This window comes from Cibotium barometz, chromosome 4 (genome assembly GCF_041138505.1).
Source record: "Cibotium barometz isolate CiBa-2024 chromosome 4, ASM4113850v1, whole genome shotgun sequence".
Lineage (NCBI taxonomy): Eukaryota > Viridiplantae > Streptophyta > Polypodiopsida > Cyatheales > Cibotiaceae > Cibotium > Cibotium barometz.
Genome location: NC_141049.1, coordinates 48335071 through 48479249, shown reverse-complemented (window position 1 = coordinate 48479249; position 144179 = coordinate 48335071). Strand labels below are relative to the sequence as shown.

At 43.2% G+C, this 144179-nt stretch overlaps 3 protein-coding genes across 8 annotated transcripts; 1 reads left to right on the top strand and 2 right to left on the bottom strand.

The window, feature by feature from the left end:
* Positions 1-3335: 3335 nt before the first annotated feature.
* On the top strand, positions 3336-5699 carry LOC147639343 (zinc-ribbon domain protein). 3 transcript variants are annotated; one of them, XM_086790252.1, is made up of 2 exons: positions 3336-3453; positions 3849-4711. In XM_086790252.1, exon 2 carries the CDS (start codon positions 3882-3884, stop codon positions 4230-4232), a length of 351 nt encoding a protein of 116 aa, XP_086646378.1. In that variant the 5' UTR covers positions 3336-3453; positions 3849-3881; the 3' UTR covers positions 4233-4711. The 3 variants fall into 3 exon arrangements, with proteins under 3 accessions (XP_086646378.1, XP_086646369.1, XP_086646362.1); XM_086790243.1 differs by lacking the exon at positions 3336-3453 and adding an exon at positions 5551-5699 and having other exon boundaries at positions 3849-4259; XM_086790236.1 differs by lacking the exon at positions 3336-3453 and having other exon boundaries at positions 3849-4259; positions 4568-4711.
* A 45735-nt stretch (positions 5700-51434) lies between these two features.
* LOC147639342 (uncharacterized) lies at positions 51435-53755 on the bottom strand. The gene has a single exon (XM_086790229.1). It carries the CDS (start codon positions 53287-53289, stop codon positions 51757-51759), a length of 1533 nt encoding a protein of 510 aa, XP_086646355.1. The 5' UTR covers positions 53290-53755; the 3' UTR covers positions 51435-51756.
* A 9848-nt stretch (positions 53756-63603) lies between these two features.
* On the bottom strand, positions 63604-124299 carry LOC147639341 (O-fucosyltransferase 39-like). 4 transcript variants are annotated; one of them, XM_086790202.1, is made up of 11 exons: positions 124236-124299; positions 123821-123955; positions 88541-88603; positions 88350-88437; positions 86737-86807; positions 86553-86641; positions 86271-86474; positions 85658-85955; positions 65102-65329; positions 64801-64998; positions 63604-64217 (listed from the first exon to the last, which is right to left on the bottom strand). In XM_086790202.1, exons 2-11 carry the CDS (start codon positions 123947-123949, stop codon positions 63984-63986), a joined length of 1602 nt encoding a protein of 533 aa, XP_086646328.1. In that variant the 5' UTR covers positions 123950-123955; positions 124236-124299; the 3' UTR covers positions 63604-63983. The 4 variants fall into 4 exon arrangements, with proteins under 4 accessions (XP_086646328.1, XP_086646323.1, XP_086646335.1 ...); XM_086790197.1 differs by lacking the exon at positions 124236-124299 and adding an exon at positions 124073-124227; XM_086790209.1 differs by lacking the exon at positions 124236-124299 and adding an exon at positions 124073-124222 and having other exon boundaries at positions 123821-123952.
* Positions 124300-144179: the final 19880 nt, after the last annotated feature.

Genomic DNA, 144179 nt, shown 5'->3' with positions numbered 1-144179 from the left:
TGGAATTTGACTTTACAGTTGATGAAAAAAAGGTGCCTCCTTCATGAGCCCTTTCCCTCCTTACTGAGGTGTCAAAATTTGATTTTTTTACTAATAAACGTTAATTTTTAACTAATAAACCCAGTACTTGGTCAACTCGTCATCTTATGTGAGCATTTACTCAATTTTTGGGGTATTTTCTTTCATTCTTTGTATTTTTGTCATCCCAACACTTGGATTAATCCTATTGGCCATTTGGAACCTTATTTGGACCTTAATTATTTTTTTTTGAAAATGTGGACCCTTAGGCTAAGGCCTCTTATACACATATTCAATTGATTTCTTATACACATTGGAAAATTCTTTTTGAACTTTTGTTTTAGGAGAATTCATCTTAGATATTAGGAGAAACTTTGTATCAAAAATTATCTCAATTTTATATTACTTCTCTCTAGAACATTTTCTCTCTCTAGGCTAAAATTTCTTGTATTCTAAATTAGGGGATGATTACCGAGACTGAAGGGGAGGTTCTTACACCTTTACATCTCAAAAGCTGGAGGGAGGAATCTTGAAGGGGAGGTTCTTACACCTTTACATCTCAAAAGCTAGAGAGAGGAATCTTACACATCCTTTTTCCTCTTTATGTCAGCAACTAGCCACCCCGAATCGGGTCTCAACCAAACCACCACCTCCAAGAGACTCTAAAGAAATATGTCTTCTCCACATCTCTCCTCTGCTAATCCCCCTTTTGTCTTACTTCCTCTCATGTTTTTCTACATATTTGTTGCCTCTTTGTTGCCTCTTTACTCCTACCAATCCCCTCTTTTGTCTTCCTTCCTCTCATTATTTGTTGCCTCTTTCCTCCTACTACTCCTGAAGGAATAGGTCTTCTCCACATCTACCACCTCTTTCCTCCTGTTAGTCACAAAACAATAAGTCTTCTCCACATCTATATTGCCTCTTTCCTCTTGCTTTTCCCGAAGTAGTAAGTCTTCTCCACATCTTCCCTCCTAGTCCACCCTTCATCTTCCTTCCTCTCATCTCTTTCTGCATATGTTGCCTCTTTCCCCTAGCTATCCTCTTTTTCCAATCAATCTCTTGCATAATAAACAATCCGCTTACATTGATAATAAGCATTTCAGAAGGAAGATATCACAAACGATTATCGTAAGTAGTATCCATGATCCATGTCAACATCAACATTAGTTGGGATAGGGTGATCCATTTTCCAAAGAACCCATATCTTCACATCCAATTCCATGATCAAAAACTTATCTAGGACACTTTAACAATAAGGGAATAAAGGCATACTCACTAGGATACTTCAATATATCTTCTCATTCAACACCATAATCACTAGGATGGTTCAATAGCAAATAAATAAAGGCATGTAGTACTACGTCACCATGTGGCATGTCTCCATCTCATATTCTTTTAAATTTTTCTATTAAGATTATTTAAAAAATTTATAAATTTGGCTTGTGAGCTACAATTTCCATCTTCCACTCAAGGACCCTTTACATGTTTCATAATTTGGCTTGTGAGCTATAACTTCCTTCCACTTCAAGAACCCTTTACACATGTTTCATACAGTTTTACTTAATATATATGCGAGTTTAGATTATCCAACCTTATTTCATTGTGAAGAAGATTACATTTCATCAAAAATGGTAAAGTTTGATTTTGCAATGTTTATTATGAATTTTTTTGTAAACCTGTAATGAAATTGCTAGCATACGAAGCAAATAAATTTGGTATTTAAAGGTGATTATCAATGCAACATCGCCTCACCTTGAAGACCTAGTTCAACAAATTTTACATAGCCATCTTCGTTAGTCTACACCATATAGATTCGTTTAATAGTCATGGAAACATAAAGCTTAGATTATGTAGAGTGAATATGGCAAAATATCAAAGTGTAAAAATGGCTCTTAGAAATAGGTAGCCCTGAAGACTAGTGTCGATATACTTAAGGAGGATCTCAAGGAATGCTTTCTTTCATAGTGCTTCTTGTAACTCGTGTCAGTAATATATCCCATGACTAAGAATGTTACTTGTGTAGGCTACCTTAATAAGTGCTTTTATGCTTATTTGTAGTGTGTTGCTTTCATATTTATTTTGTAATTTTTTTTCCTTAATACAACATTTGTAGTTTTGAAATGTTGCTTGATATGGTCTAATATAGAACACTTTAAACAACATGAAAAAGGTGAGAGAACACTTCCTTTGTGCCTTACAATTTTTTAATAAGTTAAACGCAACATGAATAGCTAAACAACATAAGCAAGCAATCTTTATACCTTTCATGACTTGATATTTCCAAAAAGTCAGATGTCAAAAAAGAGAGAGGATATCCTTGCATAAAATTGTATGCTTTAGCAATCTAGAAGGCAAATTAAAAAAGTACATACATTTAAGCTTGAGTTGGGCTAAAATTATTGTCTAATAGAACACTCCAAACAACATGAAAATTATCATCATGCCTTGCTAGGGGTAGAGGCGTGTATTGGAAGAAGATAAGAAGGATGAAAGTTGAAATACTTTATTGCCTTTTAGCAAGAAAATTTCCCAAAAGTAAGCTCTTGGGTTCCTTGAAGTATTTCCTAAGCAACATGAACGAGCTTTATACCTATTGTGACTTGATCATTCTAGAATGCCAAATGCAAAAAAATGAATATCCTTGTGTAAAATCATATGCTTTAGCAATCTAAAAGGCAAAGCTTACATTAAAGCTTGAGTTTAGCTTGTATACTAACAAACTTGAAACTTTCTTTTCAAACTATTCCATGTCAATAAAATGAGAAAGATGTGGGAAGGCATCTACCAAGTGTGGAGTGGGAGTTACTACAATACTACAATGATACTTTTTTTTGAAATTGTTTCTTAAGGATATAGTTTCTTTAAATTTCTAGCGTTAATTACGATGGTTGCACAAAAGTATTTAAATATAGATGATTGCCTGCTACTAAATAATTTACAACGTCTTGAGTCTTGCACCAAAAGTCATATATATATTTTACATTTCAAATAGACACATTCTAAGATGTTCCTTCTTTTGTTGTCCATGCATACTTGTCTAATTGATGAGTTGTAACTCATTGATGAAGTTTCAACCACTTTCCTTGGCACTTAAGAGAGGTGTTGGCCATGTATTTTGGACAATCAAATTTGGCTAGTTTATCAATAAAAGGGATTTACGTGCATAGTTAGTCCATGAATTGTGGGATGTGCACAACTTTAGTAGCTATGGCTCTCATTATGCTAGGCATGACTTATTTCTTAATAAAGGCAGAGATATTTGCATAAATTAAAAGCATGAGGTATAACTTCATCTTTATGGATGGCATACAATGAGGTTTCCTTTTAAAGTCATGCTAGAACACCACGTTTCCTCATTGATAAAATCTCTTCCAGACTTCTTGGTTGTTGTAGTCCTTCTCATTGTTTGATTTTATCCTTATATTCGGTACCAAGGTGAGCTAATTGGACACATCAAAAGAATGATTGAATGTCTAATCTTTGCATTAGAGTCAATGTCAATGTTCCGCATTAATCAAACACCCTCAAAATTTCAGGCTTTGTAAGTTGATTCAGCATAAGTCGAACAACCATGTCGATTTATGTAAGAAATTTTACTTGATGTCTAAATTAAGATCATACATTCCTCTAGGTTGTGTGTCATTCTTTGCCAAAAAAAAAAGAAAAATGAAAGCTCTAGCAAAATGCAAAATGCTCACAATGATTAGTAGGGGACATGCATCAAATGTAGAGTTTTATGTTATAATTAATTTTGTTTTAATTAAGTTTTTTAAAAAAACTAAAAACACTTGGAAGATGGTGGATTATATAAATTCGTGCATATGGTGCAGAGGGTCAGAGGAGCTCCGCCTCTCCACATAGCCATGTTCTTCTTCTTTCTGGGCGGCATGCGGCAGCAGGTGACGGAGATCCTGCAGAGGGACGTCGGGCAATGTCTCCGATGCGGCTACCCAGCCAATCTCGTCAACTACGATACCGTGCTGGAGCTCTTCTTCGTGCCCGTCTGGCGATGGCCTGCGAAGCAGCCCGCCCTTCACTGCACCAACTGCGGCTTCCTGATGCCCACCGGACGCTTCGAGGCCTTGCCGGACAAACCCCACTCACGGTCGCCCGAAGCGGCCGCAGGCGGCAACAGGCCGTGTTGGTCCTGCTCTCGCCCTCTGGAGCACTCCTTCAAGTTCTGCCCTGACTGCGGTGCGCGCCAAGATTTCTGAGAAAAAATTCCTACAACCCGTGCTCAGGTACCTTGGATAGTTTCTCTGCATATGCCCTAGGTCATACAGATTGTTGCACTTTCATCACAGTTTCTCCTCAATGGTGACATTTTTACTCCAAGCAAACCCTTACCATAGCTGGCTGTTCGGCATGTATGTAGAATCATGATGGCATGCGTGTCACCAGTAGAATCGCCATGGCATGCATTGAATATTTCATAGCTTCTCCTCACTGTTGGGCAAGAAAACCCTTACCATAGCTGGCATATACATAGAATCATCATGGCATGCATTATAGACATCATAGCTCTTTTCTTCAATGTTGGCATGTACAGAGAAACATAGCCCTAACGCGAAAGCTGGCTGCTCTCAAAGACGGTGTGCATATACGCATCCAAAACCCTAACCCTTGTAATACCAGCAGTTTTTGGGCTGCAAAAATCATCACAACAAATAATTTCAGCAAATATATTTGTGGTTTTGAGTTTCTGAATTGCTATATCTTCTCTGTTTTGGTTAAATCTGGACATTTCCTAGCAAACACTGCAGTTTTTTTGGTTTTTTGTTTTTTGGTTTTTTTTTTTTTGGGGGGGGGGGGGGTGATGAACTATCATGTTGTAGCATGTATTCTCTGTTTTGCTTAAATCTCGATATTTCTTAGCAAATACTGATGTTTTTAATTCGGGAGTGATGAGTTATCATTTTGTAGCATGTATTTGCCACGTGTTTTAGCTTCTTGTACGCTTACAAAGAAGATTCTTATTGTTGTTGTGCTAGGGATTGTCCAAGCTAATGAATGCTTGCTATTGCTATGTGAGTGTATGTCTGTTGAATTGAGTAATGAGTTACCATAGGCAGGTAATTTGCCTTACGTGGATCACTATGGCAGTGACATGAATCTTAATATCTGCTCAGGGTGGATGACCCGCTTGTACTGCAGTCCTAGGTAAGGAAACATCCTGCCCATGAAGCACATAGTGGCTCTATAGATGGACAGTGCACAAAAGAGGTTGTATCTTGGCTACACAAAAAATGGCGAGCTTACTGTGCTAGTACATTTGTACAACCGGTCTCCTGATGTGTTTTGCTGTCGTTAGGGTCACTTTCACATCTGATAGCAGTGGCTACATAGCGCTGCTATTAAGCTCTTTCACATCTGAGAGCATGGGTTACTGACAACCTCTCTGCTATAACAATTTGCATTTTCCTTACAAATTCTCATTGTTTTTCCTTTTGTGTGCATGCAAACTTCTTGCAATGCACTCTCATCAATGGGTTGTTTGATTTCAAAAGCAAATAATCTTGTGCCCGTCAGCAGGTTGGGATGTGAGCCGAGGTACCTGCAGGCTGCTGCATATTACATACGTGTCTGTCACTTGGAAGTGAAACTTGAGTAATGCGTAGAGCGTGTGTCAACAGAAGTGATTTATTTTACTTATCAAACAATGCAAGAATCATGAACACCAGGAATGATAAACACAAACGTTCACAATGCTCAAGACACCTCCAGTGGGTCCCAATGGCTGGGACGGCTCCATTCTATAAGTATTTGCTTTATTTGTTATGAAAATGGAGTTATAAAAGGGGCTGAACTGTGATATCTTCCTTGTGTTCTCAAACAATGCAAGAATTATAAACACCAGGAATGAAAAACATTCACGATGCTCAGGACACCTCGCCGGGATGGCTCCCTCCCTTCTGAAGTATTTACTTTATTTTATATGAAAATGGAGTTCCAAAAGGGGCTGAACTGCGATACCTTACTTGTGTTTGCAGCTAATAATAGGTCAGGAACTCGAAAGAAACTCCTGATGTGGACTGAACTGAACAATCACCAAAATGCTGTCATTTAGAGGGTTTTCACTGCTTGACTCTACCTTGGAGAGTTTCAGGCTTTCAGGGGGTTGTACTTGGGCTCTCAGGGTTCTTGAAAACGCGACAATTGCAGGGCGATTGCTGGCTGCAAATTATTCTTTGCATTTTCTTCATTTTCTCTCGTAAGTGAGGGAGCTGTTAAATCTTTTGATCTTCTTGGTTTTTCCTTTGTCTTTTCTATTCTGGGCTTCTATTTCCGTTTTGTTAATCACTCCAAACTTTCCAGTCATCAGATACACATTCGAACATCCTGCTTTTTAGTCTTAAGATTGTCCTCTCGAGTTTTCAATACGTCCGTCTTCACACAATTCTCACTCAATGACCTTGTCTCTTAATGGATTACAACATGGTCTTCCACGGTCTTGCCTCACCTAGGCTACCCTGTCCAGTGTCCTCAATGGTCATGGTACATGTCGCGTGAGGAAGGATGCACTAAGTGAGCAAAGATGAGGCGATGGCTATGGAAGAAAGCAGTAATAAATAGATGGGGGAGGGCAGGAGCAGCTGTATACACAAGATGGGCTCATGTAAAAGCAGTAGGTAGTGTTTTATAGTGCCAAAGCAATGCAAAAAGAGCACACTGGGCTTAATCCCATGTTAATTGTGGGCGTGGGGGGGCAGGAGGGTGGCTTATGATGTGGTCATGAATGAGAGTCATGTCATGCTGCATGTGTGGGGGTCATAGGATCATCATGATGGTGGTCGGTTTGATTGTTCTAGCGCTTAGCGAGAGTGGAATAGCAAGTTTAGGTGGTGTGTACGTACTTGGGTTTTGTTGAGGTCTTGCTAGAGCATTCCATTTTGGGCACTAATTACGGAAGTGAAGCCCTCTTGTTAAACCCATAAATAATAATTTTATCTGCCCACGTTTTCCTTTCTAAGGCGTATAATATAAAAATTAAACATACTTTGAGTGAATAAGGGATAAATAATAATAATAGGATAGGGGATCCAAATCCTTCTTTCCATTTTTAATCTTAGGTGTAAGATCTTTGACTATGCTTTACATTTATTTATTTTTAGTAAAGTAGAATGAAGTTTGTGATGTGTGCACTTTTACATAGGTTGTTATTGTTATTTGGATTGGAATGTTGGTCACAAAGGGTCTATACCTTAAAGAGAACATTACTATCGTCAATTCACGGCCTTTGGTGCTTATGGTCTCATTCGTGGTCACAATACAAAGGGTTACCAGTGGATGCCCTATATGTGGAATAAGCTTCAAGGGAAGATAGTCTCACTCATTAGGCAAATATATGTACATTGGATATAGATGTTAAGTTTGTCAATGGACCATATGTTTTGAAAAAAACCATTTAATGGTAACATAGAGAAAAGTCTCAAGCACCTTTGTATATGGCACCATCGGATTGTGAGGCAAGCTTATGTTGACAGAGAGAGATGGCTTGGAAATTTAAATTGTGTGAAGTAGAAAGATCCAACAAAGTAGATTATGTGCTTTTATTGGGGGATATCCTTATTTACTTCTTTTTTAAAAGCAAAAAATATACATACAAAATATCTTGTGTATATGTTATTACATCCTAACAACTTTCCTCATCAATACAATTTATTAATTTGTAATACAATTGATGTGATACATGTGAAAAATACTTTTAAAAAATATTAAAGGTTGGAGACAAAGATGCAACAAAAGTAAGTATGGGCAAGCAATAAATCAACCTTCATCCATAACTTTAGTTTAGGTCATGTGGAGAAGGTGGATGAATTTTTTTCAACTTATAGCACCCTACCTCTTCATCACTAAGGATGAGAGAGAAAACTTTATTCAATATGTCAAAAACATTTATGTACCATTTATCTATAGTGTATATATAAAGAAACATGTGTTAAATGATAAGTTTCTTGGAATGAAGTCACATGATTATTAAACCATTTGGAATTTGTAGTCTTTAAGGACTTGATTAGAAATAATAGGACTAAGTGACCTTTTGATTGAGGCAAGGATATTAATTCAACAGCATGTAGAGTTGCTATATAGTGTTGTGATTGCCAAGAATCTCACAGAGTTGTGGAGTGTCCTATAAGAAATTCGATAAGCTCAGAGACAATTGTAGTCTGAACAACTCCTACATGTAAATAACTGTGGTGTGGAACTCTTATTTAAAGATTGCTTGATGATAGCACCCACTATATGTTTTATAGACTCGGCAAACTATTATCAATGTACTTAGTGTTCAACAGAAAGCAAAAGTGATTGCATGCTCTCATGAGATTGCAAGTACAAAAAGCAAGAACTCCAATCCACAATGGTCAAACTATTAAGACATTAAGAAGAAGAAGCATGAAGAAGGTAGGTAAAGGAGATGATAGATTTCTTGCCTAAAGTGGCTATGGTGAAGAAACATTGACCACCTCTTTACCCACTCTATCATGGTCCTGGGTCGGGAAAATAAATCCTAGCCATCAAATCAACAAGCTTTGTTTTTAAAGAATGCACCATAGAGACATAGTAGTAGTGCGAATTTTACTAAAATGAAAGTGAATGAGTTGATGACACAAGCATTTAAAATGTTAAAAAATAGGTCAATAAAACCTTGACACATTAGCACATGGAATGTTAAAAAATAGAGAGCTAATAAAAATTTTCCACATCAACAAGAAGATTTTTTTTTAAAAATCCACTCCCCAAGACCATGATGATCAGGAAATGCCATGGGATGGCCTTTCCCTAGGAAAATGGGTCACTGGCTAGTGCCAACTCCCCATTTTCCTGTAGGGAAAGGCCTCCCGATGGCATTTCCCTACACAATCTAAAAAGATTTCATAGTGGAACAGGGTTAAACAGACTACGATCAATGCTAAACATACTCCAACACCGAAAGAGATTCAAGTAAAATTTTAAATAATTACATGGTCAACCATCTCATCTTGATCCACTTGCATTAGTGAAGAGTTTTCCTTTTCTCGATTGACCTCTCCTACTCATGTTCATCATAATATCATAACCTTACATCACTTAAAATTATGCACGCACTAAAAATCTTATCCATGTTAAGCTCCATAACTTTTAATTATTCTCAGTTTTAAGAAAGATTCTCCTATCTTGTTCTTCTTTATCATGGGCTTAATCCCCCTTCCTCTATAAAACCTTAAGCAACTAATAGAGTATTTCCAAGCTCTACATAAATATCTCAACCCAAAGGATCTCAACACCCACATGATCAAATAAATATTGTTCATAATTGCCTTGACCTGCAAGGGACCATTCATGCCTTGACGATGCTTTGCAATGCTACCAGTTAATGAAGAATATATTTTCTTTTGTTAAATTATTGCTTCTCATTGTAAAGTATTTAATAGCAATACTTATTTATGTTTAATCTTCATAATGTTGTAATATATAGCAAACTATAGACCTTGTACATTAGAATTTTCAATTGTAGTAGATTGTGCATGTTATTGCATCCTATAAGAGAGAGAGAAATTGGAGAGAAAAGAGTAGATTAGTTCTATACTTAAGTGGCAACAAAAATAGATAGTAGAAGAAGCTTGATGCTTGTCACGCCTGCTTATAAGCCATTTGATATCATAACCTAAGATGTTGAAGAGGAGGATAAGGAGAAGGCCTCAAAGTTGGAGATTACAATACCCAACATAGTGGGTTTTATTGTCATTTACAAACTTATCCCCCATCTCCCATCAGCCACCTCTACCCCCACCACCAGATCCCTGCCCCACCACCTCCACCTTCTTCACAAAGGGCATGGTCCTAGATCACGAGGGACTCACTATCGAGTACATCTCACATGCTGATGATACCCTGGTTCCCCTACTAGCCTACATGTTCAATAGAGCCCTTTGTGAAGGATTTCCACCCTCTTGGTCCATTAAAACCATCATCCCCACCCTCAAAGCTGGATGTTCCACTTGATCCTAATAATTACAGGATGATCATGATTGGCCACACATTGGCCAAACTGTATGGATCGATGATAGAGCCTTAGGATAGACAGGCTTTCAAAGGAGCTGCTCTACCCTTGACCACATCTTCACTCTCCGTGCCATCATCGAGGAGGGAGAGCAGGCCATCATAGGATTTAGTGTTGCTTTGTGTATTTCGGCAAAGCTTTTGATATTGTACCCCGAGCCCACCTCCTACACTATTTATAGGAGATAGGGGCCCCATTTGACATGGTTTGGAGCATCATCGCCCTCCTTTATTAGTTCGTCACCGAACGAGTGAGAGCCCCAGGAGGTACATCGCAGGAGATTTTCAACACTATTGGGGTGAAACAGGGCTACCCTCTATCACCCACTCTTTTTGGCCTCTACATTGATGAGATCTCGAGATTTATTGATAGATTAGTGGTGAAAAATTAGGCAAGGGCTAGTCCCACACTAACAATCATATTGATCCCCATACTAGTTTATGCAGATGACATTGTCCTCCTCTTCGATTCAACTGAGGGGCTTTAGAGATAGTTGGGTGGATGCCTTTATAGGACTTCTGCACTCAGTTGAAACTCTCTTAACCTTAGTGAAACCAAGGTAATGGTCTTCAATACTTCCCGCCCCTTCACATCCGGATTGAGCTTCACATATAGAGGGGATCCTGTGGAGATCATCTCATCCTATGTCTACCTTGGTGTCACTTTCAATGGTCCACACTTCACCATGCTTCACAGCACACACATGGATATGTAGCCTTAAGCTTACTTGAGTATGGCAACAATGCTTCCGGGCACATTTCTAGGAGCCCAGGATGAAGGGTTGGCTTTTTGACACACCCTCGTCACACCAGCCTTGATATATGGCTTTTTGACACACCCTCGCCACACCAGCCTTGATGTATGGAGTAGCCTTTTGGGTGCTAGATTTATCTAATGAGGATTGGCATAGAGTTGAGAGGCCCTACGTCATGATATTCTCCCATATGATCTGTAGAAAACCCATTAGTCCCACACAGGATTATCTAGGCAAAGTTTGATGTAGCCCTAATGGTAGTGATGCACTCTTCCAGATAGTCACATAACTCCATCGCGCATCAATCACATGGATCCCCATAGGTACCCGAGGCTTGTTGTGGAGTCCTCGAGACAACTAGCACTTGAGGGCCACTCTGGAGTATGGTATGCCTTAGTTTCCACTTGGTTCTTAGTATGGTATGCCTTAGTTTCCACTTGGTTCTTAGTATAGGGGCTCTGCATGGACTGCCTACCTGTTAAAACCCTAAGATCTCTCTAGATAATTGTTATGCATAAACATGCATAAATCAGGCATGAACTCATCCACCCAACCACCCCCGAGCCCACGGGATGCACACATGAATTATAAATGAAATACATCATACCTCTACCTTGATGTCCCATACCATCAAGAGGTATAACTCCAATCCAATAGCATGTAGTAGTGTGAAATGGTAGGTGAGTAGATATGATCCTCTACAAGAGACCATAGCCTAAGCCTCCAAGCCTCCAAGCCCCCCTTGAGTGTGCCCCATGTCCCTATTATATAGGAGGGCCCTCAAGTGACTCTTGACTTTCCATTTCCCATGTGTGACCCTTGGATGACTGACCACCCTAACCTTAACCCTTAAGGTTAGTCCTAACCCATGCTCCACTAGAGCTTGTTCCCATGCTCCCATGCTCACAAGCCTAATGTGGGTTAGCCTCCTAGTATATGCACACATAATGTGCATATAACATAGCACACATAATAACATACTTCCCCTCTCTCAAAACATTGCACTCTTGCAATGAAAAGAAGGAGAACTGCGCTGAACAATCTCAACCGACTCCCAAGTCGAAATCTCTATTTCCTTATTTTTCCACCTAAATTTAACCTCAGGGATTAGTCAACTACAAAGTTTCCTTTCCCTGAATTCAAGTACCTTATCAGGTTCATGTGGAACATAGGATAATTCTTCGACTTCAACGAGTTATTGAGGAGTAACTGTGTTATCCTCATATCTCCTAGTTTCCCTTTCAATCTATTGATATGAAAGACTGGATGAACTCTAACATGTGGAGGTAGTTTTAAGTTCAAACGCAACCGTGCCAATCCGATGTATAACTCGAAATTGACCACAATATCTAGGAGATAAATTTGAGCATTTTCCTATTGACAAAGTTTGAGAATCTTTAGGAACATTTAAATAAACCAACGCTCCTGGTTCAAAAGACCAAATTGAGCGTCCTCTATCAGCATAGACTGTGCCATATCCTAAGCACTTCTGATAGAATCTCGAGCTTCGGTCAGCATGCCCTGCAATATCATGCAAGAAATCCCTTGATGCATCAAGCTCGATGTCAAGACCGACATCAATAGGTGCCCTGGGTTGATACCCATACATATGCATGAGCAGACTAAAACCAATAGCCGTATATTTAAAATTGTTATAGGCAAATTTTATCATTGGAAGATATTTTCCCAATTTGATGCTTTTCCAGAGACATATGCACGAAGCATACCCTCTACAATCTGATTCATACACTCTGTTTGCCCATCAGATATTGCGGATGATCAGAGCAATTCACATTCAAAGTAACTTCCTCGTTGTAAACCATTCAGAATAAAGTAGGAAAACATGGCATTATAACAGCAGAAACTAGGGATTCATCGGTGCCCCGACATACCCACATCTACATATGGAATAATCGACGTCCCGAGTCACCCATATCAACATAGAGAGTCATCAGCATCTCGATGAGTCACATATAAACAATCAGGTTGACTATATAAATCACCTCAAGTACGGAACTAGAGAAAGAAATGCCAACAAAGGAAGAATCCAAATTTCCTTATCCGAACACAACAAGATAAACTTTGAACTCTAAAGAAAGAAATTTCAACAAGTGAAAATGCCGACGAGATTACCCTCATCAAAACATACAGGCTATAGATAAAAGAAGTTTATCTAGAGAATGCCCACACTATAACTTCTAGTGAATTTAGAAAATGAGATTGTCTTTGAGTGTTGAGGTCAACATGCTAAGTGATGTAAGTAAAGCAGCAATCTTGAGCCCAAATTATTCCATAAGATAATATATGTGAGGGATCACTAGCGTCCCATACCACCATGATACCACCCATATATACCTTAACAATTTGAACTCCCTAGTATGTCGTCTTAGGAAAAAAATAAATAAAATCCTATATAAAAGGAATAAAATGGCCTTATCCCAGACTTTCACATACTAAAACCTGTCTCTATATTCCTGAGACTACATCAAGGAATAACTCCTTCCAAGTACATCATTAGAAAAGAATTTTGAATTATTGGCGCCTTTCTAATGATAACTACCCAATACACAATAAAGTTAGGGTAGAAAAATAACTCACCCAGATACATAAGCAAGTAGGTACATAACTACCCAATACACAATAAATTTAGGGTAGAAAAATAACTCACCCAGATACATAAGCAAGTAGGTATCCGAGTTGGAATATGTACAAGAGTACAAGCAATATATTCCAAAATTAAGTGCAAAAAACGAAGGCAAATGCTACCTTCAAAGCACATGAAATTATCCAAAAGATAAAAAAATATCCTTATAAAACCATGGATAAAAGCATAGAAGCACCTCGAATCCATAAAAACCATAGTTGATCATAACAATCAATGCATGCCATCTAGTGGTCATTAATCATGCCAAAAGAAGCATTAAAATTGGTGGCCAACTCATCAATCTAGAGTATATGAACGCGGTGTCGTTCAAGCAAAACTCCAAAGTAAGCAAGTGAAACACATGTGTGTAGCACTCAATAAAAAACCCCTAGACACAAGTAATCTAGGTAGAACCTGATGAGTCCATATAAAACTTGGAAAACATCCAATAAAATCCACCAAAACAAACCGATCAATTGACCCATGATTGAATTTGTCTTAGGCTTAAGAAATTAAGCACAAACCACACTTAAACAAGTGCAAAAATAAATTATCATGGAGAATTGTCAAAGGTGAAACACACTTTGAACACAGATTATAGCCTTCATTGAAAAACTTAAGGAACATGTCCAAAAAGAATGGCTAAACAAAGGCCAAAAATCATGAAAACCTCGTTTAGAAATAATCCAAATAAAAATAACTACTAATACGAGGTACAATCGTATTAATGATATGCGAATAATCCGCATCTATTTAATGTCAGCATGAGAAAACGTACTTCAACATTAAATAACCCTCGAAAATATTAAATTCTTGAGAAAAAGAATTATCATGATTTCTTCCTAATTTTTTCTAATTTTCTAGGGCCTCAAAATATAATGATTTGAATTCCACCAAACCTATCTTATGGCATTCCAAACCTATATTTTTTCAAAAAAAATTTAGCAATGTAATTTGCCAAAATACCATTGATATTTTAAAAATATCAAATTTTAGGATTTCTAAAAATAATTTCTAGAATATTCCTAATTTTTTCTGAGAATCCCATTGTTCACGAAATTTCCAATTCCGCCCGACAATTCTCAAATCCAATGAAAATTTATAATTTTAATGGATTTTCTAAAATTTTGGGTCAAAAAATATATTTTTAAAGGAATTGGAATGGTCACGGGCACCCGAATGGACACACCACATGCCAAACACCAACCCCACATTTTCTCGAAATTTAAAATACCCTTTGTCTAATTTTTCACTAATTTTTAGGAATTTTTTGAAATTTTTAAATTACCCCCAACGCATTTAGAATATGAACAATCAAAAAATTTCAGAATTCCAACGGTTTTTCCGGAATACGGAAAGCCAAAAGTTTTGAGAAAATGAAAGACAAAAAAAATCGAAATTGAAAAGTCAAAAGTTTCCGGAATACAGAAGGTCAAAAGTTTTTCCAGAATTCAGAAAGCCAAAAGGTTTCCAGGGAATGTGGAAAGCCAAGAGTTTTCAAGAAAATAAATTCCAAAAATTTTCAAAGAAATTTTTTTCTCAAAATTCAGGTTTTCCTCTCTCTTTTGGGATTTTTTCCAAGCTTTTTTTTAAATGCCCTTTTTTGGAAAATAAAAACTCTTTTTAATATATATTTTAAAAGTTTTTTTAAAAAAAACTTTTTAAACTAAGGTTTTTTTAAACCTTATAAAAATGATTTTCGCTGGCCGCCAGCAGTGATCGCCGCCCCCCCCAAGAGCGCCAAAAGCTGTGAGAGAGAGAGATATATATATTATCTCCTCTCCATCTCCACTCCTTCTCTCCTCTATCCTCTCCATTCAATTCCCCCTCCATCTCTCTCTCTCTCTCTCTCTTAATAGAGAGATCAACTTTAATCATTTGATTAAAGTTTTTAATTAAACTTTACTTAATCATAATTAACATTAATTATGATTAATGTTTAATTTAAAAAATCCCTTTTAAGAGAAATTCACACGGGAAAATCAGAATTGAGAGGTGGAGAGGGTCCCACGCACACGGGAGAGCATTTCATGCATCAACATGTTGTCCCCTACTGCATTTCAGTAGAAAATCGACAGAAATTTGATCGCATGCCCACGAAAAAAACCTGGAAAAATGTATTAAAAATACATTTTTAATCATAAAAATTCTTAAAAAATTCTAAAAATTTAGGGAATCCATTCTACCAAAAATATCCACAATAAAATATGTGGTATTTTCATAAAAATTTCCATTAATGCTTATTTTAAACCACAAAAAATAGAAAAAAATAGCATTAAACTCATGTAATTCCCCCGCAATGTTGATTCGTCCATTGAATTGTAGTAACACGCGTTCCAATCGCCATATTGATGATCCACATGCAAATAATCAACACAAATCAACAATATAATATTTTTATTAGTAAATATTAAAATTTACTTAAAAAAATTAACAATTAACAAGAGATTGCTCTGATACCACTGTTAAAACCCTAAGATCTTTCTAGATAATTGTTATGCATAAACATGCATAAATTAGGAATAAACTCATCCACCCAATCACCCCCAAGCCCAAGGGATGCACACATGAATTATAAATGAAATACATCATACCTCTACCTTGATGTCCCATACCATCAAGAGGTATAACTCCAATCCAATAGCATGTACCTATAGTGTGAAATGGTTAGGTGAGTAGATATGATCCTCTACAAGAGACCATAGCCTAAGCCTCCAAGCCTCCAAGCCCCCCTTGAGTGTGCCCCATGCCCCTATTATATAGGAGGGCCCTCAAGTGACTCTTGACTTTCCATTTCCCATGTGTGACCCTTGGATGCCTGACCCTAACCTTAACCCTTAAGGTTAGTCCTAACCCATACTCCACTAGAGCTTGTTCCCATGCTCACAAGCCTAATGTGGGTTAGCCTCCTAGTCTATGCACACATAATGTGCATATAACATAGCACACATAATGTGCATATAACATAGCACACATACAGTTTGGACTCCCCTTTTCTCCGGCTCTCTCATGAGGACACCAACCGATTTGGTTAAATCTTCTTAGCCTCTACACCCATTGCACATGGATCACACCTTCGGAGCTCCCAACAAAGATGCATTTCTACAAAGATCACTTTCTCATGTTCACTGAGGATGGATTCATCCAAAGCCAGGCTACCTAAGTGTTCACATGTCCCACTCCATGTGGATTGCGATGATTGGCCAGATACAGGTTTCATCCCACCATCTCTCATAGTGGAGACAGGTAGAGCTGAGTGCAACTTCAGAGTTGGGGAGCTCATATGGAGACCTCGAGAGGAGAGGATCTACTGATTATGCCATTGAAAGGTTGAGACATAGGAGAATTCCATATGTCATTGCCCAGTACACTATGAGATCCTGGGAGGTTCCATTGTATGTTTCATGAGGGATTTGGTCCACTCTCCATGATCATTGACTTCCCAGACCAACATTGCCTAGGACTCTTCCTGATTTGCAGACACATGGATACTTTCTTGAGAGAGCTTTGGCCCCAACCACCGTGACCCCTCCCTCGCCAACCAACCATCACTAGTTTCTTTCGGACCCAGGAGGTGGAGGACACCCATAAAATGGATCATGTGGACCTACCTTGGGCTACTCCGGACCCACCTTGAAAGATCCTTGTCCCCACCGCGCAACTATTCAGGCGCAACTATTCAGGGGTGCTAGCAGCAGAAGTAGCACTTCATGCGCGGGGCAAGGTCCCTCACTCGAGGCCTCGCCCACGTATATCCGGACAAGAGACTAATCCCTCGGTTCTTCCAAAACCGAACCCGAAAAAACTTCCCTCGCCCGGAAAGCACAGGCGATTCCTCCAGGATATTTTTACTCTAACATAGTCAAGAGCCTTAACTAACTGAACTGATCTGACCGAACCCGTAAGTCCCATAGTCAGATCAAGGCAAAGACTTGCACTTGGATCATAAAGACCAATGCTTTTTTTCTCATTGAGAGGCACAGCCGTTTATTCTTTTCCATAGAAAGGCTGGGACTGGTGGATGCAAGCGAAGAATTCAGGAAGCAAGGCTAGTTTGTAATTTTTCATTTTTTATACTACAAAATGCTCTCAAATGACTATATCTATTTTGTCCATTAACGCAAAACAAGATTGGAAGTGTTGAATAATATAGGCATATTGTGTTGTTACTATAGGAAACTATTGGAGCCTGCAAAAGAAAATATGGATCCCAACCTTCTTCCAGTTAAACAAATGAAAGGATTGCTTTCTTGTGGTGTAGCAAAAGGTTTGATTGAAGAAAAAAAATACAAAACAATCAAACGCAATGTTGTAGAGGACTTTATATCCAATAATCAAGTTGATGGTACTACAATCCAAGAGGCTCTTGATGCTAGTGGAGTTAGCAGGAAGGGATATAGTTCGATTTTCCATGCGATATCCTTAACTTTGAGAGATCAAAGGATTAAACGAGTTTTACTGCCAAATCCAGCAACCGTGTGGAAGATAAGAGGTCATTTGAATGAAAGTATAGAGATGAGTTTATTGGACAATATATCCATATTGAAGAAATATTTCATGGTGGTAAAGGAACCACTGTGTATGACCCTTGGAACAATATATTTGTAGATCTACAACAACTTCAAAGAAGAATGGTCGAGTTTTATGGAATAACATTTGAAGAGTGCAAAGGCATTTTGAAATTTGTTATCAAACTGGATGAGTGTGAGGTTGTAAAGGAAAAGAAAATGGAAAGGATTACTATTACATTGATGAATGGAGCACTTGATACATCATTGACTGAAGCGAGTTCGAAGTATTTTAGTGTGCAGTCGGAGAAACACATATGGTGGTTAGGCTCGTTCCAGGTATGATCATTTTTTGTTTCGTACTTGATTGTAGTCAATGTTTTCAAATCTTTTATAGTAAGACTTTTGTTTTCTATAATCACAGGTGAAGACAGAAGACCATGAAACACTAGATTGGGTGTTTCACCACACGGAAATACCAAGAATAATTAAAAGACAAGTGCAAGGAGAGAATCTCCATGTTGCAGGAAAAGATGATTTTCAAGTAGAGTGGCACATGGCGGGGGATCTTAAAACACTTAAGTGCATGTATAACGTTAGTAAAGGAGGTAACTCAAAGTCTCCTTGTCTTTACTACAAAGAATCAGCTCAAGTAATGGATTCCAAATGGTGGAAGAGAGCACCTAATAGAGATAAAGTTGACCCTGACTTCAAGGCCATTCTTGACATTCCACTATGTAATGTTTACATATGCACATTGCATGCTCTATGTCGAATTATTGAGAAATCGGTATTTTTGTATATTGGATTTGCTTGGAAACTCCGTCCCAAAAGAAATAGAAAGGATGCTCTTCATGCATTGGAAAAAGCGTTATCCGATATAGGTCTGCATGGAGGTGATGTTCATATCACAAAGGATTTTAAAAAGTCTACCAATGGCAAGGAGGTACCAATCAAGCCCTCTATTGGTGGTGTTAAGGCAAGAAGATTCTTGTCTCGACCCAAACACAGTAGTAAGCAAGTAAGGCAAGGCAGAACAGTTTCAAGGATTAATTATGGATTGTGGAAGCAAGTCCATAATGCCGTGAAAGATCATGAGGCAGATGGGGAAGCACGAAATGTGAAGGCAGAGGTGTGGAGGTCTCTTGATCAACTCTTCATGTTCTGTGACAATGTAACATGGACAAAGAGTGATTACAAGAACTTTGAAGAGGCAATTAAACATTTTGGGAAGTCAATGAAAGACGCGTGGATAGCCTGCAATATAACTCACTACATGGTAAAGTGATGTCTTCTTCTTTTACTTAAGTGTGATCCTCTTTTCTTTTATAACTTACTATGCATTCTTATGTCTCTGTGAAAACAGCATATCATCTACAACCACCTTCCCTATTTTGTCAAAAAGTATGGATGCCCAGCAATTTGGTCTACCCAAGGCATGGAGAAGTCTCACTACATGGCACGTAATGCATTTTTCAGACACACACAACACTATGGAGGGAGTCAAAAGGCAAATAGTCTGAAGGAAGTCTTCCAATGGTTTTACCGAGGCATTCTACAGAGGCTGCATGCTAAAAGAAAAGTTGCTAGTTTCAAAGTCAAGCTTGCTTTTATTCTAGCCCAAAAGCAAAGACAAAGACAAACTTTGGACAATTCAATGGCAGCAAAGAGACATAGACAATGGAGGGATTCGAAGATATTTAGAAACCATAAATGGACAAGTAAACATGAATAGCAGTTTGTAACTTATTGGTGTTATGTCCACATGTTTTCAAACTCAATCAATAGATTTTTATTCTGTGGAACAAGTGACTCTTGGTGTTATGCCTATATGTTTTGAGACTCCATCAAAAGTATTTCTTTTGTGAAACATGTTATCTATATTAACAAGCATCAATACATCCATGAGCTACACACAAAAAATTCAATCAATACTACTTAATTATGCTAGACACACTATTGATCCTTACCAATAAGGTACTGAGTGTCAAACGCTTTTAGAAGCTACTAAGTGTGGGAAGAGTACTTAAGTGTCGTACGATGATGGGACAAATGCAAAAGGGTACTGATCGTCCGTACAGACAAGGAACTGATGAGGATCAAAGACTTTGTACAAATCAGTTCAACTTCAACATAATGTTTGTGCTATATTTGATGACTAAATCCTATTACTCCCAGGGCCTGCCAGTCGAAACTCTCTTTTTGAACTTGATTGGACTCTTTTTCTTCCTTGTTGGCTTGATGTTGACTGTCTGTTTATCAATGCTTGCCTCTGTTGCTTGTCTGAGAGGGGTATCCTTGTCTTCAGCTATCTCCACGTGTTCTTCTTCTTGGATTGTGTGGCCTGATGCAATCATGGGTGGCTCTCAAAACCTTATGAGCTTGTGTTTTCCATAGCCCTCCAGACATTTGGGCTCCTTAACACCACATGCTAATGCATAAGAAGTGTAAGACAAAAAGTAAGCCTGCTTATTCACATAATCCCCAAATATATCTATGGCGGACAACCTCTCTATTAAAATGATCTTTTCCTTTTGCCATGGAAGATCATGTCCACCTAAAACCCTAGACAAACATTTAAAGAAGTAAACAATGGCTTCTCCATTGTTGCTCAACTGCCTATGGTAAATCAAGATCTTAGCACTGCCTAGATCATGAATATAATGAGCTAGGCTTGACATTTTGCCAAACCCAGCCGGCCACTTGTTCTCTAGAGGAATGTGTCATCCTCAATTTGTAGCTGCCACGTATCAAAAGATTGGAGTGAGACAATAATACACAACTACAAAACATTTAAACACAAGATAAAGTATTTGATTTGAAGTAATAAGATCATACCTTCTCATTTTCATCAGCAACAAGAAGTTCATCTTTCCAAAGATTTATTCCTCTCCCCTCGAGTCCAGCCTCTTCTTTAAGCTTTCCCTTGTGAAGTGCTGAGAGATTCATAGCTTCCTGGGTGAGCTGGAAGGCAGCTTCATCTGGCTCTTGGAAATTTTCAGCCTCTTTGAAACAAATAGTAAGGGCCTCTGTAGAATCAAAAGTTGTTTCCAAAGCCAGTAGTGAATGGTCATCCTCTATGCCAACCTCCTTGTCAAGCCTTGAAGCCTGGGCAATAAGGGAAATGGCATAGTCCTCTCTCAAATTGAACATACACTCTATATCATGGAGGAAAACATAATCTTTACCACCAATCAAGACACCTGGAAGCATGGGCACTGCATAGTTGCTGCTCTGAATATCAAAATCTTCAACTAGCTGTGCTGCCCTAAGAGTTTCAGTCCTCAGTTGAACAAGGTCAAGAGCAACCACTTGCAGCCCCTCATCCTCGAGGTTGATATCTTCTTCCTGCTCTGCCATATTTGTTGCCACAGGAATATCCTCTTTTTCCTCCGCTACAGATATATCTTCTTCTTCAGCCTCCTGTCCTTGCTCTTCTAGAGATTGCTGATGGAAGACAATGTACATAAGGAATGCCATGGTTTCCTCAAGCACTCTACACTTTCTGGTGTGTAAGTTACAGCTGAATTTATATTCCTCAGGCAGGCTGTCAAATCTTCTATTCACATGGTACCTCAGCCTGTCAATGGAGACAATATGATTTATATGCACAAAAACCTTTTCACCTTCCACAATTCTTCCTGCCTCTGTCAGTTGTTTGAAGGTATCCCAATGGTCTGAAAGAAAATCTCTGTGATGCTCCAATACAGAGCTCATAGTGAACTCCCTGTTGAAAATACTGTGGTATATGTGGAAGTTCCTCTGAGCCTTGCACTTGTGAAGAAAGTCAAATAGGAGCAAATCTGGAGATTTGTCCTCTTCTGGTTCCCTTTGTTTTGAAAGGGAAGACTCACCTTTCTGCTCGTCTCTTGCTTTTGCTTGAACAAAAATTTATATATCATGAATTCTATATGCTGACATATGCAATCAGGGAATGTATAGGATATCACCAAACAACTCTCTTCATGAGCACACATGAATCTCCAATCAAATGATAGGAACATCTTACAGTGTTCTGGATAGTAAATGATACTAGGAGGAATTCCCCAGGGCAAAAGAGAGCAAAACAAAGAGGAAGAAATGAAAACTAAAACTAATATAAGAATTTGTAGGAAAACGCGATTTAGGCCATTTGGAAAATGTAAAGCACTCTCCTCGCATTTTGTTGCAAACTTCTAAGTCCTATTCATATCCATCTCTAATCAAATCCTAGGGTGATGTACCAGATTCCTAGGCAATAAGATTCAAGAATTCTATAGATGGAAGAAATATATATCAAAAAACATTGAAAAGAATATAGATCTCTGACCTTTCTTTTCCTCTTCCATACTGTTGGAGTTGCCCTGGTGATTCTCCTGCTCTCTTCCAAACTTGAGCGGTAGCCTAGGTAACCTGGAGATCTGGCAGTGGTAGTAGTCTTCAGGCAGGTTGCAGAGTGGATGGAGTGTGTGGGTAGGAAGTGATCAGAGGGGGAAGGAAAAGGATGATGGGAGGGTGCTGGCAGGGATGGAAGACGGGGAGGGAAGAGTGTTAATGGATCTGATTATGAAATCATGATTGGCACAATTTCCAAGGCAAAAAGTGACTTTCACACGTGTCAAATTTTAGATTTCAAAAGATCTGGGTGAGACCCACACGTGTGAAAAAACGACTACATTCCACACGTGTGGTATTTATTAGCTACTTTATTTGTATTTTGTAATAATCTATTCACTCCTATTTAATCTCTCCTAACTCAGCTCTCTTGCCTCTGTACCTCCCTACTCTACACCATCAGCATCCTGACCAGCAGCACAGGTTCATCCCCAGCACAGGGTACTCATCACCAGCACAGCACAGGGTACTCACCAGCACAGCACAGGGTACTCATCACTAGCACAGCACACCTACAGATAGCTTCCAGGTCAGTAAGACACTCTATATCCTTTTCTTCTTGTTTAATAGTATATTAGGGTAAGGTACTGAGTGATGTGATGTAGCTTAGATATTATGATAAATATTATATGCATTCCTTAGCTTTTTCCACTGCAAAGAGAAGCAGGAAGACTTTTGAATTGGTGGGCTTGTTGAGTGAGAGCTTGATCACTTCTTGCCTTCTATAGACTCAATCCATCTTGCACCAAGTTGGAAACACACTGAAATGACTAAAGGCATGCTCCAGTATGCTGCCTCAAGAATTTGCAGTAAAATGCGAGGAGGGTGCTTTAGGAATCTCAAACAGCCCAAATCGCATTTTGTTGCAAATTTAAAACTGCTGCTTCATCCACCCCTATCATTGTGATTTTGTGTCTTTCTATGCTATTCAAGGCTGTATACTCCTTGCATAAACTCAATCCATATTGTTTGTAGTTGTAAAGACAGAGAATTCACTGTAGGAATGTAATAGCATGTTGTTTCAAGTATTTGCAGGAAAACGCGATGGTGAGCTGTTAGGAATTTCAAATTATCAAAATCGCGTTTTGTTACAAATTTATAAATGTTGCTTTATCCACCTTGTCATTGCCTTCTTGTATCATTCCATGTTCTCCATGGCTGTAATCTTTTTCCATTGCTTTGTATGCAGCTTTTCAGAGTGATGGCAAGAACCAAGGCAACTGCAAGGAGGGCTGGCAAGGGGCCACGGCTTGCAGCAGCAGTAGAGCTGGGGCAGATATCAAGGAATCTAGGGTGTCTCCAAAGGGAAGAGTTGCACATGGCAGGAAGGGGAAGCCAATGAGCCTGCTCCCGCAAAAGTCCAAGAGATTGAAACATTCTGCAGGTGTGCTAAAGGAGATCAAGAAGCAACAAAAACCTATAGGATTTGCAATCCCCAAGGCACCTTTTCAGAGACTAGTGAGAGAAATATGTGATAGTTGGCACCTTGGTTTCAGGTGGAATAGGACTGCCATTCTTTCCTTACAGGAAATGGCAGAGGATTACTTGGAGAAATACTTTGAAGATGCAATGCTTGTAGCAGCCCATGCTCATAGGGTAACTCTGATGGCCAAAGACTTCAACACTTTGTCCAGAGTGAGATGGAGGTATGACAAGCTGGTCCATCCTGTGAATGGCAGGACATAAAAATGAGAGACATATTATTAATTCCACCTACAAGAAAATTGAAGGTAGATAAGGTGAAGGTTGTTGAAGTAAGGTAGATAAGGTGAAGGTTGTTGAAGTAACCCACTCAAAGAACACCAGAGGGAAAGCTGCTTATGAGGAGTCACTGAAGCAGCAAATAGAAGAATCCAAATCTGCTATAGATGTGGAGACTGTACAGATGGAGCTGCAGATACAGAGAAGGTTGCAGGGACTGGGCCCTAACATAGTTGTCCATATTGAAGATGAAACTTTAGAGAATAATTTTGACTTGACAAAACCATGCTTGGCAGCATTGGCTCATAAGAATGAGTATTGCTCAGATACTATCATTCTTGCAATGCTCTAGTAAGTGTCTTTTATTTTACATTTGTTTGCAAAACAATCCTTATTGTACCTCCTCCTTTACACCCTACCCTAATTATTGTTTTGTCCAATGTAGCATGATGAGAAGCTGGCTGAACCATGCTGTACAGCATACAGTTCATATTATTGATCCTGCCATTTCCTTCAAGTTAAGAGATCCAAAGGAAACTCCCATGGATATTTCCAATTGGTTCAGACACTGTGATTTTGATCATGTCGATATTTTGCTACTTCCATACCATAACAAGTATGTGGGTGACTGCTTCTTTTGGGATTTTTCTTCAAGATTGAGAACTCTTGTAGCCTTTGATTTCTTAATGCTTTTTTCCTTATGTAGTGACCATTGGAGCTTTGCTTCTATTGACATCCAGTAGAAGCAATGCTTTTTATTCAACTCTCTTAGAAACACACACAGAGAGGTGAAATTGTAAGTGGTTTGTGTGCTATTTTTAACTTTAAACTTCATTATTTTGATTTAATGCACACTAACTGAATTATATGAATTGCAGTTGTATTAGAAGACTTCTAGATGCATTGGATCACTGTCCTCCTAATGTCAATCTTTTGGATTCAATAGAGCCAATAGATTTAGAGGTAGAAAGTCGTTCCCTCTACTGATGTCTATTTCATGCTATGCCTTTGAACTTATTGAATAATTTTATTTTGTTCAGATATTAACAGTTTCTAACATATCTTTCCAACTATCCAGACACCACAACAAGATGATTCAAGTAGCTGCGGGCTGGAGAGTGCTGATTAGTGCCAAATATATACTTTCAAGCTATTTTGAGATAGGACAGCTAGAGCTTGTAAGAAAAAATAATTTTCATTTAGCTTCAAAAAATTTGATATTGGTACAAAGTGTTCTAAATCATCATATCTCATTGCAAACGAGAGAAGATAGCTTCAGCTCGAACTATGTATATAGTTTCAGAGCTGATATAATTTGGAAGTTTTTGAAGTATGCCTCCCCCAAACCTATTGTACCAGCTATTGTCGAGTTGGGTGAGAGCTCTAAAGTCCGAGAAGGTGTCATACACCTTGATGACACAGATGATGCGGATGTGGTGCCACAGGAACAAGGACCTAGTGTTGATGAGGAGAAGCCACAAGAACAAGGACCTGCTGCTGCTGATGTTATTGAGGAGATGATGGAGCAGCAGCAAATAGATGCTCCAGGGGCAGTAGAGGAGACAATGGAGCAGCACCAAGAGACTGTACACGACAGGATGGAGCAACAGAAAATAGATTCTCCAAATAAAGATGATACGGTGAGCTTGGACCATGTAGAGCAGCCTCTAGATCAGCCTGTAGATAAATAGAAAATTGTTGTCAAGAATATGTTCTACATATATAATTAAACACTTATGTACAAAATTTTACTTTATTGAATATAATACCTTTATTTATGGAGTCTGTGTTATCTCAATTTTCAAATTTTCAATGTCTTTGCATTTTATTGAACTCTCTCTTCTTTTGAGCACCTGCAAAAAAGCAATATGAAACAATAGGGTAAAGTAAACTAATAGCAGTGCTTAATGAGACTAGGATAAGTCAGATGGTATACCTTCTTATTGTTGTAGATAAATAAAAAGTCCTTTGAAATAGAACCTTCTGTCTCAAATAGAATGTCATTGCGCAATTGAGCTAGGGAGCAACATTGTCTTCATGAGATATTGACTAGCACATCACCATTCTCAACAACATCAATATCAAGAAGTTTAATTTTTGCACCAAAAGAATCTTCATCTCTTGATCCATTGGGACTAGTTTTGTACCTAGCATTCGACTGCGCTTATAATAAAAAGAAAAAATAAAATTTTGTGATGCAACCATGTACTTCAGTTGCATAGAAGGTTGGACAACCTCACAAAACACTGAACTACATGTCTTCTTATCCCAACCTTTATCCAAAAATTGTGGCATGCATGCCAGACTTGTTGCTTTAACTGTGAACATTGTTTTTGAAACCTTCACTGGAAAGGTATTAAACAAGTCTACAAAAACTGTGAGAGGCATGCATAAAGAAGTTTTTATTATCCTTGTGGCAATATTGGGCCTCAGAGCTTTCTGTACTTCTTTGAAAAGCTTGGCCCTATATACCTCTGTAACACTAAAATGTGGGAGAGGCCAATCCACTGAATTCCATGCCGGAAGGTCTTGTTTTCTTAACACACCATGTGTGTTTGCATTGTCTAGCAACTGATAAAAATGATCAGTAAAAAATATACCGGATTGAGCTAGCTCTGTTGCACATCAACCTTGGTATTGTTGTTCTCCTATCGATCCATGCAAAACATCTATAAATCCCAGAATACAATCGATGTTTTGCCATGTCTCATACGATGAAGGGTATAAATCTGAAATAAAATAACACAAGAATGTCAATAAGCAAAGAAAGAAAGCTTTATCTTAAAAATCCATACACCTCACAAAGAACAAAACCACAATAGAAAAATATACAATTAGGCCTGTGTTGCGGAAGATCATTTGGATAGTCTCGCAAGACAAGTTCTTTATGCATGTACACATGCTGAATCAAAACTTCTTTCACCGATATCTTCCCTCTGGTGATTTTAAAATCTCGTACTCTTCCCTTCCATGATGCCAAGAAAATGTTTTTTGTCTGGGGTCTCTTTCTTTTGCTAGGTTGCATGAGCACCCATCCCCCTTTCAAAACACTAAACCTTTTCCAAGTTCCTTCCGTTTTGACTGTACTTGAATTCTCTACCGAAGAAATAGAAGAAGCAGGTCGACGGGGTAAGGATGTGTGGTATAATTCTGCCTTCATAGCATTATCATCCACAGAGCGTCTTCCACAAGAACGGCCATAGTTTTTATTCACCATGGAGACCTTGTGAATCTGTAACCACAGCAAAGTAATGTAAACAAGATAACAAAGTGAAGTTTCAAGAAAGAGAAAGTGGGCAGACAGACAGTTGACAAGAAACATCTTACTCTAAGCCAAACAGGATCAAGGGAGCAGTTTTGGAAAAGAAGAGGCTGTTGCACAATGAGACAGTGGTGTAGAATGGTAGACCTTTCGAAGGAAAGGCAGCACAACATTTCAAAGTTCAAAGGAAGGTGGAAGCGGGAAGGCCCTTGTCAGAGAAAATGTCAGACTAGATTCTATCTTCATGTCCAAAGATCTTGTGAGAATAAAAAACCAATCTCCACATTAATGTAGCACGCTTGTACCTACATAAAATATTGTTTCTTTTATCTATTTTCTCTTATTTTTGTGAATTTCCAACGTTACGTTGGCCCTCTGTTCATTGGTTGAGAGCTTATTTTTCCAAACCGTAAAAGGCCCCAAAATGAGCTCCCTTTTTTCCTAATGGGGTATCTTCAGCTACCCAGAGCCCGAGCATCGTATGGTCAGCACCCTCTAGGATCCTTCGGGTCACCTAGCACTTCACTTATAGGCCGCTTCCTTGGTCCCTCATCCACCATACCGGAAACTCACCATTTAAATCGAACCGAGGCTGGTCAACCTTGCTACGCGAGATGTCCTCCATCGACTCTCCACCGTCAGCAGCAGTCAGCAGCTGTTGCAACTTTATCAGTTAGGTCTCCCCGACCTCATTCACAAGACGGTCAAAATGCTTCCCCAGCATTCTTGACATAAAACAGTCATTTAAAAACAGGTCATAAATACAGTTTCTATAACGAACCCTCGTCTTTCTACATTGTTCCACATCAATCCACATTATTTAATCCACATCCATTTCATATGTATTCCCATTCTCATATATCCAATCACATCATTTTTATCTCATCACATCTTTCCTCATTCATCCTCATCAAATCTCATCCACTCTCATCTACCCATATCCACATCTCATCTCATCACATCACATTCATTCACATCTCATCCATTCATATCTATCCCGATCCACATCACATCACATCACATCCATTTCACCTCACATCTCATTCATTCACATCTATCTCGAATCACATCACATCTCATTTATTCATATTCTGATTCACATCATATCATATCTCATCCATTCACATCCCATATCATCTATTCACATCCCGATTCACATGTGTTAACCTATGGCGGACATTGAGACGTATTACTTTTTACATCATATAATTATTTTAAGTATTCTGAGTCATGGGCCAGGCTTGTCGGCACCACATGTAAAGGATAAAGGGATTGGGTGATCATCGATGAGAGGCGCACCTCGAATTTCATCAAGATAAGGGTTAGGATCGGCTGGCCATGTGTGGGCGTCCATGTGTGAACGGCTAGGTCACATATAAGAGTCAAATGTAACCTAAAACCTCTCATTCTCAATGTGTGAATACAAGGAGTGCTCTTGCTTTATCTTCTCCATCCCCTTCTCCTGCGTGTGTGTGTATGAGAGAGAGAGAGAGAGAGGGTAGCGATCGAGCATTGCGTGTGGCGACGAGGCGGTAGAGCGACGGCAGCTCCTTCTTCATCGCGGCGTGAGAATCCTTCGCGACGGCGGTCTGAGCGGTGAGTGACACACCATTGCTCCCTGTTTGAGATTGCTGGTTTTTGGTTGTGTGCTTGCAGCCATTCGTGGCATGCACACGGTGCCTGGCAAGTCCCCAGCTCTGACACGTGCAGCAAGAGTGCACATTTTTGGCACCGCTGCCGGGGATATGCCCTACACCAAGCTCCAGATGCAACTCGGGTTGCTGTTTGAAGTCAATTTTATCCTACAGGAAAGGCAAAGAGAGGCGTGATTGTGTGTATGCTGTTGATTTTCATTCATTTTTTTGATTCTGTTTTTCTCAGTCATTCCCTAGTTCTGTGCAATGTGTGTGTGTGTGTGTGTGTGTGTGTGTGTGTGTGCGTGTACACAGAGGGCCCTAAAACATCATCGTTAATATTTTTCCCACAAAAAAAAACAAAAAAACAAAAACAAAAACAAAAACAAAAACCCAACCCGTGTGGAGTGGAAAGAAATTTTTTAATCGAAGAAAAAATTGAAGTTTAAGGGGAGTGAAGCTCTTGTCCCTCAGGTGTTACCCAACTTGTGCCTCTATTTCTCCATGTGTCTATGGTTACCGCTAGGTGTACCCAATCTACGTTATCTGACTCAGTCATGCTCGGTGTAGAACATCCATATAAGGAGAATCTTTCCCATCATCGGTCTCAATTTTGCATGTATAGCAATACTTTAATGGGGCTGAGTGAATAGTGGTATCCGATCGATTATCAATGATAACCTTGCTTCCTAAAGGATGCGCGCGACCATTCTCAAGATCAACTCGAATGATAGAGTCCTAGAATTGTAAGTAGACATGGTTTTTTGACCAGTCATGCACCATTTGTGCTTCCCTCATGAAAGGACGTCCTAAGATCATTTGATATGACATAGGATGCTTAGAGAAATCCATTACAATGAAGGTATACCTTACCTTGTATCCAAGAACCTTGATCTTAAGGTCCCTTAGCATTCCAATAGGTTTAGCTATAGTTCTGTTTTCCATCTTAACCACTATGTTGGTGACTTCTAGGTGAGGTCTTCCCATAGATTCCTAGCAGTTTTTAGTCACAATGCTCACTCCAGCACCACCATCAAGGATTCCCTTTAGAGTCAATCCCTTGGTAGTAATGGGGAGGGTTGCATTAGATTCGTCACCTTCAAAGTACTATCCCAACTTGTTAACAGTATTTCAATGATCGAGTCTTCATCTAGGTTGGGCTGTAGATCCAAATGTTCCTCCTCACCTTGAAGCATGTCGGGTCTATCCATATTTACAAATTGTGGTAACCCCGCCTTCAGTTCTCCATTGAAAAATTCCCGAAGAGCTAAGAATAGCTCAGGATCTCCGTATAACTTGGATATGATCGTGGTTCTGATTTCAGAGGACATGAAATCCATCAGTTTGGACACATTCATTTGGACACATTCAACGGTACTTTTTGAGATATCGGTCCCTGCTAGTGAAGATGGAATCACTTCTTCAATGGGGTCAGGCATTCCCTCACTAGACATTCTTTCAAGCAGAAAGGGTATCTGTCCACTTCCTGATGTCCTATCCTCACTTTCTTCCCGAATGATACTAGGTATAGCTAACGGTTTATGGCTCCTGTGAGGCTGAACTTGTGTAGAAAACACTGTGTCTGGAATCTTGATTTTTCTAGGGTCTAGCTCTAGTTCTCTTTGTGTTTCTTCCACCAAACCCCTTAAATGTTGCACTTGTTTGATCTCCTCTACTGGGTTTGGGTAAGTTCCAATCTTTTTCTTGAGGGTTTTTGGCCCATGTGGCTTGTCTTTGGGAGTCTCAGTCAGTCTGGGTAGCCGAGAGGGCATTAGCTGACTTGGTTGTGGGGCAGGAGGAGTTTCCTTTTGTTTCCCCCGATTTATGTATTTGCTTGATTCTCCTTCGTTGCTCTCCCGAGTGGGTTCCTCCCTTAAAGTAGTGGCTTTGGTCTCCATGGTTTCTATTGAATCAAAATCATCTTCAGGATCATTCATATACGCGAGGTCGTCTCCTATCCCTATATTACCTTCGAACTAGGTTTGGAGCTTGTGGCATTAAGCGATCTCTTTTGTTGCATTTTCTTTTTCTTTGCTCGAGCAATTGATGCAATATCTCTCTCTTCAAGAATGTAGTTTTGATTTTGAAGCATCGACCGTGTGACTACATTTGCGGGTACAATAGGTGTGGTTCCTAGTGCCTCATTGGTGACCTCAACCAAATTCAATGGCGTAACCTTGGGTGCACTTGGATTATGTGGACATTGAGCAATCAAATGATCTATGCCACAATGATTACATGTAAGTACCGGCATTCCCGACGTGCTCCCTTGATTTGGTTGCATTTGAGTAGTGATCTTCTATAGCCTATTAGGGCACTCCGCTACACGATGCGGTCCACCACAATCGTAGCATTGAAGAGGTGGTCTCCTCGCCAAGGCATTAAAGTTTTGCCCTCTTGTGGTAAGAGCAGCAGTTTGATATACATGCTTGACTTGCCCGAAATGATCCTCCATGTAGTACTGGTGGAAAGTTATTCCAAACGTATCGATCCCATATAGAACAGTGGGGTCGATATCCTCTTCATAATCCCCACACGCACTATGTGACTCATAACCCATCTAGTTTATAGGGGTAACCCTCGGCGGATGCGGAGGTTGTGGTCCTAGCACTGGCGGTGGTAACGGCACTGACTGGACTGAATTTGGGTTCCTTGGAACTATGTGTTGTGATGGTTGCTCGACAGGTGGTGCAGGCATCAGTGCAGGTACTTGAGGTGTGTTTGACCAGGCTAGTGGTGCTTGATTTGCTAACATTCACTTAAGTACTAGGCAATCCTTAGATTGATGGCCATACTTACCACATGTATTGCAAGTCCCATTGAATTTAACTCTGAATGTGGGACATTAACTCATGCTATGTGGTCCTAAGCAAACCGAACACCATTGTTGCTCTCTTCTTGGGTACATATGGCTATTTTGAGGAGCTCGATTACCCGGGAAAAGCATCAAAAGGTGGTAGCTCAGTAGGGCCTTCATTAAATGAAGTGGGTAGAATATCCACAAGGACACTCTTTGGGAGGGCAAGGTCTACATGAGATGTGAATGGCGAATCTACTCCCCCACCTCCTTCATTTACTTCACTTGTCGTAGGTTCAGAGCGCGTAGCTCTACTAAAAGTCTCTATTAGACGACTAAACATGCTAGATCCGGGTTGTGGGAGCCAAACTGGCATGTTTTGGCTTACTTCCTCAGAGTTATGGGTAGGATGCCCTTCCATGACTTCAGAGTTAGAGGACGAGTCACTAGCCGCTATTCATGGATCTTGGGTTGCACTTCCTTGGGTTCCAACGGAAGGCCAAGATGCTAACGTGGAGGGATGGTGTGAGCCTGCGTAAACTGAAACGCTTTCTAGTTGCTCAGACTCTAGCACCCGACCAGAGCGTAGAGGCATGTGACGTGGGTATCCTACGGGCATTGGCAACTACCCTTGAAGCCTACACAAGTGGTTTCTCAGGTGTTTCGCACCCCGTTTTTACTTGTTTTTGTCTTGTTTTTAACCCGTTTTTACCCCCTTACTTATGGTCAAAACTGGACTAAGGCGTGTGATAGCTCAAGACAAGCGTATCGTTCAAGGGGGTCCTAGCGTGCTTTACAGCACAGTGTTTGCCTATCCGGAACTCTCGTGGTCCTCAGAACACTCTATTTCTGTCTAGGTGTGAGGCCCAAATTTGAAAGTCCAAGGGTGCTTTTGGGGGGAAAGGTGAAGGCTTTGTCCCACATGCCCACTCCACTCCTTGGGGGGTACCACCATTAGTGCCAGTAAACATGATAGGTGTTATGCAGTTGACTTCTGATGGCAAGAAAGTAGCAAACTCCCTTGACACTGAAAGTAGCAAAGAATCTGATCAATGCAATTCCGAGTCGAAATCTCAAGAAGAAATTGACTCTGAGCCTAATAGGAGGTGTGAATCGAATATTCACCCAAGTGTGGAGGCCACGTGCTCAAGGCCTAGGACAGTAACCTCTTGCAATTCATCCGAGAGTGAGGGGGACACAAGTGAAGATCAATCGAGTGAGTCCGAATCTGATATAAAAAACAAAAATCAAAAACTAGGTAAGAAGAAGACGAGACATAAGCGACAACGCTATCGAGCTAATTTACGAACTAGAATAAACAAAGAGAGATCCACTGCAGAATGGCTTAGTTATGTAGGAGCATATGACGCTCATCGAAAATTAGCGGATAATTGGGGACAATACCTCCAAAGTGTCATGTGGTGTATTCTGCAACCTCATGACATCGCCCAATTAGAAATCGAAGAGAAGTCGAAACTAAGTCATACTGCGAGAAGGCGTCAAAACCGAGAGTTAGCTCAGCAACAACAAAAGGATGCAAAATTTAAAGAAAAAAACATGGCACAACAAGAACCGGTAGACTTACACCATGCACCCGAGCATTTCAAATCTTTTACCATGGGGGAACGTAAAGTCGTCTACACAAAAGCCCAACGAACGCCTACCAATGGGAGTAGCGGTGTCTACGATGGCCCAGCGGTAGTTAAGGAGATAGAACTAGCAGATCCAGGTGAGGGGTCTAAACCAGTTTTTATTGCTCAAGACCTCACCAAGACGGAAGAAGCTACACTTAAGAGGCTTCTTAAGGAATTCAAGGACATATTTGCTTGGACATACCATGATATGAAGGGTGTTCCACCCTCTGTGGTGCAACACACAATTGCAATGGTTAGCACTGCTAAACCAGTCCAGCAACGTCCCTACCTAATGAATTCTAAGTATGCAAAGATTGTATAAGAGGAAATTGAAAAGCTTATAAATTGTGGGTTCATATACCCTATTGAGCACTCAAAATGGGTTTCTCCGATAGTCGTTGTACCAAAGAGAAGAATGGGAAACTCAGAGTGTGCGTTGATCTCAAAAAGGTTAATGCAGCCACCAGAAGAGATCATTACCCCTTGCCGTATTTAAACATGTGCTTGAAAGAGTTGCAGGCAAGGAGGCTTATAGCTTTTTAGACGGGTACTCTGGTTATAATCAGATCACAATTGCAGTAGAGGACCAAGCTAAAACAACTTTTATAACAGAGGTTGGAGTGTTTGCCTTTCGCGTCATGGCCTTTGGCTTAACCAATGCACCTGCAACATTCCAACGATTGATAAACACAGCCTTTAAGGAATATCTAAGGGACTTTTGTGAAGCCTTTTTAGATGATCTTTGTGTTCATTCCTCTTGGGAACGAACACGATGTGTTTACAAAAAGTATTTGAAAGGTGTAGATTATATTGCATCTCATTGAATCCTTTCAAATGCCAATTCTGGGTTAAACACGGAGTTACTCTGGGGCATATAGTGTCCAAAAATGGGATTTCCAAAGACGAAACTAAAGTCAAGGTCATTCTGGAATTGCCCCCACCCACCAACTATAAGGGAGTCTAGCGCTTTATGGGCCATGTTGGTTATTATCGAAGGTTTATTTTATTCTTCGCTGAGATAGCTCGACCATTGTACAAGCTTCTCATCGAGTTTATTTGGACCGAAGATTGTGACCGTGCATATGAGCTATTAAAGAAGGCCTTGGCGAGTGCTCCAATCTTGCAAATGCCTAACTAGGATTTAATCTTCCATGTGCATATTGATGCATCAAACTTTGCTATTGGGTGTGTACTAACTCAACCTGGAGAACATAAACTGGACTACCCCATTAGCTTTGCCAGTTGCCAGTTGAACGATGCTGAAATAAACTACACCACTACGGAGCGAGAAGGGTTGGCAATGATATATGCAATAAGGAAATTTCGTTACTACCTTCTTGCCACCAAGTTTGTTTTCTATGTGGATCATCAAGCATTGTTGTATCTGGTGAACAAACCATGCTCCACAGGAAGAATCACACGATGGTTGTTGATTCTTCTTGAGTTTGATTTCACTGTTGTTGTGAGACCTGGCAAAAAACATGTCATGGTTGATCATTTGTCTCGCATACCTAATGGTGAAGCTCCCACGGGAGTTGATGAGATGACTTACCTGACACTTCCTTGTTCATGGTGGAGACAATGCCTGCATGGAGTGAGAAGATTGTTAACTTCTTGGTTAATGGTTTTCCACCCAAAGAGCTTCGTAAAGATCTAGCTCAAAAGCTGATCAAGGAATGTGAACCCTATTGCCTAATGGCCGAGACTCTTTATAAAAGAGGAAAGGATGACGTTCTTAGGCGTTGTGCCCGAGAGAATGAGTATCAATATATTTTGCAAGAGGCACATATGGGCGTAGCCGGTGGTCACTTTTCAGGAGGCTTAACTGCATGAAAGTTATTGCAATCAGGGTATTGGTGGCCCACTATGTTCCAAGATGCATCACTTTTTGTGAAGGGTTGTGATGAATGCCAACGCTACAAAACCCTAGCGAAAAGATCATATGCCCCTAAATCCAATTAAAGTAAACCAACCATTTGAAAAGTGGGGTTTAGACTTTGTAGGTCCAATTAGCCCAGCGGCCCGTAACACACAATCTTGCTATATTATTGTGGTCCCACTGACTATGTGACCAAATGGGCTGAAGCAAAAGTGACACTATTTCACATGTGCTATCCTGTAATTAAAACCGAATTGGATCATATAGATATACTAGCTAAAGAGGGAAATGTTGAGAAATTAGAATGGCTAATTTGCCTATTGACCACGACTGACCCCTACTCCGTAGAGGATGTATCCCCGATAGCCCTTTTCCATAGGATGACTATCCTCACATAGTTACATTCTTAACGAGTTTATGTGGATGGGAAAACGAAGAAGATATATATGACGAATGGACGGATGAGACTCATGGCACTACCGAGGCTGATTTTATTTATTTGGATGATGCAGATAGAGGCTTAGCCTTAGGGCTAGAGCCAGAACTCTACAACATCCTCTTACCTTGATCCTCAGTATTAGTGTGGTGGTTGGTAGGTAGGTTAGTGTTTTCAAGTTGTTTCTAGTTTTGTGTCCTTAAATGAGTCCTTATTTTTTCCCATTGATGTGCCTCTCGAGGTATAGTGCTTGTTAGTTAATTGTACAGGTTGAAAAGTTGAGGTGGGTTCGCTTTCATAGTCCTAGGACTGCCGCAATGTTCATACATAAATATCTACATCAAATTGCGGGCATTTATCATCGAATCAAGGAGATCTCCAAATACAGGTGTAATTCTTCCATGCCCATTCTCTTCCATTTTTACTGTTCAATTAATTGCATGAACTATAATGCATGACCACATGGAATTTGTCAAGCACTACTTAGTTTTTGAAGTTGCCTAAGATGTTAGTGTAAATCAGTAATTGAGGTTAACCTTATTTTAGAAATTCTTGGGAATGCATGAAGTCTTTAGTTAACTTTCGAATATGGTTGTCTTAGGTCTCGATTAAAACCATCTTAATGCTTGAACAACCTGGCCGTGTGTGTTGACCTCTAAGACATAGCTTCTACCCCTCTGTCAAAAGGATGTAAGAACGCATGATGATAATTTGGGAGCGAAAATCCAAAGAGATTTTTTTTTAAAAAAAAAGAGAAAGGCCTACAAAAAATGGCAATGTAAGTCTGTTATGTGCTTTCAGGTCCACCTATCGCCCTATTGGTAGGCACTTGGTAGGCAAGTGGTAGGCACTTGGTAGGCAAGGAGTATTCCACTCCAGACCGATGCCCTGGGTTAATAGGGGGTAGCCTTGCCTAAGGTGAGCTAGTAGATTCCTGGAGAAAGCCTTGTGGTAAACATGGCACCAGGATCGATGCTAGTTTTGCTTTAGGGAGGTTGCCATTGTTTGTAAAAATTGTCACGTGCATAAAAGAAATAAAGGCAAAAGGATCCTTTGACTCTGTATTTCTTGTGTCCCTAGGCTGTGTCCCTAGGCTCTTGGGATTAGCTTGTTCTTAGGATAGACACATTGTGGTCATCGGTTTATTTATTAAGCTTGGTAATTTTCCTTGACTTAGGCCAGTTATAGACCTTGATTAACCTTCGACACCTTACTAACTCTTGAATTACTTTCAATAATTTTAAACTCCTGTTAATTTGCTACGCTAGCTCCTTCATGTGACCCCTTAAACTAGGTTCTCATGGCAAACTTCCATTGTGGTCCAACATGCTTGATTTTATTACACTCTATATCTTTTGAATTCTAGCATACTTTCACTCTACTTCCCTGTTTTGTAGATACAGTCCACCACAACAAACCCTGTCGAGCTTACCATACCATAGCTTCCGACGAGGGCGGAATCTACATCAAGAAAGGGGGCATGTTAACCTATGGTAGACATTGAGACGTATTACTTTTTACGTCATAGAATTATTTTAAGTATTCTGAGTCATGGGCCGGGCTTGTCGGCACCACATGTAAAGGATAAAGGGATTGGGTGATCGCCGATGAGAGACGCACCTCGAATTTCATCAAGATAAGGGTTAGGATTGGCCGGCCATGTGTGGGCGCCCATGTGTGAACGGCTAGGTCACATATAAGAGTCAAATGTAACCTAAAACCTCTCATTCTCAATGTGTTGAATACAAGGAGTGCTCTTGCTTTATCTTCTCCATCCCCTTCTCCTGCGTGTGTGTGTGTGTGTGTGAGAGAGAGAGAGAGAGAGAGAGGGTAGCGATCGAGCATTGCGTGTGGCGGCAGCGAGGCGGTAGAGCGGCGACGGCTCCTTCTTCATTGGCGCGAGAATCCTTCACGACAGCGGTCTGAGCAGCGAGTGACACACCATTGCTCCTTGTTTGAGCTTGCTGGTTTCTGGTTGTGTGCTTGCAACCATTCGTGGCATGCACACGGTGCGTGGCAAGTCCCCAGCTCCGACAAGTGTGGCAAGAGCGCACAACATGACATCACATCTCATTAATTCACATCCCGATTCACGTCACATCTCATTCACTCACATCTATCCATTTCACATCACATCACCTCCATCCATTCACATCACCTCCATTTCACATCACATCACCTCCATCCATTCACATCCATCGCATCACATTCATTCATATCCATCACATTCATTCTTATCACCATCCCAATCCACATAACACCACATCACATTTATCCACATCATATCTCATTCATACACATCTCATCTTATTCATCCACATCCATCCAATTGTTCACATGTACGACTACCCACATCTATCCATACATTCATATCTATCACTTCACATCCACATATATTCATGTCACATCACATCTCTTTACATCATATCACATTCTTTCACATACATCCACATCCATTCTTTCACATACATATCCACATCCATTCTTTCCTCTACACATCCACATCCATTCTTTCACATACATCCACATCCATTCTTTCACATACATCCACATCCATTCTTTCACATACATATCCACATCCATTCTTCTCATACACATCCACATCCATTCTTCACATACACATTCACATCCATTTTCATCGCATATCATCCATTCACATCCCATATCATTCATTTACATCCCGATTCACATGACACCACATCTCATCCATTCATTCACATCTATCTGATTCACATGTCATCACATCTATTCACTCAGGGACCGCTTCGTCGGCCCTCGCCCATCGTACCGGAAGCGCACTATTTTTCAACCATACCGAGGTTGGTCAAGACGTGGGCAGGCTTTCCCGCGTGAGCCGTCCTTTGAACACTCCCCGGCGCCAGCTGATTGTACCGAACTTCCCTTAGAAAAACATATACCAAATGCTCCTTCCAACATTCTGGCGTAAGACAGTCCTTTAGGAAAATAGGGTTTCTATGCGAGTTTTCAGTTTGATTTTCTTTTGAATACAAAGAGTATTTCTTGAATCAGTATCCCCAAAACTTCTTGATCGAAATTCTGAATTTCATACCAGAATTCCTCGACTTCTATAACCTTAATCCACAAATCAATTTGAAGGGTCTCAAACTTAGTTTCAGATTTTGCAGAGTTTTGAATGTATTTTTCTAAACTGGTCACACCTTCTTTCCTCGAAACTGACAAAAGAGTTTGGTCTTGGTCATAGTCCGATTCAAGGTTCGAGTCGGATAAGATTTTTCCTGAACTATCTTTCTCGAAAAGGTTTGATAATTCAGTTACTATTTTACTGAATTTCTTTCTTTGAATATTCACTTAATTGGTTTCTAAATTAGTTACGAATTCCAATGAGGAATAAATTAATCATTTATCTGAATATTTCGATCTCGATAGATTTCCTGAATTTTCTTTTTACAATCCGTGTGAATATAAAACGATAGAAATTTCTCTCTTATAGTATTTGATTATTCATTTATCAAATACTCATAGAATTTAAGAGAATTCTAATTTTGATATAAAAATTCTTTATACATCTATTTATGCATAAAAATCAACTTCAATGGAAATAACACTTTTATAAAAAAATCCTTTTATGCATAATATCATTTTTAATAAGAATAACGCTTTTATAATTAAAAAAAATTCCTTTATGCATCTTTCTATGCATAAAAATCAAATTTAATAAGAATAACACTTTTATAATCAAATAATTTTTTTTATGCATCTTTCTATGCATAAAAATCAAATTTAATAAGATAAGAATAACACTTTTGTAATAAAAAAATTCCTTTATGCATCTCTCTGCATAGAAATCAAATTTAATAAGAATAACACTTTTGTATTAAAAAATTCCTTTACCAGGTCAAAACAAGGTAAAACAGGATCTTTCTTTTATTTCAGAGAGGGGAATAATTATAAGATCAGAAGGGAAGGTTCTTACACCTGTACACCTCAAAAGCTGGAGGGAGGAATCTTACACACCTTGCCCAAAAGGAATTACCTTGGACCGAGCCTCCACATTCCAACGTGCTCAACACCGTCAACCCCCTGGACGTCGAGCCATGATCCCGTCATAAGCTCCAGATCCCAGGACATGCTCCCTCTCCATCAAGCTACATTTCCAGTGACGTAGCTAAGGAAGACCTCTTGTGACCATACTCATTAGCTCCATGCTTGATATTTTGGAGAGTGGTATACCATCTATTAGGGGCTAATGCTCCTCTCATGTTCAATTTTGTATCACCCTAGTGAGATAGCTATGTTTTGTTTCTATTTTATTTTCCATTCCATGATGAGATATGCCATGGGCATTATTGTATCACTTTGGTCTCATAGGCCCATTAGGACTTTAGTAGATGCTTAATATATCCTTCTTGTCTTGTGAGATGTACAAAGTGCATAGTATAAAAGGACCTCGGTAAATAGCTCCATTGCATCCTCAAGGCTTTAGGAGAGATCATTAAAAAAAGATATCAAGTCAAAAATGAAAACAAAGAGACAAAGAGAGTACATTCAAGCAAGTTGATCCTTAAAGAATAAACCAACATGCAATATGACTATATTCTATTACAAATAATAGCCAACTCTCTATGTTAAAGCATGCCAAGTGACGAGAGAGAGAGAGAGAGAGAGAGAGAGAGAGAGAGAGAGAGAGAATTTACATTCTAGCAAGTTGGTCTTAGAAGTTTTTTTTAGTACATACAACCATATAACTCCTTGGAGGCTATACATACAGCCACAACTTCTTGGAGGCCACATAGCCACACACACAACGACATAACTCCTTGGAGGTAGCAATGTATTGAGTTAGCTCTTAACAAACTTCATCAAAATGGGGATATATTAAAGGCATCTTATTACGATTTTTCTTTATTTAGATAATTTCAACAAGTGGATTCTAAAGAAAATAATGAGGCTTTATTTTCTCAAATGATAACCCTAATATTTGAGTATAGAGGGCACCTACATCAACAAGATCCTAATGTTAAACCTAATATTTGAGTATAGAGGCACCTACATCAGCAAGATCCTAATAGTAAAGAAAAATGAGCCTTGCAAAATCTATGACTTCCTTAACATGGCTAGAATTGTCATATCAGTAGAGACGAATGAGCCTTGCAAAATGTGTGACTTCCTTAACATGGCTAGAATTTGGACGATCCCATCTAGAGATGCCACATCCCCATAAGCTATTGAACCTCTCATAGAGAGAAATAGGGAAGCACCACAACGAGAGAACTTTGTCTAATAGAAGAGAACACATCCTTAACCCAATAGAGGAAAACAAAAGCTTGCATTATCCTCCACAAGCATGTATATGGCACTTAAAATCCTATTGTGTAGCCTCAATGATAACCCCCTCGTGACTTCCCTCTTGCTTCAACATTGGCATGGTGCTTCTAATGGTAATGTGACTCACACGCTACCACTGGATATCAATGCTCCACCCTTATATTATATTGGTGGTGCACTAGCTAGCTCATGTTTGTATGGCCTCCATTATGAGACGTAGCCATGGTTGAGTAGCCAAAGCACGTGGCCTCCCCGTGTTTACACAAGATGGTGGGGCCTAAGAGGCCAAATGGTTTAGAGACAACTTTGATTAAATATGGCGCATTGCCAAATAGGCTACATGGTATAGTGGATTGTTATCCCATAGCAATACACATGGAGTAAGTAGACTTTACATTTGGACACCTTGTCTTGACATTGTGGGGCGGCTCGAATGGGACCTGAGATGATCTTGAATGGTTGTGGTGGGAGGTAGGATAACTACATAATAGCAATTAGTAGTACATCTTTATGCACCACCAATTCTATATGACAGGAAGTGGCACTAAATATGACCACGGACCTAGGCAGTCATGTCATGGCTGTGCCTCGCATATACACACCTATATAGATGATACATGGCCAGTCCCTTCTCTACATAGCTCATTAGTCATCACTGCTATGAGTTTACTCCCTAGCTTCTACTAGCATTCAGCCTTCATCTTAGCAGTTTCAAATTAAAGCTCCCTTCACACAAAAGCACATGAGTGTGGGGCTTCTTGGTCTTTTCTATCACTCAGTAATACAACACTATTCTTCTCTATTTGTTTATTGTGCAACAACACAGGAGCACATGAGTGTGGAGCTTTGTCATATTTTAACTATTCTTCTATATATGTTTATTGTGCACTTCGAGTTTTGAAGTTTTGTGCTGTGAAATCCTACTTCTTGTGAGTGTTTTTTTTTAATACACCAGATGTCGTATCCTCTTATAGTTACTTATGCTACACTTCCCCCATTTAAAGAGCCAGATAAACTTGAAATTTATTATAGGTCTTCGTAAAAGGAAATAGTCAATTCAAATGCCCAAAGTAAATATCACATACAATAGTCTCATAATTTACAAAAAGAGAATGCTCTCATTGTAATGTTCTTTGGAGCATTAAACACTCACAGCCATCACCTCAAATATATCATTACCAAAATTATACTTAAAAGTAACCAAATAAGAAAAAACTCCCAAAAAAATACCAAACAAGCAAAAACCCAACAAATACTTGAAAGCAACCAAATAAGAAAAACCCCCAACAAATACTTGAAAGCAACCAAATAAGAAAAACCCCCAACAAATACCACACCACATACATATGTCCCAAAACTTTAAAGGGAACACAATACGAACTCAAGACATGGGTCCACAAAATCCACACAAATCAGTCAATGTGCCTCCTCACACTCTATCTCTACAATGCAGTATGCTCAAAGTCATCGATCCTTACTAAAGTGATTATGGCGATAATATGAACACATCTTTAAAGCCGTTGATGATGACTCCCTGCATAAGTTGGAAGAATGCTAAAATTTAAAGAAAATAGAAACATGAGACAATCATGTAATGAAGTAGCCATGGCCAATCCAAGTAATCCATCCAAAGAGAGAACAATGCTCTAACAAAAACAAAGTAGATAGTTCCATGAGCATTACTAGTCATGAGGATTGTCGATGGGTCTAATCTCATCATCAAAATTATCATCCTTGCCCATGGGTCTAATCTCATCATCAAAATCATTATCATCCTTGCCCATGGGTCTAATCTCATCATCAAAATCATCATCATCCTTGTCCAAGACCTCTTGAGAACTTGGACCCTTTTACTGATAGTGTTGTGCGTTGGAGGAGCCACCACTCTCTCAATGATATCACTGTCAAAAGAGTCTCCCTAAGGCCTAGCAAGCATGTAAAATTGGTGTTTTACCACACCCTATCTCCAAAATTTGTGGGGCAAAGAAACTAATTGATGAGCCTCTGCATATGCCACCTTGCAAAGATGAGGATCTTGTGCTACTAGCACGAGATCTCGTGCTACTAGCACGACGAAGGTAGTGGTGGGTGACCACGGAACTAGAAAAGTCAACCCCATGGTCATTGAGAACAACTTCTTGCTCTCCACCAAGTGAAGTTGTGGTGCATTGACCATGCCTCTTTAATAATGTACCATCATGAACGAATCCACCTAAACTAAGCAATCAAGATGTATTGACCATGCCTCTTTAATAATGTACCATCATGAAGGAATCCACCTAAACTAAGCAATCAAGATGTAGTATCTCCACTACCACACCTTGAATGGAGAAGGAAACTCATTCTAGCACTTAAATACAAACACTCTTCCTACTTTTTGTTCAAGTCAAGAGCTTATCGTAGCCTTGCCGAAGCATGTGTCATTTGGCCTTACCTTCAAGTGTAGCAAATGCAACTTCTCAATGTGGGTGTTCTAGCTCGTCGTCCTGCCATCATGTCCTCACTTCGTTGTCACCATACTCCTTACCATGGGGTAAAGAGAGAGCTTTCTTCGCCTAGATGGAGGCAAATACAAATGGTCCTTCATGATGGTTCTCTCTCACAAAAGGTGGGGGAAGAAGAGGAAGCTAATGCAAGAGGAGAACTATAAACAATCCTATCTAGCACGCATTCATTAAGCAAGCATCAAGAAAGCAAGATTCAATAGCATACATGCAAGCAAGAAGAGGGAAGAAAAGAGCTCACAAGTATTCTATTGCATTGAAATGACTGTGTATTACTTATTATAAAAAATGACTTATATACAAGTGACTAATTTAACATGGTCTCTATTACTAGTCTAAAGCAAGTATGTACACGAAGTCCTTATAATTTTTCTATTTGACATTAAGCGCAAGGTGAATATCCTAGTCTCTTCAGACATAGTTTCGCTAGTGAAACTAGTTTTGCAAATTTATTTAAAGTAGCCACAACTCCTACGTCTGATGTCCAAATATAGCCATTTAGCCACTCAAATTGAAGGAAACATACCCTTTAAAAACATAGAAGGGGTTAAATTTTATAAATCTCATCATTTACAATAGAAATTTTTGAATATATTTTTTGTAAAGGCTTTAACCTTATATTATTTGATATGTTTTGTAAAGACTTTAACCTTATATTTTTTTGTCAAGGCTTTAACCTTATATTATTGATACTATATGCAAAATTCACGTCACAAATCATTATTTACAATTATAATTACTCTCTTAATTATTTTTATAAGTAGATATTTATGTGGTCTTTTAATAAAAAATATTTGTGTTTATTCTTTATTTTCAATGAGATTTTCTTTTGAGGATTATTTCATGTAAAAAAACATGTAAGAATAGTTTGAAAAGCCATTTATTTTACTTTAATAAGATATACTTTATTTTTATATGTTTTTTTACCTTATTTAAAATAAGGTATATATTTAAATAATATTAATTTACTTAAAACATTCTATAACTCCTTTTATTCATTCCTCTTATATCAATAAATTAAAATTTTCTTAGTTAGGTAATATATTTACTTAAAACTAATGAATGAATTTAGGTTAGATTTATTATTTTTCCATCATGAAGTAGCACAAATAATCTCTCCCTAAGATAATGAGTGCTAATTTTTTAAAATGTTTTTAAAAACCCTAATAAAATAAACCAATGTGCAAATCTGCTCTAAACTCTCTACCAAATCCTAAGAGCCTAGCATGGCTCTGATACCATGTTGAGAATGTAAGGTGTTGGGAATCGGCTTGGTAGAGTGTTGCACGTATAATGAGGGAGATTAGATTAGCGAGGCTCAAAATAATTAAGATAATCCATGATTAAGAGATGTGGATACCAATGAGTACACTCAACCAAATTATCGCAATAATATGCTTACAATCATACAATGAGAGACTTCTAATATATATAGCTTCTAGCCAAGACTCTTTAACATGTGACATCCTTATCTATGAGTTATCACCTTTCGAAGCTAGCACCTGCCCATGTACTTATCCTTCCAACTTTGCACAATTGATATTACCTAAGTTATGCTATCAACACTCCCCTCAATTATATAAATATGTGACATACACTATATTTTTTCTAACACTCCCCCCTTATAATGTACGTTAGCCTATTTAAAGACACTCAATCTAAAGCAAAATGTGTGTGTTGAATCTAACCTTGCCTTGTCATTATCTTGTCATAGCTTAATCACTTTTCCTCTACTTTCATTATGCAAGTATGGTCAACTTAATCACTTTTCCTCTACTTTCATTATGCAAGTATGGTCAGCTTAATCACTTTTCCTCTACTTTCATTATGCAAGTATGGTCAGCTTAATCATACTTGCATAATGTAAGTATGATTAGCTCTTCTATCCATCTTAATGTACTCCCAATTAATTTTTAAGTTATTATCCATACCCTGCAAACTTGCTACGTACCCTATTTAAGCCTCCTCACCATAACCTAAAGCTTTTCTTCTCTTTAATTTAATTCATGCCGCCTCAATTTACACATCATCCATAACCATGGCAACTTACTCAATCTGTAACTTAGTGAATCTTAATTTATAAAATTATAATATTTCTGTATAGTTCTTATAGTACAATAATGTTCCTACCTTATAAACTACAACCTACCTTATTTAAGCCTACCCTACATGATTGAAAATCTAAAAATTCTCATTGACACTAGGTTGTTCCTTCTCCTTAATGTAATTCTTAAAGGTTCTTCCTTTACCTTAATGTAATTCTTACATTAAGGTTCTTCCTTTCCCTTAATGTATTCTTTCCACCTCTCATCACATATCACCACAACCACAATCACAATCACAATCACAATCAAAACCATGGCAACTTGCCCAATCCATGCCACCAGCATAACTATTACAATCCATGAGCCAATAGAATGGAAATGAGGGAGGCCATACACCACCAATTGTCTTCTATCTATTCCTACAATATTGATATAGATATAGATATACATGCTACATTATATTATACTACATAGTACATTATATTATCCATTTCTACATATACATACAACAATACATTATATTATACTATATTATATCATACCACTATATTATACCACACTTTACGATATTGTATAATACGATACTATACTATAATAGACTATATAATTTGCTATATAGTCTATTATACTATATGATATAATGAAAATGTAATATGATACTAGTATGTATTATAATACACGTTAACATACTAGATTATATAACATATATGATAAATTAACTAATATTATATTATTTATTATATGCTACATAACCAATAAAATAGATATAATAAGTTTTAGTATAACGTACATGCAAGTGCGCACACACACACACACATGCTCGCCAAAACTTCAATTTGCTCACCAAGGCATTTTCTCAAAAGACATGGTGCAAAAAACTAGATCCTTTGTAAACATTATGTAATCATTTGTAAATAGTGTACATTGAAACCTTTGTTGGTATATCAAAATGATTTAAAAACGTGTTGTAATTTTACCATGATGATACTACTCCAAAAATTGGAGGGGTAATTGTTAAAAAACATGGATTTAGAGCTCTCGACATAGCCATGGAAGTGATGATGAAGAAGATGAGCTAAGGTGGATAGAAATAAAGGGAACTCATCTTGAGTGTATGTGCGTGTGTGCTAATTGAAAATGCACTCAAGTTAATTAGGTTACAAGATTGAGACTTGTACGATTTATTCATTGCTTGGAAATACCCCCTTTTATATGAGGTGAGTACAACATAGGCTTGCTTTGCTTTATGGAAAGCTTTAATGATGTGGCTCAATACTAGGCATACTCACACCTTACGTCTTCTAGTGCACAAGGTGCCACACCCCCCCTTGGTGCCTTGATGGATAGGCTACTGTAAGGTGGTTGGATGTGAGGTGTTATAATATGGCATCACCCCCCTTAGTGTCAACATAGCTACTTAAAGTGGTAAGGTGTGATTACCTACACCCCCCCTTAGTGCCAACATGGCTACTTAAGGTGGTGGGGTGTGGTGGAAACAACATAATTTAGGTCTACTCATTTGGTGACCTTTTTTACAATGGCTTGGGTAGTGAGGTTTTGTTGATATAGCTCTTAGAAGAGTCCATCGTTGGATATCTCCTCTTTGATTGATGAAGACTTCACGTAGTTAGCTTCTTGATTCTTGAATCTACACTCCTCTTCTTTGTGTCCTAGCTTCTTGCAATGGTTGTACTTTGGCTTGTGCTTGAGTCTGCATTCGCTTTGGTAGTGTCCCATCCTTGCACAATGGAAGCATTTCTTAGTGGTTTTATTGAAGAGTGCTTGTTCCACAATTATGATTCCTTGCTTTAGCTCCATTTCTTCTTCAATAAGAGAGGAGACACATCCTTCAAAGATTGGTTTTGGGAAACTCTTTACAGTCACTAATGCATGGTACTTTTGGCATGCTTTTTAAGAGAATGGCTAATGTATCTTTATCTCCTATCTTGGCAGTTATGCCATCTAGTTGTGTCATTATGCGCTTTATCTTGCTAACAAATGGTGCTAGTGACTCGCTAAAGTTCATTTCTAGCCCAAAGAATTCTATTTTGAGATGGATTTCTTAATTCTTAGCTTTAGCCCCAAACACTTGACCCATCACATGCATCTTTAGCATGTTCCTTGGAGTCTATATGATGGATAAGGTGAGGCCCTAGGTGTAATCTGATGAGTGAAAGTGCTTGCTCATCTTTTTTTACCCACTCATTATTAGGATTACGTGGTGAATTCTCTTTTATGAGTTTTCATAGCTTTTTATGCATATGAAGATACTTCGTTTGTGTAGCCCAAGTATATGGAACCCTTCCCTAGTGAATCTTTCAACTTGACGCATTGTGTCGCTATTTGCGAAGGTCTTACCCAAGTTTACACTTAGGCAGTGTCTAGTCACTTATAATGTGGTGAAATATACTCAATGCAATGAAAAAAATAGTGCAAAGAAATGAGCTAAAAGTAGCTAAAAATTTGCTAGAAGTACCTAAATACAGGAAATTTTTACCTAAATTGACTAATGCAGCTAGGTGGAGTGGATTTGAAGATGAGAGGGCTTCTCTAGCTTGAATACAACCCCAATGGTCCAATTTTGAAGTCACTTTAGCTCAATTTTTGCTAATCATTACTTAATGACTATGATTAAGAGCTATAAATAGATATTAGTAAGCTACAGATATGGAGGGCTTAATTGAGCAAATCGAAAAAGATTTTGATGGGGCTTTTGGTATAGGTTGATTACCCTTAACTTTCCCAAGCCCAAAATTGCTGCTTAAATGCCTAAGAAAATGTGCAAAACATATTGTTTTGCAGATTGGTTTTTTTGTTTCCCTTGGCTCGCCTACTACTGATCCAAATGCTTCAAGATTTGTTTTGTGAATAGCTCATAGCATGACTTAAACACCCCTAAGAGGGTTTCAGTTAATTGTGAGCACACGATGTGAATGGTGTAGATGACCAGGGTGCGAAGAAACGTGAAAAACGGGCAACAACACACGAATCTGGGAAAACCCTAGGATGGAGTTCGATGCCTTGATGAGTTGAAGATGCCCCCAAATGGATTTTGTAAATGGATGCAAGGATTGGCAATGGTAAGCTTGGGAAAAACAGGCCACAAGACGAGTGTGAAAAGGGTGAGATTAATGAGTGATTAATACTGATTTTAAATGATTAATGAGTGTGGATAAGGGTGAGATTAATGAGTGATTAATACTAATTTTAAATGACTAATGAGCTAATGTAGCTATGAGAGAGCTTTAGTTGGCTTTGATACCATGATAGAAAACATGGATCTAGAGCTCTCCATAGCCATGGAGGTGATGATGAAGACGGTAAGCTAAGGTGGATAGAAATGAAGGGAACTCATCATGTGCTAATTGAAAATGCACTCAATTGAGACTCGTACTCGTAGAGAAACTTGAGATGTGATTGATTGATTCATTGCTTGGAAAGATCCCCTTTTTACATGAGGTGACTACAACACGGGCTTGCTTTGCTTTATGGGATAATAGCCTCAATGATGTGGCTCAATGCTAGGCATACTCACTCCCTACCTCTTCTAGTGCTCTAGGCACCACAAATCTCAACAGTACCTTTTCACAACTAGACTAAGTGATGGGCTTCATGATTCATTAAAAAAGTTGTTCACGGTGATCATTATAGAAAGAGAGAAGGATGCTAAATTTGTGTTATTTGCAAGATTTATTGTTGTTTTGAGTTTTGGAACAATGAAATGTTTCCATATATGACGTCCTTTTAGCTCTTAAATAAAACTTATGAATTGGGCAGAGTATCTAGTTTTGCCAAGTTCTTATGTACTTATCGTATGTGGAGTATGTGCTTGTGTACTCATATTACAAAGCTACATGGATCTAGGTAGCATAAATGTGCTTTAGAAGTTACCCAAAAATACATAGAAGAAAATGTATCTCTAATATAACCACTACAATTTGATTACAAAATTGGAGGAAATATGAGCATAAAACGTCAAAATTCGAACTTAAAGGCTACACACTCATACAAAAGGTTGTCTTTTAGAATAGAAATGCCATGATTATCCAAAACATGGAAGCTTATGATTATCATTTCAAGATGTAACTAGATATGCATGTGTCTATATTATTGCAGAAACAAGGAGAAGCCATGTAAGTAGTTATCCATGCATCTATATCTATTATTTTATTATTACGAAAACAAGGAGAAGCCACATGGTCTCGCATGGCCTCCTCATTTTCACTCTATTGACTAAGTGATTATGTGGGTGGCATGGATTGAGTAAGTTGCCATGATTGTAGTGATGTGTGATAACAAGGCTTAAATTAAGGGGAAAGAAGAATTTAAATCTAAATTCGTGGGATTTTATTATATAGGGTGTCGCAAGCTGCTTTTTTTTTTCACGAGGTCTTCTTCCATTCCCAATCGCACACAAGAATTTTACCCGGCTTCACACACACCATACTACTCACCACACACACACACACACACCCCCAAGTACCACAAGGAAGTACCACCCTTCCAAATATTGGCCACTTTGTAGGCAGTGGACAAGACGTGGGACGAGCCCCACAAGTAAGACGCTTAGCCGATTGGAGTGAACACCCTACACAGCTTGGTAGAACTAGGCATTGCAAGTTGAGCCACAATCTTTAATGTCCATAGCAACCATCATTTCTGATCTAGAGCATGAGCTTTAAGGCAAGCATTGCACACTGTTGTTGCTGCAAGATCACCGAAAAGGAGCATGGTAGAAGCAAAGAAAAGACAATCAAATAATAATGGCCTAAGGTGTGTCGATGGCAGCCTCCTGCTTATGAATACACCCTTAGTATGAGGTATCCCCAAGAGGATTTGAAGCAAAGACTACCCACTAGGCTACTGGCTTGGGGATGTGCCTTAAGTTTTTAGAGCAGAGATCAGAATTTAAGATAGTATGTAGTAACCATAGAAGAAGAGTATAAATCTATAGATGTACTAATTTTCCTGTAGGCATAGATAGGGTAGGTCGTAGAAATTGATATTGCCTAGAATGATGTGGGATACATGACAAAACTTTCCAATCTATTTTATGGCAAGCATGAATGTTACCCAATGGCAAGAAGCACCAACCGCTCATCATTTATGTACACGCACGTGTGCATGTGCATGTGTGGATGGAGAGAGAGAGAGTGAGAGAGAGCACTATGAAACAATCAATACCAAGAACTTGTTGATATCACAGTTCTCATCTCTGCTATTTTACCCCGTGTTGGAAAGTTTGGCTGAGCAACATCATTGTCCTACGAGTGACACCACTCTCCACTTTACTCCCATCGCCTGGATTTTCCACAGTCTTAAGGCACCACAGTGCTTCACAATTCTTTTTAGATGGTTACATACACTGGTTGGTTGCTTCACCAAAAATTTTGCAGTCTTCTTATCTCAATGTCACAAATGTTTCCCAGCTCTGCTATTTTTGAAAACTCACAAAGCATCCAACAGTCTAAACCATCCATACAAGCACACCACCAGAAAGTTTACAATCAGACTTCACACACATATCTAGGAATGTCACCAGCCTTCCAATGCCAAAGCCAGGAGACTATAGATGATATGAGAAAAGAAAAATTTCTTAAGTACCAGAAACAGGCTGAGACTTAGTCATACAATCACATCCTGCGAACGATAGCCGGCGTTCCTCTAAAATTGAATAGAGAAAAGTGCAGGTGGCATACATAGAAGAGACTGAAAAGTTCACCACATGGTGACCACTTGTGCGACTCTTGGCTATCCCCACTTTTAGCCTTAATATAAAGTGCATGCTCCTGCATTTTTCAAAATTGACAATAACTTCAAGCAAGCTGGCAAATTACAACCCGAACCTTAAGCCTGAAAAGGTAAATTGCAAGTAGCTGGAGCCTAGAATGGTTAGATGAATCTGCTGATAAATCTTGAGACATGTAAAAAAGACAACATCAAGCAGCTGGCATGCCACCCTGTTAAATAAGGCCATTATTCAAAAATCTTGGACCTTCACAATGCATGCACACACTATAGCACAGTTTCTGCATTACAATGTGAAACTTGGCATATCTTAGAAACACAACTCTCTCAGCACAGTACCTACAAACAATTGCAAACCTATGTATAAAGAGGATAATTATTTCTTGTCACTTGTCAACTCTTATCTGTGAATGTTACAAAAACCCACCTCGTGACTGGCACCATCCTTAAAACACGTGGACCTTTTTTTTTACTTTTGTTTTGATCGTTTGAGCAGTGCCAAGATCCCTAGCGCTACAAGTGAGCCCGTAGAAGCAATTGCAAAAGGCAATGACATCCTCGTCAGCTTCTCCCTCTTCTTGACAAGGAAATTAAGCTCCTGAATATCAACCTCCAGCTGGCACACATTCTTGTTGTGCTGAGAAGCATTCTCTCTGGCATCTGCAAGTGCGGTTTCAAGCTCTACCCTTGTTGCCTGAAGCTTCTCTATCTCACTCTTTGCTTCCGAAGTTGCCTTAGATGAACCCAAATTCAATGCTCTGATTTCCTCCTCGAGTGCAGCCTTGGTTTCCTCTAACATTACCTTCTCCTCACCCAAAGCCAACATTTCTTTCTCCAAAGAAAGAATATGTTGCTGATCCCTGCTGGAATCAGTCTCCATCTTTGACATAGAGGATTTCACTGAGTCCAGATGAAGTTCAAGGCCCCGACTCTTCGAGCTTGCAGCCTCCAGAAGACTCTCGAGAAACCTCTTGGCCTCCCTTTCCTCCTTGACAGCTGCAGAGACGTTCTCATGCTCGTTTCGAGCACAGGAAAGTTCGTCTTCAAGGTTCTTCAGCTGAGACTCTAGGCTGTTCTGCCGTGCAACCTTATCCTCCCTTTGCACCTCCAGGCTTGCAATCTGCTGCCATGCTTCTTTCAGCTGCATCTGAAACCCTTCCCTCTCTTGGACTCGACTAGATAGCTCTGCTTGCAAGGACTCAATAGCTTTTTTAGCTTCATATACCCGCTTTTCTGCCAATGCAACAGACTCTCTGAACCGGCCAAGCTCCTCCTCGAGAGAATGTTTCTTTTCCTGCAGGTCATTGAGGGCACTCTGGGTTTCGTCCTTGGTGGTCTGCAGGACCCTAATTTCACCGGATAGCCGTTCTTCTTCATTGCGGAGTCTGACAGCTTCCACATTGAGAGTCTCAGCATTTTCTTCTGCTAAAGCTAAGGCCCTTTGGGTTTCCTGCAGCTGCACAATGACATCCCTGTGTTTGGCTTCAACATCCAAGAGGACAGCCTGCAGGTCCTTCTTCTGCAAAAGAAGGGCCTCTTTCTCTACTACCAAGGCCTCTTTATCTAACCCCAAACCTGCAGCCTCCTTCCTGCTAGAGGCTAGTTCAAGCTCAAATTTGCATTTCTCATCTTCTAGCCAGCTCTTCTCCATAGCCAGGGCATCTGCCCTTGCAGCATTCTCCTGCACCTGCTCTTCTAAAGCCTTCACTTTAGCCTCCAAATCAGACTTTGCAGCCCTAGAAGAACTCACCTGCTTCACAAGCGTGTCGTTGAGCTGCTTCAGATTGGCGATCTTCTCCTCTGTTGAAAGCTCATGGTAGCGATGGTGGCCTTCATTTTCTTCACGCTCTTCATCTGCATGATGATGAGCCTCCTCTTCTGCGTCTACAAAGACCTCTGACTCCAAGATATGGCCATCATCGCCATCACCAGATGGACTCAGGCTGCGATTGTGGTTGTTATGGTGATGATGGTGGTTGTGGTGCTTCTTATGAGAAGGCATGGTATATCAGGAAAAACGAAGACGGACTACAGATTGTGAACCATGGCGGAACTAATAAAACACATTGCGAGGATGGAAACCCTAATCAATCACACCCTCACTACACCTACATACAGTAAGCTCTGCCAAAGCCCAAACTACGCCCAAATTCTCATTTGTAAGCCCTAATCTGCCCCACCTGCAAACCCTAATCTGCCGCCAGGCTCTACACTGTCAACCCCTGCAAAACCTAATCCTTCCGAGCAATGGAAGCCCTAACCCACCCTCAATCTGCGCTCATTAAGCTCAAACTGCACAAATTTGCAAGCCATGGCGATATATTTGACGGATAGGGGAGGGCAACGATTCGACACGAAGCCCCTTCAAAGGCAGTCTTGGAATCCTAAAGCTGTGGACCTTTGCTAAAAAGAGGCCATTTATGATTTATCCATGTTCGTGCAATATTGTCCTCAAAACCTATGTTCAATGGTGGATACAAGGAGAGCCTTGTTGTCATTTTGCAACCCCATGATTGCCATCTCAATGAATGGTTAGAATAATCCATCCGGTATTATTTGTCATCACAAGTTCGGAGAGTTCTTTGGCCGTGTTCACAAGCTTCCGATCAAGAACTCGTGATCCATGATCGGTCAAATGCCCGCGTGGAGCAATTCAGGGCCTCGATTGGAGTGCCCAAAAGCAATAGCAATTTTGTTGCAAGTGCATTTGCTTGGGTGGGTCTTGACACGAAATGGCATGTTGCCATGTGGGTTGCAAACATACTTCTCTCTGTTTTTCTAATCACAACAAGCCTTACTACACACAAATGGTACGTAAAATCTACATAGCAATTGTCCTTTGATTAGCACATGTTGTAAACATTTGATTGATTCTTGATAAATAGTGTCAAGTCATGTAGATTTATGTCTTTTAAATCAAATAAAGTTTGTCCAAAAAACATAGGAACATTCATCAAGCTGTGGTGAGAGTGTATATACTCAATCATGTGATGGGCGATTGTCTCTTTCGAAACCTTTTATGAGCCTAAAATCACAATAGTTTGAGAGTGGTCTAAGGGAATGTAAGTGACTAAATGTTGTGTATGTTGCCTCCACTTATTAGAGACTTTGGAGTGCAAACATTGTACACATTAAGATAGTTTGGAGGTGATAGTACACACGAAACAAATATAATAGTACATGTTATAAATCTACGTATCTTAACACTTTGTGAAAGCTATTATGTGTGACAATTGTGCAAGTAAATTGGGTACATGTGTAATCACTATGAGTGGGTAAAAATCACTTGTCCATGATAGTTTGATCAAACACCATGACAAATGGGTTGCAAATCAACATTTTTTTTTACGTTATGGAGGTCACAATGAAGTTGTGTCTTCTTTAGGAATGAAATTGGAGAGAAAAAAAGGGGAACCCTATGTGTACAAGTTAGACATGTATCATCTTTGCAAAGCTTAACACTTTTTTGGAGAGCTTAATCATTGCCATTTTCTTCTCACTAAACATTGAAATTATGGTGTTCTAGCCTGCAAGCTTTGCAAGTTACATGGAGAAAGGAAACTTATGCTTCATCACCAAAATTGAGTTGTACATTCTTCTCAAAGTTTAGAAGTCCAACTTAAACTCTCTTTAATAAATTTCAACCTCGTTAATGTTGATGTTAAGCAATGTGTTCACCTACACTTTCCTCTAGTGCAGACTATTAGAGAAACAACCTTATGAGTTTTTCCCCTTACCTTTGATCACTCTTATTGTTGATGAACCATACTTGGGCTACAAGTGTGAATATGTGAGCACTACTTTCTAGCTTCAAGTCTTTGGCAAGATCTATTTTGTTTATGCACACATGCGCGCGCGCTCGCATGTACACGCACGCACATGCATGTGCACATGGGTGTGCAAGCCATTTATGCATAAAAGAACATATAGAAAACCATTTTGTGTGTGATGTGGTTTACTAATTTTATCAACTTTATTATAATATTATAGTGAAATTGAGGGCATGGCCTCAAGGATATTTAGTTTATCATATTTTGGCACTTGAGTAGCTATAAATGCATCACTCTTTTCCAAGGAAAAGATACATAACAATCCGACTTCTCCTGGAGGCTCTCTTTGTGTATGAAAAAGAAGTGTTATCTTGTGAATAAATCCTTGCATGGACTCAAGTTCATTGAGCGCATCATATTTTGGCACTTGAGCTAGGGTTAGGGGGCAATAGCATAATTCTTTTTAAAAGCCTATCACCCCCCTTCCATTTTTCATCTTTTCGAAGAGCTAGAATTATTGCACATTTTTTAACTTCATCTAGTGGCATCATCTCATTTGTTAAATTTTGCATCTACTTCTTCTCTCACATCAAACATGGTTGAAATGGTCCCTTTAGCAAAAAGTGATCCAACCAAGATTCCACAAAAAAATTACTCACATTCAACTTGCCTTTTTTTGTGAAGCCAAATATGACATACCCCAAGTAAGAAGTTCGCTTAAATGTGTGTCCACGCCTAAGATTCATACACACATAAACATACTTGTGAAGCATATCCAAGCATTTGCAATCCATAGTCATCTACACATAAACAATAATTATAATCACAAGGACATAGGTGGATTCGACTAGCACTCACTGCATGACAGGCTCCAAGCTAGATGTAATGGTTAATCACGGCCCAATCCACACCCTCAAGGCATGCATGCATGTATTAAAAGAGTGATGAAAACAAGGGAAGCTTGTGGAATACAATCTAGAGATAGAATAAAAAAGAATATAAAATGAGTAAAGGAATTAATGTTTGCAAAAAGGAATACTATATTAAGAAGTATGAAGAGTGTGAAGAATGTGAAGATGACCTGAATGCAGATCATCATTATGAGGCCTCTTGTGAGGTACCCTCTATGAATGTGTAATTGATGTCTAGACTACTAGAAATCTTGTGGGAGGCTCTTGTGTCCTTGCCATTTTTGGTCTTAGGTTCTTGTGCACTCCTTTGTGTGGTTTTTTCCACCACCTTACATGTAATAGGTTCTTGTGGTGGCTGGTCCCTTTTTAAAAAAACATAGATGCTTGTGGTAATGCAACATTTTACTACCTTACATGTAATAGGTTCTTGTGGTGGCTGGTCCCTTTTTAAAAAAAGATAGATGCTTGTGGTAATGCAACATTTTACTACCTTAATGATGTGAGTCACTCTATGATGATGGTGACTCTAGAACTTGTAAGAGAATCTTTGGCCCTCCCATTGGACCACCAACTCATAGCTCTGGCTCCTCTACTTTCTTCTTTTAACTGCTTTCTTGAATACTCTAACACTACTTTCCTCAACATATTTTACTACTTGCATTGACATTCCCTTCTCCCTTTTTGAGGGGATATAGGTCTTTTTGGAGTACTTCTATGAGAGACAATACTCTAATTGTGATTACCAATAGGGTGGGAGAGTCGTGTACCTGAAGTTGCAAAGCTTGATATAATTGTGGTAACCTCCAAACTTAAGTACACTGGCTCTTATTCCCAAGGATATAAAGGTGGTGGTGGTGGTGGTGGTGGTGGTGAGCGGCTCATGCTTCTTTGAGGCCTTGGCTCCTATGAAGGCACTCCAATGCATCTAGCTGCTTCTTGTTGGTTACAATGGTTCTTTACATGTTGGTATACCTCCCTTCTAATCATGTTGGGTTTTTCTAGCTTTTTTTTCCCCTTCCTTTAATCGTGAGAGCCGATGGTGAGTGACAAAGTTAATGAGGTAAACAATGATGTGTAGAGATGGGCCTCGTAGGGTATATATAGGCCTAGGGAGACATGACTAGATCGCATTGGTTCATGGTCATAGTAGACGGTGCCACCCTCCGTGGGGTCATAGTAGGTGGTACCATCATTTATGGTGTAGACTCGACCCCCCATGAAGAGCTACAAGAAACTGATATACACCATTTGGGTCCCATTTGGGCCGCCTCACAATGTTAGGGCAAGTTGTTATGCACATTCCCCATCTCCCATGGCCATCTGGGCTCATCTTGGGCCCTGTTTGGGGGTCGCCTTCGCAATGTTAAGGAGGTAAGCTATCTAAGAGTAATGTCCACCTACCTCGATGCACGTACAAAATAGAGAAAACGTGGACATTAATATCCAACACCCCTCCTCAATGAACACCCATGATGATGATGCTGAGCCGTTGTAATGAAGCGGTGGGCACATGAGTGTGGACACAAATTGTACATAGGAGGCCAAGGGCTAAGCATTAGTTGGAATAGGCCAAGGGGCCAAGAGTACATGGGGGACATAGGCTTATGGGCTAAAGGCCAAGTAGGGTGGACATTAATAAGTGTGTGTGAAAATGGGGCCATGGTATATAGGCCAATGTGAATTACTAATCATAATTAACTTATACTAATCAAGAATTACAAGCCGCAACAAGTAAGGTGGACATTAATAAGTGAGTGTGAAAAGGGGGCCATGGTATATAGGCCAATGTGAATTACTAATCCCAATTAACTCATACTAATAAAGAATTACAAGCTAACAAGCTCTCATGGAAATCTTGGAACACCTTTTGGATGCATCTAAGGTGGATTTTTGAGTCAAAATAGTAAAAAACAGCTTGTTGTAATTTACTGCTATGAGGCATAAGAGAGGCTCGAATAGATGTAATTGACATATACACTTCTTAGCCATGATTGAGAATGAGTTGGGGAGAATTACATGAAGTTTTGGAGGTCTCAAAGGCTCAAATCATGCTCTTAGACAACTTTGGCAAAGAAGTGTGAACTGGATCATTTTGATGCATACGCAAACCATCCATAATATAGTTTTACTTTGTGCATGTTTTGAGGAAGAAATATATTTGGGTGGGGATGGTTTGTAATGTAGCGGTGGACACATGAGTGTGGACACAAATTGTACATAAGAGGCCAAGGGCCAAGCATAAGTTGGAATAGGCTGGGGCCAAGAGTAAATGGGGGACATAGGCTTATGGGCCAAAGGCCAAGTAGGGTGGACATTAATAAGTGTGTGTGAAAAGGTGGCCATGGTATATAGGCCAATGTGAATTACTAATCATAATTAACTCATACTAATCAAGAATTACAAGCTAACAAGCTTTCATGGCAATCTTGCCCTTCTCCTTGCTTATGGATGGTGCTCCTACACCCATGTTGTCACTCCTTGCTTTGAGTGGCCAATCATAGTTCATTGCAGTTGTCAATGCTCTCTAGTTTTTCTCTTCCAAGAACCTTTGTGAACATATCAACATAATTCCCCAACATGGGGCAATAGACTATTTGCACCAGGTCCTCCTCTCAGATATAATGAGCTCACACATAAAGTGGCGTTGAATCTCAATGTGCTTGTTGTAAGAATGGAACACGTGATTCTTTACAATAGCCATGCAACTATAGTTGTCACAATGCAACATCGTTGGTTTCTCTTGTAGTGCTCCCATATCGAGATGAGCCGCAATCCTTCATAATAGGCTAAGCAACCTTGTACTCATCACGGCCTCTGTTGTGTTGAAAAGAGTAGGCTACTTCATTTCTTGTTTATCCAAGAAATGCATCCTAAACCAAGCATGAAGTGATAATTATCCTCTCACGTCCAAATCGATGCCCCCCCCCCCCCCCCCCCCCCCCCCCCCCCCCCGTCTGAGTCACAAAACCCATAAGGAGTTTTTCTTGTAGTGTAGGTGATGCCATAAGCTAGTCTCCCATGGAGTATAGCACCCACATCCTTGCTTTCCAGTGGACATAGTGTAGCACCCACATGCTTGATTTCCAATGGTTTTCTCATGGCCAGTTGGAAACCTTCTTAAGGCACCTGTAGCAAATGTGATGTGTGGATGCTTGGTGTTACACAAGAAAGGGAGGCTCCCCCCACGTCTATACAAGGTCTCAATGGTGAAGCATCCTCCATAGAAAACTTTGACCCAACCTACATATGTGTCCACTCCTAGCTTTACCGAGGAGGGAAGAGAGTTTCCTGGGCCTCTCTCTCTCTCTCTCTAACATAAAAATTAGGATATAGAGATTAAGGAGCTAGAATTATAGTAGTCAGACAAAACTATGGTGGGAGTTTGCACTACTACATAAAACCATTCCAGTACTTTAACGGTGGTACTACCTGCCAAGGTTGCTTTTTGATGAGCGTCATGCACCTTTTTTGGTATTTTGATGAGCGTCATGCACCTTTTTTGGTATTTTGATTGTAAAATATAGCCACTTATTTTGAGTGACCATTAAAAAATAAAGTAACTTATGAAAAGGACCTACCTTAGGTTGTTACTTAGAAGATCCACTCTAAACCAAGTGAAAACGATAGATTTCGATGAATCATTTGGTGGGTCGTTTTACTATGAAAAGTGACATTGATACCGCAATTCCAATCCACCAAAATGGATATTAGGTAATTGTGATCCTAGATGGAGGGGTGGGAGTGAGAATTATCACTAACAAATGTTGGGCAAAATGGGAAAAACATGCATTGGAACAAACAAATCTAATAGTAAAAATGGCATACAAAATGTCAACAAGACCTATGGGAGTTTTACAAAACCTAAAGATGAAAGTCTTTACATTCTATTATTATAATCATACATTTATGTTGATGAACTGTTTGCTCCATCAATTGGACTCATATGATGTCATCTTTGGGCAGACCCTCATAAGTGTGGCCATTCGATCACATTTACTTACGAAAAGATTTCCAAGTACGAAAAGTATACTTTTAAACATGGAAAACAAATCCAATCGATGGTAATATGTTTGAAAATAAGTTTTACACGACATATTAAACCAATTCTTAGTGTAAGTATGTGAACCAATGTCTGCACTCGAATCAGGAACATAGTAAGAAAAGGATAGTATGTACTCATCCCTCCCTCCTCCCAACTTTAGTGAAAATTGGATGCATGTGCTTGCTACCATTAATGTGATACCAACAAGAGGAACATTAAGGATGGTGAAATCAACTCCTTTGCATCACCGTGAAAAACCTCTAGTTTTTTATAGTGTGACTAATAGAGAACATTCACACCATGCTAAAGTAATCTATATTTGTATCTCACACTTTAAGAAACATTTCAGCTTCTAAAACTTACACTCGTGGACTAATTCTGCTTCTTAAATGCTCACTCATATGAAGGCAAAGCATCATCACTAAAGAGATCCAAGAGAAATTAAATATGGCTTGGCTCTCCTAGCCTACAATTTTTATGAGGCTGACTTGTTAATTTACTTTTCTAATAGGATGAGTTCCAAGAAAGTAGAGGAAAGTGCCTCCAGCTATGAGTCCCCAGACCCTTTCACTTTAAAAGAAGAAGTGTCCACACCCTACAAGTCAAAGAGAGAGAGATAAAAGAAGGGAACATCAAAATCTCAAAAGAAGACATCATGGGTCCATGCATGGACCAAAAAGTGTACATAACACTAGCACGTCAACAATTCATTCTTGGTGTTGCTTTAAAAACATTGATGACTTAATGAAATGATATGACTGTAATTTTCAAAAAAATAAATGATTGTTGAATAACACATAAACAAGGATTGCACCTCTTTGAATTCTGAGGATAATCATCAAGAATGAACCAGATGCTTTGATAATCGTCAAGTTGATAAATATAGAAGATACCTCTCATAAAATCCTTGAACATCAATGTTTACAAATATTAGCTATTGATAAAGTTGACTATATTGACTACGAAAATGCTTCTTCTGTGCATCTATGTGTGAGTTAAAAAAAAAGAAAAAAGATCATACACTAGTTAATGGCGGGGAGATGGCACATGTCCTCCCTTAAAACTATAATCATAGGATTGACACTTTTATCAATGTAAGTGGAGGACTTAGATAGATATATAGCACTTTTATTAATGTAAATGAAGGATTTAGAGAGCTATATACCATGTGACAATGTACTTACATGTTGGACACACCTCCTGAAATCATGTTGGAGTGTTTAGTATTTAGTATTTTGGAGCATTCCCCTTGCATTTAATGCCAAGTTGAGGTTTGGTAAAATTATTATTTTTATATAAAAAATGCATATACAATTAAAAGTGTGCCAAATTATTATTCACAATACTGTATATGCAGGTTAAAAGACCACATAAAACTGGCTATGAAGCACGTTGGGAGTCTTTCCTATTGGCCTCTCTTGAGAAAACAGAGCTCGTTCTCTCTTTACCTTGCAAAGCTCGAGTCTTGAAGCTCTCATACGCTTGCAAATAAAGATTGTGCAGCTTGAAAAGGCTCTGTAGAAAGCTCTTTAGGTTCAAGAAGAAAAAAGAGAGCTCTCAATGTAGCTGAAACATTGATTATAGCTACCCAATCTTGATTGAGAAGAGGAAGAAGAAAAAAAACAAAATTGGGCTGTCATGTGGCACAATCACAAGATAATCCGGATGAGGAAAAAATGTACAATGAAGATAATCCGATCCTCATCTGCCTCCGGTTTCCGAAACCCGGAGGCACGGTCTCGGTACCATGGTTTTCAATGCTCCTTGTAAGCTAATTGCATTCACCATTTTGTGCATGTCATTAGGTGTATGCATACACTATATATATGCATTATGCATGTGCTTATGTACAAGCTCTACTAATGTATAGAGCCTCTTTATGCAAAAAAAGAAGAAGAAAAAGAACAGAGTTGTCTACTAATCTCTCCTCATTTTAATGTTTTCTTTTTTATTGTAGAGCGATTGAGACTCATTTCTGCCTAAGTCCAATCTCTTCCTGGTTTCCTCACCAAGCTTAACAACTAGCGTATACCTTAGCCTCTATGAGGTTATACTTGCCACCAGCAAGCAAAGCTCAAGGAGCTTCTTGCAATGGTTCCAAATGAAAACATTTATTAAATTGAAATCATTGAATGTTCCACAAGGATTCAGCATTCTTACTTAACAAATGAACAAGCTTACAGTGGGCGAAACGACTGCACAATAGCCTTTCATCATTCTCGACTAGAATTGAAAACACAAAAGACTTAATTTTTCATGAATGTAAAGAGTACTCTTTAAAACATCCGAGCGTTCGCTACGTTCGAAAACTTTGGATATTAGTGGAGCTAGAGTGACCATGGACAGAGGTCTTGCTGTGGGGGCCTAAATAGCAAATCCAACCAATTGTTGATGTTGTGGAGCAGCAAGGGACAAGTGCCAAACTTTGGAACTACCCACTAGCCTAGCAACCTTAGAGAGGACTTTTGCTTACCAAATATTGTCTCAATACACATTTCATCTCCTAGGTGTTCAGATTTCTTGCACAGAGCCTCTCTCAATAAACTTGAGCCATTCACTGAGCAACACATAACCCAACAATCCAAGAGAACCACTAAGTGCGACCACTAAGGAGGTTAAAGAACCCAACAATAAAACTTGGTGTCAAACATGAGACAAGCTAGAACATTTCCACAAAGACCACACAGAACACTAAAATTAGCTCAAAATCCACAAAATAAATACATCCTTACATATGCTTACAAAGTGCCTACACCATGACCTCATCACTCCAGCATCCAGAATCCAACCTAGGTAGATCGACTCCTATGGTAATTGCCATCTTGCATTCCCGAGCTTACATTATATCTACTCCTTTGGTAATTGCCACCTTACATTAAGAACTTCACTGTAGGCTAGACCATTGCTAAATTCATGACACTAAAGACCCTTATCTACCATACCATACAATTTCAACACTAGGATGTCTGACATAGGCCTAACTTCCTAGGTATCAACAAATTATAATCACTTCAATGAGAAAATCCCTGCGTGAGCATTTTCCACATGTACAAATAGAAGGATCTATTCTCGGGAGAAAAAAACCTACGAGCCCCAAGTCAACCAGGATATCAGGAAGAGACTCAAGAAGGGCATTCAAGGCTACTGAAGCCAGCTTGCCATCAATCCCAATCCAAACAAAAGAGAGGGGGCAGACGTTTTAGAGGAGGACAAGGCTTATCGCTCTCAATGGCCTTTGAAGATCTGGCCCACCACATCTGCCAAGTTGCCAAGGTTTCAATAATGTCACAAGCTAAGTCTACTACTGAGTGATGTGCTTGAATGGAAGAGTGATATATCTATGCTACAACGGTGGCATGACAAACTCTGTGCAATCAGCATGCAAAGCACAAACTAAACAATCTTTTTCATGGAATATATGAGGTCTTAAATAAGTGAGCAGCACAACTGCTGTCCACCTGATATAGAGTATGTTTCCGAATAAGCCCTAGTTGGACAGGCCTCTCCTATACAAGTTGAAATTCATGTGCTCAACCAGGGCTGAAGGTTTTTTCACGCATTGTAATGTCCCCTAGGCATCGCTGCAAGTGTACTTTTCTTGAAGGAAATAGATTGTACTTTTCTTGAAGGAAATAGATTAGCTTGCAATGGAGAGTTCAAATCCAATTAAAGTGATTTACATTAATAACGTGGCTGATGGGCAAGCAATATTTGCATGAATAGCGTGCATGCATGGGAACACGTGTGTGCTATTTTGTTTCTTGCAAACTTCATCACATGAAAAAATTTCCAGCACTGTGAAATGCATCTCTCTTAGTACACCAATCTTTCCCTTTTACATGATCTTATAGCGTCTCCCAGAAGAGTTGAATCTTGATGTTGGGAGGGCCAAACATTACCAATTGGCAATCATTGCAAGGGGTAATAACTCCAAGGAAAACATGTAGAGACCTCTGCATTACCTTAACCCTTCTTACCTTTGCCTTGGTAAGAAATTCACCTTACAAACACAATCAGGTGCTGGATAAGTGTACAGAGATTGTTTCACTTGTCGTGGTTTCACATTGCCAATCCGACTTTGGTGGCCATACTTTACTCGTTCTTGAAATTCTGTCCACTCAATGCTCCTATTTGAGAAGAGCTGAGATAAGAGGATCAAATCTGGTCGTATTGTCTTTTTGACGCCCTCGTAAGTTCGGTGGCCCACCTACCACAAACAAAACATGGCTTTGACTTTCAGAGCTTCACTGTTTATGTTTTTTCTTAATAAGAAAAGGCTACCAAAAAGGTCATTCTCTCACTACGATCTACCATGTAGAATGGATCCTAGTGAGAGAGTGATTAAATTTTGTGCCCATCGAAGTGCACTCTTGTATTCCGAAGTGAATTAAGAATCGAGGGTGCATGCATGTTCTTGTTGAAGTCATTTCTTGTCCAAGTCTCTAGGACAGCCCAAATGCCTTTTTCAAAACATACGATCTTGTCAGTCACATTTGCATGAGCTAGATGACCTCTTTTGCAAGTCTTGTGATACACCACATAGATTTGCATAAACACAAAGATACAGATCTTCAGATGCAACTACAACAGATTGTCCAAGCCTCCATGCAGCTCCTGCTCAAGCTCTGATTGGAAAATAAGTCCTGATTAAAAGTTATACTAGTTTTGTATGCAATTTAACCCTCACAATGATCTTATCAGGTGTCGTGACAAATGAACGTTGTGTGTGTGGTGCATGCATGTGTATTTACAAACCTACTTGAAACAGAAGAACATCATTGGCAGCTTACCAGGGCATTATGCATGTTTCCAGGTGAAGCTGAGATAAAGACATCACTATGCAAGCTGACATAGTAGTCTAGAGCTGCCAATTGTGAGGCCTTCTCTCTAAATGAAGCTATCTCTTGCTCAGTAGTGAGGCTGTACTTGCTTTTCATCAAAGGAAACAACTTGTGTAAAGCAGCCATACGGGGCCCTCCTCCATACACCTAAGCGCACAAATAATAACAATAATTTGATTAGATATTCGATATTGCATCAAAAGCATCTCAAACAATTTCAAACAAAAAATCACTGAATAAATATGCGTACCCTGTATGATGCCACATAGAGGCGGGTGCTATTATTGAACCCTAAAGCAGCTAGCATCAAGCCGATTTCTTCAGGAGTAAGTGGGCATTTGCCATGCTGGCGAAGCTCCATCTCAGAAAGACGTGAATTTGAGACCCTTCCCTGCCATAAATCCCTTCGATACTTTGCTAGTGCCAATCGTTCTATTTTTCCACCCCCAAAATCACAGGCTGAATGGGCAGCCATATCCTGCAGAAATACTAACATTCATCATAGTAAATAAATAAATTGAAAATGCAGGACAAAGAGAAACATGGACCCACCATCATCGCTTTAAGGAAAAACATGATGTGTATTCTTGGTCCTCATGCACAATCAAGTCCCAACATGATAACCAGCAACACAGCCATGAATAGCATAAACTTGCCAATTACTATGTTCATAAAGTTGTGACACCAACACCCACAGTAGGTTGACATCATATTCAACCATGCCAAGGTAGTTTGACAACCAGGGTCCAGATCTTGTGTCTATATGGGAGGATGGAAAGGGACTAGAGAGGGAATTGTCGAGGTGATTGGCTGGTGAAAAGAGAGCCTAGGTTGAAACGTCGCAAAAGGAATATGGACTTCTATAAGAGAAGGCACCATGATCAACCCAAAAAGCTCTGCACGGACTTTTACCCAAGAGGATGCCCATGGCAATGAGCAGGAGAATATGTCGAACGCACTGAAACAAAAGCAGGCTCTTATGAGACAAAAGCGGGGTCACCATATCAAGCACCATGAAGATGATGCTCATGTCACAAAGGGAATCACCATCAAATGGAAGACCCCTGAGAGAGGATGCTCCAAACTCACTAATAAGTGTAGACCCAAACAGCAACAAAGATAAAGCCAAAAAGAAAGAGTGGGAAAAGCAGGAAAGAAAAGAAAAGCACCATCTTTATTGGTTAAAAACACTATATGAAGGCATGCCAGGGTCACTTAGAGCTTCAAAGCTGATAGACAGAGGGGTTGTTCAATATTGGAGACCACCAAATTTATTTCCCAAAAAGTTCCTGCAATTTTAAAGCATAATCTGAAAAACAGATAAACAAATAGATCTATCTAAAAGTCTACAAAAGGAGGAAAGAACTCCCCCCATGGCTGCCGGCTCTCCGAAGAAGGTTTCATATGCTAGTGAAACACCCCCAAAGTAAGATATTACCAATGACCATAGTGTATGCCAAAGATCTACTCACAAATGAACACATTCGTGAAGCAATTCAAGTACCTATAAATAAAAATGATGGCATAGTCATGATGCAGTCAAAGTACATACAAAGACTGATTAAAAGGTTTAATCTTGAGGGTTGTAAGCTTGTGTCTACACCAGTTGCGATAGGTGCCAGGCTTAGCATTCAAGATTATGGAGAGCCTTTTGATCAGACTTTTTTTTTTCCCGAGAAAAGATCCTTTCATTAGTTATATAAAAACGCCCGTAGGGCTACAAAAGATCCTCTCTGCTCATAAGAAAACAGAGCAGAGAACAAAGCAAGGCAGCCAGGGAGACTCTCCCTAGGTGCTGAAAAATACAAGAATCAGTACAAAGAACTGAGAGGCTATATCATACAATAGGAGGGGGGAAAAGCCAAACAGGTGGCCTGTAGTGCCAACGGGGGGGGCCGCTGCGCCAAGTGGTGTGAAAGGCCTGGCGCCGCAAGATCGCCTCATCCGAGTCGCCCTGGATGCGGTCGTACTGTCCTCGCAGGGTGTGGATGAGCTCTTGCCAGATAGCCCGAACACTCTCTGCTGGTGGCTCCAGTCTCCCCTCAAAGGCCCTGAAACACCGGGCCCTCCACGTGAACCATATGGTGAGGCTGCTGAGGAGCTCCCATCGTAGATCCCTCTCCTGGGTCCAGTCGGCGGACGAGAAGTCCGGTGAAGGAACAAGGCGAGGCTGGCCCCTAATGAATCTGATGGCCTGGCTGTCCTGCTCCGTCTCATAGCCCATAGCAGGCCTTGACGAAGTCGACCAAGCAGCGGCACCCCATGTATACATCCCCTCTGGAGCGAGGGGGGCCAGAATGCACAGCATCCGCAGCCAAATCTGCTGCGCCTGAGGGCAATCCCAAAGGCAATGTCTCTGTGTCTCCATAGGGTGGCCGCATCGGACGCAGGCCGCCGGAAGACCGCTGTAGACAAGCCAGGTGCCAACTGCAGAACCCCTGTGGGCGACCAGCCACTGGAAAGTCGAGATCCTGCGTGCCTGTCGACTAGCCCAGAGCCTGGTCCAAAAGTCCTCCAGGAACTCCGGTGAGAGTCCCTGAAGCCGCCAGTGCCCCGATGCAGCTGGAGAGACCATCCTCCTCGCCGTCAAAATATGTCGCCCCAACCGAACAGTATACTGGAAAAAGGTGATCTTTGTGGCCTCAAGGGATGCATAAGGATCATGCCACTCGTACTCGCCAGGGTCCCACTGGAGCCGAGCCAAGGGGCGCGTTGCATATGCCCATATACGCCAATCAGAGTCCACATCTGCAGGGTCTGGGTCAATATGCCACTTCCGAGAAGCGGCGGCCACCACCCGTATCCTCTGAAAGATGCACTCTGCAACCAAAGGCGACTCCACCTCCACTCTCTGAAGTCTGCCCTCATCCTGAATCTCATAGTAGAGGCATCTGCCATCCTCAGTGCAAGCTCTGACAACAATCAGGATCTCCAACTGAGTAAAGCCTCCCATCCACCGTGGGGCCACGGGCTCGAGAGGCGTGAACCACTCTCTGTGAGTGCCTCCTGAATGTCATCCCTCATAATCAACCCCCCTCTGAAGTGACCCAGCCTCTCCACTTGGATCTCCTCTAGGAGATTGTAGAAGGCCTGCCAGTCTCCAAAACTGCGTGCTGGGCCTGCCGCCAGTGGTCCCCAGGCTAGACGAGGCCGAGAACCCAGCATATGACCCTGCTCTGTGCGAACCGCTGGGCTCTAGATGAGCGGCTGTCTGGCCCGCTCCTCATCACAAGAAGGAGGTCTCTGAGAGAGCCCCGGTCTCAGCAGCTCCCAAGCTCTCAGGATGCTCAAGGCAAATCTGTCCTCCCATCCTCTACTAAGGCCTATCCTCCTCATCTCTGTGAAGATCCATCGTATCTCTGGTGCCCAAGTGCCCCCTGCTGGGGGAGCTCGAGCCTGCAGCCGCTGCAAAAGAAGTTCTTTCCAAGGCTCAGCGCCTGGAAGCAGCCCCCGAACAATAAGCTTCCCCAATAAGGCTCTACTCTGATCAACTGGATCTATAATGCCCAAGCCTCCCTGGGCCAATGGAAGTGTAATAACTGCCCAAGCAACCTTTGCCCTGGCTGGCTGACCATCCCGCCCAGACCAAAGAAAGTTCTTGATCAGCCTCTGTACCTGGCTGATACAAGAGCTCGAGAAGATCCAGCAAGACGTAATGTACTACATGGTCGCTAAAAGCACCTAATTTGCCACCACCACCCTCCTAGCCAAGGATAGCCGAGCTGTACTCCAATACAAAAGCTTCTTCCGAATGCTCGGAAGAAGCGGGGCAATCTGCTGCTCAGGTGACAAATCTAGTCCAATCTGGCATCCCAAATATCGCACTGCTGTGCCAGGAGGAATCCATCTAAAACCCGGGTCTGGGCTCCATGCCGGAGTGGGAGCGCTACTGATCCAAAAGGCCACTGTCTTGCGCCAATTGATCAATGCTCCCGAAGCTGCACTAAAAACCTGGAGCGATTGCTCTGCCCGCTGAAGATTGGCCTCCTGGCCATGCAAAAATAAACCCGTGTCATCAGCAAACTCAGCATCGAGCAGGTCCTCCCCCTTGACTGGGAGCTGGAGTCCTCTCAAACCAACCTCCTCTGCCGTCAGATACATGCTCATAGCCTCCGCAAAGAAGAGAAAAAGAAACGGGGCAAGAGGACACCCCTGGTGGCGGACTGATCTGGTCAACTCAAAACTCGGCCCCCTTCCTCCTGCAATCAGCACCTGGCTACGAGCTGTGGAATATAGAGCCACCACCCCTCGAATCCAACCTGGCTCAAAGCCCAGGCAAAGCATAGTGCCCTCTAAGAAACCCCAATCGACTCTATCGTATGCCTTCTCAAAATCGAGAAGCATCACGACCAAGTCCTCACCAAGAAATCTAGCTCGGGCCGTCGCCTCCCAGAAGGTGAAAATGTTGTCAAGGATACTACGCTCCTTGACGAATCCTGTGTGGGTAACATGAATCAACTCCCCCAAGAAGGGCTGGATCCTCAAACTCAAGGCCTTTGCCAAGACCTTGTAGACAGTATTGAGGATCGTAATAGGCCTCCAATGCCGGATATCATCTGATACTCCCTCCCCCTTGGGGATAAGAAAGATCAAGCCCTCTGTAAAGCTCTGTGGCATCACCCCAGTGTCCAAAACATACTGAAAGCCCTTGCGGAGGCCTGGCCCCAAAAGGTCCCAATAGCGCATAAAAAAGGCAGGCGTCAATCCGTCCTCCCCTGGGCAACTATGGCGCGGAAGGACCCTCAAGGCCTCAGCAAGCTCAACCTCTGAGAGAGGCTCACCCAGAACTGTACGCATACAATCTGTGACCCTCCTCTGCACATGGGCCCACACAGTCTGTCTGTAAGCATCCCGAGCCTCAGTGGTGGCTGGCTCCGCTGAGAGCAGGTCTCTATAGAACCCAGTGGCTATGGCTCTGATCTCCTCTGGCTCAGTAGCTACCGAGCCGTCCGGCCTCCCAAGCTGGCGGACTCCTGCTCGAGCATGGCGGGGCCTAGTAATCTCAAAAAACTCCTCAGTCACTCTATCACCAAGCTGCGTCCACTGAGAGGCCTGGCGACGATAGTAAAACTCATGTCTCTGCTCCTCTGCCTCTCTAACCTCCTGGCGTGCCTGGCTCAGCGGGGACGCCACCCACTCACATGTAGGCTGCTGCTCCTGAAGGCGCTGAAGCGAAGCAAGGCTACGTCTCAGCCTACGCTCCCTCTCGCGGGCCTCTCCTAGCCGTGTCAAGGCTGCAGCGTGCAAAAAAGAGCTGAGCTCGATGAGTCCCTGGGCACACTGGCCTGCCGCATCCTGGTCAGAGCTCTGACTATCATGCCATATCCTCTCAATGTCCTCAGCGAGACTAGGATCTGTAAGTACCCTCTCTGGGATCCTCAACTGCAAGCTGGTCTCCCGTGTCCTCTCCTCAAGAGTCAAAATAACTGGCGCATGGTCTGAAAAAGATGTGCCAGCGAGAATGCCAACGGAGCCCCCTCGCTCCCCTAACCTGTCGCCCACATAAAAGCGATCAATCCATGATAGATTAGTCCCTCCCTGCCGGCGATCCGACCGAGAGAAACTAAGACTGTCCTGAGAGCGGGAGAAGGCCTTATGCTGCCATGCATCAGTGATCCTCAGTGTCATGCAAAATCGCTCCCAAGCTGCAAGCTCCGTACCGTGCACTATAACATGACTGCCTCCCACCCTATCGGCCGGGTCCTCAAGCATGTTGAAGTCTCCCCCGACACACCAATGTGCGGCCTCTGGCAATGCATCCGTAACCTGGGTCCAGAACTCTGCTCTGGCACTAGCATGGTTGGGCGCATAGACATTGAGCACGCCAAAGAGCTCATCGTGCGTCCTCAGAATGACATACTGTGCTCTACCAGGCACAATGATCCCGCGATCCACAATGGCCTGCCGCCATACATCCGCAATGACCATACATACTCCTCCCTGCCCACCCAAAGGGCCAAATCTTGGAGACCAAAATGTGTCCCATCTACCAGGCATCACCGAACCATATCTCCGGATCCTGCTCTCACCCAAATGGTGCTCATGCATCAACAGAATATCAATTCTGTCCCCAACCAGGCATCTCTGAAGCTCCTGCCTCAAGCAACCACGATAGCGTATATAATGTGCGCCGCCAAGGTCCTGTACATTCCATGAGATGATCCTCATGAATGACCTGCTGAGGTGGATGCTGTCTCAGCCATACGGCGGGCCTTCGCAAGCGGCTTGGATGGAGAATAGTCCCCATCCGAGCGGCTACGAATCTGTCCACCCGGTGTAATGCAAGAATCTCGGATTAGGCACCAGTGGCTATGTCCCATGGCGACTGCCTCCCGCTCAGACAGAGCACCCTCGTGTATACATACATATCCAAGGTCGCGTGCTAAGTCTACCACAATGCGAACGACCAAATGTCGAATCCCTGAGGCATCCACACTCCCGGGATCAATGAAAAAATGAGCCAACTCCCATAGTCAGCCTATCACATCTGTCACCTCCAGATCGCTCACATGGTGAGAAAACTCAACTGCCTGAGTCTTCAAAGTGCTAAGGGCGAGCTCCAGGGTCCACTCCCGGTCGCAAGGGCCACAGAGAGGGAATGAGAAGGCCACCGCTGAATCAAGTGCCTCCTCCCCACGAGCCGGAGGTATCACTACATGAACTCGGATGGGTGCTGGCTCATGGGGGCCCTTTGCTCCAAAAAGCCGTGTGAAGGAGTAATCAAAAGCCTCCGAGCGCTGTCTAGTGTCGAGACGACTCAGCCGACTACGGATAGAGGATATCCGTGAAGCCCGAATCGGCATGGTAAGTCTCCTCTGCGGTGCTCGAGCAAGGTCGGTGCTCAGAGCCCTGTGGACTGCAGGTGAACACCAGGGGACTGCCAGGGCCTCCCGAGAAGCTGGGGCGAGCGGGGGGGGAGGAGGGGGGGGAGAGGGGGGTGGGGAAGGAGCCGCTTCCGAAACCGGAATGGGGACGGGAGGAGGCGAAGGAGGAAGCGAGGCGGGAGGGGGGGATGGGGGAGGGGTGGGGGCGAAGGAGGGGGTGCTGGCATCTCCTGGTCCTCAGTCGGTGCTGGGTCTCCTCCTGGAGGGGAGCAAAGCTGTTCCTCACGGGAACCCAGTGATGCTGAGTCTGTGGGGGCTGCTGCTGCTGCATCGGTCTCTGGGCGTGCTGCTGAGGCTGTCTCCCTCGGCGGCGCCCCTGCCCAGGCTGCCACTCCGAGGTCTCTGTGGGCTGAGCAGGTGTCCCGGAGGCTGCCTGCCGAGCCGCATCTATGGGCGGGCCATCAGGGGCCTGCTGCTGCGGTGCAGGTCGGGGTCTCCTGCGAGGGCAGGCCCTGGCCACGTGGCCGACCTGTCTGCAAATAAAACACTGGTTCGGGAGCCCCGAGAACTCCACTCTCTGATCAATCCATCCCCCCCTATCCTAGGTAGCTGAATGACCTTCGGAAGGGAGGAGATGTCAGGAACCAAGACTCTGACCAAAGGTAGCCCAGCTGCTCTAGCCACCACTGAGGCTGCACAGTGGGGCCAGTCTCGAGCACCGAGCCCACCAGTGCTCCTAGCCTTCGAAAGGAGTGGAAGGTACTCGCGGCGGAGTCCAGGGAAGCAAACAGTAACATGGAAAAGGCGCTCTCCCTGCTCGGCCGTTGTGGGGTCAAAGCCATGCTGCCAAGGTCTGAAGAATGTCCGAGAGCCCCTGATGTCAAGGGGACTCATGGCAAGGACTTGGGCCACACTCTGGGACGTCTCGAACTCGATCTGGTAGTGTCCACGGCCCAGAAGCTGAACGTCCAGGATCTTGCCCATGTCTGCAAAAAGGCGGGCCTGAAGAAGATCCCGGATCTCCCCTCTGCTGGGGCGAGTGCCGACTATGCGGCAGATGGTGGAATGTGCCTGGAGGCGTTCCACCTCTGCGGCGAGGCTCGCTTCCTCTTCTGGCGAAAGAGAAAGCTTGATGGGGGTATCCTCAGGGGCGGTCGAGGGGGCTGCAGAAGAGTCCCTCTGAGGTGGGGCGGGAGGAGCCTCCATCAGAGTCTGAAGCTGTGGCGAAGGCGGAGCGAATGCGATACCTGCAAGAACTGAGCTGCACACGAAGGGCGGAAAGGGGCAGGCGGAAGGATAAAAAAAAGAAAAACCCCTAGGGGGCGGAAAAACCAGCAAGAAGGGAAGAGGCGGGGGTTGGGATAATGCGGCAAAGAATAAAAACCCCCTAGGGGGGGGGAGGGGGGGCGGGGGCAGCACGAAAGGAGAGGCGGGGGGAGAGAGAGGGCTGGCGGAGGGGGGGGGACGGGGCGCTGACGAGGGGAGGGGGGCGGGCGCTTCAGCGCGAGAGAGGGCGAGAAGGCGCGATGAAGGGGGGACGCGAAGGCGAGATGAAGGGGGGGCGCATAAGCGATGGCAGGCGGGGGGGGGGGGGGGGGGGGGAAGGGCGCGAGGGAGGGAAGGCGAGGGGCGAGCAGGGGGTGAAGGCGGGAGCTTCAGTGAGCAAAAAAAAGGCTAAGGGTTCAGCAGATGATACTGTTTGTCCAGAGTTTTGTTTCTCCGCTCTCTCCGAGTCCTTTTGATCAGACATTATATCAGCAGGCTGTTGGTTGCTTGATTTATTTATGCAATACGAGGCTAGACATTCAGTTTGGGGTCTCTTAGTTGAGCAAGTTTATGCATAGCCCAGGCTCCACGCATTGGCACGCTGCCAAGCGAATTTTCCACTACTTATTACAAAGCACTCAATACCTCAGATTGCTCTATCCCGGGGAGGTGATTCATAGTTGCTTGCCTTAACAGATTCGGATTGGGCTGATGTTACGACATGTGAGTGTCCACTAGCGGCTTTTGATTTCGTCTTGGTGATTCATGTATATCATGGCTCAACAAGAAGCAGCCAACAATTCCCACTTCCAGCTATGAAGCTGAGTACAGGGCAGCTTTTACAGCTACAGTTAAGTGTGTCTAGCTTAGACACCTTATGGCTGATTTGGGTGTTGGACAGTCGTCCTCCACTACCATTTTCACTGACAGTCAGAACACACTGGCAGTTGCAAGGAACCCAATGTTTCATGCTCGCACCAAGCACATTGAAGAGCATCATCATTATGTCAGGGAGAGACTCTCTGCAAGGGAGATCAGCTTGGTTTATGTGCGTACACATGACAACATGGCAGATTTGTTCACGAAGGCTCCTCCTTGTGAAAAGTTCGAAGCTTTCCGAAAAGCTTTGGGCTTGTTGCCTTTCGGGGATCGATCAGCCATCCCTGTACATGTTCACATCATCGCTCTAGGGGGGTTTGTTGACATCTGCATCATATGGGTAGTGGTGTGTGAACACTAGGACTTTTTTACTCTATTCATGAGAGGTTTTTTTCCCCAAGCTCTTGTACATGTGAACCGGCCCTTATTTCACTTATGGGGTTCACATATTAGTGCACTTTTGCACATAATCTATAACATTGCTTTGTGTGCCTCTCCTTGTACTCTCACAACTATGCTTCTTTGAGTGTGTGTGTGTGTGTGTGTGTGTGTGCATTTTTGTGCTTGGCTGCAGCATCTCTCAAACATTTGTTGACATCTATGTCAAATGGGGAGTGGTGTGTGAACACTATGACCTTCCAAGGCACTTTTTACTCTTTTTAGAAGAGGTTTTCCCCCTCGAGTTCTTGTACATGTGCATTGTGAACGAACCCTTATTTCCATAGTCACCAGAAACGAGAAATGGGAATGGAAACAAGAAAACGAGTTTTTAGGGGTGGAAACGGCCGTTTCCTGTGACAATATCACTTGGGAAACAAGAAACGGCCATGGAAACGGATTGGGTCCTGAAACGGAGAAACACATTTATAGGGACTGAAACGGCCGTTTCCTGTGACTATGCTTATTTCACTTATGGGGTTCGCATATTATTGTACTTTTGCACATAATCTATAACATTGCTTTGTGTGCCTCCCCTTGTACTCTCACAATTGTGCTTCTTTGAGTGTATGTGTGGGGATTTTTGTGCTTGGCTACAGAATCTCTCCGACAGAGGTTGAGTGTGAAGGAGATGCATGTGTGTGCATCTCAGCTTTTTTTATTTCTCGGGTTGAGCACACATCCAGGGTGCTTCATTGTATTAGGCCACACGTAGGAACAGAGGAAGTTTTCAGCCAGGTCTCTGAGGGAGAGTCTTCACAGTTGCAGTTTGCACTCAATGGAGAATCTTTGGCTTTAGTGACCGTTGCTTCAGCTTTTGGGGTTATTCAGGAGGACTCTTCTCACTTGCCGTTTGCAGTGGAGTATCTTCACTGTCCAATATCAAGGAGGCACCACAGGAGGACATGTCATCAGATTTGTTTTCGTCCTGGGAGGATAGGCCAATCAATGTATCCTAATAGTACATAGATTTCTTGGAGATTGTACCGACAACCCGGGTTTTGATTTCGGTGTACTTGTGGATGTATTACTTGGAGTATGCTCCATAGGACATGGGTGGTTTAGACATATAGGTGCCGAGCAATACTAATGGATACAGATTTGGTGCAACATTTCTAAAGAGTATTGTTCTTGGCTCTGCTTTCTTCTTTAGGGTGCATTGGAACCGGTGCAAGCAGTTCTTGTGCTCTGTCTAAGCCGATGCATTGGTGGCTAGAGTATGGATAGCGGAGTTTTGCTTAGCCATTCTCTGGAGTGTTCTTCTCATCGGCTACCAAAGGATACTCAGTGGTTTGCAATGTTTTTTCATGGATGGTTGGACAAACACGAAGTGCTCGATCAGGTGGAAGTTGGTTATCCGTAGGTTTCTTTGTAGGTCTTTGTGCTAACATGGCGAGGATAGAATGTGAGCCTTCACAATGGACGCAAAGTGGTCCCGCAGTGTTCAAGATCTTGGCTATCTTGGATGAGCTTTGCTTGGATCTTTTCCTTTTTTGGAAGGGCACTTTATATGGACACCGGACAACGGCAGTGCAAGAGGGGGAGAATGTGACACCTCGCCTACCTCTACCATGCACATGGCTGTTGTACAACAAGCAGCCAGCTATGGGCAGCAAGCAATGGCCACTGGGCAGTAGAAGAAGGGCAAGAAGTGGCAAAAAGGCCACACGTGTGCGGCCAAGCATAGAAGCAGTAGGCCAGTACTAGAGCAGTCGTGGGCTCACATGAAGCAATTGTGAAGCATAAAAACAAGCGAAAAGTTTTAAAGCTAGCCGACCAAGAGCATTGGGGCATATATATACGTGGGTAGCCAAATCGTCATATTCATCTGCTTTCCTCAGTGTTGGACTTTACAAAGCATTACTCTGTAGTAGGCGAAGTGCTAGCAAGAGTGTACAGTAGGTCACAAAACTGCAATTTGACATCTTCATTCTCAGCCACATCTTGTACTTGAATTTCAATTGTATTACTTCTTTCTTGTACATAATACACAATTGTAGTTTAGGACTCGTATGTGTTGTATGTGTGATTCTGCCACACTCTTCTTTCTATCTTTGGAAAACCCTAGCACATAAGCACAAGTGTTCTACATCATTGGACAGTACCAGAATACGAAGTCTATCGATGAGAGAAACATCAATGAAACTGTGAGTACTCCTTTCATCAAAAAACATATGCATAAGGGTACCTCACATGTTATACAAATAAGTCATGAGGACCAAGCACACCCATGTTAAGATGGTAATTATTAGAATGTGTATTGCAAACATGGATACTAGAAATAAAAGGATTATCTAGAGCAGGACCAGATTGGATCGGGTATACTTGTGCACGCTTTACACAGACCTCCCAGGTCTCCATAGAATTTTTTTCGAGGTCTTGTACCACATATCTCTACTATAATGATTTTCGGGAGACAAGACTTGCTCACTAGGTCTCTAGGCTGTAGTTGCAATGGTTCTTTCTTTTCTTTTTCCATCCACCTTGCCATCCAAGAGAACCAAAATTGTTCTTCCATGTGGGTGTTGTACTAATAGCATAGCTATTTGCCGATTGATCGTATTTAGTCACACTTCATTTTGATAATTTCAAAGGAGACCTTATCGAGAAAAGAGGAAAGCATATCAATCTGGAAAGTTGGAAAACTTTGAGATGAGCTCTCTAAACTCCTTGATAAAATCCCCCAACGTTCACCTGCACGGGAAGTCTATGGTCTTATTTGGCTCCCTCACAAAGGCCTTCGTAAACATATCTTGAAGCCCAAGTCCTTGGAGTGTGGGGTTTTCCTTTGAGGTTTGGCCTCCAAGGAAAATCTTAACATCAATAATTCAATGTTCCTCCAAATACTGCATGATAGCAAAACGAGATTTCCATCTACTCAACCAAGGTCTCTATTCCAACTGCATGTCCTCCTCCTCAGAATACAAGAGTGAATGGAGGATAAGCGGCCAAAAAAGTCGGTGGCCCCACTTGCGGAGTGGTCCGTGTTGGATTATATCATCTCCAGAGGGTCTACATCACCTTTTCATGCTTGTACTGGTCATTTTGTGTGTAACCGCTCCCTACAGGAGGCCTACAAATCGGAAGATAAAATACACATTTTTAGATCACTTAACTAATACAAACAATGGACAATACTTGCAACATTAAAACTGAAAATGACAAAGAACACTTGACACCATCACTGGGGCGTTAAAGTCCCCCCCCCCCCTCTCAATACAGTTGTATTTCTTGGAGTATTTATATGTACAAGTGTTCACGGGCCCAAGGCCAGATTTCTCCATAACATGGAGTGAGTACAACTGAAAAACAATAAGATTTTTGTCCATGTAGAATTGGTTGTCAAAGTAGATCAAATCATATGCCGTCTCCCACTTACACTGGTGAACACCTTCCCTCACTAGTCTTCCGGGACCGTCCACCAACAGGCACGCCCGTACACTAACGCCTAGCAGGGTGAAACACCACGGAGGGAGTGATACTTGGTGCTCCCAAGTCAGCTTTGCTCCCAGTTTTCCTCATACCCCAACGGCCTTCACTGGCTCCTCTGAATGTGAGTGCCCGGTCAGGGTAATCATGGGAAAAATCATCAGCCCCTGGTGAAGGCAGCTGGGGGTGATGCTTGCCTGACAAGACTTGTAAAAACAACATTTAATTTTAATAATATCTGAATTTGAAAATACAGAAGTGACAAAGATTCAATTTGGGATGGCCAAGTGAAGAGATTGTTCCCCCCTTTTGATGTGATCCCGATCGATGCAAATAGCAGGTACAAGTATGGCAGCTAGTAGATACTGATGTGGCAACCAGCAAGTACTATAATTAGGTACAAGGCAACAGCCACAGGTTCACTAGGCGAGTACAGTTGCAACCGGCAGGTACAGATCTGTAGCACACAGGTGGGTATAGCACTGCAGCAGGTACAAATCAATAGGTGGGTACTGTACTGCAGCAGGTACTGAGCAACAAGCGGGTTCTGTACTGCAGAAGGTACAAACAGGACAGCCAGCAGGTACATAAGTCGGGTACACCAGCAGCAGGCGGGTTGGAAGAGATGGATTCAGGGCAGTCAATTGTGTTTTGAGTAGCAGCAAAACCAGAGGCGGGTTCCAGGGCAGTAGCCAGACAGACTTCTTCTACCATCAACCACCCCACACCACCCACGTGTGGAGGGGAGGATGTTTCACATGCAATACTTAATCTTAATTGTGATTAGGCCTTAATCAAAAGTTTACTCTTGGACACCCACAATAAATCAAGTGTCCAGCCAATGTTTAAATGTGTGTGAACACCCGACCTTATAAACATTAAGGTTTATATTACTTTATGGATTTTACATTTGAAAAGGCCAAAAAGGGCAATACTTACCACTTGTTCACACGCCACACCAACTCGTTAGCAGACAGCACACCCACGGTACACTGGGGACGTCCCCGTCCAGTGTACTGGCACATCATAGCAGGCAAACACACAAAAACAAGTCATGCAAAAACAAGTTTATGCATGCAAACATGAATGCATGTGCACATGTAATGGACGAAATCTCCCTTTCATGAAACTTGTACAAGGATTTCTTGTCAGGCACACAACTGGCGCAACAGAAATGTGAAGTCCTAGTTTTCCTATGGAGTGACAGTCCCATGAGCAAAACACAAGTCCTAGCACGGACCTTCCTATGGAGTGACAGTCCCATAGACAAAGCTCGGCAAAAATATCAATCCTACCATGGAGTGACAGTCCCATGGGTAAGACAAGATCATGGTCATACACGTGTGGTGGCGGTAAACATGCTCCCGTCCATATGGCACAATACCGGTCACACATAGGTGGCACAAAACTGGTTCGTCCATGTGACACCAGATGACTGACCCTTTCACATGGGGCACTGGCCTGGCCACATGTGAACATGGTACAAATCTGGCCGCTCTATGGAGTGACAGTCCCATAGAAGTGGCTCTAGAAATGGAGACGGACCAAATGGTGACATTATGAGACCCTGCATCGGCATATTTGAGCAGATATTATTCAGCATTTTTCTACCATTTTTTAAGCATTTTTCTACCATTTTTTAAGCATTTTATGCTATTGGTCTGTTGTTGGCCTGCTACAGCTGGTCGACCAGCACTCTGGGGGAGTATATAAGGGCTGACCCCACTTTCCCCCATTTCATCTCATTCTTTTGCATCTTGTTGAGGTCATTAACAAAGATGCTTCTGCTTCTTACCATTGTACAACACCTACGAGCTTCCCTCATGCTCAGTTTTCAGCAATAAACATCAGTTTCCAGCATTAACAGGTCATGTACTTGGGCCTACATCTATCTTTTCTATTTGCTTCACTTTCTTTCATGGTATCTGAGAAAAACCCTAACCTATGAGCAGAAGAGAGCTGCTTTTTCTGTTTTGGAGCAGAGGCTTCGACAGTTTGCTACGTTTTCTACAAATTTCAGCGTAGAAGATGCTGCGTTTTCTTCCGGGAGCAAAGGCTTCCTCAAGATTGCTGCGTTCTCTTCATCTGACGCTTGGGACTGTTGTGTTTCTGAATTTTCAGCAAAGATTGCTGATTTTTTCTACTGAATGGATCGCTGAAGCCCTCTTCTAGGTGCTGAGCTTGGAGAGATCTTTCTTCTTCCTCTCCTTTCAGATTCCCACCCTCCCTCCCTTTCTTCTTGCTGTGCACAGCCTAAGAGGAGGATTTGCTGAATTTGTTTTTTCAGCCCCTTTCTTAAGAGAAGGTTTCTTGTCATAGGACATAGCTTCACGATGTTTCTCTACCAATGTTCCTTCTCCTGTTGATTCTCCAGCACCATCACAACCTGGATCCCCTCCTCCTGCTCCACATGTGGTTCCTATTCCCAAGACTCCATGAAGCTTACAACAACCAACTATCATACTTGGTCTTTCTACACTCGGTTGTTGCTGGAAGGAGCCGGTGTGTGGATGGCTATCTCCACCCCTCACTTGGTGGACCCTGCTTTGAGAAGCATATTGGATGCTCAGGCTCATCTTATCATCATGCATTGCATGACTCCATCTATTCAAGCACAATTTGTCTCTACCCAAAGTAATGCTCATCAAATGTGGACAGAGATCCAAAGGAGGTATGGGAGAGCTTCGATAGTGAAGATTGCCAAATTGGAGTCAGATCTAGAGAAGCTTACAATCAATGATTCAGATAACTTGATTGAGAAGAGAGTTCACCCGTATCAAGCTGCAACTTGAGGAGTACGGGAGCACCATCAACAATCCCATCCATAAACTTCTTGGTAAGTTGCCTTCTTCCTTTGATTCTTTCAGGGATAATATTTATTTCCGTGATCCTCTCCTCCCTTTTGAGAAAGTCATGAGTTATCTCCACGACAAGTGCATGCTTCGCGGAAAAGGCAAGTCGGAGTCTGCCTTTGTTGCCTCTGACAAGGGCAAAGGCAAAGGCGGAAAAGGGAACTCCAACAACAACAACAACAACAACAACAACAACAACCAAAAACAAAGGCAAAGGCAAGGGTAAACAGGATTCTAAGGAATCCAAGGACAAAAGCAATGAATGTGATTATTGTGGCAGATCAGGTTATGCAGAGGCTCGCTGCTTTGCTCGTCGTGTTGGTTTCTGAGGCAGATACTTCTCTATGGGATTCTCACTTCAGTCATGTACCCATTGTTGCCTTAGAGAAGTTCCATTCTAAGCAAGTTGTCACCAGACTACCTCAGCTCAGGTCTCTCGCACACATCTGCTCATCGTGCATGATGGGCAAGCAACATCAAGATGCATTTCCAAAGGAGGCCACTCATCGAGCAACCTGAAGACTGGAGCTTATACATGCAGATCTTGCACGACCTATGGAGGTTGAGTCTCTTGGAGGGGCTCGATATTTTCTTCTTCTTGTGGATGATTTCACTCGCAAAGTCTGGGTATGTTTTCTAGCTCGTAAGTCAGATGCTTTTGTCAGTTTCAGGACTTGGATCACGATGGTGGAAAATTAGTCTGGGGGTAGAGTTTCATTCCTCCGGACTAATAACGGTGGCGAGTTTGTACCATTTGACGACTTCCTTGCTTCGAAGGGCATTCACCGACAAACTACAATTCACTTTCTTTCAATCCACCATTGATCACTCAACCATCCTAGCTTGAAGATCCTACACTTGTTGAAAGTGACTTTTAACTCAAATGGATCTATAGCAATATGTGGCTGTTGTTAGTAAAACACACAGCTATGGGAGAGAAGAGAGAGAACAACACCTCATTGCATGAACATACACACGCTTGCACGAGAGAGAGAGAGAGAGAGAGAGAGAGAGAGAGAGAGAGATTAAGCGTCCGCCGTCTACTAAAGACCCAATGGGCCTATGAGACCAAAGTGGTACAATAATGTCCATGGCATATCTCATCATGGAATGGAAAATAAAACAGAATGAAAACATAAATATAGCTATCTCACTGGGATGATACAAAACTGTCCATGGAAACTCGTCATGGAATACTAAGAACATACAAACATGGGAGCAACATCAGCTCTGAGTAGATGGTATACCACTCTCCAAAATGTCAAGCATGGGGTTGACGAGTATGGCCAAGAGGTCTCCCTCAGCTATGTCACGTGGAAAGGTAGCTCGATGGCGGAGGAGCATGTCCTGGATCTGGAGCTGATGAGGTGATCGTGGCCAACGGGGGGGTCGAGGGCGTCGGGCCCGTTGGAGTGCACAGGCTCGGTCCGAGGTAACTCCTCTCGGGCGGGGTAAGTCCAGAGCAGCTCGTAGAGGGTCCACAAGATCCACTATGTTGGTGTCCTCCACCTCCTGGGTCCGAAAGAAACTGGTGATGGTTGGCTACCGAGGGAGGGGGCGGGGTGGTTGGGGCCTGTGTCTCAAGAAGGTGTCCCTGTGTCTGCGGAGCTCAAGCAGGAAAGGCCCAGGCAACGCTGGTCCTGGAAGTCAATGATCCAGTGGACCGAATCCCTCACGAAATAGATAGTGAAACCTCCTGCGGATCTCATAGTATACTGGGCAGCGGCATATGTAATGCTCCTCCGTCTCAACCTCTGTGTGGCATAGTCGGCAGATCCTCTCATCTCTGGGTGTCCGTACGAGCTTCCCGGCTATGAAGATGCGCTCAGCTCTGCCTGTCTCCACTCTGAGGCGGTGGGAAGAAACCTGTATCTTGCCAATCGCAATCCACATGGCATGGGACATGTGAACACTCAAGTAGCCCGGTTGCTAGATGAATCCATCCTCAGTGAGTGTGAGGAAGTGGTCTCTGTAAAAGTGCATCTTCGTGGGGAGCTCCGGGGGTGTGATCCATGTGCAATGTGCGTAGAGGCTAAGAAGATCTGACCGGATAACCCGGTTGGTATTTTCGTGAGACAGCTGGAAAAAAGGGGAGTCCAAACTGTACTGAAGGGGGGGTAGGCGGTCCATGCAGAGCCCATATACTGAGAACCAAGCGGAAACTAGTGCATACCATACTCCACAGTCCCCCTCAAGTGCTAGCTGTCTGGAGGACTCCAGGGCAAGCCTCGGGTACCTGTGGGGATCCATGTGACTGATGCCATGAAGGTATGTGACTGTCTGGAAGAGTGCCTCCACTACCATCGGGGTTGTAGCAAACTCTGCCTGGGTAATTTGGTGTGGGACTGATGGTTTGCTGCGGATCATACAGGAGAACATCATGACCTGGGGCCTCACAACTCGCTGCCAATCCTCATCGGATAAATCTGGCCCCTAGAAAGCTACTCCATACATCAAGGCTGGTGTGGCGAGGGTGTCAAAAAGCCAGCCCTTCGTCCTGGGCTCCTGGAAATGTGCCTGGAAGCACTGCCGCTCAAGTAAGCTCAAGGCTGCATATCCCCGCGTCACTCTAGCATGTGCTGCGGGAAGCATGGTAAAGCGTGGGCCACTGAAAGTGACACCAAGGTAGACATAGGATGAGACAATCTCCACAGGATCCCCTCTATATGTGAAGCTCAATCTAGATGTGACGGGGCGAGAGGTATTGAAGACCATTACCTTGGTTTTACCAAAGTTAACAAAGAGATCCCGCTGAGTGCAAAAGTCATGTTAGGCATCCAACTGTCTTTGAAGCCCTTCAGCTGAGTCTGAGAGGAGGACGATGTCATCTACATAAAGTAGTATGGGGATCAATATGCCTGCCAGTGTGGGACCAGCCCCGCCTAATCCATCAATGAAGCTCGAGATCTCATCAATGTAGAGGCCGAAAAGAGTGGGTGATAGAGGGCAGCCCTGTTTCACCCCAATGGTGCTGGAAATCTGATGTGATGTACCTCTTGGGGCTCTCACTCGTCCGGTGACGGACTCAGAGGGCGATGATGCTCCAAACAATGTCAGATGGGACTCCGATCTCCTGTAGTAGACGGTGTAAGAGGCGGGCTCAGGGTACAGTATCAAAAGCTTTGCGGAAATCCACAAAGCAACAGTAAATCCTCTGGTGTCGTGCTCTACCCTCCTCGATGATGGCATGGAGGGTGAAGATGTGGTCAAGGGTAGAGTAGCTCCTCCGAAAGCAAGCCTGTCCTGAGGCTCTGCATCCCTGGCTCTCTGCAAATGAACTGAGCTCCGCCTCTAGCACTGATCCATAGAGTTTGGCCAATGTGTGGCCAATCATGATCGTCCTGTAGTTATTAGGATCAAGTGGATCTCCGGCTTTGAGGATGGGGGTGATGGTGTTGGTGGACCAAGAGGGTGGAAATCCTTCACAAAGGGCTCTATTGAACATGTAGGCTAGTAGGGGCGCTAGGGTATCATGGGCATGCGAGATGTACTCGGCAGTGAGTCCCTCATGATCTTGGGCTCGCCCATTGCGTAGTCTACAAATGGCCTTGAGGACCATGCCCTTTGTGAAGAAGGTGGAGGTGGTGGGGCGGGGGTCTGGTGGTGGGGTAACAGGTGGTTGATGGGGGATATGATAGAGGGAGCGTGCATAGGAGTGCCATGTGTCTGGGCAGGTGATAGGTGTGGGAGGGCGATGTTCTCGAAGCTTCCTCCATGCCTCTTTGCAGTTCGGCCCTAAGAAAAGTCGGTATAACTCATCCTCTTTCCGAGCATAGAACTCCCGTTTCTTACGTCGGGTGAGCCGTTGAGAAATCCGTTGTGCTTGGCGCTTCGTGATTTGCCAATCCATACCTCATGCTTAAGACGGGAGCGTGTGGCCCGACATTCGTCATCATATACCAACAATTATGGGGCATGGAACCGCAAGGTGGCTTGGTGGTAGACCGCCGCGTGCAGATGAAAGAAGCTGTGGCGGATGTGTGGAGTATGGTGGTGAGTTGTGTTGTGAGGGTGGATAGGGGGACAGTAGGCTCCACATCCTGGAGTTGGCGGTAGATGTGGTTGGAGTAAACAAGGTCAAGCTCGTGATCAAAGAGGACCTGAGTGTAATGTGAGATGGGGGGAGGTGGTGGAGGGACACGTGGTGTGCAGGTAAGAGTGAAAGAGAGGTAGGCATGGTCAGCTTCAAAAGGGGGTGGCAAAATGGAGAAGTCGGGGATAAGGTGTGCCAAAGCCAGAGATCCCATAAGGCAGTCCATAGTGCTAGTACCTCCTAAGCGAGGGAAGGAGGTGAGGGCGCCGGAGGAGGGCCATTGGGACATCCCGTTATAGATAACGAGACCATGTGCAGCTCCCAGCTCTAAGAAATATCTCCCGGACACTGTGACCTCCTCACGGTCCTGTGATGATCGTTGTAGCCCTGTGTCAGTGATGTCCAGCTCCTGTAGTCTGATAGGGTCGTCTAGATCGAATAGTGGGACCTGCTGACTTCCCGTCCTGGCGTTGAAATCCCCGAGTAGGAGGACTTCCCCCAACTGTGAGAACTCCATGATATCCTCATATAATGGTAAGTACGGTGACTGGCCATGCTGTGCGGCGTAAGGGGAGTGGCGTGGGGCAAAATAACACACAGCAATGTGGATGACTCTGTCACTGCTAAGCTGTAGCCGCACCCAAAGATATCGTGCATCCTCGTCCTTCCGGACAATGCTGAGAATCTGTCGAAGATGAGAGAGAGAGAGAGAGAGAGCACAAGGGAATATATAGGCACTGGACCTAACCTCAAAGTAGTGGTCAGTCATGCCCCTACTACAGGCATCTCCAATGTACAAGAGGGAAATATCATGCCATGGGTAAGCCAATGCTGCTCAGAGAGAAGAATAATGTCTTACTGGTAAAGCTAGATCCCTGGTGAGGTAAAGTGAAATAATCAATTCTCTACGCGGGCTGGGTATGCAGCTGGGGAGGGCAAGGGGTGGGGTGTTTGGGGGATTTCGGGAAGGGGGGGGGGGGGGGGGGGTGTGTTTGTTGTGTGTTTCAACCTATACAAGAAGTTGAAGAAAAGACACTACATTCATTCCAATATGAACCAAAAAAACATCAAAAGAATGTCATTACCTTGTCAAATCGAAGGTGTAGAGCTAGAAACTTTCTGGACTCCATGGCCCTCTTCCCATCTGGACCCGTATTCCAGTCCAAGTCTTTATTTTGCTGGCTATCTTTCGAATCTGCATCTCTGTTGCCAGAAGTCCCAGTTGACCTCAGGCGGTCAATAATAGCATTTCCAGTTTTTGCTATTATATGCACAAACCGCAAAGCTTGAAAATTCACTTTGCACCGCAAGCGTTGTATGTGTGGGGGTATGTCATCATAAGCCAATCTATGAGAGAAAGGTACCACTGCAGCTATGCCATAGCTGTAACACACGTTTCAGTTTAGGCTAAAAAACCAAATCCATGCAAATCCCACTCCATCAGCATGCATATGTTCCTGTAGCCCACACATGTTCACATGGCACACGTGTTCATTCACATCACATACACATATGCTCACATTACACACGTGTTCATTCACATGATGCATGGTCGCACACATGCATTTGTTCACACCACACATGCATACGTTCACACAACATACACCTGTTCACATATGGCATACATCCATCCATGTAACACATAAATGTGTTTATTCTACCTATATCTTGAAGATTGAAACCTCATTGACAACTTACTCTTTTATAACAGGTAAAACATTCTCAAGAAACCAACTTGGAGGCGCCCGCGCAGGTGTGTTTTTTACCCTAGTGGCCCGGATGCCCGTGGCATAGTATTCTCGTGAACTCCACGAGTATTCCCTTGGCAGCTCTCTGATTATCGGCACATCATGCTCTAAAGTATGGATAAAATGGTCCACATCAAAAATATCTGCAAATGAGCTGCCAACAAAAAAACACATCATATAACAAGGCCAAAAAAACCTTCTTTCCAACACAAATACGTGAAACATGCCCTACCTAGAGTCTTGCCAAAAGGGGTTCACATCAAACTGTGGAAGCACGAGGGTCACACCCAAGAGTCTGGCCACAGCAACTGCATCACATATCTGCAGTCATCATAACTGGAAGCGAATAAAAATGAAGATTATGGATCAATGTGTGACAAGGACTAAAACATATAATGAATGCCACATGAGCTTACTGCTATGCGTTGCTGATTCAGGCCACCTTCCAAAAAGACTTGCAAATATCCAGTCATGTTTTCTGCAGGAACTGGAAACCAACCAATGCTTAGCATGATCCGCTCTGCCTTGAAAACTCAAAAGAATTAAAAGAAATTATAAATTAAAAACAGAAATCAGGTACATACACACATAGTCCCGCAGTCATATTAAGGGGAATAAAGCTATACCTAGATGAATCCAACATGCCCAAATTCACCTTATAAGAAAGTGAAATTTATAACCTCATGGTAGTCGTCCACAAGACAATAAACCATGAACTCCATCATGCATAGTATGGACTACATACTACGACATCCCCACTAACGTCATCAGTGCCCAATAGTGGGTGTAGAACTTGGTATCAATATATGCTCCCACACACCCCCCCCACGCACACACGCACAGAGGAGCATACATTCATACAAAGGTCTGTAGCTTCTATCAGAGCTCCGGAGATACAGAGCAAACTCAGCCATAATGAAGCCTAGCACTAAGGATCATAACAAATAGAAATAATTATTACAACAAAAAGGTAGTTGATAGGGCATATGCACCACTAAAGATAGAAAGAATTAACACAATATCAACTAGCTACAACTTGGACGAAAACGTCACATGTGAAATTTGCATGTCCGCTAATACAACATAAAGATATACCTAGATGAATCCAGGAACATGCCCAAATTCAGATATCCCTTTCATAGAAATGCTAAACAGATGGACTGTTAAGTTTAGAGTCATTAAAAAATGAAACCGCCTCTTAGTTAAATGTAGTTTGTGTCATGACTCAGGCTACACACACACTCTAAAAATGTAAATGACCAGGCTTTTGGAAGAAATGATTGACCGTCCAAGATAAATATTCTACTTTGAGATGAGCAGGCATTAATGTGAAGCAGCCTGAGAGCAGCTGGTGGGCTTATGCTGGTCACACAAATGTTCCCACCCATCAGCGGGAGCCCATCTTGGCTGCCGATCCAGCCCCCCCTCCATGCACACGAGCATGCAATTCCTTTAACTAGCCAAAGAGTTCCTCTAGTCCGGCCTAAGATACCTCACATGGAGATTTTGGAGAGGACAATGCAAAGCTGACTTCATAAAGATTTGGACCATGGAATTTCCTACACAATATTACTTAATTATGTTGATGGCTCCCTGAGGCATAGATGGGGGGAAATCTGGCAAGAAGTCACATGACCTTCTAATACAAATTATGTTGTCCCCATTGGAAAAGGGTTGAAACACACCGTTTCGAAAGGCGAGCCATTTCCACGTAAGCATTTTTCGAACTAACTAACTCCTTGAAACAGATGTTTTGGCCTTGGGACCACCCGTTTCAAGAATTATAGGTGTCAGTTTATGTATCAAGGCATGTTCACATCTTCTTAGTGCAGTTTCTAACACTTCATTAAGTCAATCGGCAGGCTCTGAACATTATGCGACTCGGATTGTTTTTGGCTAGGATGCACCTTGTGGAGACATAAAGCACAAGCATGAAACAAAAAAATAATTTACTGGTAGTCACACTCTGGTGTTTTTCCGTTTTAACCGAAAAAAGCTAAAACATCTACATAAACCAGCTTAACCGTACAAGGCATTGCTGGTCCTAAGTCCTTGCAGGGGAACCAAATGTTGCTATCTGGTGGTGGTGACCAAAGATCCGGAGGCTCTTTCTCTTCCTGAACATAGACGAAAAGGCAATTGAATAAACCAAAAAAATTCAGTTCTTGTCTCTTTCAAAAAATGTTTCTTGAATGCAATTAAGAAAGAAAAGCTACTCACAAGGCGCGCTTTGGAAGCCCAATCTAACATAGATCCATAAGTGGCTTTGGGAGCTTCCCATTCCTGCAACACCAAGAAACATTCCCCACTTAAAAATAGTAGAATAATAATCTTAAGCTTAACACTCTACACTTCAATTCACAACTAATAGACCTAGACTCCCCTACTTGTCCGTACAGCCTCCCCACCTCCTCTACATGCTTCAACCTCCAACACACCCAGCCTCCCCCCCCCCCCCCCCCCCCCCCCAAAAAAAAAAAAGAAAAAGTGCAAACCTCCCCATCTCTACCTTCCTTGTTAAAATTATGGCTTAAGCTATTTACACCTAATTAATTGAATAATTATTGATTAGTACCTCAAAGGACACTTGTGAACAGTCACAACCCTAGCGATGGGTTATGTGCACTGTTGGTCATACCTCCACACACAAGGCAAGCCTCTTTCAATGTGAGAAATCATCACAATGGTATTAAAACAAGCTCCTGTTGGAAATCAATGCTCCACCCTCTAGGGTGAGGGTCACTCTATTTTGTAAGGCCCCCTTTATGTTGAGTAGTCGTTGTGTGTTGAGCACTCGGGCACCAGACAATGCCCCCTTTAGACATTGGATATTGGTCACAGGTGAGGCCGGATGGGTAGGAGACGGCCTGCGTAGACTTGACGCCATGCCAAGTAGGATGCATATATGTGCGGATCGATAGACCACACTCTAGGGTAGAAGGAGATCTTCTGGCCCCGGGGAAACCTTGCCCTCTGGTTGAAGGGCCCAAACGGGTACCGATAGGACCTCGGATGAGCCTAGAAATTGCACAAAGCCCTACGGTCTAATGTTTAGTCTATTATTGTTCCACTGAGTGATGTAGTTGGTGTAAGCTTATGGTATAGTGACATGTGAACTAGGAGTAATAATTCTCTGCACAAGGCACTTTTTACCTTTGTATATCAAAGGGTTTTTTTCACAATTGTCACAACGGCCCAATGGGAAAAAAAACTGCCTACCCTCAAACGACAACGCAATGGGAAAGTTTGGAGTTGGGAACAGATCCCAATGCCACATCATCAAGTCATATTTTCATAAACATATACCATTTAATAAAATATAGAGCTAAAGAATAGATTGAGATCCACTTCTTTAAACCAAATATGAAACAAAAAACCCCTGGTTGTCTTCCATTAACTGTTCTACCAAGGATAGATGATCTCTTCACCAAACCACTTTCGAGAGCTACTTTGGAGGTGTTACTTCAGCGTGTTGGTATTTGACCACCCCTCTGGCGTTGAAGAGGCGGTGTTGGAAAATATATCATCTCCAGAGGGTCTACATGTACCGTTCTTCCTCCTTCCCTGACTCTTCCTCGTCCTCGTCCTTGTGAGAATCCTCCTCAGGTGTAGAATGCTCTCTCCTCTCCAGTTATTGGATCCAACCCTTTCTTCTCTTTGACCTTGTTCTCTTGCTCTAGTAGAGCTCCTTCTATCTCATGCAACTTCAATTCTGGTACATTCTTTAAGGTTGCCACAATGTTCTCATATTCTCCTTTGTCCACACTCTTCAGAAGCACTGCTAGTGCCTCATTATCCTCTAACTTCTTCCCAATGGCTACCAGATGTTGTTTAATGCTTTTGTATTTGTTCAAGTGTGTGGTTAGAGGTTCACTTTCCTTCATCTCAAGTTTGTAGAATTGCATTAGTAGATTTATCTTTGAATTTTTTGCTTGAGTGCCAAATAATTTATTAAGTTCATCCCATGCATCTTTAGCCCGTTGTATCCCTGCAATGTGGTGAATGATTTCATCATTTAAGCTAAGTGCAATGAGCCCTAATGCTTTCTCATTTCTGCTCTTCCACTCATCCTTCCCATGCTCCTCTGGACATTCATCTCTTCCCTCAACTAGCTCCCACAGATTTTTCCTCATGAGCAAATACATGGTCTTTGTTTGCCATGTATGGAATTGCTCCGTGTTAAATGTAGCTATTTCTTGTGCATTGCTCATGATGATGTGAAGGAGGTCTTACCTCTTGATCCAATTCAAGATTCAAGGGCAGTGTCTACCCTTTTACAACTCCAATCTGATGTTTAATGATGATTACAACAAGTTTATCAGCATGAATTCACCAAAAATTACATAAAACCAAGGATAATTGATCTGTACTGAATGGTTGGGATATCAAACCATCTCCGAATTGCAATCTGAAGTGATAGGGATCTGTATTATCAGATACCCAATGGTAAATTTGAACCATCAATTGCACCAAACTGTAGTGATTAGTGCTTATTAATCTCACTGATTAGTGAAATAATCTCTTGTTTTGTGTGCAAAAAATAGAGTGTACGGGGAGGCCAGATCTGATGCCTTAGAGTTCAAATGAGCTCAAATCCTTTCAAGGCATCAATAGCAATTAGTCTAGTAGTGCATCAAGCCAAGAAACAAAAGGTTTGACCAAACATTGAATACTTAATCTCTGTTTTACCAGTCACTTGCAGATTTAATGCAGAGCTTGATTCCACTTCTCCTTGACGAATTTCAAGATTCTGAGGTCATAGGCTTGTAGAGCACCCTTGAAAACCCTTGGGACTGAGAGGAATTAGACCAATTCACCTTGTGCAAGTGTAGATCTAATCGTAATAGGCCTCCAATGCAGAATATCACCTGACACTCCCTCCCCCTTGGGGATAAGAAAGATCAAGCCCTCTGAAAAGCTCTGTGGCATCACCCCAGTGTCCAAAACATACTGAAAGCCCCTGCGGAGGCCTGGCCCCAAAAGGTCCCAATAGCGCATAAAAAAGGCAAGCGTCAATCCGTCCTCCCCAGGGCAACTATGACGCGAAAGGACCCTCAAAGCCTCAACAAGCTCATCCTCTGAAAGAGGCTCACCCAAAACTGTGCGCATACGATCTGTGACCCTCCTCTGCACATGGGCCCACACAATCTGTCTGCAAGCATCACGTGCCTCCGTGGCTGGCTCCGCTGAAAGCAGGTCTCTATAGAACTCAGTGGGCAATGGCTCTAATCTCCCCGGGCTCAGAGGCTAACGATCCGTCCTGCCTCCTGAGCTGGTGTACTCCTGCTCGAGCATGGCGGGAACCGGTGATCTCAAAAAACTCCCCAGTCACTCTATCACCAAGCTGCGTCCACTGACAGGCCTGGCGATGATAGTAGAGCTCATGTCTCTGCTCCTCTGCCTGTCTAACCTCCTGGCGTGCCTGGCTCAGCTGGGACGCCACCCACTCACATGTAGGCAGCTGCTCCTGAAGACGCTGGAGCGAAGCAAGGCTACGTCTCAAGCGACGCTCCCGCTCTCGTGTCTCTCCCAGCCGTGTCAAGGCTGTAGCGTGCAAAAAAGAGCTGAGCTCGATGAGTCCCTGGGCACACTGGCCTGTTGCATCCAGGTCAGAGCTCTAGCTATCATGCCATATCCTCTCAATGTCCTCAGAGAGACTGGGATCTGTAAGTATCCTCTCTGGGATCCTCAACTGCAAGCTGGTCTCCCGTGTCCTCTCCTCAAGTGTCAAAATAACTGGCGCATGGTCTGAAAAAGAGGTGCCAGCGAGAATGCCAACGGAGCCACCACGCTCCCCGAACCTGTCGCCCACATAGAAGCGATCAATCCGTGATAGATTAGTCCCTCCCTGCCGGCGATCTGACCGAGAAAAACTAAGACTGTCCTGAGAGCGGGAGAAAGCCTCATGCTGCCATGCATCAGTGATCCGCAGTGTCATACAAAATCGCTCCCAAGCTGCAAGCTCCGTGCCGTGCATTGTAACATGACTGCCTCCCACCCTATCGGCCGGGTCCTCAAGCATGTTGAAGTCTCCCCCGACACACCAATGTGCGGCCTCGGCCAATGCATCTGTAACAAGGGTCCAGAACTTGCTCTGGCACTAGCATGGTTGGGCGCATAGACATTGAGCACACCAAAGTGCTCATCGTGCATCCTCAGAATAACATACTGTGCTCTACCAGGCACAATGACCCCGCGATCCACAATGGCCTTCCGCCATACATCCGCAATGACCATACATACTCCTCCCTGCCCACCCAAGGGGCCAAAACCTGCAGACCAAAATGTGTCCCATCTACCAGGCATCACCGAACCATATCTTCGAATCCTGCTCTCACTCAAACGGTGCTCCTGCGTCATCAGAATATCAATATTGCCCCCAACCAGGCATCTCTGAAGCTCCTGCCTCAAGCAACCACGACAACGTACATAGTGTGCGCTGCCCAGGCCCTGTACATTCCATGAGATGATCCTCATGGATGACCTGTTGAGGTGGAGGCTGTCTCAGCCATACAGCGGGCCTTCGCAAGCGGCTTGGATGGAGAGTACTCCCCATCCGAGCAGCTATGAATCTGCCCACCCGATGTGCTGCAAGAGTCTCGGACCAGGCGCCAATGGCTGTGTCCCATGGCGACTGCCTCCCGCTCAGAGAGAGAAACCTCATGTATGCATACATAGCCAGGGTCTCGTGCTAGGTCTGCCACTATGCGAACCACCAAATGTCGAATCCCGGAGGCATCCGCACTCCCGGTATCAAAGAAATGTGCCAACTCCCGAAGTCGGCCTATCACGTCTGTCATCTCCAGATCGCTCACATGGTGAGAAAACTCAACTGCCTGAGTCTTCAAAATACTAAGAGCGAGATCCAGAGTCCACTCCCGGTCGCTAGTGCCGCACAGAGGGAAAGAGAAGGCCACCGCTGAATCAAGTGCCTCCTCCCCTCGGGCCGGAGGTATCACCACATGAACTCTGATGGGTGCTGGCTCATGGGGGCCCTCCACTCCAAAAAGCCGTGTGAAGGAGTAGTCGAAAGCCTCCGAGCGCTATCTAGTGTCGAGACTACTCAGCCGATTGCGGATAGAGGATATCCGCGAAGCACGAATCGGCATGGTAGGTCTCCTCTGCGGTGCTCGAGCAAGGTCGGTGCTCAGTGCCCGCCGGACAGCAGGTGAGCGCCAGGGTACTGTCAGTGCCTCCCGGGGAGCTGAGGCGAGCGGAGGGGAGGAGGGGGGGGAGAAGGGGGTGGGGAAGGAGCCGCTGAAAAAGCGAGAGCGGGAACGGGAGGAGGCGAAGGTGGAAGCGAGGTGGGAGGGGGGGACGGGGGCGAAGGGGGGGGTGCTGGCATCTCTTGATCCTCAATCTGCGCTGGGGTCTCCTCCTGGAGGGGAGCAAAGCTGTTCCTCACTGGAACCTAGTGATGCTGAGGTTGTGACTGCTGCTGCGTCAGTCTCTGGGCATGCTGCTGTGGCTGTCTCCCTGTACGGCGCCCCTGTCCAGGCTGCCAATCCGAGGTCTCTGTGGGCTGAGCAGGTGTCCCGGAGGCTACCTACCGAGCCGCATCTATGGGCGGGCCATCGGGGGTCTGCTGCTGCGGTGAAGATCGGGGTCTCCTGCGAGGGCAGGCCTTGGCCAGGTGGCCGACCTGCCTGCATATAAAACACTGGTTCGGGAGCCCCGAAAACTCCACTCTCTGATCGATCCATCCTCCCCCTATCCTAGGTAATTGAATGACCTTCAGAAGGGAGGAGATGTCAGGAACCAAAACTCTGACCGAAGGCAGGCCAACTGCTCTAGCCACCACTGAAGCTGTTGTGGGGCCAGTCTCAAGCACCGAGCCCACCAATGATCCTATCCTAGAAAGGAGCGGCAGGTACTCGCGGCGGAGTCCAGGAAAGCAAACTATGACATGGAATAGGCGCTCTCCCTGCTCGGCCGCTGCTGGGTCGAAACCATGCTGCCAAGGTCTGAAGAAGGCCCGAGCGCCCCTGATGTCAAGGGGACTCATGGCTAGGACCTTGGCCACGCTCTGGGCTGTCTCGAACTCAATCTGGTAGTGTCCGCAGCCCAGTAACTGAACGTCCAGGATCTTGCCCACATCTGCAAGAAGGCGGGCCTAGAGAAGATCCCGGATCTCCCCTCTGCTGGGGCGAGTGCCAACTATACGGCAGATGGTGGAATGTGCCTAGAGGCGTTCCACCTCTGCAGCGAGGCTCGCTTCCTCTTCTGGCGAAAGAGAAAGCCTGATGGGGGTATCCTCAGGGGCGGGCGAGGGGGCTGCGGAAGAGTCCCTCTGAGGTGGGGTGGGAGGAACCTCCATCAGAGTCTGAAGCTGAGTCGAGGGCGAAGCGAAAAACGGAGGGTCTTGCAAGAACCGAGCTGCACAAAAAAGGCGGAGCGGGGAGGGGAAGAGGGGGAAGGGCGGAAGACAGAGGGGGAGGGGTGGAAGACAGGGGGAAGGGGCGAAAGACAGAGGGGGGCGGAAAAAAAAAGGGGGGGGGGAGGGGAAAGCGCGAAAGAGGGGGGGCAGCAGAGAAAAAAAAAGGGGGGGGGGAGCGGGGAAAGAAAGGGGGGGACGGGGAAAGCGCGAAAGGGGGGGGGCGGGACGCGGAGGAAGGGGGGGGAGCGGGGGGCGCGGGGGGCGCGAAGGAGACGGGGCACGCGGGCAAGGGGCGACGGGCACGAAAGGGAGGGCGGGGGGCGCGAGAAGCACAGGGGCGCAGAGGGGGGGGTGCAAGCAGGCGGGGAGAGGCAGTCACGAGGGCGGGGAGGGGGGGTGCGAGCAGGCGGCAACTCGAGGGGGGGGGGGGGCGAAAGCTTCAGCGAGACTTGTGTCGGTACAGGGTTTGTGCCATTTCTGCTCTGAGAAGAAATAATTTTCGCAATTCTAAGAGCTCTTTGGCCTTTTCTACTTCTTCTTTAGCTTTTTCAGCTGCTGCTTTGGCTTTTTCAACCTCTTCTTTACCTTTTTTTTTCTTGTGCCGCTTCTTCTTCTTTGGCTTCAATTTGCTACTTTAGCAACCTGTTTTGCTCCAAGAGCAATCCGATGAAATCTTCATTGCTTGGTGGAAGCGTTTCTGTAGGCGGTGTGTCTTCCCTGTAGAACTCCTCTTCAATATCTTCCTTGTAACTTGGTGACGATGTCTCTCCTAACATTGTGGAGGCCTGGGTGATTTTTCCCGACCACAGTTTTACCATCCACGGAATGCTCACACTTTAGGGTAGCCAAGTTGGGTAACAACCTTCAGCTCTAATACCAATGTAGCATGCAAGAGGTTGATCGTCGTAACGCACAACAAAGCCTTCTTTATACTCGTGAGTGTGCAATTTCACTTAGAGAGAGAGAGTAGAAGAGAGAGAAAGAAAATAAGAGTCGAAACAGTATTGGGTCCCAATTTACCCACTAAAGGGTCCCCCTTACAAGCAGGAGTATTTTCTTATATTAATCTTTGGAGAACTTACAATGAGTATAAAGGATGACTGAGGACTGCCAGACGCAAGGACAATGTAGACCCAACGCAGGCTGATCCAGATGTTGTCCAAGCTTCTTTGAATGGCTCTTCAATGACCACTATGCAACCCCAAAACTGAGGAATGCACATATGCAGGCTGAATGCTGAAGATGCCCTTCGTGGAGACCAGGGAATGCTTAGAACTGATCCTGACCTTGGCTGAATTTGCTGAATACCTGAATGAATTAGTGGGAAGGATGCACATGTGCAGGATGCGCATGCTTTTATATGTACAAAAGCTGCAAGTCAGCTCATTGAAGCCTTGTCGGCCAGTCCCTTGTGGACAAATAATATTATTTTAATGCTTTTTAGTGTTGGACGACTTGTGCTGCTCATCACGACTTGTTCTCATCCTCCTGCCATGCTGGCCGACTACTGCCTAAAGGCAATAGTACTGGCCGACAGCCTGTGATGAGGCTGTTTATGCTGGAAAACAGCCGATGGGGCATGTGTAGGGCAGCTGATTGGCTGCCCAAGCCCTCCTATGGCCTAGATGTTGCCCTTTATGGGCCGGCCATGCCATGGCTTGGCCCATAACCTTATCTATATGCAACTAATGCAACTTATAGCTATGGCTGACTTCTACATGCACTATCTGACAAATTCTCTAAGTGGGTTAAGGACTGACACATGCAGACTCTCTATGGCTGTGGAGACTAACCTACATAGCTCGTGCCTGTCCCAGACACTGGGGCTTACAATGGGGCCACGGCATACGATAAAATATTCCTAAAAAAGGTAAATCCTACTAATGAATGGTGCACTGAGCCAGTGTGTCACATAGCACTCTAGTGCAAGGTGCATGTGACACAAACAGATGGGCAAAGTAAGGTTGCAAATTCAGCTGTGTTGGATCTTCTCAAATGCTATGTTGCAGACCAAAAAACAGCTTGGGAAAATATCCAACATTGGTAGAGTTTGCAAACAACACAGTGCATGCCTCCACGGGAAAGGCCCTATTTGAAATTGTTTATGGCAAAGTGATATTGCCGCCCATCCTATGCACTAAGGATGAGAGCTTTGCAACTCATGAGTATGTCAGAGATCTTGATGTTGCCTTTGCACAAGTGCGGACAGCCATTGCTCGTTCATAAGATAAGCATAAGAAGGCTTGTCGGAGAGGTAGACATCAAAGAAAATGATTGGGTATTGCTGAAATTTGAGAAAGCAAGACTCCGTAAAAGGCCAGGAAAGGAGGGAGCATGCCCTAAGCTCTCTACTAGGTATTACGGACCTTTTAAGGTGATCAAACAGATCAATGAGGTTGCTTTCCGGCTTGCATTGCCTAATCATTAGAAGATTCACAATGCCTTTCGTGTGAGTCTATTGCGCAAGTATGTGGGGACAGAGCCAGAAGAGACTGTCCACAGAAGAGCCATCAAAGGTTGATGAGCTAGTGGAAGTTCTTCAACCTGAACAGATTGTGTTTCACAAGGAGAGAAAGTTACCTGCTAGTAAGCTTTCTAGGAGATACCTTGTGAAGTTCAAGAATTATTTGCCTATCGATGAAAAATGGGTTGATGAAGACTACTTCAAAGATTACCCACAACTTCTTCAAGCATATTTGGAGGCTTTTCAGTTGAGGTCAACTATTTAGAAGCCGGGGGGGGGGGGGGGGGGGGGGGTGGGGGGAGGTCACCATTTGGCCACCGAAGTGATCTTCCTCTATTTTCGTGCCAAGGTACATGAGGCCAAGGAGCTTTGTGTCACCCGTACTGAGGCCAGGACTCGCGTCACCTATGGGAGGCCAGGCCTCGTGTTAGGCTTCCCATTGAGCTAGTTCCGTGCTCGGAAAAACCTGTTATTTACAGGTTCCAGGAATGGGAGATATTTCCATTGCATAATGCATATGCATGCATCTCTGCTTGTTTGAAACTGTTTTTGCGTGACTTGATTTCGTGTGAATGGCTGTTATGACGCGTCCAGTTCACGGGCAGGGGACGCCCACCCATGAGCCGTGTGAATGCCCTGTATTCTGACAAGGTTTGTGGCATGTGAATAGGTGGTAAGTATTCATTTAACCCTTGTTAGGTTTTATAACCTTAGCAGTTCACATTTATTAAAGCTGGTCTCAGTGCCCGGGGCCCAAGGTCAAAAGTGTGGCAAGCCCAAATGTTAAGCACCCACACAGGGCCTCATAAGTGTGTGGACACTAAAAGGAGGTGCGGCACTAGGAATTTGGACCCCTCCACCTCCTCTCCCCCATTCTTCTCCACCTCTTTACACTTTTCCTTCTCCTAGAAGCTGGCACCCAACTCTCCCTGGCTCACTTCCCTTTTTCTGCTGGTCAACTGCTCCTTTCAGTACTTTCAGCACCTTCTGCCCCTGTTGTACCTGCTGAAACCCTAACTGTACTGCTGTACACGCTGTACCCTCAGCACCTGCAGTACCTGCTGTACCAACAATACCGGCTGTACCCCTACTGTACCTGCTGAAACCCTAATTGTACCTCCTGTACATGCTGTACCCTCAGTACCCGATTGTACCTGTAGTGCTGTACATGCCTCTGTACCTGTTATGGGCACCTGCTGTACCCGCTGAAACCCTAATTGTACCTACAGTAATTGTTGTACCCTCAGCACCTTCTGTACCTGTTTTACCTTCTGTACTGGCAGTACCTATTGTGTATCTGCTGTCCTGCTGTACCTGCTGAAACCCTAATTGTACCTGCAGTACTTGCTGTACCCTCAGTACCTTCTGTACCTACAGCACCTTCTGTACCTGCAGTACTTGCTGTACCCTCAGTACCTTCTGTACCTGCAACACCTACTGTACCTGCTGTGGACACCTACTGAACCGACTGTCCCTGCTGTACCACATGTACCAGCCACTGTACCTGCTGACACCCTAACTGTACCAGCTGTACTTGCTGAAAAATCAGGACTGTACTCACGGTTGTACCTGCTGAAACCCTAATAGCACCAGCTACAAGTGCCTGTTCGTGTACTTGTAGAGTGTGAGCACCTGTCTTTGTGCCTACACCTGGGGGACCAAGCCCGTTCCTCTGCAAGTTGTGCAAGCCAGGCTCTAGTACGAGAGCCCCTGTTCGTGCGTGGTCTCAGAACGACAGTTTCGTGTTCACACAACTCCAGGTGTATGAGGAGTCGGGGCTGGTTATATTGACTCGTTCGACGAGTCTGGCTTCGACATTCTTCACCGGCAAATACTTGTTTGGGTAATATGTCTTCATATTATGCATCGCGTGGATTATCTCACTGGCAAGCCCTTGGAACTTTGTACACAATTAAAATACTCCAATAATATACTTCAGTATTGAGGGGGGGGTCGGCCCATTCACGGCCCCAATGGTGGTGTACGGTGCAATACTTCTCTTTTCCAGATTGACTTGAGCAATGATGTATCTTTCAGTGATTATATGTATTGTGGCTAGTTCATTTTAGTGTTGACGAGCGTATTGTTCACGAGACGGTGCTCAAGGACGTTCACACCTAGTCGGTGTAGTTTCAGGACCCTAAGATTGCAGATGTTAGGGGATAAGGCTCAATTCTAGTAATACTTGGCTACATGCTATTTATGGTAGTTGGCTATTTATAGCACCAGTGACCACTATATAAGGGCACACTGGGATTAGGAGATTGCAAATGTTGGGGGCTAAGGCTCAGACTAATACTTGGCTACAAGTGTCACAAAATTCCTTACAGCTTCTATTTTTCTATTGTTCATGTGTGGCATGTGGAGCCTGACATGACATACATGTATGGCTGGTGTAGCCTGACATGGTGTGTCTGTGTGGCATATGGAGCCTGACATGACAGTACATGTATGGCTGGTGTAGCCTGACATGATAGTACATGTGTGGCTTGTGGGGCCTGACATGGTGTACATGTATGGCCATGGAGCTTGACATACATGTATGGCTGGTGTAGCCTGACATGGTGTGTCTGTGTGGCATATGGAGCCTGACATGACAGTACATGTATGGCTGGTGTAGCTTGACATGATAGTACATGTGTGGCTTGTGGGGCCTGACATGGTGTACATGTATGGCCATGGAGCTTGACATACATGTATGGCTGGTGTAGCCTGACATGGTGTGTCTGTGTGGCATATGGAGCCTGACATGACAGTACATGTATGGCTGGTGTAGCCTGACATGATAGTACATGTGTGGCTTGTGGGGCCTGACATGGTGTACATGTATGGCCATGGAGCCTGACATGATGAAAGTCTCTGGGACTAGCTATCTTGGAGATCTTGTGTATTTATGTTCTGGGAAGGTTCCGGAAGGATCATGAGCCCTAGACATTTTATCGAATACAACTGAGCAGATGGGTGTTTCTTCCAATATAATTGCACTCATGTGTGTGCATGACTTTGATTTTATCTTTAGATGACTTGTCTTGTTTGCCTGGACAATGCCTGAGATTTCTACCTATGTTGTCCATGGGGCCAGGGACGCTTGGGCACCCTGTGGACATGTATGTGCACACCTGTTTGGGACTGACAGGTGGTCTACATATGTTTTGCAGGTGGTAAGTATTCCCAAAAACTCAATTTACAGCTTTATGAGTTCACATGTTAATAATTATGGATGCAGGTTCACACTCACTTATAAGTGACCGGACAACTTATAAGTGAGTACACATTGAGCATGACTTATTTAATACACGTGGCGGCCAAAGACCGGGCACTGGACATTATTTGGACTCCCTTCATGTAGGCGCCCCTTTCTTGACCAAAAAAGCACACGTGTGGGCTATTTTCAGCGGGGAAGCCTCTATTATTGACAAAACTCCAGATTGGAGGGGGGCGCATGCTTTTCAGGAGTGCATGAGGGCTGGTCGGCTGGTTTTCAGCCTGTTGGCAAGTTTCTACAACCATCCATTGCGACTAAAGTTCACCGGATGCATGGGAGAAGCTGGCCGACTCCTTCTGCATGTTCTCCACTGATGGCCGGTGGATTTACAGCTGGAATAGAGGCTGGACAGAGGTTAAAAACAGGGAGGAAGAGCTGGTCGTGGGCTTCTAGACAGTTTTCCTTCTGACCGGAGGTTTGCAGGCTTGTGCACAACTGCTGGTCGCTTTCTTCTGTGGCTACCGAGGGCTGGCCAACTGCTGAAAACAGCCTTTGAGGGCTGGTTGACTTGCTTTATGAGCCAGACAGGAGGAAGATGATGATGTTGAGTTGTCCCGGGCTGATGTGGGAGTGCTATGGGCTGTCCATAGTTATCCTGCATGTGCTTGATGCCGGGAATGCTCACTTGTGCTGAAATTGACAACAAATTCAGATATTGTGATGTTTTTCTTGTTTTCATATGGTATTGGAAGAATTAGGTGCAGCCACTGGGGAACCCTGGGCACCTGCAAAGTTGTATTGGAAGCAGACTCCTTTTTGGTAATCTAACCATAAAGAGGGGGAGGGGGGGGGGGGTTCAGCCCATCTTCTGGCCCCTAGTGTGGTGTACTATGCAGCTTTGTCATCTTGTTTTATCTGGTATGCATATGTGTATTTTCAGATTTCATGATTGATTAGATTTTCCGTGTTCACTTGCCCCTTCCATTTACATTGGTATCAGAGCCTGGCTTTCTACACAGTTGTGCCTAATATGATGTTGGATATGGCTGTAAGGAGTCATTATCCGTGAGAGAAGGTTGGGATTCTGAGGTAGCCCTCGTCTTATTGTCGCGCCTCGAAAGAGGTTACCTTTGGTTTAAGCAGCAGTGAGCGTGCGGAAAGACTTCGTGGCCCTCCTGTCTGTGTAGGGGCACTATTGCACCCTTGCAGTCTATTCGGTATCATACTTGGGAAACTGGTACATAGCGATTCCGGGGCACGGAAAATTCTTTTCTTTCTGAAAAGCTGTAAGATACATTATGGCCAGCCAGTCTGATCAGTCTGTGGAGGATTCTATCACCCGTATTCGCCGTAGCGGGAGTTTGGTTAACCCTAATCTTGTGTTGGACTCTGTTAGGTGATTCTTGCCAGCACAGGTCTTGAGGGCTTGTTCCACTTGGTATCACAGCCAATCCAACACAAAGTCTATTGAGGTTTGCGTGTCTTTCATGGTTTTAATTCATGTCGAGATTCCCACATATTTCTCTCAACACATAGCTTGTTTCTTTTGTGTGGTCTCCTAAAGAAGTATGCTTTTGTCGTTGCTGTCAAAGATGTATGTGGATTCTGAGGGAAGAGAAAAATTCAAGATTATGTGTAGTGAGGATATGCAGATTGCAGAGGAACCCCATGAAACCCTAAGTTTTCTCTCATTTCTCTCTTACCTTGTGAATTTATGCTTATGTACTTTCCCGTTGCTTATGTTTGATACATAAGTATAATAAAGGGGTTTTGCCAGAGAGTGAGCAGTAGACTTGTTTTCTAGCCCGCACAGAGGGTGTGCAGAATATAGCATGCGCATTCTGTTGAGTGTTGCACAGGTGTGAAGACAGGCCAGATCAGGGCGGCCAGCAGGTAACACATGGCCTGCAGACGCAGCTGGGGAGAGGAAGAAGGGGCCCATGGGGTGAGATAGGCGGATACACACAGGCTGTGAGCAGAGGTGGAAAGCACACAGAGGCTGGCCCTGTTTTTCTTGGTCGATTCCGCAAAAAAAAAAAACATGGCTAAGAAGGGCCTGAGCTTGTCTGACGGACTGCCAAGATGTCTGCAAAAGGAAAAAAGCACCATGTGTGTGTGTGTGGTTGGACTGAAGGGCGGTTCAGTCCTGGCTGATTTGGGCTGATTTAGGATGATGCAGAAAACGCAGGTGTTTATGCTGAATTGGGGCTGATCTGATGCGCTTATGGCTGTAGGGACTGCTGAATAGCTTGCGTTGGAGAACCAAGGTTGGCTGAAGCAAACTCAAGCTCTCCAAGGGCTGGATGAGACTAGTCTAGTGCTGAAGGCAAGGGAACTCCTAGGACTGAGGAGGAAAGCTCTTAGCACACTGAAGACTGAATGAGAAACTAAGCCCTATGCAAGCCTATTTATACTAACTAGAGGTTGGTCAAGTTGGCTGGTCATTTATTTAATAAAGTTTATATTTATAAATGACAATAAATGCTAAATAAATACCAAAAAATATGAGAAAAATACCATATAAATCCTAGTAAATTCCCTAAGGCTTCTGGGATGTTCTAAATGATGCACAGGCATATAAATGCATATTATGCAGGATGCAGAGTGCTTTCTAATGCAAACCCTAAGGCTTCTACTGACTCTACATGCATGAATGATTCTCTCCAAGTGGGTTAAGGGACTTGACTGACTGACTGACCGACCCGCTGAGGCTGAGGAATGACCTACGTAGCTCGTGCGTGACTTATCCTGGACTGAGGATGTACAATGGGGTCACGGCGTACGACAAATATCATCCTACGGGGTTCTAATACTGTACAACTGTTGCACTGTTGATGATGAGCCATCTTGGCACCATGCACTGAGTGCATAGTGCATGTGACACTTTCACCGATGATCTCTCTGATCATGATCGGGAACGCAAGGATAGGGGAGTGCCTGACCATGAAAAGACCCAAGGGGGCACCGAGGAGGAAGACACAGAAGTTGTTGACAAAGCATATTTTGACAGTGAGATGCACGATCTTCAAGCACAGATAGGACTGAAGGAGCCACTCTCTGGAAGGAGATTTCTACTTTGCATCAGCAAATTGTCATCCTACAAAAGGCGGTTGCGAGTACTCTCGCACCTGCAAGAGCAGTTTCAGCACCTCCTTTCTTTACCCCCGAGGCCTTTTCAGGAGAGAAGAAGGAGAGAACAGATAGTTGCTGCATGGCTGAATATTCATTTTGAATTCCATCCCCTCCAGGATGCTCAGAAGATACAGATGGTACAAGGCCTCTTGAAAGGGAAAGCTTTGTCATGGTGGAGAGAGCTGCGGAACAAGCCTAGTGTGGGCTGATTTCGAGGAGATGTTCAGTGATGAGTTCCTCCAGCAGGAGGATGAGTATAACATGGTATCCAGATTTACAGAGCTGGATATTGAATCCATGTCTTTCGACATGTACTTGCACAAGTTTAGGAGTTACATGCAAAAGCAACACATATGGATGTAGTTGTTAGCAGTCATCTCCTATCTGTACACTATGTCAGGGCCTCTGTTGTGGGTGTGCCCGCCGGTATTTAGTGTCTTCCCATTTTTCCTCACTCTTCGTATTTTTTCCTATTTTTCTGGAGGAGTGGATGGGCTGTCGGCTGCCCCAGATGCTGGCCGACTGTGTCTTTTCTGCCTGACTTGTGTGTCCTGCAATCTTGGCCGACTGCATGCACCTGGCCGACCAGGTATTTGCTGGTCGTGAGTTGTCCAGGTGGCAGTCGTGAGCAGCCAGTGCTGTCGGCCTGTTTATGGGGGCTGGCCAACCAGCAGCTAGGGGCCATATAAAATGGCCCCTTGCCCACACACTCCATCTTGTGTATTTCTGGGATTTTATTGGTGTATATAGCAGAGTTACACAGCTTCTCTCTCTCTTTCATCTGTGTATTGCTCTCTACAGCAGTTGTCTTCATTTCTGCCGTGCATTCTGACATGGTATCAGAGCCCCAGGTGGGTTGAAGCTTGGAGACAGTGGGACGTCGAGGGTTTGCTGATTTGAGGTGCTGATTGGAGACTGTTTGGGCTGTACGGGACTTGGAGATCAAGTAGAAGGCGGCCATCACCGTTGGAGAGCCACTTTGCATTTTATTTGCAGCCTCTTCTTCTTTCCCACCCACCCTCCCTTCACAAGACCTTGTGAACCCTTGAGATGGTAGATTTGCTTGAGATGGCTGAGAAGCACGTGAAGATCCCGACACTCCCCACGTTCCCGGTGGACTGACAGTTGGACGGGAACAACTACGGCATATGGAAGGTAATGATGGAGTCTGTTTTGGAGTCCTATGACTTGGTTGATTTCATTGTTGTTGGGGTTCCACAGCCGGAGTTGGAAGATGGGGAGTTACCCTCTATACAAAAGGAACGGGAGGCACAGGCACAGTTATGGGATTGTGTTAATGCCCGCGTCCGTTCCTTCATCTTCCTAAATTGCACACCACAGGTGATCAATCACATAAAGCATATGACACTGGCCAGAGGGATTTGGCAGCATTTGGCTTCTCTCTACAACAGGGTATCACCCATGAAGAGGATCTCCTTGGAAGTTCAAATGCGGGTGATGAATCCTGCAAAGTCGTTGACGATGCAAGAGCAGATCAACAAGTTGCAGGCTCTTTAGCAGGAGTTCTCCAGGCCAGGAAAGAGATATCGTCAGAGGATATGGCCATAACGTTGTTGTCACATTTGTCCTCTCAGTACTCAGTATTTTACTCCTCTTTGATCACCAATGGCAAGCTCAGCACCATCACATCGGAGGAGCTTGTGCCAATGGTCTTGGACTATGAAGAGCGATTTACGAACCCTCCACAGGGCGGAGATTCTGAGGCCTTGACTGGCCAGCGGTCGAAAGGCCGTAACAACAACAACAAGGACAAAGGGAAGTCTTCATCGGAGAAGTCTCCTGAGAAACTGAAGGCCAAGAGGACCTGTAATGATTGTGGCAAGAAAGGAGGCCACTATTGAAGGAAGGTCCCAAGCGGACTGGGAAAAGTGCTGATTCTTTAGCTTCAGCTACAAAGACTCCAGCCTTTGTGCACTTGGAGATGTTGGATACCGATGTTTCATCCTCTTCGAGCGAGGAGGCAGCTGGCTTCACTGCCAAGGATACTCGGGAATGGATTCTTGATAGTGGTGCTTCCAGGCAAATGACTCCTTCCCATGACTTCTTTCAGGATCTGAAACAGCAGTCAAGTTGCATTTTCATTGGCGACAATTCCACCATACCGATTCACAGTGAGGGCCGGATGGAGATCATTCCCGATGGCAAAGGGGAAAGCATTCCTCTTGTGTTCTTTACGTCCCCACACTTGGTTTTCATCTGTTGTTAGTGCATGAGGTTTGCAAGACTGGCTTCCGGGTGGAGTTTGAGGAGCATTTTGTTGCTCTACGGGACCGCGAGACTGGCCAGGTTGTTTGGGAAGGCGGAGTAGAGAATGGTATATACAAACTCTCAGCACTCTCCTCCTTGACAGGTTCTCAAATTGGTGATTTGTGGCACTTTCGGTTTGGCCACTTAACTGTGAATGCGTTGTGGCGAGCTTTCCGAGACCAGATGGTGGTTGGCTTGCCAGATGTTGGCAACACGCAAGGACGCTGTAGTTCTTGCATTCGTGGTAAGCAACACAGGGAATCTTTTCCAAAGCAGACTTCCAGGCAAGCTTTGAAACCTTTGGAGTTGGTACACATTGACTTGTGTGCACTGCGAAACGTTTCACTATCGAAACGAAACGATGCTAAAACAATTTATTTTGGAACAAAACGTTTCAACACCAAGTAGGTGGACAATGAAACGTTGGACCGAAACGATCATATACATAAAATGTGAAGGTACTAGCCAATAGTTATAAGATGATATTAGCATATTTGTCATCAATAAACAAAGAAGACATACAAAAGAGAAGAGAAAAGAACAAATAGGATGAAAGAAGGAAAGAGAAAGAATTATAAAAGCTAAAAAGCACACAAAATCACAACCTTTTTCCCCACATGAAACCATATGGTTTCAATGTGCACATGAAACGTTTCAACACTGAAATGTGAAACAAGTTTCAAAGCCACCGAAACGAGTTTCATGGTGCCCATAGTGTGGACCTATGCAGACGCCACCCTTGGGAGGTTCTTTGTACTTCATGCTGCTTGATGATGATTGTAGCAGATTCTCTTGGGTTTATTTTCTTTCACAGAAGGACCAAGCTTTTGCTCAGTTCAAAGAGTGGCATGTGATGGTGGAGAAAGAGTCCGGCTTGCAGATAAAGACTCTCAGGGCTGACAAAGGAGGAGAGTTTTCTTCCAATGCATTCATGCAGTTTTGTGCGGAACATGGCATCAAGCGGGAGCTAGCCAATACAAGTTCACCTTCTAAGAATGGAGTAGTTGAGCGAAAGAACAGGACTGACTACGGCTGTCCATATCGTCAACCGTTCTCCGACGACTTCAGTATCGAACATGACTCCCTTTGAGGTGTATTTTGGCAAGAAACCAGATGTCTCCCATTTCCGTGTGTTTGGGAGTGATGCATATGTTCACATTCCAAAGAAGCAGAGGGGGAAGCTCGACTCAAAGTCCCAAAAGCTTGTCTTTGTGGGATATAACTCTCTTTCCAAGGGATATAGGTTATATGATCCAGAAAGGAACAAGGTCGTCGTCAGTAGAGATTTGGTTTTTGATGAGCATGTTCCAATTTCCACTGTTGATGAGCCGCCACTTCTTGGAGACCCAGATGATTTTGATGATGATTCCCAGTCGATTTGTTCCAGCTGGACAGCCTCAGTCAGTTGAGGAGGTTGAGCCCGCAGTTGGAGATAAGCCCCCGTAGCAGCAAGAGGCTCCGCGCTCTGTTCGAGTACCCAAGTGGTTGGTAGATACCCTTCGGGAGTCAGGTGTCACGGAGCTTTCCTCCGAATGGACCACAGAGGACGGACCTCAAAGATCGCATAGAGTTCATGACAAAAGTCATTCAGCGGAGCTTTTACTGGTAAACTAACACTTGGGTGTTGGTTCAGAGGCCGTCAAAACGGTCTGTCATTGGTGTCAAGTGGGTCTTTAAGACCAAGTATACGTCGGATGGGTCGGTGGACAAACACAAAGCCAGACTTGTGGCTAAGGGTTAGGCTCAACAGCCTAGCATCAACTATGAGAATACCTTTGCACCGACAGCGAGGATGACCACGCTTAGGACCGTTCTTGCCCTTGCCTCTTCTCAGCAGTGGCCCGTATTTCAGATGGATGTGAAATCTACGTTCCTTAATGGTGACCTACAGGAGGAGGTGTATGTTGTTTCAAATGGATGTGAAATCTACGTTCCTTAATGGTGACCTACAGGAGGATGTGTATGTTGAGCAGCCTCCAGGCTTTGAGGTTCCAGGATCAAAGGGGATGGTTTACAAGTTGCGGAAGGCCTTGTATGGTCTTAAGCAGGCTCCCAGGGCTTGGAATCAGAAGATTGATTCCTTCTTCCTACGGATTGGATTTCAAATATCGGTTACAGATCCTAAACTATATCTCTTTCGGGAACGCGGCATGGTCACGTTGATCATCCTTTATGTGGATGACCTCATTCTCACTGGCAGTCATATGGAGCACATTGCAGTGACGAAGGCTGCCTTGTCAAAGGAGTTTGAGATGACCAATTTAGGCTTACTGCACTTCTTCTTGGGATTGGAGATCTGGCAGACCCAGAGGGGGTTCTTTGTCTCTCAGCAGCGGTATGTCCATGAGTTGCTTGAGGCCTTTGGGATGGAGAACTGCAAGCCTATCACATCACTGATGGACCCGAACACGAAACTTACAGTTAATGATCCATGTGAGCCAATTGATGCCTCTCTGTACCGGAAGCTGGTTGGTTCATTGATTTGGTTGCTGAACACCAGATTGGACTTAAGCTTTCAAGTGGGGCTGTTGAGCTCGTTTATGCAGATGCCGTTGAAGTCTCATTGGGACGCAGGATAGTGGATCTTGCGGTATCTGCAGGGTATGAAGGATCTTGGACTCTTCTACACCACTAGAGGTAAAACGAAGGAACGAGTTCGACTCCAAGGTTGGAGTAACTCAAATTGGGGAGGAGATCCAGACCACACGAGGAGATCTACATCAGGCTACAGTTTTACCCTCGACTCAAGAGCTGTTTCATGGAGCAGCAAGAGGCAACCAACTATTGCCTTGTCTACAGAGGCCGAGTACCGGGTTGCTTGTGGTGCTGCTTGCGAGGTTGTGTGGCTATGCGAAAGCTTCGGAGAAAGATCGGTAACTTCAAAACTCAAAATTCAGCACTCTTTTCGCGACGGAAATTAACGCACAACACTTGAAAGGAGAAGTGCAGAAAATAGAGAGAGAGAGAGAGAGAGAGAGATGGAGAGGACACAGTATTGGGTCCCAATTACCCTCTGTAGGGTCCCCACCACGGATGGTGTATTTGCTTTATTAGAATGATGAGAAAATCTGAAAGAAAATACAGCAATCTTGGACCTTTTAATGGCTGGAAAATCCTGCCCTTGACCTGAATCCTTCACCCCTTTGCGTTAGCAAGCCCTTGGCTGTCTTGGCCCCTTGGTTTGCTTGAGCACTTGGTGAATGATGAGATGGATGATTGGGATTATGGGCACTTCTATTTTTACTACCCCATCAGGAGCAGTCGGCCAGCATAAAGGCACTTCTATTTATACTACCCCATCAGGAGCAGTCGGCCAGCATAAAGGCAGTCGGCCAGCCCAGAAATGTCCCACGATTGGAAATTCAGCATTTAATGCTGAAAAATCCCATTAAATGCTGGAAAAATTCCCATAAATTCTGTGCATCTCTTCCTGGTTGGCTGGTCATCAGGCGCCTGCTTCTGAAGGGCTGGACACATCTTTTGTCCACAATCCCAGGGCTGGGCAGCCTGTATGGGCTGCCCCAAACATGCCCTACAGCCATATAAAGGCTGTAAGCTCCTGGAAATAGCCTCATCTTTGCCCTAGGGCTGTCCTACAGCCCCTCCATGGCTGGTGGGTTCAGCCTGGGCCTTCCTGGCCTTCATGGGGGTGGTTCCACACCATTCCCATGCCCACACTAAGATCCGGGGTAGCCCTATGGGCTGGCCCCTTGTCCTAACCACTATCTACTCAGTGATCTGGCATCCGGTACCATACCAGATACACAGAACCACTGTCATCATTCTAGAGGGAGACTCACAACGCGGACTGGCACTGTTTCATGTGCAGGACGGTGCACATCTCACCTTGGACTCATGTGCAGGACAATGCACACTTCACCTCGAACGACTGAGATGGATCCCTGGCTGACTCGTCCCGGACTGGGCTCACATGGGACCAATTCACCATCCCAGGTCCTGCACCTTCTGTACAGAAATGTCTACGTGGCATCCAAGTGCGGGATGCACGTGACATCCCCTTCTGCTTAACTTGACGGAAGCTGCATAGCCTCCAAATAATCCGTCAATAACGCCGGATAGTCTTCGAAGAACTCTTTGTCGAGCCATATCGCTTCATGGGTTCCTCGGTCCTGAAACTTCGTGAGGAACTGTCGTAGTCTTCGGCCTGAGCCATGCTTGAAATGGTGCAGAAGGATCTATCCTGGAACCATTACTTCTACTTCATCAACAATGTCTGGTTCCGCTTCGTCTTTGACCTCTGAAGGGGGTGGACCTGTATATGGCTTTAACCAACTGACATGAAATACATTGTGCATAGTCCAACTCGGAGGTAGCTTTAACTGCATAGACACCTCATTAATCTTTCTCCGGATGGGGAAAGGTCCGACGCTCCTGAAAGACAACTTTGGGCATCGCTTGCCCACCTGTTTCAATCTTTGCTTCATAATCCGAAGATAAACCCAATCTCCTTCCGAAAACTTCATATCCCTTCGGTCTTTAGTGGCCTGTCGAGTGTAGATCTCTTGTGCTTTAGCCAATCTGTCCTTTACTGACTCTAAAATCTCCTGGTAAGATTCTGTCACTCTGTTCGCCTCCAGTACTGAAGACGAAGTCCTGGTTAACAACGACTGGAAAGGTCTTCCAAACGCTGCCTCATATGGAGTCCTACCAATAGCTGAAGAAAAAGAGTCATTCAAAACAGCTTGAACTAAAGGCAAAAACGATTCCCACTTACCTTGCATTCAAAACAGCTTGAACTAAAGGCAAAAACCATTCCCACTTACCTTGCTGATCGTGGACATAACACTTCAGCACATCAAAGGCCAACTGGTTGTATATCTCTGTCTGGCCATCTCTCTGTGGGTGGAATGCACTGGAAAAATTCAGCTTAGTACCAAAATTATCAAACAATGCCCTCCAAAAATGACTGGTAAACTTGGCATCTCGGTCTGACACTATGGTTCTAGGAATCCCGCCAATCGGGTACCAATGCCGAATGAATAACTGGACAACATCCTCGGCGGTCACATTGGCCCTGCAAGGAATAAGCATAACAAATTTGCTAAACCTATCAACAATAGTTAAGCACTGCGTATTACGCTTACTCGGACTGGGAGGCAGATTTGTGACAAAGTCCATCGAAATGTCCTGGAAAGGACCCTCAGGAATTGGCAAGGGCTGTAACAACCCTATCTTCTTTCCACGAGGAGCTTTCACCTTTTGACAAATGTCACAGCGTTGTACATACGTAAACACATCACGCCTCATCTTTGGCCAATAGTATTGCCGTTCTAATTTCTCCAGAGTCGAATTCATGCCCCTGTGACCACCTGTAATGGCGTCATGGGCATCATGGAGAAGAGCTGCCCGGAATGACTTCATGACACATAGTCGGCCTTTGTACAAAAGCCAACCATCGCGTATCAGAAAATGGCATGGTCTTGTGGCATCCAATGCCTGTTCCCACTGAGTACCGAATTCCTCGGAATCCGCGTACGTGTGCTTCATGTCCTCTAGTCCTGTACCAACAAGGTCAAGTCTAGTGGTCTAAATCGTAGATACTTGTCCCTTCCTGCTCAAAGCATCGGCCACTGGATTGGCCTTTCCTGGAAGGTACTCAATCATACCACCGAACTGCTGGAATATCTGACTCCAGCGGTGTTGTCGATCACTCCACTGTGCACTTGGCATCGTCTGAATCCAGTGCAATGCCTGATGGTCAGTGCGCGAACCTCGAAATCACGGCCATACAGGAAATGTTTCCAATGTTTCAAGGCCTGTATTATTGCTAGAGGAGTTCACGATCATAGACTGAGTAGTTCTTCTCAACGGGCAGTAACTTACGAGACATGTAAGCTACTGGATGACCATTCTGTTGCAATACACCTCCAATTGCGATGTTACTCGCATCGATGATCACTTGAAATGGTTCATCCCACGAGGCAAGGGCTAAGCAAGGCGCTTCTGATAAAGCCACCTTGAGGTTCTGGAATGCCTCCAACGCTTGTGGAGTCATTCAAATCTTTTGCCTTTTTGTTTTCACTCCCTTTAGCAGGTCCGTGAGATCTGCCGAGAGATCAGAAAACTTGTCGATGTAGGTAGAATATGCCTGGCATATACCCACAAATGATCTAATGTCATAAGCTGTCTGAGGTACTTCCCAGTTAACAATCTCGGCCACTTTAGCCGGATCAAGTCGAATGCCTTCAGCACTAATTATATATCCCAAGTAATGCACCTGGAACAGATAAAATTCTGACTTCTTTTCATTGACGTAGAGCTCGTTGCTTTCCAACAACTTAAGGACCTTCTCCACATCAATGTCATGCTGCTCAACTGTAGCTGAAAATATGAGTATGTCGTCCAGAAATATGAACACACGCTTTCCAATCAACTCCCGGAAAATATGCATCATCATGCGGTTAAATGTAGCTGGGGCGTTCGTCAAACCAAATGGCATGACCACAAATTCATAGTGGGCCCGTTCTGTACGGAAGGCTGTCTTGGGGATGTCCCCCTCGACAATCCGTACCTGGTGGTACCCACTCTTTAAATCCAGTTTTGAGAACACCTTTGCTCCATTCAGCCTCTCGAGAATATAGTCAATTCGAGGCATTGGGAATCTGCTCTTGATAGTCAGCTTGTTGAGTGCACGATAATTGACACACAACCGGGAAGACCCATCTTTCTTCTTGACAAACAAGATCGATGCTGCAAATGGCAACACGCTGGGGCGGATGAAGCCAGCTTCTTGCAACAATTCTTGGAGTTGGCGGTCCAACTCCGATTCCATTGCCTTAGAAAGGCGATATGAAAACTTGCTCGAGGGTTCCGAGCCTGGTAGGAGGTCAATCCTGTGATCCTCCGGTCCGGACGGGGGGAGCTGGGGAGGGAGGCTGTCCCGAAGAAAAATCTTCTGGAACTTTTCATGGAGAACCGAGTACTTCTCGGAAGCACTGGCCACCGTCTGGGCTGTCTAGATGTAAATCATTGCACACTGTGCGCCTTTCCTGACTGCTCGCTTAGCCTGCAAGTGGCTTATGAGCGGAAAGTTCGGAATACCTGGCTCACACTTAATGATCACCGGGGTGTTTGACACATTCCGATTGATCTGGAACATGTGCTTGTCCCACTTGACATCAGGAAGAAACTTGTGAAACCACTGGATACCCAAAATTATGTCTGCTCCTACAAGAGGGGCAACCATAAAGTCACGCACAAACTCTATGCCCTGAATCACTAACTTAGCACCTAGAGCTTCATACTTGACGCTCGTTGTCATACCTGTGCTAAAACCCTCAACCTGTTTCTCCATCGGAGTCAGCTCGAAACGGGCATGCCTAGCGGCCTGTTCCGTGACCACATCCTCCGTGCTGCCGCTGTCAAACAAGACAACGACTCTGGCGACCTATGTAGCCAAAGGACTTGAGCAAATCGTTGCGCTCATACTCCTGGTCATGGGCGCCCTTCTGCTTATCTTCGAGCTCCCGGCTAATAATTGCTCCAACTGAAGCACCGGGGTTTGAAGAACTAGGGTTAGCCGTTGGGGTCTATGTGGGAGCTGAGCTCACCACGGAAGCTGTGGAGGCGGCGGCGGCCTTTGGAGGCTTCTTCGGACAATCCCGAGAAGTATGTCCTTTTGTATGACAAAAGAAACATCTACCCTCCTTCTTGTACTAAGAAAGCTCCTCAACACTCAACTTGCCACCTGTCTTGCTTGCCTCCGCTTTCTGGTCTGGAGTAAGCTTAGACGCATTGTTCGAGTTCTTGGAGCCAGAGGCTCCCGGGCTCTGTCCTGGGGAAGACCCCGTCTGGTTCTGGCTTTTGCCCCGTTAGCCCTGGGAGAAGCCGGCAAGGAAGTCTTGGGCTTGCCACCATTGTGTTTCATTTCTGCACTCTGCGCAAGCGAGAGTGCATCCTCAAAGGTGGCTGGCCTAAACATACGCACCTCCCATTGGATTTGCGTGTCCAGGCCATACAAAAACTGCCCTTTCTTGTCCGTATCAGATAAGCCTAATTGCAGACATAAGGTCGAAATTTTATTGGCAAACTGAAGGACTGGTTGCGCGTTCTGACACGCTCCCCTGAACTTGTCTTCGAGTCACTCAAGGTAGTGGGGCGGTAGAAACCGCTGCTTAAGGTCGCGGACGAACTCGTCCCACACATAAGCTACCATACCTGCTCTGGTGTGGGCATGAGCCCACTGAGTCCACCAAGGAATGGCCTCACCTTCCAAGTACCAACTGGCTAAGATCACTCTGTCAGTATCTGTTTTCCTCACTGCGGCAAAGTAAGCTTCAAATTGATGTAACCATGAATAAAGAGTTGTGGGATCGAGTTTACCATTATACTTACTGAAATTCATTTTCTCGGGAAAATGATTCGAGGGCACCGCCGGTGTCAATCTGGCGTCCAAAGCTCTGAGGTAACGCTCGTGTTCCACATGTCGCATGGCGTCGTCTTCTCGTTGTCGCACGCATCTGCAACTCAAGCAAGGAGCTTGGCTGCGGCGGCTGTGACCCCGCGAGAGGGTCCCTGTGAGTGACGAGGATCTGGTATCTGGGATACGGAAGGAGAGGGAGGAGGAGATGGAAAACGCGACGCTTGAGAGCGGGTACGCTCCTCCAGAGCCAAGATCCGCGCCTTCTAATCATCCAACTTGGCTGTCTGTTCTGCGAGTGCTCGCATCATCTGCTGGAACATGTCTGTGACACTCAAGCCGGGTGCCCTAGCTAGGCCGCTTGGTGCACTCTGGTCCCATGGTTCTGGGTCTCTCTCGTCGCCGAAGCTCGCCATAGCAGGAAAATGCAATTCCTTTCCAAGACGCAATCTGACCATCCACTATCTGTGTGGGAGACTTCCGGAGGCTTCCGGAGGCTAAAAACCAACCGTCCTTCGAGGGACAGGAGTCACTCCGAAAGGGGTAGTCCACCGGCATCTAAAAACCAACCACACGAGCGAGAAAAATTTTCTGGTTTTCTTTGCTAAATCTTTGTCCTTGAAGTAGGCTCTGATACCACTGTAATATGCAGAAGCTTCGAAGAAAGATCAGTACCTTCAAAACTCAGAATTCAGCACTCTTTTCGCGACGGAAATTAACGCACAACACTTGAAAGGAGAAGTGCAGAAAAGAGAGAGAGAGAGAGAGAGAGAGAGAGAGAGAGAGAGAGAGAGATGGAGAGGACACAGTATTGGGTCCCAATTACCCTCTGTAGGGTCCCCACCACGGATGGTGTATTTGCTTTATTAGAATGATGAGAAAATCTGAAAGAAAATACAACAATCTTGGACCTTTTCTTGGCTGGAAAATCTTGCCCTTGACCTGAATCCTTCACCCCTTTGCGTTAGCAAGCCCTTGGCTATCTTGGCCCCTTGGTTTGCTTGAGCACTTGGTGAATGATGAGATGGATGATTGGGATTATGGGCACTTCTATTTATACTACCCCATCAGGAGCAGTCGGCCAGCATAAAGGCAGTCGGCCAGCCCAGAAATGTCCCACGATTGGAAATTCAGCATTTAATGCTGAAAAATCCCATTAAATGCTGGAAAAATTCCCATAAATTCTGTGCATCTCTTCCTGGTTGGCTGGTCATCAGGCGCCTGCTTCTGAAGGGCTGGACACATCTTTTGTCCACAATCCCAGGGCTGGGCAGCCTGTATGGGCTGCCCCATACATGCCCTACAGCCATATAAAGGCTGTAAGCTCCTGGAAATAGCCTTATCTTTGCCCTAGGGCTGTCCTACAGCCCCTCCATGGCTGGTGGGTTCAGCTTGGGCCTTCTTGGCCCTCATGGGGGTGGTTCCACACCATTCCCATGCCCACACTAAGATCCGGGGTAGCCCTATGGGCTGGCCCCTTGTCCTAACCACTATCTACTCAGTGATCTGGCATCCGGTACCATACCAGATACACAGAACCACTGTCGTCATTCTAGAGGGAGACTCACAGCGCGGACTGGCACTGTTTCATGTGCAGGACAGTGCACATCTGACCTTGGACTCATGTGCAGGACAATGCACACTTCACCTCGGACGACTGAGATGGATCCCTGGCTGACTCGTCCCGGACTGGGCTCACATGGGACCAATTCACCATCCCAGGTCCTGCACCTTCTGTATAAAAATGTCTACGTGGCATCCAAGTGCGGGATGCACGTGACACTGCGGAGGTTGCTTGGCGAGATTGGGTTTCCACAGAAGGAGCCCACGGTCATTCAGTGCGATAACCAGAGCTGTATCGCTATTGCTCGAAACCCGGTCTTCCATGCCCAGACCAAGCACATAGAGATACAATATCACTTTGTTCGTGAGAAGATCTTGGCTGGTGACATCTTGCCTCTTTATTGTTCGACGGAGGACAATGCGGCAGACCTCTTCACGAAGTCTCTACCTCAGGCTATGCTCCGGCGGCACTCCAGCTCACTGGGGTTGGTTCCACATCCAGGAGCTGAGAGGGGGTGTTAGCAGTCATCTCCTATCTATACACTATGTCATAACCTCTATTGTGGATGTGCTCGCCTGTATTTAGTGTCTTCCCATTTTTCCTCACTCTCCGTGTTTTTTCCAATTTTTCTGGAGGAGTGGATGGGCTGGCGGTTGCCCCAGGGCCCAAATGCTGGCCGACTATGTCTTTTCTGCCCAACTTGTGTCCTGTAGTCTTGGCCGACTGCATGCACTTGGCCAACCAGGTATTTGCTGGTCGTGAGTTGTCCAGGTGGCAATCGTGAGCAGCCAAGCTGCTATTGGCCTATTTATGGGCTGGCCGACCAGTAGCCAGGGGCCATATAAAATGGTCCCTTGCCCCCACACTCCATCTTGTGTACTTCCGGGATTTTATTGGTGTATATAGCAAAGTTACACAGCTTCTCTCTCTCTTTCATTTGTGTATTGCTCTCTACAGCAGTTGTCTTCATTTCCGCTGTGCATTCTAACAGTAGTGGTTTCTTTATGCGGGGATTGTCCCCAGACCATAAGCTTCAAGTGAGGAACAACACTTGCAAAATTTTGGACGATGTCATCCAGTTTGCAAAGATTTATGAAGATGGTGTCCTACATACAGGTTGGGACTGCCTGCGGGGCACCCGAGGGGGCCGCGGGGGGGGGGGGGGGGGGGGGGGGTCATGTCATATGTTTTCAATGCTTATTTATTGGAAAGAGGCATAAAGCATCAGTGCACGGTGCCATACAAACCTCAGCAAAACGGTGTGGCTAAGAGGAAAAATGCATCTCTTATGGAGATGGCATGATTCATGGTTAAGGCACAGAATTGCCCGACAAGTTCTGGATGGAAGCTGTTGTGTGTGCTACATATGTATGGAAGCTGTTGTGTGTGCTACATATGTCCAACCAAGGCATTGAAGACAATCACGCCTTATGAGGCTTGGTTTGAAAGGAAGCCTAAAGTTGATCAAGGTGTTTGGGTATTTGGCTTATGCTCTTGTGCATGAGCAACACCGTACCAAGCTTGATGACAAGGCTTTAAAATGCACATTTGTGGGATACAGCAAGGACAGCATGCTATTCCACACAGGTGTTTAGGGCTAAAAGAAGACTCCCAGAGCTTCCAAATGTGACATGCACACATAATTGCTTCCATCCAGAATTTACGAGGTAACCTCTTGCCTTTTACCATACATTGTGCACCGAGCCACCTTTCCAAAGGAGGCGACACAAATCTTCGACATCACTTGCTCTTGTTCATGCAAACTTGTGTGGTCCGATGAGTACTGCGTCTTTGAGTAAGGAGTTGTACATGCCTGTGATGGTGGATGACTTCTCCAAATATACTTGGATTTTCTTCTTGAAGACCAAGGATGAGGTTTTTCAGCACTTTCGTGATTGGAGGACTCAGGTGGAGAAAGCGATCAGTTCTTTGATCAAGGTTCTCAAGACTGACAGAGGGGGTGAGTTTACATTCCAAGAGTTTCAGTAGTATTGCAAGGATCGAGCATTTGGAGACAGCTAACTACAGAATACTCTCCATCACAGAATGGAGTTGCAGAGAGGAAGAATTGGACTATCATGGAGATGTCCCGTGCTATGCTTGAGCACTCCTCTTTACCTCGACATTTCTAAGCTGAGGCGGCTTCTACTGCTGTCTATATATAGAGCAGGTCTCCTACAACTACTCTCCAATATAAAACTCCATATGAGGCTTTCCATGGTGAGAAGCCCTCTTGTTCATTTGCGGGTATTTGGCTCTTCAGCATATGTACATGTGCCCAAGGAGTATCGCTCTACCTCCTCCACCTCCTTCTCCGCCTCCTCCTCCTCCTCCTCCCCCTGCTTCTGTTACACCTCAACACGCGAATTCTCATTCAGATGATGATGATCATGCTCCTCCTCCAAAGAGCTCAAGCAAACTGGTGGGTAGATGGCAGTGTGATTTTGGGTTGAGAGAGCTCCATTCTACCCCTCCGCTTGGTACTCTCAAGCGAACTTCCAAAGTTGCAAGGAAACAAACTCATGGAGGCAACTTTTTTGTTAACTATGCTCTTATGTTCTCTATTATTCATGGTCCTTCTAATCCCATTTCTGTGGACGAGGCTCTTTCACATGAGGCATGGCATCGTGCATGCAGGCAGAGCTAGATTCTATAGAATGGAATGGCACTTGGATTTTGGTGCCGAGGCCACAGCGTAAGGTGATGGGTGTGCGGTAGATCTTCAAAACGAAGTATAAAGCTAATGGCAGCTTGGACAAGCACAATGCGAGGTTGGTTGCCAAGGGCTATGCTCAACGCCCTCAGCCGACTTCGATGAGACCTTGGCTCTCACGGCTCGGATGACTTACCATTCGCAACGTTCTTGCAGGACATCATAGTTCCAGATGGATGTCAAGTCAACTTTCCTGAACACAGGAAGTGTATGTTGATCAACCACCGAGATTTGAGATTCCACAAAGACAGGACCACGTGTATTAGCTGAAGAAAACCTTGTACGGTCTGAAGCAGGCTACGTGGGCTTGGTACCAACAGATTGATGAGTTCTTTCAAAAGCTTGGCTTACACCGCTCTCATGCAATTCGAATCTTTATATCCTCCTTAAGAGGGGTTAGTTGTTATCATTGTGGTCTATGTTGATGACCTCATTTTTGCAGGTTCTTATTCTGTGAGGATCCGTTCAGTCATGGATGCTTTGGAGCAAGAGTTTGAGATGACGGATCTTGGCCTTCTACATTACTTTCTTGGCTTTGAGAATTGGCAGACACCTTAGGGTATTTTCTTTTCTCAGCAGAAGTACGCACAGGAGATTCTTGACACATTTCAAATGACTGGGTATAGACCAGTATCTTCTTCTATGGATGCTACTGAGAAGCTTTCTCTTCTTGATACTTCTCCAGGAATTGATTTGGGACAATATCGGGTTCTTGTCGGATGTTTGGTATGGTTGACCTACTCCCGATTGAACTAGTTTCACAATTAGCTTATTGAGTTCTTTGAACTTTCATACCCAAGCCCCGTCAACAGCTTGGCGATGCGCTATGAGGGTGCTTCGGTACTTGAGGTGGTACTTTGGATTTTGGCATCTTTTATGGCCAAGGGTGCACTCTTCTTGGATGGACAGACTGGGCTGGAGATGCAAATACTCGGCGTTCAACCACTGGTTGTGTTCTCACTTGGGTTGAGAGCCATTTCATGGAGCAATCAAAAGTAGCCTACTGTGGCACTTTTCTCTACAAAGGCAGAGTATCCGACAGCTTGCTATGCTGCATGTGAGGCGATTTGGCTACAGAGATTATTCGGAGAACTTGGCTTTCCTCCTACTGGATCTACTCTTCTTTGGTGTGACAATCAGAGTTGCACCGCAATCGCCAAGAACCCTGTGTTTCATGCTAGTACGAAACACATTGAGATCCAGTATCACTATGTTTGTGGGCGGGTTCTTGCGGGAGATTTGCATTTGGAGTATTGTCCTTCAACACAGAATGCAACAGACTTGTTCACACTAAGCCAGTGTCTCACGCTTCCTTGGCTCCTCACCTTCGGCTTCTTGGAGTTTGTTAAGCATCCAATGCTAAGAGGGAGTGTTAGCATTTCATCCCTGCATGCTGTCCATATTTGTTCTCTTTTTATGGCACTTGATTGTGGGCTGGCCACCCTTATATTTTCCCTTTTTTCTGGTTTTTTTCTAGGTCGGGTCCTTGATGGCATCTTCATCAACTTATCTTCTTTAGACTTTTGCACACTATAAGCTGCAGAGGAGGCGTTACAATTTGTGCATCTCAGTGTGTTGTGTGGGAACAAGTCTTTTATTAGACACTTGTATTTTCTCTAGTCGTGGGGATTTATAGGTCGTGGGCTGGTGTCGGCCAGAGCTCCTTGAGGGCAGTCGCAAGCACATACCTCCCTATATAAAGTCCTCTTCCCTCATCACTTGTATCAATTCCATTCACATGCACATATGCTCACCCATTGCCATTGTAAAGCCTCATGCTATAATAAAGATGTTCATTGCCCACAGAGCTGATTTGGGGAATCATGGCTTTATACACAGTTGTGGGGTAGGTACGTACTACTCAGGGTATATCTGAGATGGTTCACTACACTATTGGGGTGAAACAAGGTTGCCCCCTTTCTCCCACCTTATTTGGGATGTATGTGGATGAGGTTTCGGACTATGTAGAGCGGGAGGGTGACAGAGGAGCATAGCTAGCAGGGACATGGATTCCGTTGTTATTGTATGCTGATGATATTGTGTTGATCTCAGATTCTCCAGAGGGTATGCAGCGTCATTTGGATGCATTGCACACGTTTGCACAGGACAGTGGATTGTCTGTTAACCTTGGTAAAACCAAGGTGATGGTGTTTAACACCACAGCACAGTGGGTTAGGAGGTCAGCACCCACCTTTACATATGGTCAGGAGACTGGAGTATACAAATGCATATACTTACCTTGGTGTGGTTTTTAGTGGCCCACTATTTTTCTTGAGGAGAGCAGCGGAGACCATATTGACCAGAGCTTATGCAGCACTGGGAAGACTAGAGAGGATGTGTTCGCAGGTTCAGTTTCAGGAACCTCGAACAAAGCTCTGGCTCTTTGACACTTTGGTCACTTCAGCCATGCTGTATGGAGTGGAGATATGGGGACCCTCAGTGGATCACCACGGCCGAGCTGGTAGCACTGATGGATGGAGATGTATGGAGAGGCCCTTGGTTTCTATGATTTCCCGGATGATTAGGGCCAAGGCCTCCGTACCACATGATATTATCCGTGCAGAGATGGCTGCCCCCCCATTGGTAGTAGAGGCACTCACTCGATCAGTCTCCTTTATACATAGCACTTGGGCTCTCCCTAGAGACAGATATGCTCGCTTAGCCCTGGAGTCTTCACGACAGTTGGCATCACACGGAGATGGATCATGTTGGTATGCACAGATGACAGCTTGGTTCCAACTGCATGGCTTTAGTATGGACAGGCTACCTCCATTTCAGTACTCCCTGGATGCACCCTCCCTCTCTCTCACACGGACAGAGATTACCAGACTTATCAGGCAGGACTTGACTCAGCTGGACACTAGGAGGACATGGATACAGCCGACACGAGCTTGGTACGAAGATGGCTTTCTATAGAGATCATCTTCTCCAGCTCATGGAGGATGGGTTTGTGATTAGACCCAACTACATGGATACTCATCTTTCTCATAGGGTACGGTGTGCTATTGGTCAGATGCTCACATCCTCACACCAGCTAAAGATTGAGACTGGCAGATTCAGAGGAGTACCAACGGAGGCCAGGATTTGTCAGTTGTGCCAGATGGAGCCAGAGACAGAGTTACATTACATATGTCACTGTCCAGTATATTATGAGATACGAGGCCGTTTTCACTGCCTGTTCAGAGAGGGTTTCGGACCACTTTCCAGAGTCATGAGATACCAGGATCAGAGATGCCTCGGATTATACTTGCTGGAGCTACGTAGACATAGAGAGGGTCTCTTAAGAGGGAGGGGATCAGAGAGGGAGAGACACCTACAGAGGCAGATTACAGACTTCTTTCGACCAGAGATTGAGCAGTCAGGCCAGCAGGCATTGCAGCGCTAGCCCTAGAGTATAGCCGCACCAGAGGTACACTGATTGATCGGGCTATAGAGCTGGGGCGGTCCAGGCGCCCCAAGATGAGAGGTCCATCTCGACACCGGCGGAGACTACAACAGAGGATCAGGACCATACTAGCACGGCATGGGAGACGTTCAGTCAGAGTACTCACCATGGAGGACATTGAGGATATCCGCCATCGACCGATGAGAGACATCTTTGGATAGTGATGTATATGATGCTTACCTTTGTTGCTAGAGTTTTCCTTCCCAGATGCTATCCATTAGGAGCTCCTAGTACCTTACTTTTCCTCATAGTTGTTGTTTCAGTTTCAGTTAGTTGTTTAGTTGTTTTAGCTTTTCTTACACAGACATTGTATCAGATCCACCAATTGTTGTAACCTTTTTGGTCTCATAGGTCATTTTGGCCTTTTGAGGACGTTAATATATCATTTCATTTCTCTCTCTCTCTCTCTCTCTCTCTCTCTCTCTCTCTCTCTCTCTCCTATTTTTTGCTTCTGCATTGTGCAACCTTATCAATAAACACCTCAAATTTTGCCTTCAAGAGATACATCCATGCAAACCTCGAATAGTCATCAATGGATGTGACAAAATACAAGTGTCCTGCCATACAATAGGACGCCCAAAGTGGACTACATGAGGGTCTTTGGTTGTTCGGCATATGCACATGTGCCATAGCAACAAAGGTCCAAGCTAGATGACAAGGCGGCTAAATGCAATTTTGTGAGCTACAAGTACGCAAAACACGCATGGGGATAAGTACTTTTGAGTACGTCCACTTTTTCAATTAGCTATATATTATAAATGACTTGCAAGTTTATAATTCACCTACAAGGTGGTCAGGTATATATAGATGCAGTATGAGATGATACGTGTATGATACAACTATGGTATGATGCACATGAGAATACATGCTTTAGTTATATAGAGATTTAAAAAAGTATAGAACCTGGTTAACAAATTTGGTTTAAAAAATATATAAAGAATGAACGATCAAGCACTCATCGGTCACAACTAACATGAAATGGAGAGGTAGAATTGAAATATACTCTTAGACATGAAATGTCAAATGCACTAAGGCACACAAATATATCAGAGACACTAGAGCTCGGTATGAGAAAAATCATGCATACTTGGTCAGCCACGGCTTTTAAAACAGTCCAACAGAGAGTACCCTCTATGCCAAGAAGACAAGGAGGATTTAGTGGTGAGCATCCTTTATGTGGATAACATGTTGCTTACATGAACCAATGAAGACAATTTGGGGGGCGAGGGGGGGGAGAGGGGGGGGCAGGGGGGAGATAATATCCTGCTCAACCAGTTGAGACTCTTTATCTCAAAAGAGGGGGAAAAGATTTTGGTCATTACCCACAGGAGAGCTTGCAACTGTTTACCAGGTCGTAATCTAGACAATGGAGGCAGATTATCCCTGAAGAGAGAGAGAAGATCTTGGTCACCCAGTGGAGACTGATTCCCTCCCTTGCAACTGTTTGAGAGAAGATCTTGGTCCTAACCTAGACAGTCAGTTTGAGACTTCAGCCAGTTTTACAGAACACAGAACTGGTTTATGCAAGGCAGGAGCATTTTTGACAATGCCATTTCACTCTTGGCGCAAATGCATTAGGCCAAGGACAGCAATCAACCCCTTGTGATTCAAAGAAAACATATGATCAGTGAATAAGAGGGTTTGGGAGCTCCAGTTGGGAAGGTTGGATTCTCAGAGAGTCGATTACGGGCATTTCCTCCCTTCTACAGCCTAGCTAATGGTTTAGTGCCTATACAGAGGTGGTGCCCATTAAAAGGAAAAACCTGGGCTACCAAATAGGCTGGAATGGGGTGGGCAAGCAAAAAGAAATTAGCTCCATAAACTTTATGCAATTAACTTTTTTTTAAAACTGAAAACTGAACAACAAAATCAGCCAATAAAAGAGAGAACATAAGGGGAAATTTTTTGAAAAACAAAATAACCCCGGGATCCAATTGGAAGCTTGGATTTACCGAGAAGAGGGAGGGCATGTGCCTGCCAAGAGGCTCGAAGAGATGTGGCCACAGGCAAGGCAAGATGACCGCTGCCAAGCAAGCGAAAGCGCGCTCTCGTGCGTGCTTTCGAGAGGCCGCTGTCTTCATTCTCTGCTGAAATGATCCACACAAAAAAAAATTGCCCATAATCGAAACTAATCCTATCAATTAAGCCTTGATTAAAAGCATAGACCCGCACTAAACATAAGCCTAATCAAAGCCATAATTCACCTCTCAGGTGTAAGTACCGATCAGAAGAACTCCCTTCAGTACTTAAGGCTGTGCTTGGCACTGTGGCCTTGCCAAAAAAAAAAAACTCCCTGATTTTCCCGGCTAATGAAAATCCTTGCACTTAAATTTTCAATGTCCTAGCACAAACCCTAAGGTTACTTACACGGAGTTTGAGGTAGATGTCATCTCTCCCAATCGTGGATTAACATCATTTGGCACATAATACATTGTAAGTAAAGTCAACAATATCAAACGTATACTAGTAGGCTAGGCCACACCACTTCCTTCAAAATTCTTTCATGTACACCTAAATTGCCATCAATTCTTTCATGTACACCTAAATTGCCATCGTCTAATTTTAGTACAATTTTTTAAGGTTTTAGGGTATCTTCACTGCATGTCTTTGGTGGCTATGCTCACTCCTGCTCCACGGCCACCTAGCATCGTAATTAAGACCATGCCTTCCAATCTGATTGGAATGAGTGCACGTTGAGAAATGTGGTGCCATGGAGCACAAGGAAGGTAGAGAGTGAGTAGAAAAGCCAAGCAACTAGCAAATAGCCACATTAGCAACAAGCAAGGATAATCTCACATAAGCTAACAAAGCCAACATGTACTCGTCTCATATAAAAAGGGGTCATTTCAAGCAATGAGCAATATAACACATCTTAAGTCTTTCTATGAGTACAAGTTTCAATCTTGTAACCTAACTCAACTTGAGTCTATTTTCAATAAGCACGCACACACACTCATGATGAGTTCTCTTCATTTTTATCCACTTTAGATTAGTGTTGTCATTAGTACAAGATTAGTTTCTAATTAGATAATTGTCTTATCAATAGGAGAGCTTGATCTATGTTTCTTAACATGGTATTAGAGCTAGGGTGAGACTCTCTAGTTTTTAGGAAATAATTAAATTTCATTAGCAAGTTGTTAAGGATTATCTTCTCTCTTCGAGCTTTCTTGCATTAGGGTTTGTCAAAATCTAAGAGGGGAGAGAGAGAGAAAGAAATATTGTTTAGTGCTTAAGGGTTCTATCTTAGATAAGTGCTCCCAAGCTTGAGGGAAAAGCTAAAATTGAGACCTATAGAAAAGATTGCAACTATACACATCTTAGAAGGACACATTTTTTTTCACAATAGCTATGTATAGAGCCACTATAATAGCAGCGTACAGCTCACCAATGCAAAACTCGCACTAGGCAGTGAGACAAGTAGAGTAAGTAAGTGCACCTCATCCATCAGTAGCTTTGGCCGCTTATCCTTTAGTTCCTAGCACATTCCAATCAACCTCAGAACTAGCATAATTTAGAAGCAATGACTTTGGTGTTCATAGTAGAGGAGAGAAGGCAAGCTACACCTACAGTACTGACTATTGCAACAAGCAAAGTGAGCAACACAGAGAGAAGAGATGACATCAGAAGTAACAGAGGCACAGTGGTGGGGGGGCAAAGCTAGCAGGAAACACAAAAGAAGCACCAAATTGCCATCATCAAATTGCAGCAGCAAACTCAACACAATAAAAGAAAAGCAAAGGTGTGCAAGGATCATGGAGATTAGCAGGCTATACAATGTGTTGAAGCGCAAAACTAGTGGTGGTGAACTCCTATAGCAGACGTAGGCGAGCTCTACCACATCCACAAGGCAACCACAATCAAAAGAAAGCATCACGACCACATAACAATCTACACAGCACTCGTCAATAGCTACACAACGAGGATAAAAGGTTAATTTTCTTCTTTTTTAAGGAAGAAAAAATGTTTGTCAAAGGCTTAAAAAAACCTTATCCCCCTAAGGGCATGGTCACATGGGTATTAAAAACGTTATCCCCTTAAGGGCATGGTCACATGGATATTAAAAAAACCTTATCCCCTTAAGGCCATGGTCACATGGGTATTAAAAAACCTTGAGTCATAAGCCATCTAGGCAAGCATGGATGATATGGTGTCAACATCAAAATGGGATCTTCATCGCACGACAAAGGAATCACAATGCCTTTGACACCGACAATGGGTCAAAATTATCATTGATGGATGTTACATTAAGATCGTTTTTTCTTTTGTGCAAAAAAATCAATGTAGCTTTTATAAGCTACCATCCATGAGTTTTTTTATGTGTGATGAAGGAAGAGTGCATTTCTCCAAGTGTGTGGGTACACTGCCCCGATTACAAGTCAAAAATAGGATGTAAATGCAGCCAAATGAGCACGCAAAAATTAAAGAGAGATGCGGGGGAGAGGGAGAGCTTGAGTTCCTTGTTGCAAGCACACACACACACACACACAAGAGAGTACAAGACACAAGAAAGAGATGGATGGGTGGCTGAATGTTCTTCTTTCTTCTTCTCTTCTCTACAACTATATAACTAAAAGATAAGAGTACATACATAAAGGGAAAGTATTTTCCTACAATAACATACAAATGGTCGGTCCATAGTGTGAACCCGACTATATGAACTAGCGCTATAACTATGCCATAACTATAGCACTCTAAAGTGGCTATCACACAGCCTATCATGCACTAGCGGCATATTAACCACCACAATCTCATACCATTGACATAAGTGTGGAAGCTATCGCCCAGGCGAGTCATCAATGTCCACCGTAACACTAGTTGAGCTCAATATCTCAACACTCCCCCTCGAGCTCAACTCCACACATTGCACTCCAAGTAAGCTCCTAAACCTATAGAGCTTCTTTGTGGCCAATGCCTTCGTGAAGATGTTAGCCACCTGATCCTCAGTGTTGATATAAACCAGATCTACATCACATGCTAGAACCTTTTCCCTCACAAAGAGATAATGTTAGCCACCAGATCCTCTGTGCTCTGACATAAACGAGATCTACATCACCTGCTAGAATCTTCTCCCTCACAAAGAGATAATGCACCTCAATGTGCTTCGTTCTAGCATGGCATACTGAGTTAATGCGACTCATGTTGTCACAATAAATCACAATTGCCCTATCTATGGGCTTACCCATATCACCAAGTAGCTTCTGAAACCAAGCTACCTCACAAGCTGTCAGCAGCACCCTGTTTTTATACTCGACAAGGCAACTGTTGGCTGCTTCTTACTGCTCCAACTCACAATAGCACTCCCAAATGAAACCATAAAGCCACTGGTAGATCTCCTTTCTTAAACACTACCAGCCCAATCAGCATCTGTGTACCCATGTAGCTATATCTCTATACCAGCCTCATAAAAAGGTTCATAATCAACTGTGGACTCTATGTACCTATGAGAATCCATCTAGCCACATCCAAGTGTGGTTTCTTAGGGGCCTACATATACTAACTCACAAGTCCAACAACATAGCTCAATTCTGGCCTAGTAATGGTCATGTAGATTAAGCTACCCACTATAATTGATACGTAATGGGGTCCTACAAAAGCTCACTTGTATCTACAGAAAGCTTTGTGCTATGCTCCAATGGCACTGAAATAGGCTTACAACTTGTCATACTATACTTGGACAACATGTCCAAGCCATAATACTGCCTCTGCATAACAAAATGCCATGAGGTGATCTCAAAACCTCTATGCCCATGAAATACCATAGCTCACCCAAATTCTTCATCTCAAACTTTTGCTTCAAAAGCCTCCTGACATCATGTATGTTAGCATCACTATCACTAGTGATAATCAAGTCATCCACATAGATGACTAATAGCATGATCCCTCTATCTATCTTTTTCACATAAAGTAAAAAATCTACATTGAATATGTGAAATCCAATGGTAACAAGATCCGATCTTGTTTGACCATGCTCTCGGTGCTTACTTCAAGCCATACAAGGCTTTGTGTAGCCTGCACACAAAATTTGGGTGTGCATCACTCTCATAACTTGATGGTTGCATCATATATACTTCTTCTTGTAAATCACCATGCAAGAAGGTATTCTTTACATCCATCTGATGTAAAGACCAACCCTTTGCAACCATAACAATGACAATTCTCACAGTTACTATTCGCAACAACCGGGCTGAATTTCTCTTCATAGTCAATGCCATAAGTGCATACAGAGCCCTTAGCAACCAATCTTGCCTTATACTTGCTCATTGAACTTTCAACATTATGCTTGACTTTATACACTCGTTTACATCCAATTGCCTTCTTTTCCTTAGGCAAAGGCCCTAACTCCCATGTTGCATTTGCATCCAATGTTGCCATCTCCTCATTCATGGGCATCTTCCCATTTCTTATTTCCAAGTGCCTGCTCAAAACAAGTGGGCTCCAACTCTTATATTTCTGTAACTATGTAAGCATAATGATGGGCTGTATCTCCATCATATCTCAACCTATCAATAGTATACCTAACCCTCGTAGACTTGCGTACACCTGGATCACTGCGAAGTGTCCTTAAAACAACCCTGGTTCTCCTTACACCATGAGTAACCCACGGATGGAATGCTAAGCTCCTTATCAAGGTTATGGTCAGAGCCGTTAGAATCACCATCCACATAGGCACAAAAGGTTGATCTACCTTTTCTTTCCCTTTGTGTGATACATATGTACCTACATCTGTCCTCAACTTGCCAGACCATGGACTAACATTGGTTTCACTACTAGAGGACTCTCTAGGTCCACTAAGCACCTGTGATTTCTCTTCTACATATGGTGCAACACATCAGTACTTTTTACATCTTCATCTTTAGTTGCCTCTACCCCCGCTAGTGCATACCAGCTACTTATCTTGTCAAAGATAATACCTCTGCTTACTCGTATCTCACGAGTGGTAGGGTTATAACATCTCTAACCTGTCTACTCCATAGCATAACCAATAGAGATGCATTTGTCTGCCTTTGGATCCAACTTTTTTCTTACTTCATCAAGAACATATACATATGCAATACACCCACACACTTTCAAGTGAGACACATCCGGTCTTATGCTTGTAAACTTTTGTTCAAGCTGAACAGCTACAATGGGTGTCCTATTCATAATGTAAACAATAGTAGTTGCTACTGCTTCTACCCAAAAATAATGTGGCATATTCTTTTTAACCATCAAGGCGGCACGTGCCACTTCTGCAATGTGCCCATTTTTCTTTCTGAACACCATTTTATTACGGAGTGTACATGCATGTAAATTGTCTCTTGATCCTCTGATTTCTTAAGAAATCACTGAACTCATCGGAGAAATATTCTCTCCCACCATTTGATCTTAGGCATTTTATTTGCATGCCTTTTTTTCTTCTCAACCAAGGCTTTAAATCTGTGAAATTGAGTAAACAACTCACTTTTCTCCTTCACGAAGTAAACCCACACTTTCCTAGTGTGGTCATCAATGAATGTAACATAATACCTACAACCTACAATTGTTGTAGCCTTGGTTGGTCCCCATACATCTAAATGTATAACATCTAATGGCTCTTTGCACTGACATGCTTTTCTTGTTGGAAAGCATGTTTGGCTTGCTTACCAAAAGCTGGCATGCATCACATACTTTATGCATACCATCAACCTTTACATAACCTGGTTTTTTCATTTTTTGCATGTCTCTAAACTACTCATTGTGATTGGTCATGTGGTTGGAGGCGCCAGAGTAGTCCACATACCATATATCTTGAGATCATGACACATATCTTGTTGTGGAACTGAGCATGTGTTGCATCATAAACAGATGCTCACTTCTGTCATCAACCACCACGTTTACTAGATGATGCATAGTTGCCTTGTTGCAACTTTTCACTTTTAATATCATTTTACTTTTTATAGCAGTTCTTTGCCATGTGCCATAGTTTGCCACAATAATAGCACTCTATGCTATTTGCACTTTGATTTCTTTGCTAACCACCTTGGCCTCTTTGGCTCCCCCTACCTCTAGAAGATTGGCTTTTGCCACTTGTGTATGATTGTTAATTGTTACGTATCATTGGACTGTTGTCCAAAATTCTGGTTTCCTTATCAACCACCACTTTGGCCTTGACCCCATGACCTCTGCCTCTACCTGAATTAGAGTAGAAGACCGATTCTGATGTATTCTTGCTTTGTGAAGAAGAGTCCTCACCCAGAGACTTTTCTTATTGTGATCAGCAGAGATATCCCGAAAGTTGGGAATATTCTCTCTGACTGCAATGGAGGTCTTGAATGGCTTGTACTCTTTGATAAGCCCATTCAAACAGACACTCACCAAATCATCATCTTCCATTGATACATTGTCAGACCTAAGGGATTCAATAATGCCCCTGATCTTTAATGCATACTCATTGATAGACATGCTTTTCATTTCCACAACATGCAGCTCTTGTTTTTAGCTATAGTTTCCTTGCCTTTGTATAGGTTTGGAACATCTACACTAGGTTCTATCATGTAACTGCTGGAGTGTTGGCATCCTGTATGTCCTATCATTGTGTATGTGACATTGATCGAAAGCCAGTACATGAATTTTCTTGCATCTTGATTCCAATCCTTGAATGCCTTTATATCTATTGGAGTGGCATTCTCTTCAGATAACTCCGGAGGCTCCTCATTGTCTCTTTTGACATAGTCCCAAAATTCTTTACCCCCATTAGGAAATTGGTCATTTTGAACTTCCAAGCATAGAACACTACAATAGAATGAGGGTGTAACAATGAAAATAGTAGCGCTTTTATAACTAGAAGGGTAGGGAGATTCGGGCTCGTTTCACTGCTTAAAAAGCTACTATTTTTGTTGCAATGGGATCATTGCTCAGCAGTGAAAATAGTAGCATTTGCTGCTATTTTCGTTGTTGCGAGCAGCAAAAGAACTACGTGGAAAAAAGCTGGGGCAAACTGGGGAGTTTGCACAGGACTCCCTATCCTACCCCAACTCTTTTTTTAAATTAAAACAGAGTCACAATTTAGTGATACAAACATAAACTTAAAAAAGACATAAACTAAAAAGAATGCAAGTGAGTCCAATATGTATTATATTTCTTGAATTGTTGGGCCTTTGGCCATATATACAAAAAATAAATCAAAGAAGAGGAGAGCACTTGGAATTCTCATCGGGTTCCGAGTACTCATCATCGTCTTCCCTCCTCTTCACTTCCTTCTCCCACTTCATGCTCATACTCTAGATCTTCTTCTTCCTCTTTCCCTTCATCCTATATACATGCAAATAAGAGCAAGGTAAGTGTAAAACAATAAAAGAAAATTAGATATAAATAAGAGAAGGGTTGTTTCACTACTTACCTCGTCTCCAAAATGGACTCATTCAGGTGTATGCTTTGCGTATGCATCCACGCTCATAATTGCAGACAGGGGGGCTCTGTATCCATAATCGTACTCCTCCTTTGTTGGGTCATTCCCAACAACCTCTCTCTATAAAAAATAATTAAGAAAATATACAATTAGTTAAAGGAAACAATATAGTACAAAACAAAATGAAATAAGAGAAGGAAATGATTAGTAAAATAGATCTTATAAAACAAGCAATGAAGGAGGACTTTCCTCCCGAGCCAAAGTGTGAAGCCCCTCGCTTCCATAGTCAGGAAGCACTCACCACCGCGCTTGTTGAAAATCACATGGGTGCTTTCTCATCACACGAAGCTTCGCGCATTCTTCCACTCCTCCCATGAGCAAACGCTAGGCTTTTTCAACTTGTTCTTCATCACTCTTTTGATGTTTACTCTCCTATTAGAGAGCAAAAGCTTTATTCTTCTCTTCATCCACTCCTCTGAGAAGGAAAGGCCCACATGTGGAATGACAAACTTTGCCTTTGAGCACATCAATGACACTTTGAGAGCTTGTCTTGTGCTTTCCACTTTTTAAAGGAGTTTGTGAACTCCAGGTTACCAAGTACATGCATGCGGTTCATGACTTACTTTCCCTCGTGCATCCTTCATCATGAGGGCACCATCCTCATCCACATTGTATGATAGGGTGCATGGATTAAATGGTGGGATGGGCCTCCTCGAGGGTGGGATGGGCCTCCTCAAGGGTGGCTCAACATGAGAGGATCATTAGCCCCTCTATTGGTGGGGAGATGACCCAAGAGACCTAGTGTTGCTTTTGCCAAAGAAAATCCAGCTTGCTCCCCCCCACTAGCATGTCTACTATCCCTTCCAAACTCTCTACTACATTGTCGTTGTGATGGTGAAGACGTGAGGGAGCGGGAGTGGTTCTAGTCGACGTAGGTGGTGTAGGCTCATCACACAACCATAATGTGATGGGCATGTACCACTCAGACCTGCACCAGTCAAACTTGCGCCTATCAAAGGAGTGTACTGCCCCCATGGAGATGACTTGCCATATGCGGTAGATTGCCCATATGGTGTTGACTTGCCCGATGGTTAGGTAGTCTACATATAGGATTAAACGATAGGACTTACAAAATTCATAAAGGGTAAACTTTGTGTATGTGAAAAGGTTTTATTAAACCATACCTATGTATGAGTGAACTGTGTCCAAGGTTGCGACACATATCGTTCGTTGATGATAGAGAGCAGATTTGCGACATTTGGGTCCTTTGGATGGGTCGATCAATATCACCTATATATATAACCCAACCCAAATACATGCATAAGAGTCAAATTTTTAAAGCATAAAACATTCATAAATAGCTATTCATAAAGGCCTTATGCATAAAGCTCTACTCATAGAGCCTTATGCAGCATAAAGCCTACGCATAGATCCTTATGCATAAAGCTCTATGCATAGAGCCTTATGTATAGGCTTTATGCCTTACAAGAGTCTATGCATAGAGGTAAACCTAAACCCAACATCCAAGGGTGCAATAAGGGAAAAACTTGCATAAATAATTAAAAGAAGAAGAGCGCTTACCTCTTTTTTGTGAAGATGAAAGAGAGGACTAGCGTAAGAGCTACAAAACAAAAGAGGCAAAAAAATAAGAATGCTCTAACACAAGAATTCTTAAATCTTAAACAAAAGAAGCAACATGTGATATTAGAACTTTATTAAGATCTTCTAGAATACTGCTTAGACAAGCAGGGTGGACAGTGCTCCTTTTGGATCATAGATTTTGAAGACTTTCCACATGCTCCCCACTATTAAAGCCAAAGTCAACTTATCTTTTACAAGAGAAGGATAGTGAAAAGATCGAGGGCTCCCCTCCATGATAGCCATCTACTTATGGATAACCACTCCTAACTTGACTTAACCAACATTCTAGATGGCCTACAATAATACCCGCATAGCTCTATGCATAGAGTCTTATGCACAGAGCTCTATGCATAGAGGTTTATGCATAGAGGCTTATGCATAGAGCTATGGGGCATTATTGTAGGCTATCTAGAATGTTTATGTATAAGCCTTATGCATAAGCTTGCATAAGGCTTATGCATAAGCTTTAATCTCATAAACTTGCAAAAGGCTTATGAATAAGCTATAAGCCTTATGCATAAGCTTTAATCTCATAAACTTGCAAAAGGCTTATGAATAAGCTATAAGCCTTATGCACTATGTTAAACCCTAAACCCAGCACCCAAAGGTGCAATAAACATGAGCTTGCATTAACGATTACATGAATAAGAGATCTTACGTCGACGATGTCCAGCAAAAGGAGGGGACAACAATGCAAGACCTACAGAACATAACTAAAAGTGATTAGTAACACATTTATGAGAAAAGTTATATGCATGATCTATATGCATGCATGCGTAGAGCCTATGTATGCTCTAATATGTGAGAGGATCCCACTTCGGTAAAGTCACTTCTCACTAAACTCTAACATAAGGAGGTCTAGCATTCTGATGAGTATGTATATACACATGTAAACTCTATTAATAGAGAGAATACCTTATGCATAGAAAAAGAGAGCAAAAGAAATATATGATATATGCATAAGAGATTATAAAGATTCAAAAATCTTATACTCTCCATCCATTCATAGCACTCCACATCAAAAAAGCGTGAAGCCTTATGCATAAAGCTTGCATACGGCTTATGCATAAGCTCTATGCATAAGGCTTATACATAAGACTTATGTATAAAGCCTGCATATAAGGCTTTATGCATAGAGCTTATACATAAGCCTTATGCAAGCTTTATCTATAATAAGGCTTGCATAGAGTCTTATGTATAAAGCTTACATAAGGCTAGCATAAGCCTTATGCAATATTTATGCATAAGCCTTATGCATAAATCTTGCATAAAGGCTTTATCCATAGAGATTATACATAAGCCTTATGCAAGATTATAGGCTTGTATAGAATCTTATGCATAAAGCTTACATAAAGACTATGCATAAATCTTATGCACGCTTTATGCATAAAGCTGGCATAAAGGCTTTATGCATTTAGCTTATACAGAAGCCCTATGCATAAAGTTCATAAGGCTTGCATAGAGTCTTATGCCATAAAGGCTTTATGCATAGAGATTGTGCAAGCTTTATGCATAAGCTCTATGCATAAGCTCTATGTAAAAGCTTCAAGAAGGTTATGCATAGAGCTTGCAAGAAGCATATGCAAGCTCTATGCATAAGATTCATGCAATAGTCTTGTAAGATCTATGCATAAAGCCTTATGCATAGAGCTTATGGGTAGATCTTGCATAAGCTCTATGTATAAGTTGAGAAATGTGGTGCCATGGAGCACAAGGAAGGTAGGGAGTAAGTAGAAAAGCCAAGCAACTAGAAAACAACCACATGAGTAAGCAAGGATAATCCCCTATAAGCTAACAAAGCCAACATGAGAAACTAGTAAACAACCACATTAGCAAGCAAGGGTAATCCCACATAAGCTAACAAATCCAGCATGTGCTCACCTCATATAAAAGGGGATCATTTCAAGTAATGAGTACAAGTTTCAATCTTGTAACTTAATTGGACTTAAGTGTATTTTCAATAAGCGCGCGTGCACACACACACACACACACACACTCATGATGATTTCTTTTCATTTTTATCCACCTTAGATGAGTGTTGTCATTAGTGTGAGATTAGTTTCTAATTATGTAATTGTCTTGTCAATAGGAGAGATCTTGATTTGTGTTTCTTAACAGAGCATTCAAGTCATCACCTTCAAAGTATTTACCCACTATGCTGACACGCACATCTTTGTATACTTCCAGTGGGTTTTCCTTGATTTTATGGTCAATCGCAAACGCATGTCTCTTAACAGCTTGAGTTGGTTTTTCATCCATCTTGATGGACTTTATCTAAGGCTTCTGGTGTGTGTTTTAAGTACTCCGCCATAGTGATAGTCACAAGGGTAAAGAGGATTGCCTCAAGGCTTCCATTTTTCCCTTAATTTGTGGCCTTATTGAAGGCATGCTGGCTATGCTTATTGACTGCTCCTCTCTCTGAACTCGTGTATGAAGGCATGGTCCATAATAACGAGTTTCCTTTTAATTGTAGTGACATCCACTCCCATTAACAAACTAAGGATCCAAGAGATGATCTAGGATACATTCAAATTGAAGATGTCTGAAACCTTATATTCAAAGCACTTTAGAGAAATAGGGGACAAAAAGCAATGAGGTGGATCCATCTTGATGGATAGGATGACGGATGAACTCTTGAAAATGGCCAAGAAAACTATGGAAGCGCAATACAAACTGAGACTAAAATGCAAAGAACCCCTTCTTAAGAATCTAAATAATACCTTAATCTAAGAGAGGACATCTCAAGGTTGAGTGAAGCATAGGACTTGGTGCAACAGATCCAACTAGAAAAAGAGGGACTTGCGAGACCAATCATGTTGTTTTCACACAAGATTCCTACACCATGACCGTTAGAGCCAATCCTAGAAGTATCTCATGAGGGCATTGTTTTGAGCCAAGAATTATGAAAAGACTAGCTATCGAAGGACTACTCATGACAACAACTGGAGAATAGGGAAGTGCTAAAAGAGCTTAAAATCATGGAAGAAGCCTATAATAAGCCTTTAGAGCTTGAAGATGTAGGAAACCTAAGAGTGCTGCATGACCATATCTTGAGAGAACATGAAGTTCTTTTATTCTGTCTATGAGGATTGGTTTGTTGGCATTTTCTACTCCTTATTCTTCTTTTGGGTGAAGGATTCTAGAACATCCTCTATCTCAAAATAACGAGGTAGGTCCCTTAGGTTTTTCTCCTTGGTCTCTTTCTCACCACCTTCAACCATTGGGAAGACCTTGGTTTGAGTGGTTTTGTTATAGGTTCATCTGTAATGTAGGTGCCTTCCCCTTGTTTGGACTCTCTGCCTTTTCTTTTCCCTTTTTTCCTCTTAGGTGGTTGTTATAAAGAAGATACAGATAGGGCTACCTAATCTTGCATTTTCTTGGCTTGGGCCCCCTTTTTTCCTCTCAGGTGGTTGTTATAAAGAAGATACAGATAGGGCTACCTAATCTTGCATTTTCTTGGCTTGGGCCCCCTTGTCTCACAATCTTCAAGGGAACTTCTTTTTCGTTGTCCAAAGAAGATATTATGGGGACAAGCTACACTTACTATCCCCCTAAACCTTGTGGAGGGAGACAATATTTTCATGGAGGGATTTAGATTTATTGTCTTAAGAGGGTAGTCACTCTCAAACGATCAATTCCACACTTCGTACACACCACATCTACAGTGGGCAGGTTAACTATTGCTACTTATGGGTTAGCTCTCATTGGGAAATCGGTCAATGAGACTGACGGCTTAAACATCCAAAGCAGGCTAAGGGAGCTCGCCTTGATGTGTACATATATCAAGGTAGTAAGCTCATGATGCTACTTGCATTATTGTGGTTGATAAAATCAAATGTCCTAGTTGGGCCATGTGATATTTACCCCTTGTTGGTGGACTTCAACTATTGATGGGTCAGGGTATTCAACATTGATTTGTGAATAATTGGTTCAGTCTTATTAGCCTCATGTTCATGAATAATTGGCTTAGTCTTGCTAGCATCCTAGAAGTAGTTCTTAGAGGGGTTGGTTGAGGAGGCAACATTGAAGGTGGAATCTCCATGTCTCTATAAGCATTCCTAATCTGCACACTTATATAATGGGCGCCCGTCCTATATTGTAAATCTCATCATTTGATGAGGAAAACACTCTAAATATGCTCCCAAGTTTTGAGCTTTGAATTATAGATAAGAGGATCTTGGTCAATTGGCCAAACCATAGAGAAAAGCCTTGTAAGTGTGCGGGAACAAGCCCTTGGTTAGAGGCTATAAAAGAGGATGTGTAAATGTGAAAGAACCTGTGAAAAGGTGAGAAGAATCTACTGGGAGAGAATAAAGGGTAGCATGAGAAGATTTAGGAAGTGTGGAGATATTCTGGGAAGTGTGGAGATATTCTAGGAAAAGTGAAGAGGTGGAGAGAATCAGGGAAAAGAGGTGGGGTGAATCGTGGAGAAATCAGTGGGATTAGATGCTTGGAATGTAAACTCTATAAATTGAGGCATTACCCTAATGAGAATTTGCTGGTTTTTGAGTATCCATGCCTACATTAATCTATTTACTAATTATTCACTAATTACATCTTAATTATTTGCTAATCACTTTGTTAATGATGTTGATTCTAGTGTTTGATCCACCATAGCTCATCACAATGTTCAAATTTCAACATGGTATTAGAGCCATGCCTAGAATCCATCAGGATTATGAGCCCTGGCGCTCCCTGGCAACGATGCCAAAGATGTTAAGAAAACCCTGCCCTAACGTGCCATGGTAAGTTTCCTATCCCGCTGAGCTCGAGCATGGCTCAAGAGCTCCATCCTCCTGCACTCGTTGTCACACTGAGGTGGTTGCTCTAATCCAACGGGTGATGCAAGCTCTCTCAAGCAAAGATCGTGTGGGATCACCAAGGAAAAAGATTGCATTAGTAGCCCTAATCACGAGAGAGAGAGAGAGAGAGAGAGAGAGAGAGAGAGAGAGAGAGAGAGAGAGAGAGAGGAAGCAAGAGAAAATAAGTGATTAACACTAATCACTCCCAAACCCTAACCCTAAGTAAACCACACATGCTAGATTAGAGTTGCAAGAGAGAGAGAGAGAGAGAGAGAGAGAGAGAGAGAGAGAGAGAGAGAGAACATTCCACTTCTATTGCACAAATGGGAGAATGAGTTACAAACAAGAGAAATTGGCTTTTATAGTTCCAAGCCTTTTCCCACTAGGCCGCCCGAGTCACAACAAGGTATTCTATTGTTATATCTTTATATCAAAGATATAACATGGTTCCTCTCCGGGTCTAGCTGACTGGATAGGTATAAAATGATCTACAGTATCATCTTGTGGTTTGATTGCAAAAACTTTCAATCCAAAGTGAGGACATAATATTCCATCAAAATCATTAGCTTTATTAATATAAAAACAACCATGTATAGTTCTAACAATAGGATCACTCTCCAAACCTCTCACAAAAATGTGACACAAAAATGTGAAAAGAAGTGTTCTCCATGGCTCACAAACACACAAGCTCTGGGCAAGGTTTTTCAAACAATTGCTAAAGGAGAGAATGCTATGAAGTCTGCACGGGTACCATGTGGAGAACTTGCATTCCACACATTATTCAATCAGTACGTGTATTGGCATCACTTAATAACCACATCACTTGATATGAAGTGCAAAATAGAGGAAGAGAAGCCAATCTTGCGGGATGTTCATGCGGAAGGAGAATCAAAGGGAATAATGTCCCTGAAAGATTATTTAGCTGATTGCAAAGCAAAACATTTCGACACCATATTTGTATCATGGCAAGAAGCAATGCTATCTTCGATCATAGCATCGGCTCAGCCACATCTCATATGTACAGCAAGATGCACCATATACAGGTATTCTTAGAATAGAACATCTTTCCAAGAGGTTGAGTCACAATTGGCTCTGTGTGAGCTCTTGAAGTCTCAAGGACTCTATGAGGTCCTTGTGCTTCTATTGGCACAATAAATAACCAAGCAATCTGACATTGGAGGAGTATTACATCGGGATATATATATTTCCCTCTGGGTCTACATAGAATTTGTATTCGTTATTGTTGCACACAAAGCGCGTTGATAGCTTTTAGGTTATCCAGTATCTCTGGATCATGCCTTGGCATCACTAGAAGTGACCGTCTCTCCAAGAACACCCCGTTATGGTCAATTTAGATTAGAATGTTCGTAGTTTTATAATAACGATAGCATTATAGCACATAGGTTTTACATGTCATTCGAGTATGGACTTATTCCCTAGCATTCTCACTAATGGCTCTCTCTCTCTCTCTCTCTCTCTCTCTCTCTCTCTCTCTCTCTCTAGTTTAGCAAGCTGCTTGAGCTCTTTCAACCCTTCTTGAGTGATGATTCACCCATGAATACCTAGTGCTCACTAGGCTCCATTATCACCTTTGGAAGCTCTATAGGGTTTATATCCCATAATATTGATCTCGTTTCTTCTGTTGAGAAGGACTCTTGGTCTCCTCTTAATTAGTGTTTGGCGCAATTTGGGAGCTTAACTACACATGTGGTCCAATATCACTCCTTAATGTTAGAGTGTGAGATAAAGTCCCTTATTCAAAGGTCGAGTTAAAATATGACTGGGCAATGATTTGAGCTGATCACAAATGCATAAGCACTTGATCCAAGATCAAAATCGTCTGTTAAAGTGCTAAGATGCATGGATCAAGGCATGAGTATGGTGGGTGAAGGTGCAAGAGACTCAAAGTGAGAGCAAGTGAATAGTGAAGATGATCTTAAAGATTACAAGATTAAACTAATTAGATGATCTTAAACTAATTAGATTACAAGATTAATTAGCTTGCACTCATAGAGAAAGCTTGAGATAATGAAATGTGAATGACTTGAATTGATTGAAATGTGAATGAAATGTGAATGACTTGAATTGATTGAAAAGGACCCCTTTTATATGATGTAGGTACAATAAGGCTTGCTTTAAGCTTATTATGGGATTTCTTTGGTTGGCTAGATGACTTAGCACTCTAGCATCACTTATTTCAACATCCCCCCTTGATGCTAGATTGGGTACTCTAGCGTCACTTATTTTAACACCCCCCCTTGATGCTAGATTGGGTACAAATTTTAGGCTTTCACTCTTCCTAACTTCCCCTATATGTTACGGTGGCTTTGACCCAGGATACAAGTGTGTAGCTTTGGTACTTCCCCCCCTTGGTACCAACATGGTTCTCAAGGTAAGGAATATAGTGGCTTTGGCTAGAATTGATTCTTGGCTTTGGCGCATCATTAGTCCCAAAGATCTCTATTGTTCCACCAACACATGGTAGTAACAATTTGCACAACAGAGAACGTAGGACAAGAGAACACTACATAGGGTATGTGATCTTATAATCCGGTTCCTCCCTCCTGTTGCTGCGGGAAGTCTTTGTGATGGAAGTGCTTGGAGTGTTGAAATCTTTGTTTTGTCGCAATCCTTCGCGAGACAAAAGTCTTCAAGAGAATGAAGAGAACCCTGGGAAAGCTTCCCCTATGGTTTAACTTGAGAAAGGAAGGCTAAAATTAGGGTTTTCAGCAAAAAAACCAGAAATTATAGCACAAATGAGGGTTGTTTTGCTGAATTTCAGTCAATTGGGAGTGTGTAGGAGAGTGAATAGCACTCGGAAACACTCTTGGAAGCTTGGAAAACACCCTAGAAAGCTTGGATGTGGAGTTGGGAAGGAGAAAGTACAAAAAATACAGCCCAAGAGGCCTCATAAGGAGGCGCCTACTTCTATAGAGATAGGGAAGTGTGAGGTGGTGAGTTGTCTACTCTAGGTGTCAGGTATGTGCTTTGTGGTGCAAGCTAGAATGGACACATGGCTGGTTACTCCATTTGTACAAAGGGGATAAGGTCTGGGTGGTGGGCATTGGGTTTTGTCCACCTCGGGATATCAGTGTTTGTGAACATCGAGCTGGTCATAATTTATAAGTGAGTGTTGGTCGCCCAAAACATAATGAAGTGTGTACACACTCACTTATAAATTAGTGCTAATTCCTAAGGCTAGGTTTATGACCAATACTTATCACCTATTATCACATGCCACACAACCATGTCAGCAGATAGTTTCACATGCACGGTTCACGGGTGGGCATCCCCTTACCCGCCAGAACTACACATTGGTCAAGCAAGCATGAAAACAGCATGCATTGTAAGTAAGCACATAAGGATGCTATGCAATGCAACATTGGTATGGATAATCCCCGTTCATGAGACTATACCAAAATAGATGTGCTCAAAGAAAGTACACGAGGTACCATACCCAATGGAACACCAATCCGCTAGGCATTTTTGGGCATGTACATAGAGGCACAAGTCCCAACCGAAAGACAATCCCAGAATATGACATGAGTGGCATCAATCTCTGGTGTATACAACTACCATGGACACTAGTCCAATGTACATTCATGATGAGAAAGCACGCGTGGACCAATTGGGTGGCCAAATGGTGACAAAAATGGGTGAGTGAGTGTATATATAATAGTGAGTGAAAACATGTACAAGAGCCCTTTGATGTGAGGAGACTCTGAGTAGAAGATCGGTGGAAGTAAAGGCGATGTCGGAGAGCTGAAGCACGGTCGATGACAAAGGCTCGTGTCGATGTGAGGCAAAGGCACTCTGTGAGGTGGTAGGTGTCGAAGGCTCACATCGTTGGATGCAGAGGCACTCCGAGGTGGTAGTGGGCAGCGGAAGGTGAAGTGACGTAGGATCTGGTGACAAGGGTGCATGGTGGTTGCGTACTTTAGGTACGGTGCAGTACGGTAGCTTGTATGACTATATGCAGGGTTTCGAATCTCTCTCGAATTTGGAACGAGAGGTGGATTTGGTTTCATAAACCAATCCACATGGTTGCTTACATGCTTCATCCTCTTTTCAAGGATGCAAATCATTAGCATGATAGAAAGCTGTTTTGCGGGTGGACATCTTATTTGGATAGAATATATGCTACAAAGGAGCAGGTCCACATAAGTATTAAGTATAAGGCTTAAGCGTGTTACTTACAGGACTTATCTCTTGAGTCTTGAGTGGATGCAGAGGCACTCCGAGGTGGTAGTGGGCGGCGGAAGGTGAAGTGATGTAGGCTTTGGTGACAAGGGTGCATAGTGGTTGCATACTTTAGGTACGGTGTAGTACGGTAGCCTGCATGACTATGTGTAAGATTTTGGATCTCTCTCGGATTTGGAACGAGAGGTGGATTTGGTTTCATAAACCAATCCACATGGTTGCTTACATGCTTCATCCTCTTTTTAAGGATGCAAATCATTGGCATGGTAGAAAGCTTGTTTGTGGGTGGACATCTTATTTGGATAGAGTATATGCTACAGAGGAGCAGTCCACGTAAGTATTAAATATAAGGCTAAAGCTTGTTACTTATTACAGGACTTTTCTCTTGAGTCTGGAGTGTGTAAAGTAACAAGTACTAATAACTATTTACTTATATGTTTGGTTTGTGCTATTTGAATAGCATTGAGGAAGAGTCACTTCTCTTCTCTCAAGATCGTGACCAATTCGCACAGGAGATCGCCCCCATGAGAGAGGAGAAAAGACATCAAGGTATCTCATGGTGGAAAATCAATGGGTGATTGACTCCCACTTTGCAGACCTTGGCTCTTCGCACTTTCTCCCAAGAGTGCACGAGTGGTGCCGCAGAGCGTATTTGGAGTATATATGCGGACATCCATACAAAAAAGAGAAACATGTAAACATAATAACTTAAGACTCAAGACTCAAGAGTCAAGACATGATTGATGATTGTGTTATGAACTTATGTGTATAGTGTAGTATGTACTATGTACATAAATTTATTTTCATGCTTGAATCTTGATGTTGCAGATTGAGCACATCCCAACTAGATAAGTTTGTGTATGTGAACGCAAATCTTCACCTACTTGAGAAGCTCAAGGAGACCAATGGGAGCATTGAGGAAGGAGGAGTTCTCAAGTGGAAGGTGAAAGAGATTGATGTCGCCATCCTCACAAAGTTAGAGCGAGGATTGGAGCAGGGAGAGCAGATTGACCTTGCTTTTATTCAAAGGCCTACGTGACGAGGATCTTGCCTATGAGTTTCTTCAAGAGGATAAGGCACGCTTTAGGCGTGTTACATGAGCTCAGTCTTGAGCTACTGCTGTCGAGTCGGAGGGTGATGATCTTGATTTGGATTCTCCCCCAAAGGTGTGTACTTCTTCGAGTGTTGAATCAAGACACACTGGAGGCACTAGCTACCATGGTGGCAAGGGTCGTGGTGTGGGCAGAGGTCATGGTAGAGGACCCAGAGGTTGGGGTAGGGCATGCTCTTTTGTCATATAGCAGATGATGCCATCAGATGAGGATAGAGAGAGAGAGCTCTATCTCTACTAGTAGCTCAGGAGACTCAGAGGAAGAGGCATCAGGATAGCAGCTAGCTCCTAGATTTTTTGAGCATTGACTATTTAGTATGACTGCTGACATTGACATTGACATTGAGATGACGACTTTGAGTATTTACTATTGTAATATCTTTTTAGTTTCTAGTTTCTATGGTGATTTTGATATCATGATGATGATATGATAATATATCATGATTCATATGATCATTTGACATTGATGCATCATGAATCATGGTCCATGGTATATGTATTATGCATTTTGGATGATGTTATCTATGATGATTGATCTATGGTCTTTGATACTTTAAAGTTTCAATCTATCGTATCTTGAATAATGAATCTTGTGACTTGTCATTCTTATGCTTGCAGCTTGCACATGAAAGTTTCTGAAATTGTGCATCTATCTTTTGAATTATAATTTGTATGTAATATAATATGTATGTATGATGTAATATGTATATATATATATATATACAAATTTATAATTTTTTTAATAATCATAAATTTTCAAAACCTACGGTTTTTTTAGTGACGGACGAAACCTTTTCTTAAAAAACCTTCAAAACCTCAAAATGTTTCTTGTGACTATGTTCGACTATGAAATCCAATATAGTCATCTAGGCCATTTGGTCGTAATGACCACCCGATTGCGAAATCCAATATAGTCATCTAGGCCATCTGGTCGTAATGATCGCCCGATTACAAAATCCAATATAGTCATCTAGGCCATCTGGTCGTAATGACCGCCCGATTGCGAAGTCCAATACAGTCTTTTGGGCCATCTAGTCGCAATGACCGCCCAATTGCAAAATCCAATCCAATCATATGGGCCATTTGGTCGATGACCGCTTGACTGCTGGCATCATTGCCATCCAATGGGTCATCTAGCATCGTTGCCTCCCATATACAAATCTCGTTTGGGCATCATTGTTACCATATTA

Bases quoted from the DNA above. Each gene is read 5' to 3' on its own strand.
- LOC147639343 (XM_086790243.1), top strand. From the start codon at position 3,882: ATGTTCTTCTTCTTTCTGGGCGGCATGCGGCAGCAGGTGACGGAGATC.
- LOC147639341 (XM_086790202.1), bottom strand. From the start codon at position 123,949: ATGAAGACAGCGGCCTCTCGAAAGCACGCACGAGAGCGCGCTTTCGCT. The intron at 88,438-88,540 runs GTGAGTAGCTTT...GTCTATGTTCAG, and splicing joins GGGCTTCCAAAGCGCGCCTT to GAAGAGAAAGAGCCTCCGGA. The intron at 86,808-88,349 runs GTACGGTTAAGC...GTTGGTTTCCAG, and splicing joins CTTAGGACCAGCAATGCCTT to TTCCTGCAGAAAACATGACT.
- LOC147639342 (XM_086790229.1), bottom strand. From the start codon at position 53,289: ATGCCTTCTCATAAGAAGCACCACAACCACCATCATCACCATAACAAC.